At 42.3% G+C, this 122,655-nt stretch overlaps 1 protein-coding gene across 1 annotated transcript; it reads left to right on the forward strand.

Annotated features, from left to right (window-relative positions):
- The first annotated feature begins 1,005 nt into the window (after window positions 1–1,005).
- MERTK (MER proto-oncogene, tyrosine kinase) lies at window positions 1,006–113,481 on the forward strand. The gene is made up of 19 exons (XM_038561448.1): window positions 1,006–1,275; window positions 29,726–30,137; window positions 41,264–41,364; window positions 43,336–43,509; window positions 60,357–60,443; window positions 63,901–64,016; window positions 69,381–69,564; window positions 73,940–74,091; window positions 81,792–81,945; window positions 84,329–84,482; window positions 86,971–87,056; window positions 88,757–88,852; window positions 89,538–89,618; window positions 92,879–92,971; window positions 94,424–94,542; window positions 102,342–102,451; window positions 104,500–104,659; window positions 105,319–105,455; window positions 111,068–113,481. The coding sequence occupies exons 1-19, from the start codon at window positions 1,215–1,217 to the stop codon at window positions 111,579–111,581; spliced, it is 2,991 nt and encodes a 996-aa protein (XP_038417376.1). The 5' UTR covers window positions 1,006–1,214; the 3' UTR covers window positions 111,582–113,481.
- The last annotated feature ends 9,174 nt before the right edge of the window (window positions 113,482–122,655 follow it).

The following is a 122,655-nucleotide window of genomic DNA, read 5'->3' on the forward strand; positions in this document are numbered from 1 at the left end:
AGTTTTGAGAGTTTTGAGAGTTTTGAGCAGAGAAATGACAATGATCTGGCTCATGTTGTCAAAAAGGATCACATTCATATAAATTCATCTTGGAGCACCTGGGTGGCACAGTACGTTAAGCCTCCCACTCTTGATTTCTGCTCAGATGGTGATCTCAGGGTCATTGGATGGAGCCATCAACAGGTTCCACTCTCAGCGCTGCTTAAGATTCTCTCCGCCCTCTCCTGCCACCCTCTCCCAAATCCATCCATCCATCCATCTTTAAAAATAAAATAACCCTAAAAATGTTTCCTTTAAGAAAATATGTAAGTTACTGTTGCAATTGTCAGTAAAAGTGGCTTCGCTTTCTTTTATGATGAACTTTCTTCGCAGCTGCCTGCCCTCTTGGCTCCTCCACACTTCACAGCGTCAGGGGGCCTTTCCAGTTGCTGGTCGCAGCATTGTCGATGTTCATCTCCCTGCCTAAGTGTCACCTCTCTTTGACTCCTCACGGGGGCGCAGCAAAAAGTTCTTCCCCTGGAGGCAGTGCGCTCCTCGACGCCGCGGGGCCGGGCCTCGCACCTTGGGCCAGGTACCCAGGGGGCGCTCGGCGGGAAGCGGTGCCACGGTGGCCTTCGCCTCTGGGAACGTTGCTGCCAGGGTTTTCTGTGTCGTGTACGTCTGGATTTGGGGATCGCTGCGGCTTCAAGGTGCTGGACCCTCCTCTTGGGCCTGACGGAGGCCTCGGAAGCCCTCCACTTCCCTCCAACTTTCTCCCTCTCTGTGTCTCTCCCGCCCACACGTGTCGGGCTCCCGGCGGGCGCACAGGCTGGGGCTCTTTCTCCTCCTCCCCTCCGGCCCCCCCCCCTTTTCTCTCCACCCCCGCCCCCCATCCCGGGCCGCTCGGGCTCGGCCCAGGGCCCGCCCCTCCCTGCCCCTCCCCGCCCCTGCCGTCCAGCCCAGTCCCCTTCCTTCCCCTTGGCGGCCCGCCTCCCCACCGTCCTTCCCGCCCCCTCCCCACCCCAACTGGCTCGGGTCCGCTCGGACTCGGCCCCCGGCCCGCCCCTTCCAGCCCTAGGCGCCTCCTGCCCGCGGCTTGGCGCCGCCACTTGGGCGCTAGCTGCCCGGAGGCCGGCCCGGGGCCACCACGCTGGCGCGCTCGACCCGGGACTGGGCAGGTTTGGGACGTCCATCTGCCGTCGATCGGAGAGAGTTTCCAGACCCGCGGCCCCGGAATGGGGCGGGCCCTGCTGCCGCTCCTGCTGTGGTTCTTCGTCCGCGCGCTCGGGACGCGAGGTGAGTGGCGATGGGGCCGGGGGCTCGCGCCTCGGAGCTCCGGGGACGGTGCGCGCCCGCGGGGGCGCGCCGGGCGGCCGGGCACGTTTGCAAACACCTCCGCGCGCGCCGCGGTGCCAGGGCGTGCAGCGTAGGCGCCCCCACCAGCCGCCGACGGGGCGCCCGGGATGGGTCGTGGGTGCGCGTCCCGGTGAAGACCCGCAGGGGTGGGCGCCGAGAGCTCCCCTTTACCGCAGAGGAGGAGATCGAGCTCCGCCCGCTGCAGGTCCCGAAGTTTTCGATCCAGAGGAATTTTGTCGCAGGTCTGGTCCGGAAGGCGCTGAAAACTTTCCTCTAGACATCGTTGCTTGGTTGGACCCCGGCTCTGGGCAGTAATTCTGGGAGCCTCGGGCCCCATCTCCCGAGGGACCGGTGCCGGGGGACCAGCAAGCTGGGGAGTGGGGGTCACATTCCTGGTGCTGCGATCGACCGAAGACGGGGATCTGCCCCCCTGTCTGCTCCCCCTGGGTCCTTAAGGGCAATGTTAGCACCTCTTTGTAGGGATCCCCTGTGAGTGTGGGGACCTTGGACAAAGGGAAGCATTCTTTTAACCCTTGTTATTGCTGCTAGGTTTGTCCCGATTCTGTTACATTCCAATAAAGTTCTAGACTGATAGGCGCTAGGCAAGGCGGCTTCCTTTCTGCATCAACAGCCTGTTTGGAGGCTAAGTGATTCACAAGGTAAAAGTTTGGTCGCTGTTGCATTTCTTGAGGAAGCTGGGAGAAGCTTCACCAGGTGTTGCCAAAAAGAAAAATAAATTGGTGTGTGTGGGGGAGGGGTATTTTGAATAAACACATCCCTGGCATTTTTCCTTAGTTAAAAGTTTTCTATTTCCATTCAGCATGTGTTTTGTTTTGTTTTTGTCTCTTTTGATCATAAACATGGTTGAATAACGTTTACCTAATTACAGTCCCAGATATTTGTTAAGAATACCTGGAAAGTTCAATTTATAGTTAAGCAATTTACTTAAAATATTTTCTTTCTTTCTTTTTTTTTAATGTTTTCCTTTGAGGATTTCCTTTGAAAGCTTAGTCACTCAAATAAAAAATTCCTAAGCAGCACACATTAAGTTGCATATGCAATTTATAATTTGGGGGCACATAGCAATTTGAAGCAAACATCAAAAGCCAAAACCAATCAAAGAAGTTAAACAGTTCTGTTCTCCACCCCCACCAAACCCTAAAGAATTCCTTGGCATTTCTGCCAGATTTATTTTTCATAATCTGCTGCAAATCTGTTCTATTTTGCTACTAGTGAAGACTGACCATAAATAGTCTTGGAGGGTAGTGAATGTGGTGAAAATTATGGGAAAAGCAACAGAAACGATAGTTTTGATGCTTCTGAGATATTTTTAAATGGTGTGTTTCTCCAAAATTTTTAAAAACCATAATCAAAAGCCTTTTGCAGCAATTAGCTTTAGTCAAATAATCAATAATAAAAGTTCTGCTAAAACCCACCCAGCAGGAAGAATGAAAAATTTTTCTAGTTTTTCTTCTACTTTTTACTTTTTTTTTTTTAGAGAGTGAGCTAGGGGGAGGGCAGAGGGAGAAGGAGAGAGAATTTTTTTTTTTTTAAGATTTTATTTATTTATTTGAGAGAGAGAACATGGAAGGAGGGAGGGTCAGAGAAAGCAGCAGACTCCCCACTCAGCAGGAAGCCTGATGTGGTACTCAATTTTAGGACTCCAGGATCATGACCTGAACCCAAGGCAGATGCTTAACCAATTGGTCCACCCAGGTGCCCCGAGGAGAGAATCTTAAGCAGCCTCCATACCCACCCTGATGCAGGGCTCCATCTCAGGACCCTGAAATCATAGACCTGAGCCAAAATTGAGAGTCAACTCCTTAACTGAATGAGCCACCCAGGTACCCTACCTTTTGCTTTTTATCTTGAATTTACCAGTAAGGTGTCTGACAATGTTATATCTTACCTTTTGAAAGCTTAAAGGATGGGATTCTCACTGGCAGAATTAGAACAGAAGTAAGAATGCTATGGGTAGAGACTAAAAATGGAAATTAGACTTTTTGTCCAGTTTTAAAATTTTAGAGAGGGAAAGAGAAAGAGGGACACAGTGAGGGATGTGTGTGTATACAATGGAGAGGAATGGATAAATAATTAAAATTTACATATCACTTTAACCTAGGGACTCCTCCCACCCCTGCCGAATACATATACACAGATGTGGACACACAAATACCATCCCACAAACACACACACACAGAGAACTGAAAATGCTGAACCAAGGGCATCAAGCTTTCCAATCCGTCCTTTCTGCTCAGTCTCTGGATGGGGGAGCCAGTGAGCAGCGAAACCAGGCAAAGGGTGGATCTCAAGAGGGCCAGGGAGAGAATAGAGGAGGAGAAATACGAAAATGGATAGAAGTGAAGGATCTAACCCGTGATGAAGCAGTACGTGCAGCTAAACTCAATCCTTTGAACAAATTAGGCTTTTAAAACCCTTCAACGTTAGCATTTCCCTCCCAAGCTGATGCCTTAACCCGCGTTATAATATATTGTAAACATTCTCCTGGAGAGAACTTTAAGTTGTCCTGTTGTTTACAGGCTTGATGACAATGGCCTCAAATGCTTTTTGGAAGTACGCAGGGCACACTTTAAAAATAAATACTTTATAAAGGCATTCTGATCTGCTTTTTTTCAAAGTGATGACTGGAACACAGATATGTTTAAAATTCACAATAATTATGTTTTTCAATTTGATTTTTAGAAATAATTTCCAGATAATCTGAAGAGCAGGGCCAGTGAGTTACCAGTCAGAGCTGGTTTTGAACAAGTTGAATCTTTAGATGCCCTGACTCAGGAACATGCTGCTGAGTAGAAAAGCTGAGCCAGGACATTGCTCCTCCCCACCTGCAAATGAACGCATATGTGTAACCGCTGCTTACTGCATAATCGCCAGAATGAAATCGTGAAGATGAATTGGACTGTGTTGTCCCCTTGTTTAAAATTCTCTAGCAGCTCCCCATTCCTCCCATGGTTTGCAAGGGTGTGAAGAGCCTCCCACTCCCTTTGCCCCATTTCCATTTGTTCTAATGTTCACACTGCTCCAGCCACAAGTGTCTCTCTAGCACTTTTGCAGTGGATGTTCCGTCTGGCTGGAATCTTTTCCCCAAGATCTCTGCATGCTGGCTCCTTGGGTTTTAGCTCAGATGTCCTAGAGGAGGCCTTCCCTCACTCCCACCTCAACCAGAGTTACACACACATACACACACTTCCCACTGAATTTAAATTACTGATAACACTTTTCACTACCTGATGGTGAGATGGCACAGTGCTTCACCCATTTCAGAAGCTCAGTGAGTATTTGTGGAGTGTACTAAAGGACCAAGTCTCTGTAGATCTCACCGCTCCTCCTGCTACTCTGCTCTTGCTGGCTCACCCAGAAACGGAATGCAGAAGCTCCCCATGCCCTTGTGCTTGGGGCTTCGTTGATAAAAAATAATCTTATATTTTGCTGTGATGCCAAAGTGATTGTATTACTAGGTAACTTAGGACATCGAAAGTAGACTTTTGGGCTATATTAATCCAATATAGCAATGTTGACATTTTATATTTTCTTAACTATTCTTAACTATTCTAGGGTGGGTGGGAAGTCAAAAACTGATTTTTCACGTTAAAAATAGTGTTAGCAGCTCCTTCCCAGAGGCAGGTTGCCTGATATCCGGCTTGTAACCCTGAGTGCCTTGACTTTGGCCCATTTTCACTAGTTTAATTTTTTTTTTTTTAAGATTTATTTATTTAACAGAGAGAGAGCACGCCAGAGAGCACAAGTAGGGAGAAGCAGGCAGAGGGAGAAGCAGGCTCCTCCCTGAGCAGAGAGCCCAATGCAAGGCTCTATCCCAGAACCCTGGGATCATGACCCGAGCTGAAGGCAGAAGTTTAACCTTAAGACTCAGCCAGTCAGGCGCCTACTTAAAAAAAATATATATATGATTTTCTTTTCTTGTGTGTGTTTTTAAAATTTTAAAATCAATTAGTTAACATATAATGTATTATTGATTTCAGAGGTAGAGGTCAGTGATTTATCAGTCTTATATAACACCCAGGGCTCATTACATCATATACCCTCCTTAATGCCCATCACCCAGTTACCCTGAACCCCCCCATCTTCCTCCCCTCCAGTAACCCTCAGTTTGTTTCCCATGATTAAGAGTTTCTTATGGCTTGTCTCCCACTCTGATTTTCGTCGTTTTATTTTTCCTCTCTTCCCCTATGATCTCTATTTTGTTCTTTAATTCTACATATCAGTGAGATCATAGGATAATTGTCTTTCTCTGATTGACTAATTTCACTTAGCATAATACCCACTAGTTCCATGCACATTGTTGCACATGGTGTCACTAGTTTAATCCTAACCGAAAGCCCATGGCTCTGGGTTGGTATGAGTCTCAGCAGGAGGTTAATGATTATTAAAAAACCGGGAAAAAGCAGGTTCACCACATGAGCTTCTTGGGACTGGTATGAAAATGTTAACAGGCAGGCTGGGTAGGCAGCAAGCCTGGCTTCATGTCCTACCTGGCGGGCTCCTGGGGAGCCCTGGGGGCCGTGGGTAACTCAAGACCTCAGTTTCCTGTCTGGTACCGTGGGTCTCTTCCCTAGTCACAGAACCGGCAGGAGGATGCAATGAGCTAAGGACACATGGTAAATGCTCCAAAAATATTAGCCATCACTGCCGATGCTTTGCCTCCATTCTTCTGAACTCAAAATCCGGGGTAATGTTTTTTTTCCTAGACAAAAGGTGTTGCGGGGAAAGCTTCTTCTTTACTCTCTGAAATGTACCTAAGTTGCGACCTGAAATATAAAAACAGAGCTGTGGGCCACCCTCCACCGGTCAGAGCAGTTTAGGGAAGGAGCTGTGCTTGTCGTCCTAGAGACCTAGAGCGTCCAGGTCCTTGTCATTGCTCTTTAGGGCTTTGTTCCTAGTACTGCTTGCAAAACCCATGCCTGTCACTTGTAGCCTATCTGAGGACGCAGGGCCTGCCCTGCTGCCACTCCCCACCCCTCCCCCTGCCCTGCTTCCTTCACTTATTGAGTTCCGACTTAACATAGTACAGGAATAGCTTCCCGTCATGTGCCTCTCAGGAAGGTATAAAAATGAAGTCCAATTCCTGCTCAACTTTTCCCACATAATGCTACTCCAAAGTGGGTGTGGTTTGTTTTTATTTTTGCATTTGTTTTGGTTTGGTTGGTTTTAAATGTAAACATCCAGATAATCCCTTTCCTTTTTATCTGCTAAAACTCTGTTTTCCAAGTGAAGCATTCTGGCTGCAGTGGATACAAAATGAGGCTTTGTTTCTTAGATTAACTGTGTACGTGTGTGAGTGTGTCCATGTGTGGGTGGTCCTTGAGCAAATGGAACTACGAGGAGCTCCAGATGTACTCCTGGCTCCTAGGCACTTCCTATTGGGTGACAGGTATGGACCAGCGCCCAGGTACCCTGAGGAAAGCCCTCTGGCTCCTCTGCCTCCTACAAACTCCCATTTGCTAACCTCAGATTGAGAAGTAACTTATTCTGTCTGTTTACCCCTCTTCTAGTCCTTCTGCCTCCAGCTGAAGGCTGAAAATGCAGCCAGTCAGCGGTTGAAAATTTCATTAGGATCTGTGGGCTCCTCTTGGAGAGCAGAAGTACTGCCAGCACCTGCCAGTCGGGCACCTTCTCCCTCGCAGGCCTCAGTTTTCTTTGGCTGAATTGTAGCTATTGAATTGTATAAAAGATTCTTTTTTGCTGTTTATTTATTTATTTATTTATTTATTTATTTATTTATTACGATTTTATTTATTGGGTGCCTGGGTGGCTCAGTAGTTGAGTGTTTTCCTTTAGCTCAGGGCATGATCCCAGGGTCCTGGGTTTGAGTTCTGCATCAGGCTCCCCGGAGGGAGCCTGCTTCTCCCTCTGCCTATGTCTCTGCCTCTCCCTGTGTGTGTCTCATGAATAAATAAATAAAATCTTAAAAGAAAAAGATTTTATTTACTTATTTGACAGAGAGAGCACAAGCAGGAGAGTGGCAGGCAGAGGTAAAGAGAGAAGTAGGCTCCCTGCAGAACTCTATTTCAGGACCTTGGGCTCATGACCTGAGCTGAAGGGAGACACTTAACCAACTGAGCCATCCAGGTGCCCCTATAAAGATTTTTAACCCCAGCAAGGCCCAGGTCTTCCTCAGTCTTGTGAGACCTCTCAGCTTGGCTGCAGCGGCACGTGGAGCAGCTAGACAGCCTGCCTTCTTAGCAGTGTTGCTGTTCCCATTCTCAGGGCCTCTGTCAGGCTGCAGGATCCAGCGGGTGTGACCTGCTAGGGAAGCCCTACACTGCCTCATCCAGGTCACCTCCTTAGTTCCTGGTGTTTTATTTTTTATTTTTTGAAGATTTTATTTATTTATTTGAGAGAGAGAGAGAGAGAGTGAGAGCACACAGATCAGAAGGAGAAGACTCCCTGCTGAGCAAGGAACCCAATGAAAGACTCGATCCCAGGACCCTTGGGATCATGACTGAGCCAAAGGCAGACTCCTAATGACTGAGCCACCCATGCGCCCCAGTTCATGGTGCCTTAAAGTAATAAATGAAGAAAGTTTGATTATTTCTTATATACATTTCATAGAGAAACTTGCTCAGTTCTTTCACTTAATGGTAAAATGGATTTTCCATGAGTCTTGGGGATAATTGAGGAGGAGCAGAGCAGGACAGAGAAAGAGACAGAGGGGACAGATGTTGACTTTTTGTTTGGACCAAGATCTTACAGAAATTTTATACCAAAAACTAAGAATGTTTGAGAGACTTATGCTTGGAGAAAACCCATTTCATTTCTTCTCAATTTATAGACTTTCATGGAAGCAAATTCTATGCTCCTATGTCTCCTTATACCCAGTCATTAATGGTGTCTTCTGGATATTTTTCAATCTCTTCCTTCAAAGATACTGTCTGGCGTCTGTGGGGTGAGCCAGAGCCCTAGCCAGATCTGATCATCATGGTGTTAGCACCTTACCGTAGCTTGCTCAGGAGGGGGCCCACCCGTAGGACCTAGATCTCAGGTTGGCATTTGACAATCAGGCAAATGCTCTGGGACAGATCCCTTTTTGTATGATCTGCTCTTCTGGGGGCGGGGGCCGGGGGAGCTCCAGTTACCTCAGCATTCAGAACAGTAAACATCTTAGAATCTGCTTTAGCTGTGTTCTTGCCTCTCATTAGACACACAAAGGAAAGCCTTGTTTATCTTGGAGAAGCGATTGTTTTGCTATTTTAAGCTTTAGGGCTTGTTCAAGCTACTAACAGTAGACTGGCCTCATTATGGTTTTTGAAAATGATTTTTTTTTTTTTTACAAGTCAGAACAAGCTGTCTTAATGGAGAATATTAGAACATGGACTCAAACTTGCTGAAAGTTGTTTTCTATCCCTGCCCTGCTTAGTGAATGCACAGTGAGGTGATAAATATTCATGGGATCCCAAGTGCCGCCTGTTTTGGGGGCTGGTTTTCCACTTGTTGCAGTCCATGGCAGGCTGCCTCCACACAGGAAGTGAAACCAGCCCTTAAGCCTTTTTACAATTCTGGCTCAGGATTTGAAGATTTGTTGATGAAAACAATGTTCTTTGAAAGTTTTGGAGCAAGGAAAAGAGGAAGCTCATTAGATTTTAGCATTGCATCTTAAGCATTAGTTGAAAAATATAACCACTTTGGGAGTCCAGAGATATAAGTTCTCATCCCAGCTTAGGTATTAACTTGCAGGGATACCTGGGATATGATGTTCCACCTTTCTGAAACTCCAGATCCCCACCGATCAGATGGAAGGGTGGATAGGTGATTCTGGGGTACCTTCTGGGCAGAAAACAGATTCTGTCTGAAGGGGAGACGCATGATGGAACGCTTTCTCACTGCAGTTCCAGACACACTCCCTTAGCTCGAGTGTGAGCCTCCCAGCTATGCACCAGACTCTGGCTGTGGGTGTCCTCAGGCATCAGCCTAGAAATAAGCCAGAGGCACTACAGCATCTTTCTTAAAAATGAGTCATGCCAGTGGGTTCTTTACTGTGGGCAGCTGCCGTTCCCTGCCGCCTGGGCCGTTTGTGCCTCCATGAAATAGCCCTTCCAGCTACACAAATGTGTGTTTTTGAGACCTGCCCAAACAAATTATGGCTTCTTACTGTCCAATCTGCGGGGAGCATGGACTCTTGGATTCTGGAAGACCTGGGGATGCTTATGTAGTCTTTCTGGGCTGGGCAGAGCAGAGCACGTCTCCCAGGGTGCACAGCAGAAATCCCAGCATTCAGGGGGAATTTTATCATTTTTAAAAGTCTATTCATATATGATGTAATTTTATATTACAATCACAATATTTTATAATGTGAGTTATAGGATGTAAATCTCCTAAGCATTGTGGCTAGGAGGCCAAGGAAAAAGTATGCTAGGAAGCTTTTTCAAAATACAGAAGCCCAGGCCCCACCTAGGACCTATGGAACCAATGTTTAGGGTACAGCCCTGACCAGCAGGAGTCTGAGTCATTTCGTGCACATCTCTTACACTCTACCAATGCAATGTGTCTGATTCTTCTGCTTGGGTTCCCCTGGCCATACTGATGGGGAAACACAGGGCTAGCTGAGGACAAGGTACGAGCTTGGGATAGCACATTGGCAAGTCCTTGAAACAGGGAGAGTGACATTCCTCTACAGACTCAACTCCTTCGATGTTCATGCTTTGCTAAGGGCAGAAGGCAATCTTAGCCCGGCCCCCAGGATCTGGTAAGTCTACTTTAACATATTCCTTTAGACATTTCCCTTTATCTCTAACCCCCCAAGATATGTGTTGGCAATCATCCTCCAAGCACATGGCCCACCGATACACATCTGAAGGGTCATGACTCAGGTTTTATTAGACGGTAATAAGTGACCTTTCCCAACAATACCTAGCCCCCTCAAGGTCCTGGAAACCTTGTTTCCAAAATTCCTTAGCGAGTACACTATCCTCAAACCCCTCCCAACTCCCAGGTATATAATCAGCCACCCCTCACAGGTCTGGGGCAGCCACTCTTCCTGCCCATGGGTCCTGTCCCCGTTTAATAAAACCTCCATTTTGCACCAAAGACATCTCAAGAATTCTTTCTTGGTCGTTGGCTCCAGACCTCACCTATATTCCAAAGCTTCATCAATCCCAAGCTGCAGGGAAGAGTGACCAATCAAATGTGGTAACAAGGCAGGTTGCTCCCTGAATGAGATCAGGAGATCATTTGTAGGAAAAGGGGGACTGAGCATTGAGCAGGGTGCTACAGCTGCTGCTATACACATGTGATAAATTTTTATGTAAATAGTGTGTTTGCTTTCAGCTTGCTCTCTCATTCTGTGTTAAGTTTGCTAGGCTCGTCTGGGTTGAACCGTGTTGCCCTAGTTTATTTATCTTCATAGGCAAATACGTGGATGTACTGTAGTTTATTTATCTGGTCTCCTTTTATTGGGCACTTAGAGTTTTCTAAATTTTTCTGTTACAGGCAGTTTTGCTGGTGTAGAAATGTTGAGGTTTGCAGTACAGTTGAGAAAGAATTCTTGAGACATCTTTAGTGCAAAAAGGTGGTTTTATTAAAGCATGAGGATGGGACCTGGGAGCAGAAAGAGCTGCACTGGAATCATGAGGAGTGATTGCGCACTTTCATGTTGGGAGGGGGTTAGGGACAGCACAGGCCTCCCAGGTATTTTGGAAACTAGGTTTCCAGGACCTTAAGGAGGCTAGCTATTGTTAGGAAAAGGTCATGTATTACTGTTTACTGAAAACCTCAGTCATGAGACCCTTCGGATGTATGTCAGTGGGTGGTATGCTTGCACGATGACTGACAACATATATCTTGGGGTAGAGACAAAGAAGTTTCCAAAGGAATTTTCATAAAGTAGACTCACAGGATCCTGGGGGAGTCAGGACAATGTCAAGCCAAGATTGCCTTTTGCCAAAGCGTCAACATCAGGCAGCTGAGCTCCCTGAGGAAGGTCCCTCTGCTTGTTTTAAGGACTTGTCAGTAGGCTGTAAGTAGTGAGGAAATATTTTTTCTTTTGCCTTTGTTTCCCACATCATTGCCATGAGCATTCTTGTTTGTAATCTTTCCCTTATAGAGATTTATTTGCTATAATAAAATGCACAGATTTTAAGTGTCGAGTTTGATGAGTTTTGACAAATAGGTGTCAAAACCACTACTCAAGTTAAGATGGCCATCAACTTGCATGTGTGTCTGACTGTGGGTAGACATGTATGAGTCTTTAAGGGTAGAAATGCTAAGTTATAGGTTGTATTGCAATTTCATCCTCATCAAAAATTGCCAAACTGACATTAGAGAAAAGCATTCATACTGTACATCCTCTAGGTACATTATTGCCATGTAAGATCTCAACTGAGGCATCCCTCAAGTATACTCTAGATAGGTCTGGTAATGCTGCTCAGGACTGGTTGTAGGCAGTCTGCAAAGCAGGCTAGACCATCTAAGCAGCACCCACTGGCCTTCCAGGCTCACCACCCAGAGCCGCCCCCCTGAATGTCCCACCCGCCCTTTGCCTGACACAAAGCACACTGGAGCCCCGTTCTGCCCAGCCCTCAGAACTAACCTCAAGTAGAGGCTTAGGAGCTGGGGCCTGAATGTGACTGGAGAGGCGAGGGTAAGTGTGACTGGGAGGAGTTCCTTCACCCCTTCCCGCCTGTGATGATCTGTGCAAGTTGCTTAGCACCTGTGAGCCTCAGGCTCCTCACTAGAACTAGGGGCAATGATACTCCCTGCCTAGGATCAGAGAAGATTGTGCAGGTAGAAAGGCTGGCAGAGTGTGAGCGCAGGCAAATAATACAGATGCTATGGCTTTTGCCTTAAACATAGTTGGATTTTTAAAATAACACTTAAAAAAAAAAGACTTATTTATTTATTCATGAGAATACACACACACACACACACAGAGGCAGAGACACAGGCAGAGGGAGAAGCAGGCTCCATGCAGGGAGCCCGACGTGGGACTCGATCCCGGGTCTCCAGGATCACGCCCTGGGCTGAAGGCGGCGCTAAACCGCTGAGCCACCTGGGCTGCCCTAAGATAACACTTTTGAGATAATTTTAGATTCTCATGCTGTTTCTAATAAATAATATGGAGAAGCCCCTGTGTATCTTTCCCCTAGTTTCCGCCAAAGGGTAATATCTTAGGAAACTGTAGTACAGTATGGCAGCCAGATACTGACTTGGATACACTCCACCAACACAGGATTCCCTCATGGTGCCCTTTCAGAGCCTACTCCTATCCCTCTGCCCTCTCACCTCCTTAACCCCTGGCAATCACTAATCGGTTTTCCATTTCTGTAACTTTGTCATTTCAAAAATGCTATATAAATGGAATAATACTGTATTTTCCATTTGCTGCCATGACAAATTACCACCAATTTAGTTGCTCAAAACAACAAAATATCCTGTCTTACAGTTCAGTAAGTCGGAAGTCTGACATGGGTCTCACTGGGGCTAAAATCAGGGTGACAGGGCTCCTGAGTGGTTCAGTGGCTGAGTGTCTGCCTTTGGCTCAGTCATGGCCCTGGGATCAAGTCCCACATCGGGCTTCCCACAGGGAGTCTGCTTCTCCCTCCACCTATGTCTCTGCCTCTCTCTCTCTCATGAATAAATAAATAAAATCGTTAAAAAATCCAATCAGGGTGACAGCGGGGCATCCTTCCTTTCTGCGACTTGTAGGGAGAGTCTGTGTCGTTGCCGTTTCTAACTTTAGAGGCCATCCATAGTCCTTGACTCCTGTCCCCTTTCTCCATCCTCAAAGCCAGCAAGCATGGATTGTGTCCTTCTGGCATTTTAACACTGACACTAGGTCTTCTGCCTCCTTTTCTACTTTGTGGGCCCTTGAGATTACGCATTCCTGACAGCATTTGGTGATACCACTGTTGATCATCGTAGCCATCCTGACAGGTATGAAGTGATACCACACTGTGGTTTTAATTTGAATTTCCCTGATGGTTTACGGTGTTGAACACATTTTCGTGTGCATATTTGTCATCCATATATACTCTTTGGTGAAACATTTCTTCATGTTTTTACCCTTTTCTAATTGGGTTGTTGGTTTCTTACTGAGTTTTGAGGGTTCTTTAATAATCTAGATACTAGTGCTTTGTCAGATAGGTGGTTTGCAAATAACTTCTCCAAGTCTGTGGTTTTGGGGTTTTTTCCTTCTTAATGGGGTCTTTTGTAAAGCAGACATTTTTAGTTTTGATGAAATTCAATCTATCAAATTTTCTTTTTATGAATCATACTTTTCAGTGGCAAGTGTAAGACTCTCTGCCTAGCTCTAGATCTTGAAGATTTTCTTTTTTTCCTAAAAGTTTTATAGTTTTACATTTATATTTATATCTGTAACCCATGTTTAGTTAATTTTTGAATAAAGTGTAAGACTTAGGTCAAGTTTAATTTTTTTTGTCTTTGAATATCCACTTGTTTTAGCATCATTTGTTTAAAAAGCTATCTTTCCTTCATTGAATTGCTTTTGACTTTTGCCAAAAAGTGTGGATCTGTTTCTAGTTCCCTTCTGTTCCAATCTGTCTCTACCTCTGCCAATACTATCCAGTTTGATTATTGTGCTATGTAATAAGTTTCAAAACTGGGGAGACTGATTCTTCCTATTTTATTCTTCTTTTTTCAAAATTGTTTTAGCTATTCTAGATCCTTTGCTTTTCCACACAAATTTTAGAAGTATATTGTTTTTATCTACAAAAAAATCTTCCTAGTATTTTAGGAATTGTATGTTAAATCTGTATGTGCTTTTTCTCTGACATCAAATATATAGTTTCGACAACAGCAAATTCTCCATTCTCCGACCTCAGCTGGGCATCTACAATTCAATTCAGTTCTAATACTAACTACCTAGAGTTAGTGTAGACCTCACAGGTTAGGAGTTCAATTTCATAAGACCACTACGCACTTCACACACCAGCTCAAATCAAGTGTCCAGACCACCCACACTTCTGTCCAGCTGACCACAAATTCAGGGGTGCCCATGCCATCCTTTCCCCTTCAGGTTTGGTAGTTCACTAGACCAGCTTAACTCAGGAAAGCACTATTCTTACAATTACAGCTTTATTATAAATGATACCTCTCAGGAATAGCCAAATGAAAGAGATATGTAGGGGAAGAGGTTCAGAGCCTCCATGCCTTCTTTGGGTGTACCACCCTCCCAGCACATTGATGTGTTTACTAACTCAGAAGCTCCCCAAACCTTGTTTGGGATTTTTACATGGGGTTTTATTACATGAGCATGATGAGCATGATTGTTTTTAAATCATTGGCCATTAGTGACTAAACTCAATTTCCAGCCCCTCCCTCCTACCTTGAGGTTGGGTGTGGGTCAGAATATTCTAACCCTCTAAATCCCATGTTTTTCTGATGACCAGCTCCATCCTGAAGCATTCAGTGGCCCCAACCTAAGTCATCTTATTAGCGTGAACTCAGACATGTTCCAAAGGTGCTCTCACTCAGGAAATTTTTTTTTTTAAGATTTTATTTATTCATGAGAGACACAGAGAGTGAGAGGCAGAGACACAGGCAGAGTGAGAAGCAGGCTCCATGCAGGGAGCCCGATGTGGGACTCGATCCCGGGTCTCCAGGATCACGCCCTGGGCTAAAGGCAGGCACTAAACCACTGAGCCATCCAGGCTGCCCTCACTCTGGGGCAATACTGGGGATTTTAGGAGCTCTGTGCCAGGACTGGGGACAAGGACCAGTTAAATGTATTTTTATTATACTACAATCTGTATATCACTTTGAGGAGAATCGATTCATACTCCATTTATTTAGATCTTCTTTTATTTCGCCTATCAGTGCTTTGTAGTTTTCAGGATATGAGTTCTGTATGTGCTTTGTTAGATTTTTACCTAAGTATTTCATTATTTGGGAGTGATTATAAATGGTATTATATTTTTAATTTTGATGTTTATATATTCATGACTTAGTATATAGAAATAAAATAACTTTTGTGTATTTATCTTGTATTCTGTGACCTTGATGAAATCAGTTATTAGTTCTAAGGATATTTTTTATGGATTCTGTGGGATTTGCTATGTAGACTGTCGTATCTGTAAATAGTGACTGTTATTTCTTCCTTTCTGATGCTTTTTTATTTCTTTTTCTTGCTTTACCGAAAAGTTCTTGGCTAGAACTTTGAGTACTATGTTGACTAAGACTGGGGAATACAGGAACACCTGGATGGCTCAGTTGGTTAAGCATCCAACTCTTGATCTCAGCTCAGGGCTTGATTTCAGGGTGGTGAGTTCAAGCCTTGTGTTGGGTTCCATGCTGAGCATGGAATCTACTTAAAAACAAATTAAGGGGGACCCCTGGGTGGCGCAGGGGTTTGGCGCCTGCCTTTGGCCCAGGGCGCGATCCTGGAGACCCGGGATCGAGTCCCGCATCAGGCTCCCGGTGCATGGAGCCTGCTTCTCCCTCTGCCTGTGTCTCTGCCTCTCTCTCTCTCTGTAACTGTCATAAATAAAAAAAAAAAAAAAAAATTTTTAAATTAAACCAAAAAAAAACAAATTAAGAATGGGGAAAGCAGACATTTTTGCTTTGTTTTTAATCTAAGAGGAAAAGAATGAACTTTTTTTTACCACAAAATAAAATGATAGCTATTGGTTTTTTGTAGATGCTCAAGTTGAGCAAGCTCTCTTCTCTTCCTATTTTCTTAAAAACTGTGGATGGTTGTTGGACTTTGTTAAATGATTGATCTGATTATATGACTTTTTTTTTTCTTTAGCCTGTTAATATGGTCGATGACATTGATTGATTTTCATATATTGAAACTTTCTACCATGGAATAAATTCCACTTGATCTTGGTATATAATTCTCTTTATATATTCTGAATTCCATTTGCTGATATTTTGTTAAGGAGCTTTTGCATCTATATTCATGAAGGATATTGATCTCTACTTTTTTTCTGTACTGTGTTTGTCTAGATTTGGTATCAGGACAACACCAGTTTTGTAAAATATATTGGCTTTTGTCCTCTCCTCTTCTAGTTTCTGGAAGATACTATGCATTTGGTGTAATTATCCAGTGAAACCATTTGGGCCTGGTAATTTGTTTTGGGGGGAATTTTTTAGACTATGAATTTAATATTCTTTATAGTTATAGGTATATTCAAATTATCTGTTTCATGTTGGGTGAATTGTAGTAGTTTGTTTCTTTCGTGGATTTAGTCCATTTCCTTTATACTGTCAAAATTGTGTGTAGAGTTCTTCATAGCATTTAATTATTACCCTTTTGATATCTGTACAGTGAATAGTAATATTTCATGTTTCATTCCTGATATTACTGATTTGTGTCTTTTTTTCTTTGCTAGAGATTTGTCAATTTCATTGGTTTTTTTTTTAAGATTTATTTATTTATTTATTTATTTATTTATTTATTTATTTATTATAGACACACAGAGAGAGAGAGAGACAGAGACAGAGACACAGGAGGAGGGAGAAGCAGTCTCCATGCCGAGAGCCTGACGTGGGACTCGATCCTGGGACTCCAGGATCATGCCCCGGGCCAAAGGCAGGTGCTAAACCGCTGAGCCACCCAGGGATCCCCTTCATTGGTCTTTTTAAACCAGTTCTTTGTTTCACTGATTTTCTCTGTTGCTTTTCTTTTTTGCAATTTCATTTCTTATAAATATATTATTTTTTGTTTTGCTCTCCTTTGTCTGTGTTCTGAGCTTAGGTTACTGAATAAATTTTCCCCTCAGCACTGTATTATGTCACACAACTTTTGATATATCTTCATTTTCATTCAGTTCTATATATATATTTTTATTTCCCTTGAGACATCCTCTTTGATCCAGAAATTATATAGAAGTTTCGTTTGCAAGTATTTGGAGAATTTCCTGTTACTTTTCTGTTATTTCTAATTATTTCCATTGTGGTCAAAGAACACAAACTGTGTGATTTTAATTCTTTTAAATTTCTTGAGAGTTGCTTTATGGCCCAGGGTATAGTTTATCTTGGTTTATATCCCATCGTCATTTGGAAAGAATGTGGATTCTGGTGTTGTTGGGTGGAATGTTCTATAAATGTGGACTAGATTCTTTCCATTGGCAGTGTCACCAAGTTCTTCTATAGTTGTATTTTTTGCCTCATTTCTCTGGAGAGAAAGAGAGATGGTGAAATCTCCAACTACAGTATTGATTTATTTCTCCTTTCAGTTATATCAGTTTTTGCTTCACATATTTTGCAGCTCTTTGCTTTGGTACACATTCATTTAAGACTGCTATGTCTTGGTAGATTGAGTCTTTTATCATTATATAATTTGCCTTTCTGTCTCTGGTAATTTTCTTTGCTTTGAATTCTACTTTATCTGATATCAGTGTAGCTATCCTGCTTTCTTTTGATTAATGGTTGCATGATGTATCATTTTCTGTCTTCTGCATTCAACTTGCCTATATCATTATACTTGCCATGGATTTCTTATAAACAGCAGACAGCTGAGTAATGTGGTTTTTCAAAAAATTTTATCCATTTATTAGAGAGGGAGAGACAGAGAGAGAACAAGCTGGGAGAGGAGGGGCAGAGGGCAAGGGAGAAGCAAACTCCCCACCGAGCAGGGAGCCCAATGCAGGGTTCTATCCCAGGACCCTAAGATCATGACCCAAGCTGAAGGTAGACGCTTAACTGACTGAGCCACCCGGCACCCCTGGGTAATTAATTAATTAATTAATTAATTTATTTATTTATTTATTTTCCCTGGGTAATTTTTTAATCAACTGTGCCAATCTTGGCCTTTTAATATACTTAGATCATTTAAATTTAACATAATTATTGATATTGATATTATTAGGCATTGCTGTTTCACCAGTTCAAGGTAATTATAAAATCCCTATCTCCTTTTAAGTTTCTTTACTTCTCTCTTTAAAACATAATTATCTTAAATATTTCTTCTTCATATATAGAACTATAGCAGAATAGCTGACGGTGTTCTAATTTTTCTTCAACTATCAGGCATAATTTAGAAAACTCAAGAGGAGGAAAGTCTATTGTATTAACCAATATTTTTGCTTTCTGTGTTTTTCCCTCCCTTCCAATGATTCAGGTTTCCTTCTTTTATTGTTTTCCTTCTGTTCAGAGAATTTTCTCTAGCTATTTTTTAAGAGTATGTCTGCTGATGACAAATTCTTACTTTTCTTTCATCTGGAATATTTTGGTTTCCCCTCATTTCTGACAAATTCTAAGTTGAGAGTTCTTTTCTTTTAGCACTTATGCAATGTGCCACTTCCTTCTGTCCTCCATGGTTCCTGATGTGAAGTATACTGCCATTTGGATTGTTTTTCCCCTGTAGGTCAGGCATCATCTCTCTCTCTCAATGCTTTGAAAAAAGTCTTCTTTGTCTTTACTATTCAGAAGTTTGACTATGATGTATCTTGGTGTGGATATTTTTTGGGTTTATCCTACGTTAGGTTCACTCAGATGTTTGATTTGTAAGTTTATATTTTTCTCAGGCTTAGGAAGTTTTCAGCGTTATTTCTTCAAGTGCTTTTTCATTCTTTTTTTTTTTTAATTTTTATTTATTTATGATAGTCACAGAGAGAGAGAGAGAGGCAGAGACACAGGCAGAGGGAGAAGCAGGCTCCATGCACCAGGAGCCCGATGTGGGATTCGATCCCGGGTCTCCAGGATCGCGCCCTGAGCCAAAGGCAGGCACCAAACCGCTGCGCCACCCAGGGATCCCTGCTTTTTCATTCTTGCTCTCTTCTTTCTTCTCTCCTTTTGGGACTCTGTTAATACAAATGTTAGATCTTTGGTAATAGTCCCATAGGTTCCAGAATCTGTTCATTTTTTTTCTTAGTCTCTTTTCTCTCTGTTGTTCAGTTTGGATAATTTTTTATGGTTCTGTCTTCCAATTCACTGATTATTTTTTTTTCTTCTTTAACAGAAGCCCCCTCCCTTCTGTTATTGAGCCTACCCATTGAGTTTTTTATTTTGGTTATTGTATTTTAAAGTTCAAAAAGTTGCATTTTTAAAAATCTATATATTTGATTTCTTTACTGTGACTTTATATTTCTTTGCTGTGGCTTTCCATTTTTTCATGTGTTTCATGTTCATACTTGCTTATTGAAATATTTTTATGATTCATTTTTTAAAGCCTTTTTCAGGGACACCTGGGTGGCTCAGCAGTTGGGTGTCTGCCTTCGGCTCAGGTTGTGATCCCAGGATCCAGGATTTAGTCCCACATTGGACTCCTGCTTCTCCCTCTGCCTGTGTCTCTGCCTCTCTTTCTCCATATCTTTCATGAATAAATAAATACAAATCTTAAAAAAAAAAACCCAAAAAAACCTTTTTCAGATAATTCTTTTTCACTCGGTATTGGTATTTCATTCAGTTTGAGATCAAATTTTTTATTGAAACCTGACCTATGCGGTATTGTGTTATGAGACTCTGGCTCTTATTTTTTATCATTTATTATACTGGGTTTCCTCTCGACTGTTCTGGCTGGCTGGGGAACTATGCTGCCTCTTCACTGCCTGCTGGGGGTAGAATTCTGTTTTCCCTTCAGCCTCCATTGTCATCTGAGTGTGAGCTACTGCTGGTCAGAGGTGCGATGGGAGTTCTGGCTGTCCATTAGGTTTGCACTGATACCTCCTATCTGGGAGGGGCCTTATTACTTCCTAACTGTTCCCCACTGTACCTCCACTGATCCTAGGGGAAGAGGAGAGATGCCTTGCTGGCATCAGTGAATAGCCCGACTCTCTACTGGGCCTTCTCTGATACCACCCTAGTGGGGATGGGGAGGGATGCCTCGTTAATGCCGGATAGGAGTGGAAATCCAGGCTTCCCACATGGTTTTTACTAACATAATCCAGTGAGGCCCAGCTTTCTACTTGGACCTCTCTGATACCACCCGATGGAATAGTTGTGGCACCTCTTTTCAACCCAATAAGGGTGGAGGTCTAAGCTCCCCACTTGACCTTTGCTGGCATGGGTGGAGATGGGACCATATTTTTTTCTGGGTGGTTTACCTGGAGGAAAATAGTTTATTGTCTAAAAGCCTTTTGTCTTGATGGACTCTCCCTTTATTGGTCTTTTGGGGAAAAATGGGTTTTTGTTGGGGTTTTGTGTTGGTGTTTGTTTTGTTTTTTAGTAGTGGTCTTTGCCTGGTAACATTTCCAAATTGAGACATATGGAGCCGAAGGAAAACCCAGGGAATTCATCATGATGGTGCCTAGCATCCAGAAGTCCCCAGTTCAGATGCCTTCTCTCCACTTTTCAGAGTAGTTGTTGTTTGTTTGTTTAATGTTTGTTTCTGTTGTTTTTATTGTACTCAGTAGGAAGTGTAGGGAAAAGTATATCTGTTTTTGGACAGCCCACTGCCTTTAGAAAAGACTGACAAACTATTCTTGTTAGATGTTTGATGTTCCAGAAATAGACACATTTTAAAAGGAAGTAATTTTTTCTTTAGAAGAATGGCTTTTTATTTTTTTAAAGATGTTATTTATTTATTTGAGAGAGAGCACACGTGTGTGCAAGTGGGAGGAGGGGCAGGGGGAGACGAAGAGAGAGAATCCCAAGTAGACTCCAAGCTTCTGCAGAGCCCAACATGGGGCTCATCCCACTCCCTCTCCCCCAGATCACCACCCTAGCCAAAAGTCAAAAGTCTGACACTCAGCTGACTAAGCCATCCATGCGCCCCGATAAAGGCTTTTTATTAGTAGGCATTCAGGTATTGGTGGGCTGAAATGTATGTGTTGGGAGTGATATGATGGAGGAATTAAACTTGGGGACTGAGAGTCTCTCCTAGATCTCAGGAAAGCCACATCTGGCCCTTGGGGAGAACTAACCCCAGACACCCCAGAGCAAACTGCTCTACTCTGGCCAGAAAGTGTTCTTTCAGTGTTTCTGTAACACTTGATGTGCTGCCAAAGGGGAAAGAGAAGGAAAACCCTTAGTTAAGTAAACATATATTCATATTTCACTGCAAGAGGTTGAATGGTCTAAGTCAGCATAATTGGTCCCATATGTTCAGCATTGATGGTCCAGACATGACTAGTTGCACCTTTGAAACAAGACAGATGAGGTGTTTCTGTTATGAAAATCTTACGTGCCATTTATTGCATGTCTGTACATGCCAGGCACTGCATGGAGTTTTATGTGCAGCATTCTATGATCTCTGAAAGAAGGAGGTGTTATGTGTCTTACTTTACAAACAAGGAGACTGAGTCTCACTTGGACCAGTGACTTGTACAAGGTCTTCTGGCCTGAGTGGCTGAGCTGGGTGGGGATAAACCTTCCTTTTTTGACTCCAGAGTTCTTACACTTATCGTGCTCCCAAACCACAGGCATTCGAACCTGAGCCTTCTGGGTGGGGAAGGCTGGACTCTCAAGAGCTCCCTTACCCAAGGCAATTTGGGCTACTGGATTCATTCCCTAGACCAGGTGGTCTAACCCTGGCTATGCATTAGAATTGCGAGAAGATATGTTTTTTTAAGTCCTGATACCCAAAGTGCACCCCTGACCAATAAACTTGGGTGCAGCTTTGGGTGAAAAGTAGCCATGGTGTTAAAAAAAAAAAAAAAAAGCCATTTAACACCTTTCTTGGAGAGTCTGATATCTGCTAGTTTTGAAGGCATGCTGGAGAGTTAGAAGATGATGATGAAGAATCACAGTCAGATTCTGGAACTCTTTTCTGGCTGAATTGGTGTTCCTTTACAGAAAAAACTTAAGGGTTGCCGTCTGCTTGGGAAGCTTCTTTTGCAAAGGACTTCTACCAAGAAAAAGTTAAACGCCCAAGTCACAAAGTGGGGTACAGGCTGAAGGATTTCATGAGGGCCTTGGGACTTCACTGCTGAAATGTGTGCACAAGGGGGAAAGGCACAGGTAGGCTCTGTCTTTTTTTCTTTTAAAGATATTATTTATTTATTTATTTGACAGAGAGCACATACAGAGGCAGGGGGAGCTGCAGGGAGAGGGAGAAGCAGGCTCTGCACAGAGCAGGCAGCCTGATGTGGGGCCCCCTGGGATTATGCCCTGAGGGACTGAGCCACCCAGGCATCCCTGCTTTTTTTTCTTAAGCCAAAAAAAACAAAATACCAGGGGAAGTGGGGAAGTGATCCTGGTTATTATCATCATTGTTGCTTAAAGGTCTGAGCCCCTTTACACCCTCAGGGCTCAGAGAAGTTGAATAGCTTGACTTGCTAGGGTCCCTGTTTGCCCCTCCAGACCCATCCCAGGAGGCCAGCCTGTGGGAGGGCAACAATGAATTGACTCCTGGCACTGTGGCTGCCCCTGGTTTGGGCTAAAATGGATACTGTGATGTATATTTGACTGAGTATATCCCTGTGTACTGGCACAGTTGTTACTTATCTGAAATTCAAGTGTAACTGGAACGTCTTGTTTTTTAGCTGGCAACCCTATGCCTCGTTGGGGGCATGTGGAAAATCTGATCTACCAACAACCATGTTTTATACCTGACTTTGGTTTCTTCCCTCTGTGCAGGCATGTCAGTGGGGTTTTGCTGCACTCTCTCTTTTCTGCTGCCATGCCACAGCTGTGACCCCTCCATGCAGAAGCAGCCAGACCATACATTCCCCTTGCTTCCCAAAGCTCCTGCCAGGCCCATTCTATCCCCGTCAGCTACTTGGTTTCTGCTAGCAGGGCTTTGTTACCGTTGGTACAAACGGGACTGTTCAGGAGTCAGTTTCATCCCATGAATGGTCCTTTTTTCTGTGTCACTTTTCTCAAGTGGTGGTGTGCATTCACTCGAGGGAAGTTAATGTTTACCATTTACAATCTGGGGACAATTGAGTCAAGTGATCTCAGAGTAAAGGTTTTAAATTCTTCTCTCATTAAGTATTGTTGCTACTTCTTTATCAGTTGAGAAACCTTCATGTTTACATAAAATGAAACAAAAACTAAAGTCACAAGTTTCTGTTTGTTCTGGGTTTGGCCTCCGCCAGCGTTAGGGATAAAGAAGGAGAGCCCTTAAACTAGATGACAGGGGGGATCCCTGGGTGGCGCAGCGGTTTGGCGCCTGCCTTTGGCCCAGGGCGCGATCCTGGAGACCCGGGATCGAGTCCCACGTCAGGCTCCCGGTGCATGGAGCCTGCTTCTCCCTCTGCCTATGTCTCTGCCTCTCTCTCTCTCTGTGTGACTATCATAAAAAAAAATAAAATAAAATAAAATAAACAAAAACAAACAAACAAACAAAAAACTAGATGACAGGAAGCTGCCCAGGCCATGATTCAAATAGCAGCCAGAATGATGGGGATGGGGGAAGGGAGGCAGTCCTGGTACAGCCCTTTCTCTTGGAGGGGGACACAGGGCACTGCAGGGGAAGGGAAGGGATATGGGCTCCAAAAGCCTTCTTGTAAACTGCAGACCCACCCCTGAAGGAGGCCTTACCTCCAACTGCAGGGGGACCACTTGATAGTAAAGCCCACAGCAGACAGGTCGAAAGGAGACCCTTAGCTCCTGGGCAAAGGGCATCCTCCCCTCTGTTTGTTGCTGCTTCCCTGGGCTACATATGCTTTGCAGGTGGGAAGCAAAGAACACAGAGGAGTTCAAGGCTATCCCTCACTCTTGCATCCTCCCCTGGGCCTCCCAATTCTGAGGCTGAGCTTCAAAGAGCTCGCTTGACTCCTCTATTTTGTTGTTTGAGGAAGAGTAGAAAGAGCAGGGCAGTGGGTCCGACAGGCTGGCACTTCAGTCCTGCCCTTATTCCAATGCTCAGGCCAAGGCATTTCTGCTCTCCCTTTCCAGGCACCCAGGATTGTAGAGCAGATTGATGGCACCTGACACCCAAGGCAGGGTTGAATTAAATAGGGCTCGCCAACCCACACTCTTCCTCCTGTAGCACTGCCCCCCTGCCCAGTCCTCCTCCCATGGCTTGGAGGGCCTCCAGGGCCCAGGATGCTGCTCAGTGCTGGCATTCCACCCAGTACCCCTGGACCTGCAATAGTAGCAGCTTCTGCTTCTTTTATCCACCTTGGGCTGTGGTTCCAAGGTTTGGAGAAAAGGAAAGAAGCTCATGTTATGAAAGGGAGGCCACTCAGCCAGACAAAGATACCTTAGAGCCCAGAGCCTTCTGGCCATCACAAACCAAAAATTTATTTTCTCTTCTCATTCACGGGTGGCAATTATGTTGCTCCAATGTTGCTATTCCCCATGCATTGACTAAGATCTCTCTGATCAGTCCCAGTACTTATTCCTACAAGGCCTAGGCCTGGCTTCAGAAACCCTACTTCAGGTGGCCAACAGGCCCAGGTTCAAATGCAAGCCAATGACAACAACATCTACCAAAATCAGTAGAATGTGCTGGCAGACCCTGTACATCTGATCATGTCCTACCACGAAGGCACTCTTATCCTTGAAGGGGATCAGAGAGGTTAAAGAGCTTTTCTGAGGTCATGTGTCAGGCAGCAAGGGACTTTCCTGGGCAACCATGGCTTAATCACTAGCCCACCTGCCATCATACACACTTAGCAAGCACTCAGCCACTATTCATGGATTTAAAGATGAGATGTGCTAGTTGATCACACAGAAAGTCGCCTGTTCACTAGCATTCCCCAGCTGACCAATTTTGAGTCTAACAGACTAAGGTCCCTAAATGTCTGGCCCACTGTGGCTGTGTGTGGTTGGTAGGAGGTGCTGCTTCAGAGGCATGTCAACATCCCACCTCTGTCCCACTCCCAGCCTAGGAGTGACGCTCTCTCCCCTGCTCACCCTTCCGAACTCTGCCCACATCACACCCATTTATGAACACACTGCACATTAAATCCATGTCATGCATCCATCCTGCTGGGCTCAGAGGATGTCACCTCCAACTTTTGAGGAAGCTACAAATTTGTTCAGAAATATAAGGCAAACCTGCATGAAACAATGGACTGTATATCCAAACAATTTATTTTCCAGATGAATAAATATTTGCAAATCATGTCCCATAAGCCCATCCCTGTGCTTAGCACTGGAGGTCGATGACAGGAGCCACACTCCATCTATGAAACTGATGTTGGAGTCCAGTCAAGGGCTGGTGGTGATTAAGAATGCGCAGGGATGCTCCATCTTGCAGCTGCAGGGCTGGGTGGGACTGGGCCCCTGGGGTTGGCAGATGCAGCTGCGGGAACAGCTGGACAGCTACTCTCCCACCTGGGTGGGAGGCCATTTATCCAAGGCTGCTTAGTAGCAGTTACTTGTTTAAGGTTTGACTTCTCACTTTAGTGGCTTATCCACTCCACAGAAGGAAACAACCTTGAAAGGAGCGAAGGGGGGGGTCAAGTTTCTTGCGAATTCCACCCAAATTACAGCCAGAAGCAGCCCTCTTATCCGGGTGTGCTGTATAGAGGGTATTAAATTCCCATTTAGTCTCCCTCAGCTTTAATACATCTCTCACATTGATTGAACGTTGTCTCCAGTGTTTCTCCGTCCAGCAAGCCTTTTGCCATCATAAAGATGAGTTCTAGCACGTTAGGGAGAACGAGAAGGTTGGTTGTACAAGCATCCCTTGTTGGCCTGGTCTACTCCTCCTGCCATAACTCCCCCCAAATAATTTTAAAGCCGTCCACTTCTGCAAGGAAAAACAGGGGGAGGGGTTTCCATTGTACATGGAAGTAGTCAAACAGTGAAAAGTTAGCAGCTTAAAATGTAATCTCTGAATGGTCATTGGCAAGAAAACTGAACTGGAAGCAGCCTCCTGGCCTGTGTTTTAGCAACAACCAGAATTGTGACCACTCTGGAGAACTTTCCCGTGTTCTGAGACTACATCTTTCCTAAATACTTCGTGTCAGATCAACCTTTCTGCCATGGGACCATGACGATGGCGAGGTCAGCCCCTCGCCTCTCCCCCATGCGTCCTGCTTCCTAGTCACTCTGCTGGTTAGGTCTCTGCTATCTTCCTGGCGGTTTCCCACCTCCTGGCCTCCTCCTTCCTGCTCATCTTGCTCTGGCTCAGCCGGATGTCAGTGCGGGGGGCGAAGGGGGGTGTCAGGTATGGCTCTGATCTCCTCCCTCCCGTGCTCAGAAACCTTCCAGGAATCCCTGCTGTCTCAGCCAGGATTCAGGGCTCTCCGCTGTCAGCCTGTATCCACTTGCTCTGTCACTTTAGTCCTAGCACAGGAGCGCCACCCTACAGCTACATTCATGTTCCAAAACTATTAGGGCCTCCTTTTTCTCTTTTATTATTATTATTTATTATTTATTATTTATTATTTATCTACTAGGGCCCACCGCCCCTGCTCCTTGAAACCCTGTCCACACGCCCCTCCTCTAATTCATGCCTTTACTTATTCATTTACACACTTATTTTGAGCGTCTTCTATGAACTGGCTATGGTGTGGATGTGAGACCTCTTGGGACTCTCGATCCAATAGAAGAGAAAGAACTGAATGAGGAATCACAAAAGATGTTACAAAAGGGAGGGCCCCAGCACCTAATTAGTTGAGGGGGGAGGGACCAGGGCAGGCCTCCCGGACCCTGTCAGTACAGCCCCCCACCCCAGTGAGCTGTGTTCCGTTTCCCCCTTTAACTCCTGGGACTCTCTGCTGCTCCTTTTCTGGGGCAAGTGCCTTTCTGTACCCCATCAGACTATTACAGCAAATCTTAGACCCAGGAGGTGCTGTGTAAATACTCATTGGGAAATGAATCATTGTGCCAACCCCTGGCAGTTCAACGCGGAGTTTAGCTATCTTTACAGCCATCCGTGGTGATTACAGGGTGGGTTTGCTGCTCCTGACATCATCTGAGTGGGTGGCCTTGCCTTTAGTTTCTTCAGTCAGCAGCTTGGCTCACCGAAAACTGAAGATCATACCCGACTGTAATCAAAGGTTATTTTGCAGAGTTCAGGTTACAAAACAGGTTTCCATTTTATATTTCCTGTGCTTCTATAAATATTTGAATTTTCCACTACCAACCTGGGTTACCTTTATAATTTGGCATTTTAAGACTTTTTTTTTTTTTATTTATGATAGTCACAGAGAGAGAGAGAGAGGCAGACACACAGGCAGAGGGAGAAGCAGGCTCCATGCACCGGGAGCCCGATGTGGGATTCGATCCCGGGTCTCCAGGATCGCGCCCTGGGCCAAAGGCAGGCGCCAAACCGCTGCGCCACCCAGGGATCCCTAATTTGGCATTTTAAATGTCGTTAAGTAAATTAAAGAAACCAAAGAATTATTTGCTTCTCCCACTCCACTTATTTGCCTTATATTTAAAGAAAAACAAAGTTACCTGGACATACCCCTGACTTCCAGTCCCATGGATGTCAATGAATAAGGACTATAGGTGATTTGAGAGACAAAGGTGAATTTTAAGTGCTTCGAAGTCTCAAGAAAAAGAGCGTTCTTGTGGAGGGTCTGAAGGCATGAAATAAAACAACCAGAGCATTCATAACCACAGGAAGTATCCCCAGATTCAGAGGAAGATGATGGAACTGGATGGGACCCAGGCAGAGCTTCACCGTTCCCTGCTAAGAGCACAGGTCCACACTTGGGCATAAGATTTGGCTGGCATGGGGGTGACAGGAGAGGCAGAGGCCCCTCTCTGCAGAGTCACCCTGACCTCCATTTCCTGGAATAAATGAGCATTCCCATCACAGCACACTCATCTGTCTGGATGGCTGGGCTCATGGCCAGCCTGTGGCTGACCCACATAGCCTCCCCCAAAGTATGCAGAGGGCCCCTGCTCTCCCACAACCATAGAGACCTTGAAGCAAGCTTTCTCCAGTTTCTTATAGTAAAATATCTTCCTTTCCCACCTGGCATTCACCCTGGAGGCAGTTCTCAAATGTGTCAACCTTGAGAGCCAACCTGGCATGAAAGAGTCACATGGAGAAGACTCCCTAATAGAAGCTATGACCTTCAATTGAGGAAGATGTGCAGCCCAGCGTGACTTGGCAGGAAGCCAGGCAAACAAATTCTCAGATCCTTCTTTCTGCTTTCAAATCTCCTGCTTATATATCCATTGGCCAAATAAGTGCTTGGTGGACTACTTATGCTAAAAATTATTAGTTGTTCATCTGAAATTCAAGCTTAACTGGGTGTCCTGTGTTCTTATTTGCTATATCTGGCACAACCCTAAACAGAGACACCCCCCTCCTCCACTCCTTGCACACACATACTCAGGAGCTCGGGAGGGTGTGACATCCTGAGTGTGGCAGAGGCACAGCTGTTGAGTGGAGATGGGCACCTCTTGGTACCCCCAGTCACTTACCCACAAAACGCCAGGCCTGTGTTTCTCCTCCCTCCCTCCCTCTGCCTGTCTCGACCACTTGTGGCCAGCGTGTTTGAATACATAACAACCAGCATAGAATGTATGCTCCAGAAGTACTATTAAAAAAACCAGAAGTACAACTATTGTGGGCCAATACTTTTAGAAATATTTGTGGGTCAGATGAAATCAACATTTCCAGGTCTATTTCAGCAGGCAAGCATTTTACTGGAAGCTCCAAGTTATTCTGTAGTTGGTGATATGAGTGATGGATTTTTTTCCCCCATACCTAGAGATGGATCATGTTGAGGTGCAAGAATTGTAAACTCCTGTCTTTATGACCAGTAGCAGCCTTTGCAAGGCCACTGGCCAAATGTGTGGCATAGTCTGTGACTGAGAACACAGTGAGAATAGTGATCTCAGGTGCTGTCATCTTCCTGACACGCTGTTGAGTTGGGGATGAAGGACTTCAAATGACTCACAATTTTAAAAAATGGGTGAAAGTAGTCGAAGGTGCAAACTTCCAGTTTTAAAATAAATAAGTCCTGGCTTGTAATGTACAGTATGGTGACTATAGTTAACAGTACTGTATTGTAAGAAAAAAATACCATATTGTATACTCTCTACCTAAGAGAGTAGGTCTTTAAAGTTATCATCACAAGAAAAAAATTTTTGTGACTATATGTTGTGATGGTAGTGAACTAGCTAACTAGATTATTATGATCATCATTTTGCAATGTATACAAATATCAAATCATTATTTGTATACCTGAGACTAATATAACATGTCAATTATATCTCAATTAAAAAAAAAAGAAAACAACTTTTAAGGGGGCACCTGGGTGGCTCAGTCGTTTAAGTTTCTGACTTGATTTCAGCTCAGGTCATGATCTCAGCCCCATGTTGGGCTACTTGAGATTTTTCTCCCTCTCTCTCCACCCCTACCCCCACCCCTGCTAGTGTTCACACACTTTCTCTCTCTCTAAAAAAAAAAAAAATTAAAAAAGAAAGATTTTTGATGGGGGGAGTTATATTTCTTAAACATTGTTTAGAAGGTAAGTGGACAGATGAATGAACTTGTGAATGAGAATATACATCCAGACATGTATGTTAAATATGTTTCACACAGGACACTGAGGATACCCCATTTCTCTCTCATCATGACCCTAGAGATTGGGAACCTACTGGAAAAACTCCATTATTTAAAAGGATAAAAATCCGTCATTCTGTTTTGCAGCTGTTGCAGAGGTGAGAGAAGAAACCATGCCTGACCTGCCATTGCCAGGAGGCCTGCAAGCTGACCGCACATCATTTTCCCTTCCTCACACCAGTGGGTACCAGGTGGAGCCTGCCTTGTTTTCACCAGCCCAGCCTGGAGGAGCCCATACAGAAAATGCAGCTCATCCTGGGGTGACCTCTGCTGGATTAAAGCTCCTACCGCCTCTTGCATTTAATCATACGATTGGCCACATAATACTTTCTGAACATAAAGATGTCAAATTTAATTGCTCCATCAATATACCTAACATGTACCAGGACATTGCAGTTATTTCCTGGTGGAAAGATGGGAAGGAGTTGCTTGGGGCACATCATGCAATTACTCAGTTTTATCCGGATGACGAAGTTACAGCAATAATTGCTTCCTTCAGGTACGTGCTCTTTCTTCCTTTTCTTTTTTAAGATTTTATTTATTTATTCATGAGAGACACAGAGAGAGAGAGAGAGGCAGAGACACAGGCAGAGGGAGAAGCAGGCTCCATGCAGGAAGCCCGACATGGGACTCGATCTCGGGACTCCAGGATCACGCCCTGGGCCGAAGGCAGGCGCCAAACCACTGAGCCACCCAGGGATCCCCTCTTCCTTTTCTTATTGTTGTTATGTTATTGCTGATTCAAAAGCAAAAGCCTCATAAGTTAAAAGACAGAGGCTTTTTTGTTTGTTTTCGGTGTTAGCAACTGCCCGGTGCATTTAGAGTGTAGATTAATAGCTGACTATATTGTTGATCTCTTTTACTCTGATCTTGGCCCCCCTGGGACTGTTGATTATCAGATGGGTTCCGGGGAATTACTTGCCACCCGACCTACAAGTCATATCAGGCCCGCTTTACTCAAGAGCCCTCCCAGTGAGTAGGAACAGTGTTTCTTACCTGTGAGGAGATATCTAAATCACCCCATGGGCATGGAGTTTTGAAAACATCCCCATCCCTTTCATTTGCTTTATCCCCCCTCGCCCACTTGTCCTCCCCAGCACCCCCGGCTTCTGCAGATCATGGTGCTGAGATAGCCCTCATACCTGTTGGGGTGGGCAAGAGATGTAGAGTCCAAAGTCTGGGAAAAGGAGACAAACCTTCAGCCAATTGGGTCCCTGTCTCCATGTTCTACTTTGTTGTGGCAGGGGCCAGCTGAATGTGCTACGGGGGTGACAGGGCTAAGCCAAGTCAGCATGTATAGCTGGAAGAATCCATTGTCCCTGGGATTGAGTCATTGTATTTTCAGAGTACAGTAGACAGTGAGCCTGCTGCTGCTTCTCCCCCGTCCCTTTTTTATTCCTCTCCTCTTTAGCCAGGAGGGGTTTGGGTTTTTCGTTTTGTTTGTGTTTGAGTCAGAGCCTCCTTGAATGTACAACCGTAGAGTTCAGTGAGCCTGTGGTCATTAAAAGCTCAAAATGAGGTCAAAGCCATGCCATTGGAGCAAGTGCCTTCCCAAGTGGAGCCCTCTTTGGTCTGCTACGTTTTCACTTTCTCTGGCCTGATATTTGGGGCAGTCCCAGACAGTGTCATGTCTTTTGGTGAATCATTTTATGTTTCCTTTTCAGAAAACTGCCTCAGAGATACCACAAGGCTTACAACTCCAGTTAGAGTTTAGTGTGTCCACACTTCCACAAGATGCACGTGGTTTTTTTTGATAGTTTTTTTTCCAAGATGTGGGCTTGGTTAGCATCAAAGCAAAGAACACAGCTTTCACATTTTCCATTGATTGGTTTAAACTCTGGCTGGGTCTCTCAGGCTGCCATTCTCAGCCAGTGGCTGAGACCACTCAGGAGATTGGACTACATTCTTTTCTGCATCAGCTACAAACCACAGAGGTATTACCGTGCTATAGACACAGCTTCTGATGAGAGAAGACCACCATTTAATAATAACCAAGGAGCAGTGTAAAGGTCTAAAGAGACAGACAGAAAGCTGGCACATTGGTCTCATCAGGTATCATTATGAGGAAAGCACTGCCTTGCTGTCTCTCTGGGCCTAGGAATCCTGGCCAGCAGTGAGACCATGGGTGAGCTGCCCCTCTTGCCCCAGGTGGGTTTGGGTCGGATGACCCACAGCTTCAAGTGTATTCTAGGGCTCATGAGATGATTTCAAAGAACCTAAATTGGAGAGTTTTTAAACTTAGAGTAGATAGTGTTGTATCTTGGATATATGTCTTCAGAGTTCAGAATATGACCTGGATCCTATTTTTAGAACTTTAGAAAAATAAACTATATTTTTTCATGGATCCAGCTTCATTTTCAAAACTCATTCTGAAGGGGAAAAAATTCTTACTTGATCTCTAAACTAAGCGATAAAGCAAATTTAGTGCTCTGAATTCTTAGAAAAGGTGGACACTGCTGAATGGAGTAGCTTTGGAGACAAGTCCACCATTATAATATTCTTCAACTGTATTAAAGTCATGTTCAGATGACCCAGGAGCTATATGGTGATTCAGTGAAGTAAATTGTAGTGACTTAATCAAGATTATACATATTTCGGTAATTTCTTGACAGGAGAGTAAACACTCTACATTTGATATCTCTTAGATGAGGACCCTGAGGTTCCTGTGAGTAGGCTGACTATGACCAGGATCACTAGGGAGTAAGCTGTCACCCTTAAGCAGGGGGCTTGATTTGCACACCTGTAGTGTCCTTTCTTCCCACATCTCGTGGGTCCTAAAACAAGTCTACTCTGGTTCCCAGGAACAGTGAAGAGTCAAAAACTCTAGGCTTTTAATATATGGAATTTAATCAGGAATTCATTAGCCTAGGGATCCCTGGGTGGCGCAGCGGTTTGGCGCCTGCCTTTGGCCCAGGGCGCGATCCTGGAGACCCGGGATCGAATCCCACGTCGGGCTCCCGGTGCATGGAGCCTGCTTCTCCCTCTGCCTGTGTCTCTGCCTCTCTCTCTCTCTCTGTGACTATCATAAATAAATTTATTTATTTATTTATTTTCTTTTTAAACAGTGGGTTTATTTATTTTTTTAATTTATTTATGATAGTCACAGAGAGAGAGAGAGAGGCAGAGACACAGGCAGAGGGAGAAGCAGGCTCCATGCACCGGGAGCCCGACGTGGGATTCGATCCCGGGTCTCCAGGATCGCGCCCTGGGCCAAAGGCAGGCGCCAAACCGCTGCGCCACCCAGGGATCCCCGGAACTCTCCTCTCTTACTCCTTCCATTGCTTCCACCCCCTCTTTTCCATGGTGGTCCAACACTATCATGTTGCCCTCTCCCTTCCAAAGGAAGAAAAGACTGTGATGAAGTAATTTACACTAGGGAAAGCTTTCTTTCGCATTCACCGGTGACATCATTTTAGACCTAAGGAGTAGAGATTTTTTTTTTTCCCAAATCACAACACAGGCAACTGCCCACCAGTGATAAAAATGGACAGCCTTGCTTGTGATGGTATTTGTGGGCAATCCATTACTTACTGGATGAACCACTACCTGCATGAACGTCGGGACATTGAGACAAGGAGGGTAGAGCTGGTCTGTACCCTCCTGCATGTGCCTGTGGGATAAAAGTGGAAGGGAGAACCAAAGGTCAGGTGCAGAAGTGCTAAGAGAGGGTTCATATGTTAAGGTGGTCTCTTCTTCAGATTATAGATTTGGCCTTGAATGATTGATTTAGGGGAGAAAACCTGGCATCAGGACTGAGGGGACATTTTTGCCACCCAGGAGCCAACTCATCTTTCAAATTTCAGCTTATTTAAACTGGGGATGGGCATCTGGGTTGCTCAGTGGTGGAGCATCTACCTTTGGCTCAGGTAGTGATCCTGGGGTCCTGGGATTGAGTCCTGAATTAGGCTCCCTGCTCCATGGGGAACCTGCTTTTCCCTTTACCTATGTCTCTGCCTTTCTCTCTCTGAGTCTCTCATGAATAAAATAAATAAAATCTTAAAAAAAAAAAAAAAATAGGGCAGCCCCGGTGGCCCAGCAATTTAGCGCCACCTTCAGCCCGGGGTCTGATCCTGGAGACCTGGGATCGAGTCCCACGTCAGGCTCCCAGCACGGAGCCTGCTTCTCCCTCTGCCTGTTTCTCTCTCTCTCTCTCTCTCTCTCTCTCTGTCATGAATAAATAAATAAAATCTTTAAAAATAATAATAATAGGGATCCCTGGGTGGCGCTGCGGTTTGGCGCCTGCCTTTGGCCCAGGGCGCGATCCTGGAGACCCCGGATCGAATCCCATGTCGGGCTCTCGGTGCACGGAGCCTGCTTCTCCCTCTGCCTGTGTCTCTGCCTCTCTCTCTCCCTCTGTTACTATCATAAATAAATAAAAAAAAAAATTAAAAAAAAAAAAAATAATAATAATAATAAACTGAGGGTGGGGGTGGATATGATAGAAGTTCATGTTCATTCAAGTACAAGTCCCACCTACTTGGGAAAGGCTGACGGAGATTTAACATCATGAGTGAGAGTGTTTCTAAAAGATTTTAGAAACTGCTTGGTCTTGATTCCTCCATGTATATATTTTAAAGTTATTTTTATAGTGATATATGTACTTTGTTAAATACTTAGAAAATACCAAATACCTGTAGAAAAACTGTGGTCCACAACGCCGAGAAAGCTTTTCCAAGCACATATAAATTGAATATTCCTGAAATGAAATTGCCATTTTATGACACAGATGATTACATATCTTGTTTCGTTCACTTAACATTAAGAATGTTTTCCTGTTTTATGAAAAGTCTTCAAAATATTTTGATGGCTGCCAGATGCCTCTGTAACCTGCTATTGTAAAACAGAAGCAAATATGGAAGAATGTAAATGATATTGTAAAGGGAAAACTTTTTAAAAATATTTTTATTTATTTCTTCATGAGAAATACAGAGAGAGAGAGGCAGAGACATAGGCAGAGGGAGAAGCAGGCTCCGTAGGGGGAGCCTGATGCAGGACTCGATCCCAGGACCCCGGAATTGAGACCTGAGCCAAAGGCAGATGTTCAACCACTGAGCCAAAGGCAGACAGTCAGTCACTGAGCCACCCAGGCATTCCTGTAAAGGGAAAACCTTAAAAATTATTTTCAAAATGCCAACATTGATCAGTGTGTACAAGGGAAGAAATAACTGATATGGTACTTCAAGTCCAGATGTCCTCTCGAGCTGGGTCCATTCTATGCTAATAATTCACATTTTTCCTCTTTCACTTGGACATCTATTATAGGTATAGGAAACGCTCCGTGTCTGCTAAGCTAATAGGTTGGAGTATTCTTTTTTTTTTTTTAAGATTTTATTTATTTATTCATGAGAGACACAGAGAGAGAGAGGCAGAGACACAGGCAGAGGGAGAAGCAGGCTCCATGCAGAGAGCCTGACATGGGACTCCATCCCAGGTCCCCAGGATCACACCCTGGGCTGAAGGCGGCGCTAAACCTCTGAGCCACTGAGGCTGCCCGGATTAGAGTATTCTTAATTGATGGCTTGATACTGAAAATTGTGATTGATACTGAAAATGCACCTCCACCCTGCCTCCTACCCCACATTCCTGACCTAGTCCTGGATGGTGTGCAGCTTAGGCTGCATCTTCAGAGCTTATAGTTGTTCTCCTTTGCAGGACTTAAGTCACTAGGCTGGACCATCCGCTTGGCTCTCCAATTGGTATTGTGCCTCATTTGTGCCAGATACCAACTTAAAACTATAGCTCATCCATTCATCCAGATCCTGGGATGCTGCATGAACAGGGGCCTTTCCCTGGAGTCTCTAAAAAAGGGTTGTAATTTTGGGGATACACAGTTAGCTCTACGGTCTGGCACAGGACGTAAGGAACTCTGATGTAGGTGGAAACACTCGCTGGTCGGATAAAACATTCCAGGCAGGCACCAGCCATCAGACCAAAAGACTGGGGAGACCAACTCTCAAACAGAAACAAAAGCCGCTGTTCCTGTAGGCTGCCGGACTCTGCAGATTTAATTTATTGGCGTAACTTGTGGCAAAGGGAAAGGATTTGATCTGTTTTCTGTGTAGCCTCGGGATTCCCCATTGGGAATTAAATTCTAGCTTGATTGTCAGTAGTTAAAGCTGGAAGGACTTTATTGCTTTCTAAAACTTATAGTTCTCTAAATACATTTTTTCATTTTCAATTTTTTTATTGTGGTAAAATGTGCAGAGGATAAAATGTACTATTTAAAAAAATTTTTTTAAAGACTTTATTTATTCATGAGAAACACAGAGAGGAGAGAGAGAGAGAGAGGCAGAGACACAGGCGGAGGGAGAAGCAGGCTCCATGCAGGGAGCCTGATGTGGGACTCGATCCTGGGACTCCAAGATCATGCCCTGGGCTGAAGGCAACACTAAACCACTGAGCCACCCGGGCTGCCCAAAATGTACTATTTTAACCCTTTCCGGGTGTGCAATTCCGCAGCGTTAAGTCTATTCACATGATTGTACAGCCCTCACCACCATCCATTCCCAGAACGTTCTCCTCCTCCCAAAGGGAAACTCCTTGCCCATTGAACACTAACTCCTCATCCCCTTTTCCCCCTGACCTTTGGTGACCTCTATTCTACTTTGTAATGTTGACTTATCTAGGTACCTCCTATAAGGGGAATTGTGCAGTATTTGTGCCTTTTGTCTTTCTTTTAAGAAGGCTGTAGAACATAGCTGTTCCCGAAGAGCCATTCCTGAGTGCGGCAGTGGAGCTGGGCTAGGTCTGCGGGACGGGGAGGCTGAGAGTGTCTGCTGCCCGTCCTGGGGCTAACCCAGCTGGGGCTGCGCTAATGTGACTGGTTTTACAGCTGCGGCCCTGCAGCTCTGTCCAGGTGGTTCCTGTCTAGACGCGGTGGCTGAGTCCCTACAGTGGCTTTGGTTCTCCCTGGTTCAGATGTTTGTATTTGACCCAAATCTGACACGATTGTTATACCTTCTTTAAAGCGATGCATACACAGGGTAAAATACTCCAACTGTTCAAAAATCCTCTTCCACTCCATCATCCAGCCCTTCCCCAGCAAGGAGCTGTGGTTATTCACTTCTTGGGTATCTGTCGGAGATATTCAATCCATATGAGTCGTGTGTGTGTGTGTGTGTGTGTGCGCGCGCGCGCTCATGTGTGCCTGGCCCCAGAGTTCATCTAATAAAATGTTAAAGCTCTGGTTAAATCAATACCCAGGATCCAATGTTTTTTGTGGCTGTGTAAATGCTGTTTTCAGCTGAGTCATGTAGAAGGCTGCGCTTACATCTTACTTCTTCTTCTTCTGCTTTTGGATTTTCTTCAATTTAATAGCTTCCTCATTTGTTAGTCTGCTTAATTTTCTAAAAAGCATCTTAATTTTCTAAAAGCATCTCCTCGCAGAGTGATATTCTGAAATCAGGACTGATTTTTTTCCTGGGAGATGCCTGTCCCAGGATAGCTCAAGTCTGGGCACGCTTGCTCCCCAGCTACAGGGTACAGCTCAGTCATCTTTGCTCTCGTGCTGGGGGCCTTCATGGCACCTCTTTGCTCCAGGAGCCTGGGTTCCACATGCCTGGCCCCCAACACTGCCTTTTGGTGGTCACTCCTCCACTTTGGCATGGAGCCCACCCACCATCAGCATGGAATTTGCATGTCTGAAAATGCCATTATTTTTTCTGTGCTTACCTTGAGGTAGTTTGGCTTGATATGGAATTCAAAAGGAAAATAATTTCCTGTTGTGGTTTGGAAGTGATTGACAGACCTCCTTTTCACTCTTAGATTTGTCCTTAAGAAGCATGGTGCTGTTCTGATCATGTGTGGTGCTGCTTTCCTTCTCTCTGGAAGCTTCTGGGATCTCCACGTTATCTTGGAGTTGTGACATTCCCTGGTGAAGCCCCTTACTGGGTCTTTTTTCTCCCACTGTGCTGCCCACCTAAGGGTCTGGGAAGGAAAGTCCTAGATCTCCAGCTCTGGGGCATTTTGTTCAGTTATGCTCCCCTTCCTGTGTTCTTTCTGGAACTCCTCTTACTCAGTTGTTGGAATGCCTAGATTGCTATTCTGAGCTTAGGGCCTTTGCTGGTGAACCTCCAGGGACTAGGCCTGCTGTTTCCTTTAGGGAGAGGGAGGAACTTGAGGACAACCTCTTCTGTCTCCAGCTCACCCCACGCCCAGCCTTCAGCATGCCAGCTTTAACTTGCATGTCTGGGAAGCAACAAATAGAATTATTTGTGGAAAATCTTTCTTGTGCTATAAGTAAGATGGATCTGGACTTGATGATTAAGGCAGGCACATAGCCTTTCTCCCCAGACGATTGCTGACCTCTTCCTGATATGAGCGACTAAAGACAGTTTTGATCATGTTCCCTTTGCACTCTCCTTTTCTACTCCTGGCCTGGTTGGCTTAAGGAACTCCTAGGGTTTTTGTGCCTTTTGCATCTAATTGCTACAGCCCCGGCTGTGCTGCTAAGCTTTTACTTAGGCCTGATGGTTTCTCAGTTCCATGGGCCCTCTGTGCAGTTGTACCATGCATCCATGGGCTGCTTTCCTGGGGCTCTGCCCTGCACAGAGGGACCTCTGTGGCCTTCACTTTCACTCTGATCCCTGGCTCTCTAAGTCATGTGGCCAGCCTGTTGCAATACCGGAGTCCCAGACCCTGTGCCAGAGCCAGATCTTCAAAGGCGCAGCAATCCTCAGCCTATCAGATCTCATCATCAGTCCAGCCCCTGAGTCTTGCCTCAAAAAAATAACTCCTCTTCTACAATGAACTTTTGAGATCTGTGGAAAGGACCTCCCGTCTTCAGTAGCCATGACCTTAGTATTTTTTGGAACTGCAGAAAAGCCTAGACTGGTCAGCCATGCAGAATCTTCAGGAGCTACCAAGAACAGGGTGTACTATTCAGCCACTAGCTGATACTCCTGATGGACAGGACACCATTCTAGACACATGCTTCTCTCATTCTTTCTTCCTGCCATCATGACATCCAGGTAGATTCATCAGAAGAGGGTCAGCTAGATCCTTATTTGGAAATATTTGCCCTTTGAGGTCTCTTCCCATGTTTTCCTGGTGACCTCTAGATGTTGTGACCTTCAGTCCTTGTCCTAAAGCGTGGAGAGTATCTGACCTTTCTTTGACCTTGAGTCTTTCCCAAACCCAACATTCATCCATCAGGTGCAATTCCAAAATTATGTCACTCCTACACATGAATGAGGGGAAAGAGGAAGACAGAGTATTCTAAGTCAGTGGGGTGCTAATCAGATTGGCATATCAGGAAATTCAGGTGACAAGTGAGAGTCACGTTTTTTGGTCTTAGAAACAATAAGGAGGTAATGTTAACCTAAACAGCTCTGGTTCCCCTAGTTCTGATTGACGCTATTCTTTTTTTTTTTTTTTTTTTTTTTTTTAAGATTTAGTTTATTTATTTGAGAGATAAAAAGCACAAGTAAAGGAAGTGGCAGAGGGAGAGGGAGAAGCAGACTCCCTGCTGAGCAGGGAGCCTGGCAAGGGGACTCCATCCCAGGATCCTGAGATCATGACCTGAGCTGAAGGCAAACACAACCAACTGAGCCACCCTGGTACCATTGATTGACACCATTCTTGACATGTATTTTAGCTACTCTGCTAATCAGAAGCTAAAAGGAAGCTGCAAAATGGCATGTTGAGGGAGAAGTTGTAATTTAAAATGTTCCTTGTTCTAAAAACGTGTGTTCAGCCTCAAGGCCTAGGTGCCTTGTTGTGGCAGATTGGCTCTTGGTGCCACTGTGCTGTGTTTCTCCTGGCAGCTGCTCTCTGTTGCCCGGGGGGCCCATGGGCAAGGATGGCATCCCTTCCCACCTTGCCAGCTTCCTATTCTCTTCTAAGCATTAAGCTTCAGCCCTTGACAGCCTGAGGGATGGGTTTTTATTTTGCTTTAGGATAAATAAGTTGTATCAGGGAGCAAGCTGCTGGAAAAGAAGATGGACCCCTCCATGGTTTTCTTCTTTTACTTTTTTTCTCTTGCCATGACCTTTGCTCTGTCTGATGAGTAGAGTAGAAGAAATCAGTGCCTTTGGGCCAGTGAAGAGGACCTCTCTTGGAGAGTGTCTGAGAACATTTCAAAGAGTTCCTCGTTTCCTCACTCCTTCCCACTCCCAGCTAAGGACAGGTAGTGTGGAACTTCCCATTTATGAACATGTTGGAAGGGTGGAAAGCAGGATTCTCAAGATCTCAGAGCCAAGGCTGCCTGTCTATAGCAGATACTTTACAACATATAGTGTTCAAACTGTAGTATAAGGACAACAAAAGATGGGGATCCCTGGATGGTTCAGTGGTTTAGCACCTGCCTTTGGCCCAGGACATGATCCTGGGGTCCCGGGATCAAGTCCCGTGTCGGGCTCCTGGGGTGGAGCCTGCTTCTCCCTCTCTGCCTGTGTCTCTGCCACCCCCCCCCATGTCTATCATGAATAAATAAATAAAATATTTTTTTAAAAAAGGACAACAAAAGAAAAGTGATCTATAATAAAATAATATGAACATGAACGTGTAAATGCCGGGCCTGCCCACTCTAAGAGAGATAATAAAGTACACTGGGAGGGGCACCTGGGTGGCTCAGTCAGCTAAGTGTCTGACTTGGGCTTAAGTCATGATCTCGGGTCCTGAGATCCAGCTCTGCAGCAGCAGCATTATCAGGTTCTGCAATCCACAGGGAATCTGCTTCTCCCTCTCCCTCTGCCCCTGCCCCCACTCAGGCTCTCTCTCAAATAAATAAATAAAATCTTAAACTTGCATCCTGGCATGCCCCCATGCATATGGCAGCTGCAGGTGGAGAGGTGCTGTCAGTGATCTGAGTCTTGGCCAAGTTCCAAACAGGACAAAGGAAGGGTGGCCCCCATTCTCAGATAATGGCAGCCCTAGGAAATTAGGTGGGTATCAAAATCAGACAAAATTCTTTGTGTGTATGTAAATGGAACTTGGTTCTAGACTCAGAAAGTCATCTGGGATATGAAACAGTTGCCCCTGGTACCTAAAAGTGGCCCTTCACTCCTAAAAGCCACAGTGGTCCCTAGTTTTTGTGCCCACTTAAAATAACCCTACAAACTTGCAAAATGCCTCTATAGGGCAATACCCCAGTATAGAGAACCTGGGTATAGAGCCTACCATTTAAGGCAAGAAGAGTGACAGCGTATACATTAGTCATGATTCTTCAGAGAAACAGAACCAAAGAGGGAACAAGAGAAAGTTATTTTAAGGAATTGGTTAATGTGACTGTCGGTGCCTGCAAATCTGAAACATGCAGGGCATCAGGTAGAGACCCAGGGAAAAGTTGGTATTGCGGTCTTGAGTCTGAAGGTAGCTTGGAGGCAGGATTCCCTCTTCCTTGAAGGACCTTGGTCTTTGCTCATAAGTCCTTCAGTTGACTGGATGAGGCCCACCCATGTTATGAAGTGTCATCTTTACTCAAGAGTCTACTCATTTAAATGTGAATCATACATGAAAAATACTTTCACAGAAACATCTAGAGTAATGTTTGACCAAAAATCTATTACCATGATCTAGCCATGTTGACACCCACGATTCAACACAACATATGACAAAGAAGTTGAAAAGCGTTATTCCTGTAACAGGAGCTCAAAGGGTAAATATCTTTGTATGTTTTCTTTGAAGCATAACCAGTGTACAGCGTTCAGACAATGGGTCATATATCTGTAAGATGAAAATAAACAATGAAGAGATTGTGTCTGACCCCATCTACATCGAGGTACAAGGTAAGTCCAGAGGCCACAGCGTGGCCTGTATTAATTGCTTTGCATATAAAACTGTAGAGTTTGGTGTGCCCATTTATAATTCTGTATGCAAACTTTGCAAATTTGTAAGCACTGACATTTTACAAGGTGATCCTCTTTTTACACTTTAGGAAATAATAAATGAATGACCTGAATTCAGTTCTTGAAGTTTTAGCTCTATCCTCAGCAAAAAGGCTGAGATTATGGATTTTCTTGTCCTCAGGTTATTTACAGTCTAGAGATCTGGGGACTTTTGTTTAGAAGCAAAATGTATTCCATCATCCATTTCTCAGTGCTGGCATCAGATACCAGTCACCTGGTCTAGTGGTGATTTGCCTAGGAGGGTGAGCCATATTCCTTTTTTTTTTTTTTTTTTTTTTTGTGAGCCATATTCCTGAACTGGGTCAGCAGCTCGATCTGGGACTCGTGTGGGCTCTAGGATTTGTCGGGTACGTGGTTCAGTACAGTTCCATGACGTGACATGAGACGGGCTCGGTGGGGGTAAAAAGTGAGACATGGACTAGGAGAAGGTGGTCTCCGCCCTCAAGGAATGTGAAGTGCAGTGGGGAGTGTGAGCTGACGCCTAGGTAAGCTCAGGTCCTGAGGACCGGGTCTCTGGTTGTGCATGCCTGGTTCTGCAATGGCAGGGTCTGGCAAGGAAGGCTTCAGGGAGGAGGCACCTCTATTATCACCACAGGCAGTCATTCCTCACCAACTCACTGGCTTCCTCCACGGCCCCTGAATCTCAGATTTCTGAGATACTCCTACCAGCAGAAGCATCCAAACACCTTTCTTTTCTACTTTCTCCTGACCCTCCTCACCACAGGCTTTAGAGCAGGTCATTGGCTTTTCAAGGAAGTTCATCTGGAACCATCTCCCGCTGAAAGGGTGCTCTGCTACCCACTTTTTTTTTTTTTTTTTTTTTACAAACCTAATCCTCATACCCCCTAATGCTGCAGGAGGCTTGAGGGAGGGAGGCCCCCCTCAGAGGAGTCTCCTTTAGAGCTTTGGTCTAGGCCCATGCCAGGCTGAACAGTTAATGCCTCCTCAGAGTTATGTAAACATCAGCCCAGGGGTGTTCCTATGTTTGCTGTTAATCTTGGAAAAATATTGAGTGGACATTTAACTTGTCAGAATGCCAGCAAAATGTCCAGGGCAGAAACACTTTAGGTCCAAAAGGAGTTTCACAGAACTTCGAAGCAGGAAAAAAGATTTCCATTTTGCCACACCCGCATCATTCCTTCTGGGACCAGGTCTGTGAGTTCTCAACCCCGAAAGAATACAGTTTAAATCCCTGAGGACAGTTAGCTTGACCTGTTAATTTTTTGGCACATGCTCCAAATGAGTACTGACTGTCTTTCTCTGAGATACTTCTGAAGTTCCCTGATGGCCTCAATTTTGAATGACAGTCGAAGATTTTAGGAATGTAATTTCATAACTGTGTCTACATCGATCTCAGGAGAAGGCACTTTGCAAAGTATCCAGCCCTGCACAAGTGTACAGATTTTACAATTCATTATCACTCATCTTAAAGTGCCACACCCAGTAGATTATCCTCAAAAATAGGCAGACCTATTACGTGGCTTTGTTTTTATGGTGTGTATTTTGGTAAGGAATACTGAAAACGTGCCAGCCTGTCCCAGGAGTTTGAGTAACACCTAATTTCAACACCACCAGGTCTCCTTTCTGGTAAAACCAGTTCTGAATCACCATTACAACCCCTTTGGGAAAGTATCCTAGAAAGCCAGGATACTTTTATTCTAGTTGGGTAGAATAAAATAAGCTTCTCTTCTTTCTTAGCCAACTTTCAGAAGGTGAAAACCGGCCATTTCAGACCTGAGGTGGTATATAAAGAAATCTCTTGCCAAGTTCCAGAACAGTCTCCATTCCCCTTGGGGCTTTGCCTTTGCTTGCAGATCTAAGACATTCTTTCACCGAACTCTTTCTTTACAGGACTTCCTCACTTTACTAGACAGCCCGAGAGCCTGAATGTCACGAGAAACACAGCCTTCAACCTCACCTGTCAGGCTGTGGGCCCTCCTGAGCCCGTCAACATTTTCTGGGTTCAGAACAGCAGCCGTGTGAATGAACAGCCGGAAAGATCCCCCTCTGTTCTAACTGTTCCTGGTGAGTCCGAGTTGTGTGATTTCTTTATTGTTTTCTCTTGAATAGTGGAAGGGATCAAATGTGTGGTGACCACTGCTGGTGCAGTAGAGGACAATGAGACTCAAGTGTCACTGAGGTTAGAGACTGGGGACGTAGAGAGGGAGGTGGTGGGAATCTCGGGAGTGAGAGTTCACAAGCCAGGGTTGGGGTGTCTGTGGTTAAGTGAGCAGAGTGGCGGGAATGCCTGAGCCCTGGCAGCGGGAGCCCTGCTCACATCTCCTGTCACAGCCGGGGCTTGGCTGGCCTGGCCTGTCTTGCGCTTCAGGAGCCACTGATGTGAGGTTTGATAGCAAGGAACTGCACCGGTCATGGGAGCTGTGGGACAATTGAGTCATTTTGGGATTGTGGCCACACTGACAGTCGGGAGTCATCTAGATTCTCATCTGAATGGAAGCACCCTGGCCTCGTTCCCACACTCCCCCGGCAGTGCTCTTGGAATCAAGGCCTTGCTGTTTCCCATGCTTCTAATGCCCACGGGCTCCCCTTTGGTTTCTCTCATCGCGGCTTTTGGCAACATCTGGCAGAGGTACCAACCCCTAAATCCTTCCTTTCTTCATGCATTCAGCGACTGTGTGGCGAGGGAGTGCTGTATGCCAGAGGCTGTTCTAGGTACTGTGAGCACAGGGGTGAACTTCTGGAAACAGTCTTCCTAGCTTCCTTCCCACTCCTCTCCACTGCTCCTCCTCTGCCCTTGACAGCCTCATCCTTGAACCCACTTCTTTTCACTCTGAGACACTCCCCCCCCACACTCCCCCCCCCCTGCCCCGGGAGAGTTCTCTGTGTCCCTGGCTTCAATACTGCCTGTGTGATGTGGTCTTGAGCTTTATATCTCTGGCCCAGCCCTTTCTTCTGAGCCTCAGGCTCATGTCCCCAACTGTCTCCTTGGCATTTTCACTTGCTGGTACATAGGCACCTTAAAATGAAACTCTCGATCCACCTCCCCCACGAGACTTGTTTTGCCCCAGAATTCGCCATCTTAGCAAATATCACCATTGGCCCATCCTTCCTCTTTCTCATTTCTCATGTCAAATGCATCAGCAAGTTCTGTCCCGCCTTCTACCGTGTGTCTTCAGTCTGTTTTTTCTCCATTCGTGCTGCAGCACCCTGCTCCACATCACTGCCAGCTCTTACCAACACTAATGCAGTAGCTCCCTAACTGGTCTCTGCTTCCACCCTTGTCCTCACTTGAATCCATCATCCTTGGTGGCTCCCCATTGTCATAGACAGTCATTCAGAGTCATTCTTGCCCCTGTCCATCGGCCCTGCATGCTCTGGCCACTGTCCAACTCTCCAACCCCACCCCACCCCACCTCACCTTCTCCTCCCTAATTATTAAGCACTGGTCATCCGGATTGTCTGTCATTTCCTCACACACGTGGCCCACCTTCCTGCCTCAGGACCTTTGCATTCTTTCTTCTGTCTGCCTACAGTATTCTTCCGCCTGCCCTTTGTCCCATAATACAACTGAGATTCTTCCAGGAAACCTTGCCTGGTCATTCAACTATTTTAGGTCCTCCCCACCTCTTTATTGACCCCCCAGTCATGGGTTCTTGTGGACTCCATCACTGCACCCGTCACAGTCTATCCTCCCCCCATTTATTTGTCTAGCTTCCTTGTCTGTCTTCTCAGAGACTATATACTCAGCAAGGACAAGGACTTTGTCTGTCCCAAGGCAGTGCCTGATTCATAGTAGCACTCACTGAATATTCATGGTGAGAATGGAGCAGCAAGTAAATGCCAGCTCCTTGGATTTATCTCTGAATCACTTTCCCAACTCCTGACACCACGAGGAATACTATGGTTTTCTCTGCTTCCATCTGAATTGGCTCTGAGTTTCTCCAAAGAGTTGATAATCAAGCTACTTACTTACATACTTTTTTCCAGAGTGGCTGTACCAGTTTGCATTCCCACCAACAGTGCAAGAGGGTTCCACTTTCTCTGCATCCTCGCCAACACCTGTTGTTTCCTGTGTTGTTAATTTTAGCCATCCTGACAGGTGTGAGATGGTATCTCATCATGGTTTTGATTTGTATTTCCTTGATGATGAATGAATGATGTTTAACATCTTTTCATGTGCCATCTGGATGCCTTTTTTTGAAAAATATTTCTTCATGTCTTCTGCCCATTTCTTAACTGGGATATTTGTTTTTTGGGTGTTGAGGTTGATAAGTTCTTTGTAGATTTTGGATACTAACACTTTATCAGATATGTCATTTGCAATTACCTTCTCTCGCATTATCAACTATGGAGAGAGCCCAAATGTCCATCAACTGATGAATGGATAAAGAAGATGTTGTATACACAATGGAATATTACTCAGCCATCGAATGACATGAATGGAGCTAGTGTATATTACGCTAAGTGAAATAAGTCAGAGAAATACAAATACCATTTGATCTCACTCATATGTAGAATTTAAGAAAGAAAACAGATGAACGTATGGGAAGAAGGAAGAGAAAAAAAGGAGAAAGGGAAACAAGCCATAAGAGACCCTTAATGATAGAGAACAAATTCAGGATTAATGAAAGGAGGTGGGTAGGGAATGGGTTAGATAGGTGGTGGGCATTAGAGAGGGCACTAACTTGTTATGATGAGCACTGGGCTTTGTATGTAAGGGATGAATCACTGAATTCTACCAATATTGCACTGTATGTTAACTACCTAAAATTTAAATTAAAATTTTTTTTAAATATAAATAAATAAATTGAAAAAGCCAAACAAAGTCAATTTGAAAAATATACCCTACCCTTTCTAGGATGTTGGCTCTGAGTCTCGTAAAGAAAACTTTGTTTTCATTAAGATAAAATGGACATACAGCAAGTGCATAGAACTTAAATGCATGACTCAGTGAGTTTTGATAAATGTAGACACGCATGTCAATGTAGACACTTCAGTCATGGCAGAACATTGCCATTACTCTCATACTCCCTTCCCATTAGTCCCCATCTCTCATAGGCAGTCGTATTCTGATGTCTGTCATCACAGATTAGTGTGCTAGTTCTTTAATGTTAAATGAGTGGAATCATAAAGTATATATTCTTTTGTGTCCAGTTTCTTTCCCTCAATATGATGTTTTTGGGATTCATCCATGTTGATGTATGAGTAGTATGTTGTTATTACCAACAGGGCTGTATGGTGTTGATATGCTACATTTTGTTCTTTTGTGTGGTGAACATTTGGGATGGTTATGACTGTTGGTTATAATAAAGGACTTACAGATACTTGTGTGTAAGTCTTTTGGGAGCCATATAATTTTATTTTGTCCTGGATAATACCTGGGAGAAGAACTATGGGATCATATACTAGGCATATGTTTAATTTTTTTTTAATTTTTATTTATTTATGATAGTCACACAGAGAGAGAGGCATATGTTTAATTTTTAAGGAAACCACCAAACTGTGTTCTAAAGTTGTACCAAGTTATATTCCTGGCAACACTGGATGAGTGTTCCAGTTGCTCTATCCATGTCCTTGCCAACATTTGATATGGTTAGCTTTTTTTCATTTTAGACATTCTAGTGGATGTGCAATGGTAAATTTTAAATTTGCATTTCATTCCTCTAATGTCTAATTAATTTAGATTTAGAAAAGGTTTTAGTGGGGTACCTGGGTGGCTCAGTCAGTCAAGTGTCTAACTTTGGCTCAGGTCATAATTTCAGGGTTTTGGGATTGAGCCCCTTGTTGGATTCCCTGTTCAACAGAGAGTCTGCTTCTCCTTCTCCTTCTGCCCTTCCCCACTGTTGTGCTGTCTCTCTCTCTCAAATAAATGAAAAAATCTTAAAAAAAGAAAAGATTTTAGCAATTTTTTCTTGTGCTTATAGACCAATCGTATATCCTCTTCATTGAAGTAGCACTTTGAGTCTTTTGCCTATTCTCATAAAAATCTTAGAATCAGCTTAACAACTTTTGCAAAGAGTGTTCTGTGATTTTGTTTACAATTGTATTGAATTTATAGGTCAATTTAGGGGGAGATCACATCTTAATAATATTGAGATTTCCAATCCAAGAAAATACTCTGTCCATTTACTTAGGTCTTCATTAATTTCTCTCAGCAATTTTTTATAGTTCTTGATGTAGAGGTCTTATATGTCACTTATTAAAGTTATTTTTTTTATATTTTATGTTGTTGATGCTGGTAAGTAGCACATTGGAATTCATTTCCCAATTGTTTACTATTAGTATATAGGAAATAAATGAATTTTTGTATGTTGATCTTATATCCAACAACCTTGTTAATGTCTTAGTTCTAAGAGAGTTTTTTTGTTGTTGCTTTGTAGATTCCTTAGATTTTTTTCTGTAGACAATGTCACCTGCAAATCAAGACAGTTTTACTTCTACTTGTCCAGCTCTTATCTTTTTATTTCTGTCCCTTTCCTTATTTTACTGGCCAAGACTCTAGCACAATGCTGAATAAAAGTGGGGAGAGTTGATGTCTCCGTCCCAGTCACCAACTATGACATAAACTAGGTTTTGGCCAGTGCCCTTCATTAGGTTGAAGAAGTTTCCTTGTATTCTCAGTTTGCCAAAAATTTTATTCTTTTTATCATATAATTATATAGTTTTTCTTCATTATTCTCCTAATATGGCAAATTACTTTGATTTGATTTTTAAATGTTAAACCAGTGTTGTATTCTTGGTATAAACTCTACTTGGTCATGATATATTGTGGTGGATTCAATTTGCTAATACTTAATTAAGGATTTTTGCATTTACCTTTATTCTGTTTCACTGCCAGACTAGAGTAACACCAACCGGGTATACTGAAATTCAGTTCTGATAAGTAAACTGCCCAAGTCTGCCACAAGGCTCACTTCAGATGCCAACCACAAGCCTCAAAAGTGGGGGCTCCCCAGGCCACCTGCACTTCTTACTGACTAGCTATAAATTTGGAGGTTCCCATGACCCCCTCCAGTTTGATAATTTGCTAGACCAATTCACAGAACTCAGGAGAGTGCTGTGCTTAACGATTACAGTTTTATTACAAAGGGTATAGCTAGGGTGATGTCTGGGAGGATCCTACATGCAGAGTTTCCCTGCCCTTTCCTCTTTGAATTAGGGTGTGTCACCCTTTTGGACACATCCAGGAAAAGGACATTCCACTGAGCTTTGGGGTGCAGACTTTTTATTGATGTTTCCTTGCATAGGCATAATTGATTAAATCATTGACCGTGTGATTGGACACAGTCTCCAGACCCCCTCAACCCTCTCATCACATGGCTGGTCATTCTGATGACCAGTCTTCATCCTGAGGTTTTCTAGGAGCCCATTGTGAGTCACGTCATAAACCTAACAAAGCTACCCCTGTCACCCAGGAAATTATAAGGGACAAAAGCTAAATTCTTTATTGTACAACAATGCTCATGAAGGCAATGGTCTATAATTTTGTTTTTGGGATGTCAGTTTTTGGTATCAGGGTATTGTTAACCTCATAAAACTAGTTAGGAAGTATCCCTACCTCCTCTATTTTCTGAAAGAGTTTAGTAGCATTGATGTTATTTTGAAAGACATGCATAAAGTTCAGTGGAAGCTGCAAAATAGTGTTTTGTACACAATATTTCTTTTTTTTTTAAGATTTTATTTATTTATTCATGAGAGACACAGAGAGAGAGGGAGAGAGGGAGAGAGGCAGAGGGAGAAGCAGACTCCATGCAGGGAGCCCAATATGGGACTCATTCCTGGGATTCCAGGATCATGCCCTGGGCCAAAGGCAGACGCTCAACCAGTGAGCCACCCAGGCGTCCCATACACAATATTTCTGGTAATGCAGTTTGCATTACTTTTTTTGATGAAGGTTAATGTATTAATTAATGTTGAGATTGAACTTAACCGAAATCCTCAGGTCTTTTTTCTTCTCAATTACTGCAAAATCAAAGTTCTTCTCCTGTTTCTTGTATATTTAATTATTTTTGGAAGTTCAGCCTACCATTTATCCTTATAAAATTTAAACAATTGTCCCGGCCCACTGGGGCCATCTGGAACCTCAGTCCTTTCCTTCAATTAACAAATCACCCCCGCCCCCTGCTTTATGCCAGCTGCCTTTTGTGTCTCGTCCAAGTTGTTGATGAAAATCTAGATTCCACTCTGAGGGCAGAGTCCAGTGGCATGTTGATAAAGGCAGACTCTGAGTTGACATCAGTTCATTAAATCAACTTTCTTGGCTGTTGTTCAACCACTAGTAAATATGCTTGGTTTTATTTTCCTCCTATTTACTTCTCTTTCTTCTGAGATGTTATCACCATATCAGGCAAGTAGCTATTACAGAAAGTCTGGAAATCAGCTTGGAATTCATTTTGAAATCAGACCATACTTGTAGATGAGCCAAAAAACCAGATGTGACAATTTCCTGCATTCTTACAGGCACGAATTTGATAGCCCTCTCTTGAGTTTTATGGTGGATTTCTCTCTCAATGGTTCTGTACTACCAGGATCAGTGCCATTTTTCTTTAGGAAAATAGGGACAAAAATCTGTCAATCTCTGTTCATCTAGAACTATTCCTCTATTGCATGTTTTCTTAGAAGGTAGAAGTGTGTTTCTGTGATAAGATCTGCAAATTCGGGGATCCCTGGGTGGCTCAGCGGTTCAGTGCCTGCCTTAGGGCCAGCGCATGATCCTGGAGTCCTGGGATCAAGTCCCGCATCAGGGTCCCTGCATGGAGCCTGCTTCTCCAAATGCCTGTGTCTCTGCCTCTCTCTCTCTGTGTCTCTCATGAATAAATAAATAAAATCTAAAAAAAAAAGAAAAAGAAAGAAAAGATCTGCAAATTCTTTTCATACCCAAGGCTAAGTATAATTTGTCTCAGATTGGAGACCTGATTTATTTCTAAATGATTATATAGTCTCACAACCATAACCTATTTGGGGTTGCAAGTTCATTACAATTTTTATTTTACCTTTTTTAATTTGAAGATTTTTTTTTTCCTTTGGTAGGAGAAGATAAAAGTAAGATAGAAATAGAGCAGTTTATAGCTGCTCTATTTTGTTCATTTATGTGTTTACTATTTGAAAGAGAGAGAGCATGCAAGCACGTGCAGGCCGAGGGTGGGGGTGCAGAGGAAGAGGGAAAGAGAGACTCTCAAGTAGATTCCACACTGAATATGGAGCCAGATGCGGGCTCCATCTCATGACCCTGAAATCATGACCTGAGCCAAAATCATCAGACGCTTAACTGCCTGAGCTACCCAGGGGTCCCAATTTCAGACTTTTTGTTATAATAAAAATAATATGTGAACACATTTTCATTGTAAAACATTCAAACCATAACAACATACCAAAGCAAAATGGGCAAGAGTCCTTGAATCTCCACACATTCACTCCCTACATAGTTGTCACACACAATGTGTGTGACGACACACAATGTGAGCCACTGGTTCACTTTCTTCTAGGCCCTTCTCCCTTAAATATACTCATATGTACATATACACATAGATGGCCAAGACATGTAGATCTTTCCATATAGGTACTTGTGGGCCTCTCACTATTTATGGTAATTGCCTCATTGCATGAGTGAACTATAATTTATTTAACCACTCCCTTGCTGATGAGCATGTAGGTTGTTTTATTTTGGTTGGTATTGTTACTCATGTGGACATCTTTGTACCTCTATGTATTTCTTTTCTAAAAACCTTTCTGGACACCCCTTCCTTGTCTGTGTATCCGCAGTGCCTCTTCCATAATGCTTGTACCTCCCCACCACATGGAAGCACAACCATCTACCGACTCCCCACCCTGAATTATTGATCAGTGTGATTATTAAATATTAGTTATTAATTACCTTAGCCCTATCACCCAGGACAATGCCTGGTACGTGAGAACTGTGTGAATGAATGAATGAACTAATGAACAAACGAATTATGAACAGACACAGAGTCAGAGATCCTTTCACTGGTACAAAGGAACATAGTGATAATGAAGTAACTTGTAAAAAAAAATGAAGTAACTTGTATTTTCATAATTGCTTTTGGATGTAAACTTCTCATCTCTTCTCATTTGTATTTCTAACCAGTTCTGTGAAATTAATACAGCATTTTTCTTACACCCATTCTGTAGACAGAGGGCTTAAGGAAGTCCATGGAGGAAGGGCCAACAGTGTAGGTTTCTGACCACAGGGCTGGTGCTGGACACACCAAGTTAGATCAAGTCAGCTATCTGTGGACTATTCCAAAGCACCTGAATTTTGTAACATTATAAAACAACCATAAAACATCATTCTTATTTACATCTGTGTTTCATTTTGAGGATGTTTAGTGATAACCTGAGCCCATCTTAAAAGTTCATGTTTAAGGAACTAGGTGCCATTCTGACCAGAAATGCCAGGGACGGGGTCTGTGCTTCACATGCTGATGTAAAACTGTGCGTATTTGCAGGGAGGGGCCATTCTGTCTTGAAATTAACCCTGAAGTAAACTTTTCTTTTTTCTTTTTTTTTTTTTAAGATTTTATTTATTTATTCATGAGAGACACAGAGAGACAGAGATATAAGCAGAGGGAGGGAGAAGCAGGCTCCTCTCGCAGGGAGCCCGATACAGGACTTGATCCCTGGACCCCGGGATCAAGCCCTGAGCTAAAGGCTCAGCTCAACCGCTAAGCTACCTAGGCATCCCGAAGTAAACTTTTCTAATCCCTCTACCAAGAGAGTGCTAAGTAGGGACGTGGTTTAAAAGGTCCTGATTGTTGATGCTTGCTTTGAGCAAGCACATTTGTGGACAGGAAGGCCATATGCTTTTTTTCTTCTTGATACCAGTTGGGTTTTTTTTTCCTCTGTCTTTAAGAGACATGAGCTAGAAGTACTTTGTCTAAAGGGCATCATTCTGAGTCAACAAAGCCAATCCAAAGGTTATATGCAGTATGATTCCATTTATATGACATCCTCAAAATGACAAAGTTATAATGATTAATCAGGGATTAGCTTGGATAGAATGTTTCTAAAACACGAGGGAGTTTGGGTTTTTTTGTTTGTTTGTTTGGTGCTGAAGTAGTATAAATCTGTACTTGTAATAAAATTTCATAGAGCTGTATACCACCCTCCCCACACACACACCCCAAAATTAAACAGAACAAAAATTGGTAAAATCTGAATATGGTCTATACTTGAGTTTAAATAGTATTGTGCTAATGTCATGTTCATAGTTTTGGGCATTGTACTATGATTATGTAAGATCTTATCATTAAAGGAAGCTGGTGAAGGGTGACAAGAACTCTGTACTATTTGCAATTTCTTATAAATTAAAAATTATTCAAAAACAAAATTTTGTTTTTATTTTTTAAAAGATTTTACTTATTTGAGAGAGAGTGTGTACATGAGCAAAGAGAGGAGCAGAGGGAGAGAGAGAGGGGGGACAAGCAGACGCCACACTGAGCCCAAAGCCCAGTACAGAGCCTGATCCCACCACCCTGAGATCACAACCCAGGTCGAAATCAAGTGTTGGAGGCTCAACCGACAGAGCTGCCCTGTGCCACACAAAGTCTTGTTTTTATTTTTATTTTTTAAAATATTTTATTTATATATTCATGAAAGAGGCAGAGACATAGGCAGAGGGAGAACCAGGCTCCCCACAGGGAACCTGATGTAGTACTTGATCCTAGGGCCCTGGAATCATGCCCTGAGCCAAAGGCAGACACTCAACCGCTGAGCCACTCAGATGTCCCCAAAGTTTTGTTTTTAAAAAGTGCTTTGTCTTGAGCAAAACCAAATTCCAAAATAAAGAACCAAACTGCAAAAGATTTTGCTATATGGTATTTAATGGTGGTAGTTTAGTGGTTGAGATCCCTAGTTATGACATGCACACTAATACTACTTCATTGTTGTGTGTCCCTAGGCAAGTTACTCAACTACCTAGTAGAAAATAGGGATAATAACAGCATGTGCCTCATAGAACATTTATGAGGATCCAGTGAAATAATGAGTGGAAGGCCCTTAGTACAGGAGCAACCTATAGGAATAATTCAAATGTTACTTATTACAAAATGTTTATGTTTTTATATGCAGTAGTTACTATCTCAATGTCAGTTTTGAGCTGCCTTTCTATCAAGAGTGGTGGACTTATGCTGATCTTTCTAGTTTTTATTCAAGACTTTATTTACTTACTTACTTTTAAAATTTTTTCAAATGATTTATTTATTTATTCATGAGAGACACAGAGAAAGAGAGAGAGGCAGAGACACAGGCAGAGGGAGAAGCAGGCTGCATGCAGGGAGCCTGACATGGGACTTGATCCCAGGTCTCCAGGATCATGCCCTGGGCCGAACGTGGCTCTAAACCACTGAGCCACCAGGGCTGCCCTTATTTACTTACTTGAAAGAGTGCAAATATGTGTGCACGCACATGCACAGGCATGCAAGCAGGGGTAAGAGCAGAGGAAGAGAGAGAAAGAGAATTTCAAACAGGCTTCACGCTGAGCAGAGTCCAACAGTCCCACGACCCTGAGATCATGACCTGAGCCAAAATTAAGAGTCAGACCCTTAACCGACTGAGCCACTCCGACGCCCCTGGTTTCTATTTTTTAAAAATACTCATTTTATTTTTAAATCCACACCTAGAAAATAGCTAAGCTAGCTTTATGTTTTAGTTAGTTGGATAGAATTAATAATATTCGTTGTAATAACAACACTAACAATGACTAGAATTGATACAAGTCAATTCATAATTTTCACAATGCTTTCTGTAAAGATTGATCTTGAACTTCATAGCGAGCTGTGATGTAGTTAGGCATTTTTAATGCCCATTTTCAGATTAGGAAAAAATTTGGAGCTAGTAAGGAATCTACTTATTTAAGGTTTAGTCTTTATGTGGCCCCTGCAATGATCCTGATAAAACACAAGTTAGATCATGTTGATCTTCTGCTCAATGCTCCAGGTTTACCATCCCACATAGAAGACAAAGCAAAGGCCTGTTCCCTTTGCCCAGAACAACCTCTCCCCCCACACCCCACCCTGGCATTTAGCCCATTCCCTTACTCAGAGTCATTCCTCTGAGGACATTTCCCTAAGCCACCTCTGACCTGAATATTTAAAATCACAGCCCACTTCCCCACCCACCCTTGGCCCTCTGATCCTTTTCTGTTTTTCCATAGCCCTAATCACCTTCTAATAGAGTATGAAGCTTACTTATTTGTATAGGTTATTATTTCCTACCTACTTCCCTCTGAGAATTCGAGCTCTGTAAGGGCGAGGATCTCTTTTCTTTATGGATATACCCCAAGTGCCTAGGAAAATATCTGACACCTAGTAAGTACTCAGTAAATATGTGTTGAATGAATGAATTCAGGGCAGATAGTGTGCTCCAAGTTAATAAGCAACTTCCATTATGCAGGTTGTGCTTCCACTGCTTTGCCTATTTTACTCTAGGAAAAAGAGAAAAAGAAAAGAAAGGGTTGCTTATCCAGAACTCAAAGAATTGGCCCAACTGGTGCTCTTAGAAGTTGCTTTCTTAGCAATTCTGACTGTTTTTCCCTCAAGGGAACATCCTGTTACTGAATGTTCTTTAAAATATCTTTCAGACCTTGTGTCAGAGGCTGTCTTTTTTTAAACCAGCAGACCAAGCAAGAGGGGCATGAACCATCATGATGTGAGTTAGGTGAGATGTCACAGAGTAAAAGGGGGTGGCCCACTGGAAGAGGACATGGCTCAGAAAGACTGGAGGCTTCGGTGCTAGAGCAGAGAGTGGGTAGTAGGGTGGGAACCTAAGGGGGTGGATGATTTTTTTTTCCCCTGGAAAGCCACAAGGGCCCAGGCTATAAAACTTCAAGGTCTATTCCAGTCTGGTTATTATTCATCCAGACAGAGAAGAGGAAAGTGAGAGGAAACAGTCTTTCCCAGCACATGCTGTATTCAACCCAGGCTTGCGCATGAGTCTTTAGCTGGGAAGCTAGTGCCATTAGACAGAGGAAGTATATATAACTGAGTACATTAAGCAAAGAAAATTGTATTTTGCCTTCAAAAGTTCTGGCCCACCTACTTTTCGAGAAATTTAACTTTGATTTAAAAACTTCTCGCTGCTGGCATCTGTTTGGCCTGTGGGCAATAACCACCTCAGTGCCCAGGAAGAACTGCTGTAATACATGATTTAGCTCCTTCTGGGCCATTCTGTATTAATGTGGATTTCTTGTGCCAGAGAATTTGCTAGAGATTGTTTTCCTGACTTTGTGTGCACTTTGAAAAGAAACACAAAAAGGAAAAGCAACTTCCCACTTAACCTTAACATCATGTTCCTGACACGTGGTTTCACTTTGGGCGTTGATAAACCTTGCAGCTCTAAATAACAGTGGACCCCAATTGTCTTACTTAGGGATCTATAGCTTGTCAAAGGAGTTTATGAAATGAATCCATCTTCTTGTTTTTTTCCCCCTCCTGACCAGTTTGGAATGTGATCTGTATCCTGTACTCAAGTGTTTCCCAAGAGTTTTGACAAGAGTCATTGAAGTCAAATAACTATGTTTAGCTCGACTATATAAAAAATATAAATTGCAAAGCAACTGTATTTTCTGAGCCAAAGCCTATTTTTCTAAATATGAGCCAAGTTTTGCACATTCATGGAGCCTGGTGAAATGGGCATCTTATTTGAGAGCTTATGACCTAGAAGGTTAAAAGTGATTCTTAAGTATGAAAACCAAAGTGTCACAGGTTGGACTGTGAAACAATAGTTGGCAGCATGGGCACCACGCAGTGGTTTAGAGGGATGAGGTCTTGATTCTCATCTGGGATGTCTGGCTTCTTTTGTAAAATCTGGCCTGACAAAGTTCCTGAAATCCAAATGCTATGTCGGTGCTTCTTTTCCAACTGCAGCTTCCCAGTCATCTCTCCCTCACTTTGCAAAAGAAGAAAGACCTCTCCCTGACTTATCTGGAGTCACCATAGGGCATCAGTTCTCAAATGCTTTGGTCTCAACATCCCTTTACAATCTTAGAAATTATTGAGAACCAAAAAGGTTTTGTTTATGTGAGTTCTACCTACTGGTAGTAGTTTCTGGTTTCTAATTCAGAAACTAAAATAAAACTTTCAAAGCATAAAAATATACAAGCACATCCTCTATTACTGATAGAGCTAATGACATCATCACACAACATACAGCCTCTGGAAAATTCTTTTGGAACATTCCATCACATGTTCCTGAAAGAAAGAAAGTAGAAAGGACAAATAACATCTTATTATTGTTAGTGTTATTATTATTATTATTACAAAAATAGTTTTCTTTTCTTTTTTTTTTTTTCAAAAATAGTTTTCGTCATTAGGACTCCTAAAAGGGCCTCTGAGATCCCCAGGAGTTTCCAAATCTCACTTGGAAAGTGACTGCTATAGTGCTTTGGCTCAGGTTAAGAAATTTCCAGATCACTACATAGAAAATTCCAAATTTTGTTCAACAAAGGAGTTGCCCTTCCAGTAAAATTCTTCTATTTATGTTTAAGAATTATATACGTGGTTGGGGTGCCTGAGTGGCTCAGTCAATTAAGTATCCAACTGTTGATCTCAGCTTAGGTCTTGATCTCAGGGTCATATGTTCAAGACCCACATCAGGAGAGCCTACTTTAAAAAATAATAATAATTCTATATATTGTCCTGATGAGTTGTACCCTAAAAGTTTTGAGAATAATCAATCTAGAAGATATTTTTTTCCCCAATTTTAACATATATGTGTATTTTGATTGCCAAGAAGTGTTGTAAGGTCATTAATCATGACTTCTAAACCCAAATACTTAGTGCCATTTGGATAAAATGCTGCAGGAGAAATAGAAAATCATGATGGAAACTTCTGGCTGCTGGGAGAAAATTGTTTCTCACCCACAATCATTGTGGGTGATTTAGGGTCTCCCATCCCTAAATGGGTATGCTACATAGGTACCTTTAAGGGAATTTTACTTTAAAATGTCAGAGTACCGGAAATTACTTTCTTTGCAACTGTTTAAATCATAAAACATTTAAGATGCAAACCTCAAAAATGTATAAGAGCTCCATATATTTTTCAAAGTTATTTGTGAGGAATATAAGCAGAAGATACAAAGACCCCCAAGGCAGGGTATTAAAGGATGTCCTTTTATACATGTGGTTAATGAGTTTGACATAAATATTCCTCTTCAGTGAAATAAAAAAATTTTTTAAACCATCACACAAACTATTAACAGTTTCATCTGTCACTCAAAAGGAAGTGACCAAAAATGTGAAAAGTCATGGCTCCTACCTGAAATTTTAGTTTCTTAGCTCTTGAAATTGTCAAGAGAATCGAAGCCATCCAAATAGGATTTTCTTCCAATCTGAGGGAAATACTTCTTACCTCAGAAAATTAAAATACCTGAAGTGTCTGTCTTATTTTGACAGAACATTATTTTAGAGAAGTAAAAAGTCACCAGAGAATTGTAGGACAGAGATACATAGGTTTGTTTTTTCTTGAGAGACCATGTCTAGTTAGCAGAACTCAGGTGCCTAACTTAACTTCCATCTGGATGGAAAGGAGCAAGAGCCCACCGACACTGGTATTTCTGTGCATTTCTAAACCTCAAGAGAAGTGCCAACATAAAAGGGAATCAGGTTCACATTTCTTCCTAAAACTTCTCCCAGACATGGTTCTCTGACCATTTGGCCCAACCTAGGGCTGGTCTTCCCCCAGCAGCTTGTTCCTCCTTATTTTTTCAAATATTTAATTACTGTTAGTGACAAGCTTTGAATATTAAAACTATCAGGTCGAAATTTTCTTATACAAGTAAATGGATAATGGATAGAAGAAAACAAAGTAAGGTTTTCAGGCAAGAAGCAAATGGAGATACATTTTCAAGAATTTTTTCTTTCTCCAGTTCATGATGTGAATTCTGTGCCACAAGACACAGAGAAGTTTCCAGATTCTACTAGATGGTATATATGGCTGTGCTTTGAAAAAAAAAAAGAAAAAGAAGCAAATATCTGTTTTTAAATTTTAGAATAGTTTTAGATTTTAGATGTTATGGAGATAATACAGAGTTTTCCCATAAACCCCACTGCCCACGCTCTCCTATTATTAACATCTTATATTAGTGTGATATATTTGTTATAATTAATGAACTAATACTGATACATTATTATTGACTCAAGTCTATATTGACTCAGATCTCCTTAGTTTTTAGCTAATACCCTTGTATTCTATGATTTCATCCAGTATTTAGTTGTCTTGTCTCTTTAGGCTCCTCTTGATTGTAACAATTTCTCAAATTTAACTTGTTTTTAATGGTCTTGACAGATTTGAGGAATACTGGTCAGGTTTCTTGTAGAACGTCCCACAGTCTGAACTATCTGATATTTTTCTCCTGCATAGACTTTGGGTGTATGTTTTGGTGAGGAAGACTGCCCGGGGGGGGAGGGCCACTTTCATTACACCATATCAAGGATACATTCTGTCAACATAACTTAGTGGTATTGACCTTGGTCATATGGCCAAGGTACTGTTTATCATTTTCTCAACTCTCAAGTTTAAAAAATAAAGTTTCGCTTTTATTTCCTTTTCGTATTATCCTTTTTTGGAAGGAAGTCACTATGTGCAGCCCATGCTTAAGGGGTTGGGAGTTATGGTCCTCCACCTTCAGGACAGAGAATCCACATAAATTATTTGGAACTCTTCTACATGAGAGATTTGTCTTTTCTTCCCCATTATTTAATCATTTATTTGTATCAATATAGACTTGTAAATATTTATTTTATACTTCAGGTTACAATCCAATGCTACTTTGTTTATTTTCTTGATCAAATTGTTACAGCTTTGGCTATTAGGAGTTCTTTTAGTTGATTTCTGTTTCTCTGTCATCCCCCCATCACTGTGTGTGTGTGTCTGTGTGTCTGTGTGTTACATGGCGTTTGTGTTAAATTTTATTCCAGGCTCATCTTATATATTTCCTGCTCCAATCTGAGAATCAACCATTTCTCCAGACTTTCATTTCCTTTTATTGGCAAATAGTCTTAGAAACCAATATCTGGATTACCTCATCTTTCTATTTAAAATTAATAAATCAACTACTTTTTAAAATTTCTAAGATGTCTTCAAACCTCTGATATTATAGATTTTTTTTCATTCAACACTACCATCTTCTCTTCAAGTAATCATAATGTCTTGTGTTTATGTAATACTTATTTATGAACAGACTAATTTTTACTATTAAGAGAAGTATTTGGGGCACCCAGGTGGCTCAGTGGTTGAGCATCTGCCTTTGGCTCAGGTTGTGATCCCAGGGTCCTGGGATCAAGTCCTGCATCAGGCTCCTTGAGGGGAACTTGCTTCTCCCTCTGCCTATGTCTCTGCCTTTCTCTGTGTGTGTCTCTCATGAATAAATAATCTTAAAAAAATTTAAAAATTAAAAAATAAATTTAAAAAGGGATTCATTACAACAGACCATCTGAAATGGTTAAACACTGTGACTTTTATCCCACTATGTCTGGTGTCCTGAAATGTCATTAGTGTGCAGTATCATATGTACTGTGTGGCTAAGCAGTAGGGGATCATCCAGGTGAGCCTCAAAAAGCACTCTTCTTGATATTGGGGCCAGAGATTCCTATACCTCCTTGCAAAAATTTAAGTCTAAATATTACTGCTTTGTCATCTAACAGTTCACCATCTGGGAAAAATAAAGCATTTAAATGAAAAACAGCTGCCTCTGAGGCCCACAGTTGACTTGCTCCTGGTGGCTAAGGTTTAATCCCAGGTTTGTTTCAACCACCAGCACACTTTAAATATTAACTTTGCGTTTATGGGTTGAAGCAATGAACCAAAAAGTAAAAGAATGTTAAGACAACCATAGGAGTCTGGTGCCCTGCAGCCTGTTTCTCGGTGGCTGGTCTCACGAGTCCCTTCCTTTCCAGGTCTGACCGAGACAGCAGTCTTTAGCTGTGAAGCCCACAATGACAAAGGGTTGACCGTGTCCAAGGGTGTGCAGATCAACATCAAAGGTAAATATCAAAGTCAAGTCCCTCAAGCACATCCTGGGAGCTGGTCAGGGAACGCAGCATGAGCCCTGCAGCCAGCTACCTGGGCTTGAGCCCTGTCTTCCCCACTGACTTCCTTTGCGACCTTCGACAAGTCACTTAACCTCCTTGGCTTCAGTACAAAATAGGGATAATTACAGAATCTACTTCTTTTTGAGGCTTAAATGAGATAATACAAGTAAAAGCACTCATAACTGTGCCTGGTGCATAAGTCTTTGATAAACATTAGCTCGTTTAGTTCTGCTTAGTCTGAGAATAGGCTAAGATGTCTACCCTTGATCTTCTTAGCCCCGGTTTTCACCTTTCCCTCTCCCACCTTGAACTAGTCCCTGTTACCCCCTTGAAGAGCTCCCAGGGGTGGGGGTGGCTTAGGGCATCGATTAAAGGAAATGGGGGCGCGAGTCTTCCCTAGCTGCTGTCCTGAGAGGGGCAGAAGGGAGGGAAAGCCCAGAGCTCCTGTGCCTCGTCCCCCTGATCTTCTTGCCTGAGCTGGGATATAACATAATGGAAGATTTGTGTTTGAAGGTCCCCATGCTAGTGGAGGCATTCCAATTCAGTCGCCTGCCTCCTCCTCCTCCTCCCTCCATGGAATCAGTTATTTAAACCTGAAACTTGAGAGTAAATATTGTCCTTTTATTTCTTTTCAAATCATCTTTCTTACCCTTTGTCATAGAAACTCAAGCAAATTTTATGTTTTAGTATTTGTTTTTATTTTTTATTTTTTTAATAAATTTTTTTAAAGATTTTTTTTGTTTGTTTATTTATTCATAGAGACAGAGAGAGAGAGAGAGAGGCAGAGACACAGGCAGAGGGAGAAGCAGGCTCCATGCAGGAAGCCTGACGTGGGACTCGATCCCGGGTCTCCAGGATCACACCCCAGGCTGCAGGCGGCGCTAAACTGCTGCACCATTTCTTTTTTTAAGATTCTGTTGGTTTGTTTGTTTGTTTGTTTATTTATTTATTTATTTATTTATTTATTTAAGAGAGAGAGAGTGAGAGAGATAGCAAGAGCGGGATGGGGCAGGGGGTGGACAGAGGGAGAAGCAGAAGCAGACTCCCTGCTCAGCAGGGAGCCCAACACAGGGCTAGATCCCAGAACCCTGGGATCATGACCTGAGCCACCCAGGCGCCCCATTTGTTCTTAATTTAAATACAGAGAAGCAAATATTGAGTCCGTATTCCTTTTGGTCTTAATCTTGGGGAAACAACACCAGGGAAAAGCAGGATGTGTTTAATAATGAGTTAAAAGTTAAGAAATATACAGTGGGGGACTCTTATCATAAAAGAGTTATACTTTATAAAGATGTTGATGGGGATGTGTAGGTGGCCCAGTCAATTAAGTATCCAACTTGATCTCAGCTCAGGTCTTGATTTCATGGGTCATGAGTTCATGGCCCACACTGGGCTCCACAAGGGGCATGGAGCCAACTATTAAAAAATAAATAAATAAGTCAAAAGTGCCATTGTTTCATTTCAGCAAATCAACTAGATGAAGGTGACGAGGGGGCATTTTCTAAAAGTTTATTCGAAAAAAAAAAAAAAGAAAAAAGAGCAAGCTGAAACTTACTCCTGGAGGAACTGTATAACTTCCTTCCTCATTATAATTCTCATCATTACAATTTTCAAAAGAAATGTTGGGAATTTCAGGAATTCATGAGTAGGTATGAATTGATAAAGACATTTTCATAAAGTATAAACACCTTAAGATTTAAATATCTATAAACCAAGAGACACTTTAAGATTTTATGCTTTACACAGAGTCTTAGCTTTTTTTTTTTAATCCTCTAAAACTTATGTTTTTGGTTTTCATTTATTTAAAAATTTATGTCAAAGCAACCAAGACTCCCTTCTTCCAATCTCTTATTAACTGTAATATATGTGCCAAATTATGATCTTTAAGGTAGGCATTTTAGGACAGTTCTACAAATAATCTATTTAGGGAAGAGAGTCAAAGAAAATGCTGATTCTTCGCCACTCACCAAGCTGTTTGTCTTCTAGTAAACAGAAACTCCTGAATATGGTACCCAGGACACTTCACAGGGTCCCAGCTCTCCTTCTTCTGATCTTCTTCCCACTCTGTCATTGCTTCACATCAGCACCCCTCCCCAAACCCTCCCGCATGTATACCTATTACTATCCCCACTAAGAGAAAAAGAAACAGTTTAGAAAAGGCATTTAACTGTGGCCTGGCCACATGGCTGGCCAGACAGGAACCAGACTCACCAGCTGGTGCTCACACCAATGTGCTTGCTGCCTCCTGTAACCAATCTTCAGTGTTCTACTGAGGGACACACACTCCAAGCTCAGATAGACCTGAGTTCAAGTTCCTGTTCTGCTAATAAGCTCTGTGATCTTTGGCAAGTTTTTAACTTCTCTGATTCTCAGTATCCTCATCCATAAATGAGGATCGTGAGACTACCTCTCTGACAGGGTTCTAGTGATAATGAAGCACAGCGAAATCCATAATGTGCTGGCCCATAGTAAGCACTCGAAAACAGTAGTCATCATTTTTGCTTATAAATGTGATGATGACCATTAATTAAGAATTATATTTAGGGGGTGCCTGGATGGCTCAGTCAGTTAAATACCTGCCTTCAGCTCAGGTCATGATCCCAGGGTCCTGGGATCGAGTCCCGCATTGGGCTCCCTGCTTTGTCCTCTGCTTCTGCCTACCACTATCCCCTGCTTGTGTGCTCTCTCTTTCTCTATCAAATAAATAAATAAAAGAATTAAATTTAGCATAAAACAAGATCCTCAAACTTCAGATCCTTCTTAGATTCTAGTGAAAATACCTGTCCATGTCCCACATGTGGCCAGGGTCATTGCACATTGTATGGTATTACCTGCCTACCCTCCCAGCAGATGCAGTTGGTTCTTTGGCTTGAACTGACTCTCCCATTTCCTTGGCCTGGAAAGCTTCTTCCCCTACATCTACCACACATGCACACTCGTGCTCCCATAGCACCCCTCTCTTCTCAGCACGGGCTCTCTCATCCTCAGGTTATGGGGGGCTCCCCTCCTCAACCAGGAGTTGCACAGGAATAGGGCCATGATTCTTTGTCCCCATGTAGAATCCTGGCACCCGGCAACATGCCTGTATACAGTAGGGTAGTGAACACGAGCTCAGTGAAGGAAATAGATGTGTCTGTATCCTTTTCCCTCTAAGGTCTCACTTCATCAGTAGGCAGGAAAGCAGGTCTGTGTTCCACTCCTCTGGTCCAGGCACAACCATCCTATCACCGGAAAACCTATCTATAAGCTAATATGATTAATCTCAGACAATGTGGCTTCTTTTTAAAACTTGAGTTGAATTTTCCTAATCTTAAGAAATGGAAACAGATTTGATACTGTGTGTGTTCGGTAGCTGTGGCCACCTGTAGTTTATAACTGTGTTTGTATGTGTGTCTTTGTTTTTATATAGTAATTCCCTCCCCACCAACTGAAGTCAGTGTCTACAACAGCACGGCACACAGTGTGCTGATCTCCTGGGTCCCGGGTTTTGATGGATACTCCCCGTTCAGGAGTTGCAGCATTCAGGTAAACCTCCAGGATGAAGAGAGAAGTGGCTGTCTGGTGCTCTGAGGTCCTACCTGATTTTTCATCCTCCTGAGGATGCGTGCCAAGGCTTTCCACACCTCTGTTTAGAAGTCCACTGACTCCTCTCCACTCAGTGTCCACCATGCATACCCCATTTTACGGTGTTTGCCCTGGGATGCTGCTTCCTTTTTGCTCATGGTCCAGGGTCCAATCAGAAGGGAAACAGGTTTCTAGGATAGAACATCATGAGACAAGAGAGAATTAATTTTTAAGGTATAAAAACACATCCCTAAATTAGGACTAGCTTGTGATCAGGAGTTCAGGAAAACCAAGTATTCCTCAACCTGGCTTCTCCTGGGCTGGAGGCCATGAAGCCCAGGCAAGCATGAGGTAGGTCATTTTTGCTGTCGAACGTAGCACCTTGGCCAATGGATCCAAGGACAACCTGGGCATTATAGGCTTGCAAAGTCTTTCCCCTTTTTAACCACTATCTAAAACTGGTATGACATTGTGCTATAAGAAATATAGGCTAGCCATCCTAAAATGGTACCTTGCTATGATGTAGGCTCTGCTTTGAGTGTTAATTTCATTAAAATAGAAAGGGTAGCAGTAACACTACCATTTACTGAGTGCTCACAATGGCCAGGGACTTTGCTGACATCATCTTACTGAAAACTGACACCAGCTCAGAGCGCTCACAGAGTCCTTGAGTAGTAAAACCAGAATTCAAACTCAAAATGCTCTGATGCCAAAAGCAATGCTCAGAACCATCTGCTCTTCCATGTCTCAGAAGAGACATTGCTTATGGGAACAGTTGAACATGTGTAGATTATCCACTGAAAACATGACGCAGTCTGCCTTGTATGTTGTCATACAGTAGGGTCAGAAATTGTTCTTAGTTTCATATATGTCTGGTCTTACTAGCTGAAAACATATTAACCTGACACAGGCCACTCATGCCAGCTCAACTTGAAGCAGTGACTTCTAAAGAATTTTATATGTTGACAACCAGATGTTTTTAATACCAAATGGAATTAGCTTCTCTGTTTTTGTTGCCTCCCACTCTTGTCTAACAGCTGTTCCTTCCCTGAAAAATGAAAACATTCTATTATCCCCAAAATAGCCTCCACCCTCACCCCACCAACTCTAACTTTACTTAATTCTTGCCCAACTTTATTTGTAAACCTCTCAAGGATTGGTAAGTCTAACAAAGTCCTTACCAGGGATATCATTTTTTTTTTGGCAGCTTTTTTTTGAGAGATATTTCATAGACCATAATACTTACCCATTTAAACTGTATAATGTTGGGGTGCCTGACTGGCTCAGTCAGAAGAGCATGCGACTCTTGATCTCAGGGTTATAAGTGTGAGCCCCACATTGGGGTAGAGATTACTTAAATAAACTTTAAAAAAACAAAGTGTGTAATGTTTATTGGTATATCCACAGAGGTGTGTAGCAATCACCATTGTCTAATTGTGTCTATATTCATAAAAGCTATTGGGCTATAGTTTTCTTGTGTTAGCTATTTCTGGTTTTGGTATCAGGGTGATACTGGACTTATAGAATCAGTTGGGAGGTGTTCCCTTCTCTTCTATTTCTTGGAAGAGTTTGTGGAAGATTGATGTTAATTCTTTAAATATTTGGTAGAAATCACCAGTGAAGCTATCAGGTCCCAAGTTTTTCCTTGTGGAGAGTTTTTGTTGTTGTTGTTGTTTTAAGATTTTATTTATCCATTCACAAGAGACACAGAGAGAGAGACAGAGACATAGGCAGAGGGATAAGCAGCCTCCTCGCAGGGAGTCCAAAGTGGGACTCAATCCCGGACCCTGGGATCATGCCCTGAGCTGAAGGCAGACCCTCAAAACCACTGAGCTACCCAGGTGTCCCTGTGGAGTTTTTTGAATACTACCTTAATCTTTTTACTTGGTACAGCTCTACTTACATTTTTCATTTCTTCTTGAGTCAGTTTTTTTAGTTTGTTTCTAGGAATGTGTCCATTTCGTTTGGGTTACCTAATTTGTTGGTATGCAATTGCTTATACTATTCCATTATAAGCTTTTTTTTTCTTTGAAGTTAGTAGTGATGTCTCCATTTTCATTCCAGATTTTAATAATTTCAGTCTTCCCTTCCTTTCTTCTGTTTGCTTTGGCTTAGTTTGCTTTTTATTTTATTTTTTTTTAGTATCATAAGGTAGAAGTCTGGGTAATTCATTTGAAATTTCTTCTTTAGGGGATCCCTGGGTGGCTCAGTGGTTTAGTGCCTGCCTTTGGCCCAGGGCACGATCCTGGAGTTCCGGGATCGAGTCCCACATCAGGCTCCCGGCATGGAGCCTGCTTCTCCCTCCTCCTGTGTCTCTGCCTCTCTCTCTCTCTCTCTCTCTCTCTCTCTCTCCATGTCTATTATAAATAAATAAATAAATCTTTAAAAAAAAGAAATTTCTTCTTTAATATAAGCATTTATACTATACATTGCCTTCTAAGCAGTGTGTTAGCTACATCACATAGGTTTTGATATTTGGGGGCTTTTTCCTCATTCATCTAAAATTTTTTTGTTCTTTTCCTTGTGATTTTTTTCCCCTATTGGTTATTCAGGAATATGTTGTTTAATTTTTTACATATGTAAATCTCTCAAGTTTTCTTCCTTTGCTTATTTCTAGTGTTATTCTATAGTGTTTGGAGGATATACTTAATATGATTTTCATCCTTTTAAATTTACTACGGCTTGTTTTATGGGCTAGCATTTGTTCTGCCCTGGAGAATGTTTCATATTACTTGAGGGGAAGGTATATTCAGCTGTGGTTAGGGTAGAATATTTTATATGTCTGATAGATTTAGTAGAGTCTTGCTCACTTCTTATTTCCTTGTTGATCTTCTGCTAAGTGGTTTTATCTGTTATTGAAAGTAGGAAATTAGGGTCTCAACTATAGTTTTTGAATTGTCTGTTTCTCATTTCAATCTCATCAGGTTTTCCTCCATGTATTCCAGGACTCTGTTGTTAGGAGCAACCAGGGCTTATTGATAGATAGATAGATAGGTAGGTAGATGGATGGATGGATGGATGGATGGATTGGATAGATATAATTGAAGCATGAGCCAGCCCTTTTTAAAACTGCTGCTGAGCTGTATAAAGAGTCCAAGAAAACAAGAGGCTCCTGCCCACCTAAGTATTGTTGTCTTTAGGGAGACTGTGAGGATGAGTACTACCCCCACATTGAGAGAGTAGGTCTCAGGGTGGAGATGAAGTAGAGCAGGATGGTAGGAAGGTCTGAAAATATCAGATCATTCCTGACGGTAGAAGATTTCACAGAAGCATCACCTGCTTTCTCTCTTTTCCCCTTGGCTTTGGGCTGAGTGAAAAATCATCCAGTGACTGCCAAATTGCAGGCCTTCCTTGTCCACCTTGGATCCTGTGGTGCCAGACGTGATTATTCTGTCTCTGCCCCACTAGCTAGCTCAGCCTCCCTTCACCCATAAAAATACAGTTATTTTACAAGTTAAATTATAGGAGTAATTTTGTGACATACCTGTACATGTAATTATTTATTGTTTATCTGAAATTCAAATATAACTGGCTACCCTGTTTTCTCTGACCAGTCCTAGCAGGGTTAGTCAGGAGTCAGTTCTAGAAGTTACATTTTTATATTTTGCAGATTAACAATGTATTCCCACTTCTGAAGGAACCAAGCACAGTTTTGTGGCACATATCCCCAGTCCACTACAGTTTTAAACTCTGACTTGGTAACAAATGAATGTCTTGGACAAGATTCAGATCCATGCACTAACGGGACACACCCTCTCACTTCCCCTTGGTCCTGATGTTAGTTCCTTTCTTCACCCATTTTTGGGCTGCATAGTCCATTTCTATTTTTAACTCTCCCGAGTACTTCTTGCTATTTCATGCCCTTTTTTCCCTCAGGACCAACAGAGAAGCACTGTTATAGAAACCCTGTATTCTTTCAGCAGTGTGTTCTCAGAGCGTCCCTGTGCCTGGAAATGCTCCACATATTGCTCCGGAAACAGGGCAGGGGTGGAGAGCCAAAGGTTTCCTCCACCTTAGTTTCAGAGGTTGGTCACCAGGAAGTAGGTACATACTCTGAAGTGAAGAAACAAAAAGTCAGTTCTGCCAATAGCCACCACCAAGATAAGCACGTAACTCTTTGTTTCTCCTCTGGTGGCTCCTCAGGCCAGCTGGTACTTTGTTGTCACCCAGTGGAGCCTGCAGGTCTGAGTCAGAGGTGAGGCTTGGCTTGGCCCCCACGTCACCATCATGGTATCCACTAGGGGATTCAGAATTCCAAAATGTTATTTGTGGCCTCTTGGCCTAAATTTCAGCACGTATATCCTGAAATAACAGCATTGTGTATCCACACCCCATGACCGTAAGCCCATTATTATTAGTAATACACACAGGGTTCAAGATTTTTTTTTCCTCAGTTACTTTTGGTTACTTGTGTTTTATTCAATATCACTTTCTCTTTTCTGACTTTACAAATACTACATATCATAGAAATTTTGAAAAATGTGTAGTTTTATCCCCATTCCCAGACAAGAGGTATGCTTAAGGAAAAAGGTAGTTTGGCCTCGGTCTAGATTTTTGCTTGTGAAGAGTTGTATATGGAGAAATTGGTAGAGATTACAGAGGGAAATATGAAAAAGAACTCAGAGGAAAGAGCTGAGATGTTTTAATAAGATTTGGAGAAAAGTGGGTTGGGTGAACTCTTCCCTATCTCCGCCCACCAAATAATTTCAGAAAATGTACATTTTCTCTATATGCTTTTGGACTTGAATTTATATTGGGGTGGGAGTCAGGGTTAAAAAAAAAAAAAAAAAAAGGACGTGTAGAATTTACCTCAAGGCAAGAGCAGAGTTCATCAGGTTGCATAATGAAAAGAAATGCAGAATAAAAATAGAAATCCCATATCCAATCCCCTGAAGTAGGATTTGGGAAATGATCTCTTCAAAGGGCCAGACAGTAAATATTTTAGGTTTGCCCCCACAAAGAATGTTGGTTCTCTTTGGTGCATATTCTGTAAAACAGCTGAGAGAAGAAATCAAGAATTGAGGTGGTTCTGAGAAAGAGAGGACTACTACCATAATTATCACATAATAAAGATCATCCTTTGCTCTTTTACCTCCCATGGCAAGAACACTTATTTTAGGTATTTTGCTCAAGTCATTGGTGGCTGCTCCAATAACATGAGTAACACACTGTAATGCTGGTGGGGAAATTAGTGTGTGGCCCGAAAGGAAGCAGGTACTTCCCCTCAGTGGAGAAGAGCCATGTGCACTGAATACATAAGTGCCCCATGTCTGGCATTCCCACCACCTTACTAATGCCTGGTCCACATTTTTGCTCCTCACTTAGGTCAAGGAAGTTGATCCGCTGAGTAATGGCTCTGTCATGGTTTTTAACACCTCTGCTTCACCACATCTGTATCAAATTGAGCAGCTGCAAGCTCTGGCTAATTACAGCATTGGTGTGTCCTGCATGAATGAAATTGGCTGGTCTGCAATGAGCCCTTGGATTCTGGCCAGCACAACTGAAGGAGGTAATTCCTGGAGTTCAGAATAAATATTGCCCCTAATGGCATGTGATTAAACAAATCCTTCCCAGTGGCCTCATTTAGAGTTTAAAGTCTGCTTTGTTTGGTCTTTGTTTCTGGAGGAGAATTTTATTGAGGTAGCTGATGAAAATGGAGAAGAGATTTCGTTCTATTTAGTGACAAAGCTTACCCTTACTATGAATATATAATATTTTACAGAGGAAGATAATAGCAACACATTTTATGGCATCTATTATTTTAAACTAAAATATAATCATATAAAAATTATTAATGGTAGCATCAAATTCAAGAAATAATGAACATGAAGGTGGTTAATGTTTACCAAACATCACATGCCAGGCACCACATTAGGTGCTTTGCATGGATTGTTTTATTAGATCCTCAGAGAAGCCCTATGAAGTAGGTTCTCTCTATGCTATCTTATTCATAGCAAATTTTATTTATGTCTTTAAACTTTAAAGAATTTTCTGTGTGCTTTCTTGGATTTCTGAGATTTTTATTATCGTCTATGAATATTGGAATGAATACTGTATTTCTGTTCAATTCAAATCCACAGTTTCTATTCTTCCCCAGTTTAGAGCTTTAGATTGCTAGAACGTCTTTCTGCCCTTAACTCTGGCTTCACCTAGTCAGTGCTCTGGCTTTAATACAGATGGGAGGTGGGTGGGGACACAGAACAGGATCAGAAATCTTTAGGGCATAAGCCTTGCACAAAATGACACTTCTAGTGCCAAAATTGTAAAGTATCTTCTTCTCTCAAATGATAAAGAAAAGCCTTTGAGGACAATTTTTATATGCTGTGTTTCATGTTCATTCAGTTCAAAAATACTTTTTTTACTTCTTTGACCCAATTAATTATTAAGTTATGTAAGTTAGTTCCCAAATATTTGGGGGTTTTCCAGAAGTCTTTGTATTCCTGATTTCTTATTTCATTCTATTGGTGCCCAAGAACATATTCTGTATCACTTGAATACTTTAAATTATGGCCCAGAACATGGTCTTGCCTGATAAATGTATGATGTTCACTTGGAGAGAAAGGTATTGTCTTATGATATGGAGTATTCAATAAATGTCAAGTTGGTTGAGTTGGTTGATAGTCTTTTTCAAATTATATTCTTACTGCTTTTCTGCCTGTTTCTATCAATTATTTAGAGAGAGACATTGAAATCTGCGGTTATAATTTTGGGTTTATCCATTTCTTTCTTTTTTTTTATCCATTTTTTTTTTTTGATGTTGTAGCCAGTTTTGCTTCAGACCTTTTGAAGGTCTGTTATTTTGTGCGTAAATGTTTAATTTTACTATGCTCTCCTAATAATTGACCACCTTCCCATTATGAGATTGCTTTCTTTATCTTTGGTAGTATTCTTTTTCTGTGAGATCTACTTTCATATTAATATAGCCATTTAGCCTTATTTTTGAATATGTAATATATCTTTGATTTCTCCTTATTTTTAACTTATTTATATCTTTTTATTTGGTTTGGACACCCTTAAGTGTCAATATTGGTTTTCTGTCCTCTGGGACCACTCACTTTGTCTAGCCAAGAAGTGTCCTATTTCCTGCCTTAGGAAACATGGCTGCCGATGCTGTAGGTGCCAGCTGAGGAGGAGGGGTGAGACAGAGTCTTCCTCATTCAGTGTACAGACTCCCACTTATTTCTCCAGTTGTCTGTCTGGCCTCTCATTGTGTCTTCATCCTGACAGTGTCCCAAGTCCAGAGGCTTTTCAATTCGGAGAATAAAGCAACATCCTGTTTCCAGGGGGGTAATAAGGGAGTACCTGGCAGGTGTGTGGAAATAGGTTAGAGGGATCTTGAGGACTAGCTACTTCCTGGTCAGACCTTCAATCTTCCAGTTTTAGTACCTGGCCCACAGTTTCTGAGCCTCTCCATGATCCTTTGGGGAGAACAGGTTGCTGAATTAATTATACCTTCTTCATCTTTTCAGCTTTTCAGTATATGTTGACATTTCTTCTCCACTATTAATTAACTCTGCTTTCCCTTATGAGTTTATACTGTTTTAAATTACTTACTGTCATCGTAGAGAGATTTCAGGAAGAGCAGACATAAAGACATGTTGAGTTGGCCATGTTTACCCATAAATTCTACAACAGATTTTTTTTAAAGATTTTATTTATTCATTCATGAGAGATACAGTGAGAGAGGCAGAGACACAGGCAGAGGGAGAAGCAGGCTCCATGCAGGGAGCCTGATGTGGGGCTCTATCCCAGGACCCCGGGATCACGCCCTGAGCCACAGGTAGACACTCAACCACTGAGCCACCCAGGTGCCCCATTCTACAACAGATTTGAAACTATGTGACTCCGTTCATAGCACAACTTTAGTTATATGACATTTCCTAAGCAGAAATGAAGGTTAGAGTACTCTTTTGTTATCTTTTTGGGCATATCAGAAATATATAACTTATTCTCTCCTAAATACAAGTATAGACAATAGTAGTTTGGTATATATTATTGCAATTGTTTTTATTCTTTATATATATATATATCATATATATATATCTTATATATATATATCATTTTTATTTCTAAAATAGATTATTGTTCATACCTTTTTGCAATTTGATTTTTCCCTCCATCAGATATTTTTTTATGTCAGTACACATGAACTACCTAATTCTTTTCAGTGGCTAGGTAGTAAGTATTCCATTGGAAAGTCTATCGAAATTTATTATATCATATTTATTGACTGAGCATTACTTTTATTCTTTTTTATGCTTCAGTAAATGTAATACTACCTACAGGAGAATGTTCTAGATTAAATTCCTGGAAATAAAATACTTGGTCAAAGAGCATATTGTTTTCAGGTTTTTTTTTTTTTTTTTAAGATTATTTATTTATTTATTTACTTGAAAGAGAGAGAGAGTATGTGAGCAGGGGAAGGAGCAGAAGGGCAGGGAAAGGGGAAGGGAGAGAATCACAAGCCAACTCTGCACTGAGCACAGAGCCCATCCTGGGGCTCCATCTCACACCCCTGGGATCATGACCTGAGCTGAAACCAAGAGTCAGACACTTAACCAATTGAGCCACCCAGATGCCCTCATATTATTTTCAATTTTAGTAGATACAGTCAAGCTCCTCACTCCCAAAAAATTATCTAATAGTGAACTTGACCTGTTTGCCAAATTATTTTGTCCATATATATGATACATACATACTTTTTTTTCAAAGTGCTATAACTTTTATCCTTGTGAGAGATAATAGACATTCTGACGTAAATGGGTATGTGACATAAGCAAAACTTAACTATAAACCAGAGAGTGATTGGGGATCTCTGGGTGGCTCAGCAGTTTGGTGCCTGCCTTCAGCTCAGGGCGTGATTCTGGAGACCTGGGATCGAGTCCCACGTCAGGCTTCCTGCATGGGGCCTGCTTCTCCCTCTGCCTGTGTCTCTGCATCTCTCTCTCTCTCTGTCTCTTGTGAATAAATGAGTAAAATCTTTAAAAAATATATATTTAAAAAAAAATAGAGAGTGCAAACCAGAGTTAAATTTTACATTTTGACATCCAGTAATTACCATTTGATCCTCTGGTCTTCAATAATGAGATATCTTACATATATATAAGATATATCTATATATGTATATATATGTATATGTATGTATGTGTGTGTGTGTGTGTGTGTGTGTATATATATATATACATTTTTAAAAATTTATTTACGGATCATCAGTAACCTTGCCTTTGGACTTTGAAATGATGGCTTCCTTCTGAGCTCTGCACTGTTCCCTGCCTTATACATCTCCCGTGACACAGAACTGATATCCAGTCTGGTTGATCTTCCACCCCACAGGTTACTACTGGAGAACCTGTTCAAGTTCTGTCTGCTTTGCTTCTCCAGGAGGAGTCTATGAGTGCCATCCACCTCCTTTCCTGCCTTTCCTTGTCTTTGTGATTTTAGTTTGGAAAGTGCTTACGTTTTAAAAACTCAGGTACTATTTCAGGGGTGCCCGGGTGGTACAGTCAGTTAAGCGGCTGACTCTTGGTTTGAGCTCAGGTCATGATCTCAGGGTCCTGGGATCAAGCCCCTAGTTGAGCTCCATGTTATGCACTGAATCTGCTTCAGGATTTTCTCTCTTGCCCTTCCCTACACTTGTTCTCATGCATTCTCTCTCTCTTTCTCATAAATAAATAAAGAAATCTTTTAAAAAATAATAAAAATTCATGTAGTATTTCAATGCTCCTTAACTGAAAAGAGGGTGAAAATCTGCTATTAAATTCAGTCTCATTTGAATGCTTTCCACAGAATGTTCAAAAACCAAACATTCAGAAACTGAGAAGAGAATGTACCTCTACATACTTTGCTCTGTGGTTCCTCATCTTTCTCTCTTTTTTCTCTTATAGCCCCATCAGTAGCACCTTCGAATGTCACTGTGTCTCTGAATGAATCTAGTCATAAGGTGGATGTCAGATGGATCAAGCCTCCAATTAAGCGGCAGGATGGGGAGCTGGTGGGCTACCGGATATCTCACATGTGGCAGAGTGCAGACACTTCCGTAAGTCTGAACTCTGAAGGAGTTCACTGGTCTCCTAGGATTTGCTCATTTAATACTGTTGTAGAAGCTTTTGTTTTATTGTGAGAAGATCGGGTTTTATTGAATGAGGCACCTTTTCCTGAATAGTTAAAAAAATTCCAGAGAAGCTTTGGGGCTTTTCTTCCTGACTCACTCATCCATTCATATATGTATTCCGTAAATATGTTTAGGACCCATTTCCATTATCACTTGATTCGTGACTTCTGGGAACTTGGGCTCTTGTAGGAAGATAGTTGAGAACTACACACATAACCATAGTGGAAGGTCAAGAAGCTATACAGCTTAGCAGTCCAGCCATTCATAGCCCCTTGGAAACTCCAGAGGATGCTTTTCTGAAGAAGAAAGTCAGGGAAGAACCCCAACCTCATAGAGAATGGCAAGAGGTAACCAACCTCCAGAGGACAGGGGTAAACCAGCAACAGGTTACCTTAATGCAGCTCCACAGGAGTAGGGATGATGCCTGCATGTGGGTGGGGAGGCAGCTCCCAGACAGGTTCCCTTCCCACTTGGGAAAGGAAGAGATTTGAGATGACACTGACTTCTTTGTGACACAGGGCATCCTTGGAAAGGCAGATGCACTGACCTCATCATCAGGACTGTCTCTTTACCGCCATCACGCAAAGCAGACTTTTTCCTGATCATCCTAGCCCTGCAGATAGATCAGATTTTAGCATCCTCGTGGCATTTGTGGAGGGCACCACATGAAAAGTAGTGCAGATACTTGGCAGGAGAGAGGGACAGAGCCAACAGCTGCCCCCGCCAATGATGTCCAAGCTTCATTTTAGTCATTTTCCACCTCATGTCATCCAACTTTTACTGAAACTGCTCTTTCCCTAAAGAGCAGTTGGGATTTCTTCTCCTCCTTCTCCTGACTCAGTTTACCTCTCAGGAAGCAGACTCCTGGAAGCAGTAGGTGATGGAAGTAAAGGAAAAAGAAGAGGGCTTGAAGTCCATGATTTTTTATGCCTCAGAGTGATAACAGAATGTTGTTTGTACAAGTCCAGTCCCTGCTTAGGAGTGTTGCAGCTACCAGAGAAGCCTCTTATTCCTTGGTCTTTTGTCCCAAGGCCACTGTGCAGAGTGCTTATTTGATTAACTGTATCTCTACACTGGCTGAATCAGGGGGATCAAATGCTTCTCTCAGAGAAAAGCTCCTTTCACAATGCTAAACTGTCAACTGTCCATGAAGGTCCATTAATTGTATTTGGGTTCAATAGGATTTTATTTTTCTCTGGTTGGCAGAAGACAGTATTATCAGCAGGCACTTGAGAGGTCTAAAAAAAAAAAAACAAAAAAACAAAAAAAAAAAACCAGTTTGTTTAAAGAGCTGCAGGTCATCCTGTAGTTGGGGGAATCCATTCCTAGAGAGTTTTGGAATTGGCTTCTAAAACCATCATTGTCGTCTTGGCTAATTCAGAAGAAAATTAGAACAAAGTGAAATGGTTACAGATGTTTAAGGGAAAAAAAGCAAAGTAAAGCCTTTTTTCTTACCTTGCATTGGCAAAACTACCTCTCCACCATTTTTGTTAAACTTTTGAGTCTAAAGCATCTTACCAGTAAGTATGAATGTCATATACATCATTATGAAAATACTATTGCTATGAGATAAGAAGCCATATATGAATGTCGTATACAACTTTAGGATTTGCACTAAATCCTAAAGTTTTCACCTCCTTTCACATCTATTTACATTATATTCCTATTTACTAAGTGAGGAGGGGGCTTCTTTATATAGTGCTTCATCATTAATAAGTCAGTAACTGTTCTGTTTCTGAGATGTTCTTTTTGTGCATTAAAAAAGTTCAAAATTAAAAAAAAAAAGTATCCTTGACGTCTCCTTCTAGCGTGGGTGAAAGCCGCTTGTTTGGCAGGGATCTCTGGAGCTGAGGCGCGTTGAGGGGCAAGGGTGAGGAGCACCTCACGCGCTAAATGCCACCCGCGCCCCGCTGCATTGCGCCTTCTGGTCGCCCTTTGTTCAGAACAGTCCCCTGTGCGGTGAGAACAATACTGCCACAGTCAGGACTGTGACCTTTCCAGTCATTACCTCCTCAGAGATGCTGGATCACCCCACTGAGAACCTCATTTGCATTGTACTCTTGCTATACTTTGTGCATCGTGATGGTCTCGTGACAACAAAGGACTCAGTGGCTCACTTTACTTAGGATAACATTCTCTGGGGCAGCTAAGATTCAAGCTCCTGGACCACAACTGGAGGTAAATAAAAACACTCAAGAAAAGCCAAGCCTGGGAGAACCCTAAAGCCCCTACCCGAAGTGAGGTTTGAAATGACCTCTGTACCCGTCACCTCTGTCTCCCTTCATTTCAGGAGAGCAAGAGTTAAACACAACTTCATCTCAGAATTGTCCTCTCATTTCCATTTTTAGAAAACTGAAACTAAAGGTATATCTTCTCTGTGCAAGGCAATGAATTGGATATTTTTGGAGGATATTCCCAGGTGTGACTCTAACAAAGGCGGTTTTTTGTAGGCAGTTTCAGAGTTTTCTTGGAAGTTATCTTTGGGTGGGTTATTATCTCCCCCTGTATATCACTTTCAAACTAGGAAACTCCTGATATTTACTGTATGCACATTTACTATATCTTGACCTTTTATTCTTCCATTTTTCTTTATATCCCTTGCATTCCAAACCCAAGCTCAAGATCCAAAAGTTGGGATCAAGTGCAATCTATTCTCCTTAAGGTTGGGGCCATGTCTTGCTCATCTTTGTACCATCCGAGCAGAGGACCTTGTTTTCTAGGCATTTATGATGCTGGACTTGATACATGGACCTGAGTGATATCCATGCCAGCTGGAGAGTTTCTCTCTGTGATGGGACAGCTTTTTGATGAGTCTGGAGTAGTATTTCCCATCCATTCCCACTCCTATAAGTTGTCTGTAGACCTTTCATGAGAAAAGAATTCAGCAAGCAAATAAGTTTGTAAAATATTGTATAGTATACCCCTTTCTGGAAGATCCACAGTATATACTGGTAAGTTTAAGTCTCTGACATTTTTTGGTAAATAAGGCTGTTTAATTTTGACCCTGAATTGCCCATATGTTAAACAGAGGCTCATTTTTATATGTGTTATTCTTACAAAGCTCATTATTATGGGATTGTGGCTCTAATGCTGGCTTAATTGTGTTTGGAAAGGGTAGAGATGTTAGATCAGAAGAAAGTTTCATAGCAGATTATTACGGGTCTAGAGACAACACAACATATAGAAGTAACCTCTTTAAAGACCTAGAAAAGCCACAGCACATGCAAGGATTCCTTCCTCAGGCCTAGACCACTGCCTCCTGACAAGATGCATGCCTGGATTTTGGCATGTGCCCGCTGCCTCTTCCTTTTCTCATTGCTCCCTGTCACTCACAGAGGATTTGAGCTTCTGTCACATTCAGGTATGAGGACTAAGTGAGGTTCTCGTGGGATAGGCCAGCCAGGGGTCTGGAACACTTCTGAAACCCAAGGAATGATCAAGGATGGATGGGATATTTGGTCTAGAGGAGAAACCTACAGTGGAGATAAATTCTCTTAATCGGTCAAATAAACTTCTTGGTTTGGGGAACTAGACAATCTTGATCATTTTCTCTCATGTATCAAGACTTGAAAGATACTGCAAGGTCACTTCTGTAAGAGGGACCACAGAAAGGGAAAGGTGATCCACATAGAGCACTTTATAGGTGGTATAGGAATAATAATAACCACCATTGATTACTTACTGTGTGCCAGACCGTGCACTAACTGATGTACCTATAGGAATTCATTTAAACCTTAAGAAAACACTGAGAAAGATATTATTACTTTCAATGTTTACTTGAGGAAACAAGTTCAGAGATGTTCATTAACTTACTCAGAGTCACAAAGCTTAGAATTGGTAGCAATGGGGTAAGAACCCATGCTGGACTGACTTGAGAGCCAGTGCTTTTCAGAGCCCACTATTCCTTCCCAGATGCCCTTGGCTTTCTTCATAATACAGTGCCTCTTGCTTAAATTCTACTCTGTGGCCTCTTAGCAAAAAGAAATAGGAACAGGGCATGTTTGAAGAGTAAGATGCAAGTTTTGCACAAACCCCTGTGAATGTGAAGCCTGCTAAGCAAGTCACCTTTGTTGTTGTAGGATGACAGAAACTTTTATCTCACAGTGCTTTCCCATGAATGTCACCATTCTTTGAGGCAATAGGATGGGCCTGGGCCTTATTCTAAATTAGAGTTATGAATTACAGAGCTGTGAATTCTTACAGAGTTGGTTGGAGATATTAAAGTCTTTGGATAACTGGAAACCAATACCTCTGCAGTTGCCCTAACTCTAGTACCTCTTAAGAGAAGAAAGAAATTGTGTCTCCAGAGATGTGCTATTACTTTCCCCAGCAAGCACGGTCCACGTGTTTTCTGGGTAGGTAAAGTTGTAATCAGATATCATATTATAAATCTGATTATTACCTGAAAAGGCTCTTAGATTTTTAAGTCCTTGAGGTTCCAGGCCTTTGTTGTTGAAGATGAAAAGCTCACAGAATGAGAAAGACGTAATAGCCCATGGCGTGTGCCCCAGGATCTGACCACCTCATGCCAGGAAAATGACCACACCTTCTGTGCTTGGCACCCTGACATCAAGAGAGATAATACACATAGGAGTGGCTCCTACATGTGTCTGGTTTTATTTTTTATTTTATTTTTTATTTTTTAAAGGTTTTATTTATTTATTCATGATAGAGAGGCAGAGACACAGGCAGGGGGAGAAGCAGGCTCCATGCCGGGAGCCCGACATGGGACTCGATCCCGGGACTCTAGGATTGCACCCTGGGCCAAAGGCAGGTGCCAAACCACTGAACCACCCAGGGATCCCCTTGTGTCTGGTTTTAAATGGATTTCTTTGTCAAATTTCAAAATCAAAATCAAAATCAATATTTGGGGGCAGCCCCAGTGGCCCAGGGTTTAGCACCACCTTCAGCCCGGGGTGTGATCCTGGAGACCCGGGATCGAGTCCCACGTCGGGCTCCCTGCATGGAGCCTGCTTCTCCCTCTGCCTGTGTCTCTGCCTCTCTCTCTCTCTCCCTCTCTCTCTGTCGTGAATAAATAAATAAAATCTTAATAAATAAACAAACAAATAAATATTTGGGGATATGGATATGGTCACACCTCTCTTTACATATTTGGCATCAAAAGAATATGGATAAATTACATCCATTTTTTAAAACAGATCATTTTGGGGGCACCTGAATGGCTCAGTCGGTTAAGCATCTGACTTTTGGTTTCGGCTCAGGACATGATCTCAGGGTCATGAGATCAAGTCTCGTGTCAGGCTTCATGCTGGGTGTGGAACCTGCTTGAGATTCTCTCTCGCTCTGCTCCCAACCCTCCCCCCTCCCGCCCCATCTTACTTGAGCACTCATGTAGTCTCTCTCTCTCTCAAAAATAAATACATAAATAAAAACAGGAATCATTTTTGAACTATCATTTAAGGGGCAGCCCAGGTGGCTCAGTGGTTTGGCGCCTGCCTTCAGCCCAGGGTGTGATCCTGGAGACCCGGGATCAAGTCCACCATTGGGCTCCCTGCATGGAGCCTGCCTCTCCCTCTGCCTGTGTCTGTGCCTCTCTTTCTCTCTGTATCTCTCATGAATAAATAAATAAAATCTTTTAAAATAAATAAATAAATAAACTATCATTTAAGGATATTCTTAGAGAAAATGATTACACCTCTACTATAATATTTATCATCCATCTTTCTAATCACTACTTCAGCATTATAGCTCCAGCCCTCAAATGGGAAATTTTTTAATGTATTTCCAAAACATATTAGCTATAAGCAGTGGCTGACATCATTTCCGTACTTCAAGATTCAGAGTGATGACACCAGCAACCATGATGATACCATTGTTAATAACTTAAGGAATGAGAGGTAGAAATTTCAGAGTTCCTTCTCTGAGTTTTCATAGTAAGTTATAGGACCTATGTGAATAGATATTATCAACTACTGTTACATTTATTTCCCAAAGGACAATTTTGTTTTAGAGTACCTCTTCTTCTTCTGGGGATTTAATTCTTTCACAATTATGCATGTCCTTTAATCTTGAGATAACTCAAGATTAAATGATGTCTTATATTTGAATCCTGGCAGTTGAAAAGCATGAAGCTGGAAGCAGGCTCAGTGGCCCTCACCAGGCATGACATCTTTTGCACTATCAGGAGCTTTTAGGTAGTAAACTGTGTAGTAGACATGTTATTTCTCAGCTGCCAGCTGGACTCACTGCAGAGCTCTCGTTTGGACCATGGAATGGCTCTACTTGATTCGTCCCCTCCAAATTAAATAGAGAATGCCAGCAAACTCATAGTCAAAACTGGGTTTGCCATAAATAAAATGCTGTATGTCTAAAAAAAAAAAAAGATATTGCCCAAATATACAGAAAAATCTTAATTATTGTTTGTTGACTTAATAAAAAAAATCAATGACAGATCTCCTTGGCATGCAGCCCAGTGGCATAGAAAAAACAAAAAATTATAAAGCCCTGTTTTCCCCTTTTATCCCTTGTCTGAGGTTATTTCTGAGTCCTGATGATCACTGCTTGTCTAGATTTAGAAAATCTCTGGGCGGCTGACCCAGGTACCCTCTTGGTCATTAACGATGGGACTGCCTTCTCCCTAAGGGCTGAGCTGACCGCACCCTGCACCACTGTTAGAAGTGATCAACAGGAGACAAGGTGACCAGGGAATAAAGTTGCCACCTGAACCAGGCCCCTCCTCATTGTGATCCACACCCATACCGTATGACACTTCTCTCTTTGTTTCTGTGAAATCAGATTGTCAAAATGCAGAGATTAAAGACATGTTCCTGGGGGGGGCCTCATTTCAACCTTCACCAGCCCTCCAGTTCCCATTTGAAAAGCCAGCCCCCAACTTAAAATTAGTTTCTTACACCATAGGACAGCATGGTTGAAGTTTGGAAGCAAAGGGGAAAGTGTTATATAAGCACTCAAGCCTGGTTTTGGGTTTCTTGTGCTCTTGTTGTTGTTGTTGCTTTTTCCAAAAATCATTTCCCCTATGTTTTAATGGCACATGTTGCATGGCAGTGGTTATAAACCAAAATAAGTAAAAGTGAAACCAGACTTTTGGAAATTGAGAAAATTGTGCATGTATCACACAGGAGGGGGAAAAAAAAAACCAGTATCAGTGTCCTCCTCAAAGTAGATTTTAGTCAAAACTTTTATCATTGCAAGGAACAGGAGCCCATGCCTGTGGGTTCCAGGAAAGTTGGCAGGCAGTCAATGTCAAGGTACAGTGTGGCTCTTGGGCTTTATACTGTGGTTTTTCTGAGGGCAGAGATCTCTAGGGGGGGCATTAACCCTAAGCCTAACTCTTGCCATCCAGCTGCCTCTGCTGCATGCTCTTCCCTTCCAGGGGATTCTTTACTGACCATTCTTAGTGCCATGCCCTCATAGCCTTAGTTGGCCCAGGCTCCAAGGCCTGAGGTTGCTGTAAGCTCATTCTGCATCCCTGCCCACCTTTTGGTTAACTATGGCCTGAGTAAGGAAGGGATGCGGTGGAACCACAGCTGCTGCTCCCTGGGATGTGGGTGGGACGACTTCCCTCAGAAGAATTGTGGGCAAGCAGGCGACGTCCCCTTGGCACCTCAGAATTTCATCTCCCTTCCTTTCTTTTCTGCCCCCAGAAAGAGCTGTCTGAAGAAGTTGGCCAGAATGGCAGCCGTGCTCAAATTTCTGTTCAAGTCCACAACGCGACATGCACAGTGAGGATTGCTGCCATCACCAAAGGGGGCGTCGGGCCGTTCAGTGACCCAGTGAAAATGTTCATCCCCCCACACGGTGAGAGCCAGGTTCCTTATCAGCTGATAGAATGTGTCAGTCTGGGCGGTGCTCTGATTGCAACAGTGACCCGTTGGCGGGGGCATCTGGTGTTAAGAATGATAAACAAAGGGCAGCCCGGGTGGCTCAGCGGTTTAGAGCCGCCTTCAGCCCAGGGCATGATCCTGGAGACTCGGGATCGAGTCCCGTGTCGGGCTCCCTGCATGGAGCCTGCTCCTCCCTCTGCATGTGTCTCTGCCTCTCTCTCTCTCTCTCTCTCTCTCTCTATGTCTATCATGAATAAATTAAAAAATCTTAAAAAAAAAAAAAGAATGATATACAAAGACCAAAGGAAATTTTTGCAGTGATAAAGATAGTTTTCTCATATACCACTCCCCAGAGCACTGAGACCTGTGAGTCCTCCCACTACCATTACTACTGATGGGATTAAGTTACGACAAAGATTATTAGTCCTTTCAGAATACCAAATTGGACTTGGCCTACTGAGGTTAGTTTAAATGATGTCTACATGACCGTGTACATAGATAGGCAGTGAGGCTCATCCGTAGAACTCTTAATGGGCTCTGTTTATTTATGTGCTAGTGTTTGTTTCCTGTGTTTTAAGCTTCCTGTGATATTAATCACTCAAGCTTTGGTAATGTCTTTCGTGATCAATTGGTACAGAACACGAATCATTGCCTACCAAAGCTGTCCTTACACGGCATTGGGCTCACTGAGCTAAGTGGTCAAGCCTGTGTGCTGCCTTCTGTGTGTTGTTGGAGTGTCCTCTGGCAAGGTGCCACCATGGTGCCCCCGTGGCCCCAAACACTGTACTTGCTTCTGTAGTCCAATGGATCCACCTTTTCTGACTCTCACTCCCCCATTAAACTGCTGTCATAAACTCCATGCCACAGGCATCTCTATTGATGTGATTTTTGTATTTACAAGTTCTTGCCAAATATGATTTTTGTACCTGTACCAGACAGCACTTGGGAGTGAGTCATTGAGTGCCTGTCTGTGTGTTTTAGTGACCTTCAAACATGCTGAAATGGAACCATTTTACAGTTCCTGCAGCCCATGGGCTGTGTGGTAGTAGTAACTGGTGGTGGCAAGCAAGGTGTGTCTACCTGGTAGAAATTCAGAGGTGATAAGATTCTGCTTCTAAGGGCACAGGTTAAAAAAAAAAAAATCAGACTTTAAGAAGACAGAGCTTTCACCTTTATACATAACAAACTCAAACATTCTACAAAGCTGGGCTATTCCGGCAGTCCTTGCTTTGCATGATTCCAACATACATACATTTCAGCTACCACAATTTGGTTAAATAACACTAGTTTCCCAATCACGTGGTCCGAACTTGAGTTACCATCATGTATTATCTGTGAGTAATTGTGTGAAGTGTAAACTTCGCCTCTAGCTGTCTAGTCCACAAACCACTATGTAAATAAATAACAGATGCACATTGTGTTCATGGCTAGACTTATCAGTTGTTTCAAAGTCTCTCGGTGGCTGGATACTGCTCTTACTAGATGCATGTGATTTGAATAACTTATTCAGAGGCATCTAGTAAGACCTCTAGCCATGTTGCCTCCTTATCTCCCAGGAACACACCACACAAGACTTTATAAAAATAAGTTACTGAAAGAGAGAGTCCGTGAACAAAGATAAAGTGCAGCAAAGAAAGTGCAGGAAAGAAAGGAAGAGTGTAAGTGTTGAAGTGAAATTTGAATTGAATGTGGAGTTATGGAAGACACAACTGACCAGCAGTCAAACACTGCTGCCATTTGATTGACTAGCTCTGCAGCCAGGGAACACGGTGAAGGTGACTTTACGTGAGCGAAGTGGCTATGCCAGAAAGAAGATGGCCCCGAGGAAGTTAAACTAGCAAAAATCTTCATATAAAGGAACTCTCACAACATTGAAAACACAACATTGAAAACATAAAGGGTAAAATGTTGGGAATGAATCCAAACCCAGAAAGGAGTATGAGAATTCTCCAGGGCATAGAAAATATATTCTTGCTATATCATAAGTTATGTGACCAGAAGAACATAAGTACTATTCAAATCACTCTGGATCAGTATTTTACAAAGAAATGCAATTTTTTATTCTCAATATTTCTAGTGTCTTAAATATGAGTAAATATGAGTTTTACCATGTTTTTCAATTCCTTACACATTCATAACTGATGTGAAGTCACCCAGTGATTATTAGAATCACTGTGCATGGTCCCTGCTTGCACCATCAGATGAGGACTGCCTGCATATGTTGATCACAAAATATAAAAGGACTAAGTTCTAGAGCTTTTGACTGTCTTCTTTCCCTATTACAAGCCAACATGTCTTATGTATTCTAGATCTCAAAGAAATGTTTTCAATTATTGATTCTGTTGGTATTTTACTAGGCTGGGTAGATTTTGCCCCCTCGTCAACCCCAGCACCTGGCAATACAGATCCTGTGCTCATCATCCTTGGCTGCTTTTGTGGATTTGTTTTGATTGGATTAGTTTTATATATTTCTCTGGTCATCAGAAAAAGAATCCAGGAGACAAAGTTTGGGTAAGTGTCCCAGCTTCAAATGTTTTGCCTAGGGTTATCATGTGCTTGTTATTGCCAACTCATAATGCCTCTCCTGCTGGCTCAGCTCCTCATGTTGTGCCCAGCTGGGTGCCCTGTCTTATGTCCATCCTGGGGGCAGGCAGTTTCCTTGCCTAGGCCAGTCCTACAGAGGCAGCCAGCAGTGAAAGCTGGCCTTAAAAGGGGCTCATTTATGGAGGAGAGCATTAATAGGCCTTCAGTATTCAAACTGACTTGCCATAAAATGAGGATTTTAGTTGGAAGACTTCAAAATAATGCTAATTCTTTTTTAAAAAAACAGATGAAATGAGGTACCTGGGTGGCTCAGTCAGTCAGGCGGCTGCCTTCAGCTCAGGTCATGATCCCAGGGTCCTGGGATCGAGCCCCATGTGAAGCTCCCTGCTCAGCGGGGAGTCTGCTTCTCCCTCTGACCCTCTCCCTTGCTTGTGCTCTCTCTCTCTCTCTCTCTCTTTCAAATAAATAAATAAAATCTTTTTTTAAAAAAACCAAACATATACAGATAAAAATGCTGGAAGGAAGTTCACCAAAGCATCAGCAATTCTGGATAAGTGTGGACGATTCTACGTTTTCTTTTTTTGCTATATTTTATACATTTTCTGTAGTGATCAGTTAGTTTTCTAATAGAGAAAAACTTTATATTTTCACACTCAAGTGTAAAAGAAGTTCTTGTTCTGATTTTCTTTACATCTGACTTTTATAGCAGTAGTCCAGTATCAACAAAAATGGGCAGGCATGTGAAGGCAAGCTAGGAAAAGAAGGGTATGTATGCAAATTTGTTTCTGACTCAGTTTTCTACTCCAGTGCCTCTGTAGTGAATTTGAATTTCCACGAAATCCAGTTTACCACTCGTGGGACAGAGGAAGAATTCTGTAAAAGGCAGGTTGTTGACAGCCTAGAATGGGACAGAGTGAGGGAAAGTGAGTGACTCTGTTTTGGAGGGAGCTGAGCAACTTTTGTTCATTGCTACATCTTAGGAATGCTACTATAATGTTCCACTCCAGGACTTTCCATTGCCATGGAGGGGGGCTTGAGAGTGGAGGGTAGACTACCCTTTTTTTTTTTTTTTTTTAGACTACCCTTTATTTGTGCCCATCCTAGTCTTAAGAGTTGGGTACCTTCAGTACTTACTAACTCTATCCTTATCATTATTATATCTTAGTATGTAGATTCTGACTGTTTTAAAGAAATGACAAAATCTGATCTAAATCCTGAACATAGAGTTGACTGAAATGCACCCCAGAGTCAAGGTGTGGCTCACAGTGAAACAGGTACAGAGAACCTCTGCAAAAGTTGTAAGATAGCTCAGTAAAATGTATTGAAGGCCCCCTAGGTGATAGCCTGGGTACAAGACTGAACCAAAGCAAGCACTGCTCCTGCTTTCTGAGTGCTTACAGTTAATGGAGAATCACGCAGTAATCACAAATAAATATAAAATGGCAACTGTTAAATCCTTTATTTTATAAAGGGAAATGTGAGAGTGTATGATGGGAGAATTTGACTGCATTAAGAAAGTCAAAAAAGGTTTCCCTGCAGAAGTGATCTGAACTAACATCTAAAAAGGGGCAGGTATTCATTATGTGAAAGACAAAAGGAAGAGGATTATAGCCAGAAAGAACAGTACATGCAAAAACCCTGTGGTGGCAGGGAGCCTGGCATACAGAGGGGAAGGCACTAGACTAGAAGATATGATGCTGGGTTCTGGCATCAGTTCTGTCACTTAAATAGGACATAGTTATTTTTCTCCCTTTCCTTAGTGTACTCTTTGGAAACAAGTCAACAAGCATAGCCCACACTTACCAGGATGAGGAGTTCTACTTCCTTCACCCTTGAAGGGCATAGTATCCACATAAAATATTTAGGGTTCTTCTACAAAACTTTGTCTCTACACCTCATTTATGCATTCAATCATATCATAGTAGTATGGACTCGTGGATATTCATTTTATACTTTGGATTATAATCCAATACTAGTTTATTTTATTGCTCAGACTGTTACAGCTTTGGCCATTGGGAACTTCTCAGTTGTTCTGTGTTCTTTTTTTTTTTTTTTTAAGATTTTATTTATTCATTTAAGAGATGAAGTGCATGAACAGGGGAAGGGGCAGAGGGAGAGGGAGAAGCAGGCTCCTCAACTGAGCAAGGAGCCCCATGTGGGGCTCCATCCCAGGACTCCAAGATGACTTAACCGAAGGGAGATACTTAACCGACTGAGCCACTCAGATGCCCCTATTCTGTGTTTTTGATAGTACTTGGACAGAATTGTTTTGATTTCACCAAGTAAGCCTGAAATAGAGCTAGGGAAAGAAAACTATTTCTCCCAATGGGAAATGCCTTTGTCATAAAAGAGGCGTTTGAACAGACAGTGGTTTGGTGACATTCTTGTAGAATCAGCACCTGTTCAGGGAGCCCTTTTTTAATAATATAAGATGTCTTTATTTTTATTCACCCAGGAACGCCTTCACAGAGGAGGACTCCGAATTAGTTGTCAATTATATAGCAAAGAAGTCCTTCTGTCGGCGAGCCATTGAACTTACCTGTAAGTTAACTTTCATTTCCTTTTTCTGATAAAAGCTAAAGTAGTTAAGAGCAAAGAAAGAACAAGTTAATTGACAGGTTTCTAACAAAAGCCAAAGGAGTCAAAGAATGGTTATTTTTAACATGCAAAAAGTCTTCAGAAACCAGCAAGTAGATAGTCATACCTAACCATGTGCTTCCCTGGTGGCTGGTTTACTGGAAATCTAGAGCGGGCCTTGAGGTGAAGTGGCCAGGGTTCAAGACTCCTAACACCGCAAACAGGAACTCATCACAGTGATAGCAGAAGATGTGGTTAGAGGTCAGAGATTTAAAGAAAACAGCAAAGCAGTTGACATATCTCTGAACTTATTTCCTGCTTTTTTGTGGCAACCAACTCAGAACAATTTGCCAGCATACTTTATAACAATTATGGTTTGAGTTTTGAGGAATCAAACTGGAGCCTTCTAGTGTGAAGAGTGAGAATAAACAGACAGCTGTGTTCTTGATTAATAAAGAAATAGTGTAAAAAGTATGTCCAAATATTTATCAAATTCAAGCTTCTGGATATTTGCCAAAAACAAAACAACAACAAAAAACAAATATAACTATGATAGAATACTAGGTGCTATGAAAACAAAAACTCGTTTGAGGTAGAATGTTTTTTGTTTTTTTTTTTTACTTTTCTAGTTTACAAGTTTTGACTTTTAGATATCTGTTCTTATATTTAAAAAAAATTCTTCATTGAGACCAATTTCTTTCCTTTATTAGAGGACCATTTGGGTGAAATTTTTTCTCTAAGAGCTAATGTGTCTTTCCTAATTACCTACATTTTTTTCTTTCAAAGGCTTTGTTCATGCCTTAACTATGGAGCAAACTGAATCATTTGCCAAAGAGTTATTGATGGTTAATTCCTCTTCTTGGTAACACTTACTGTTGGTGCTGCATACTGATACCTTATAGATAGAAGATCTTATTTTCCACTCCCCCACCCCCTGAGTCCTCAATTTAGCACTTTTTTTAAAGATTTTATTTATTTGAGATAGAGAGCACAAGCAGGGGAGAGAAAGAAGCAGACTCCCTGCTGAGCAGGAGACCCATTGTAGGGCTCAGTCCCAGGATCCCAAGATCACAACCTGAGCAGAAGACAAATGCTTTAACCTACTGAGCCACCCAGGTGCCCAATTTAGCACTTGTTATATCATTATAATGAGGTTCCATATACTATAGGTAGAACAATAGCTAGTTCTTTCAATGTTTCCTATAGTTTCTGTGGCTCCTTTGCTGGCATGGGACAGGGGAGGTAACCCCATGGCTCTTTTTTATATTATAGTTAGGGACAAAATAGCAAATACTCCACCAGAAAGTGCCTCCTTGACTATCTTTCTTCCTCCTTTAAATCAAGGCAACCTCCCCCCAAACCCCCACTCTGCCAACCTGCAGGAATCTGCTTGCTGGCTGCTGCTACTGCATAGTGGGAAGAGAAACATGGTTCTGATTTTAATAATCCTTCAGAAATTAATCTTGAACTGAAGAATCCATTTTACTCATTTTAATCAGAGTAGAATTGTGATCATTTATTATAGGCTTTTTGTGAGGAGAGCCACGGGTATGAAATGAAGAAAATGTTTAACTCTTTCATAGAACTGTATATATAATTTTAATTCTATTCAAATGAAAGGGAGCATACTGACAGCTCTTATACATACTCTCACTCCTTTATAGTGCGTAGCTTGGGAGTCAGCGAGGAACTGCAAAATAAACTAGAAGATGTTGTGATTGACAGGAATCTATTAATTCTTGGAAAAATCCTGGGTGAAGGTATGTAGTTTACAGTATTTTTTAAATACGTATTTATTATGTAAAATACCATCTTGTGACTTTAAGTTACAAGACAAACAGTTCTATTTTATAACTTACTAAATTGAAAAAGTAAATGTGTAAATACTGGTTTTTGAAACTCAGATTTGGCATATGAAAAGGGCCTCTACAGTGCCTTGCACATGCAATAGGCCCTTAAAAAATATTAATTCCCTTCCTTCATTGAAAAACATGTGATTTATTGGTTGGTTTCTTATATACTCTAATTATCTCTAGTTCTTAAGCTTACTGTTTTGGGCCCTTTCCTAATTATTAAATAGGAACAAAAGTAAAGATACATATTTAATTTGTCAAACTGATGGTAGGATGAATGATAATAGTATTTCTACTTTATAAATGTCAATAACATGTTCCATGTTGCTCTGTAAGTGTCTTGGATTGGCTATAATTCCTAATAAAATGACAAGCTAAGCCGAGCATGATCCAACCAAGCTTGTGACAAGCAGGAAGCTAGTGCATGGCTTGTGTTCCTGGTTTGCCAATGTGGGTGGCCCCAGCAGGCTCTGCCCCGCTGCCATGTATGGGTCACTCTCAGGCCACATAAAAACAGCAGCTGGGAACTGTAGCGTTTCTGTGGTGGGGGAAAATTCCGCACAATCTATATAGATGATGTCTTACTTTCCAGGAGAGTTTGGGTCTGTGATGGAAGGAAATCTAAAGGAGCAAGATGGGACCTCTCAGAAAGTGGCCGTGAAGACCATGAAGTGTGAGTTATCACTGATGAAATACCTTCCAGTGGGTATGGGCAGTTGCTTCAGTGACCTTGTACTCTGTAAGACCAATGCTGGGGTTCCTGTGTCATGATCTCAGTCACTGATGTGTCAGAGGGCCACATCCAGAACACTACGGTCACAGAGGGAAAGTGACCATCAGGAGCTCTTCATATATTCTTATACTCAAGGCAGTTATATTTGTTATCTATACCACACCTTCCTCACTGTATCTTTCTCTCTCTCTCTCTCTCACTCTCTCTCTCTCTTTCTCTCTCTGGACCCTCTCCCTCTTCCCCTCACTCTCATCTAATAGAGCAAATGACTCCAAAGTAAAGCATGAATTTCTGAGACAGGGCCAACCGGTGGCAGCCTCTGACCCCCCCAGGGTTGGTTTGGCTGATCTGGCCAACTCGGTGGGATCACTTCCTCACTTGAGGATGATTGCATAGTCCCCAGGAAGCTGTGGGCTGCCTGGAAGGTAAATTTCTCCAAGAGAGAAGACATATTGATGGGTCAAGGGCATGTGAAGAGCAGTGATCTCAAGCTGCCACCTCCAAGCAAGCTGAGAAGAGAGCCTGCAGCCAGGCCTTATAAGTCATCACCAAGAATCTGTTTTTATCCCGTGAGCAGGAGAGCACCAGTAAGAGTCTAAAGCAAGTGAGGAATAAAAGCAGATCACATTCTAGAAAGTTCACTTTGGTGACAGTATGAAGGAGAATGAATTACAGTCTTGACAAAGACAGATGCTTGTTAGGGCACTCTGTGCAGTTGTCTATCTAGATAAGGGACCTAGGCTCAGAGGTCAAATAGCTTAAAAGGCAGAAGGTTGTGGTGGACTTTTTTATCACCATGCATTGACCAGGCTGCAGTGACGGAACATGACAGCAATTGCCCTCATGCTCTTCCCTAGGAAGTACATTTCCAAGGCCTGGGGATGCAGGACTGTGTAAGCTTTATTCTTCAGGTGTCCAGCTGGGCACCCACAGAATAGACCGTGATTGTTTGGCATTTTACGTATCTTCACAATTCATATAGAGAGAGATTATTTGGTGCTTCATTTGTTAATGTCTTTAACATTGCTTCCTCATTTACCCCCTGTATATATCCAATATTATTTCTGATTAAGGAGTAAAATTGGTTTCTTCCTAAAATTTGAATTCATTATTTCCTGGGCATTGAAACATAAATTAAATTACAAGGATGTAGTGAGACTTTTTAAACAGAACTGGAGGCTGAAATTTTAATTCAGTGACAAAAAGGAATCTTAATAACCAACCAGTCAGAGGGGCTGGTGCCTTCTGTTTTCCAAAGCTTTCTATGTCTATATAATGGCCAATACTTATGTAATACTCCCTGCGTGCCAAAGGACATAATAGTCATTCCTATATTTCATCAGGAAAACAGGAAGAGGAAATCAGTGCGACTAGGAAGTAGATTCAAGTATTATTCCCTGGAAACCAAGACACCTGCAGTTAGTCACCGGAGCTGAAGCTGGTACAGAGCCAAGTCCGGGTGCTGAGCTACATCCAGCGTCGTTCCTGCCCCTTGCATTATTTTATTTGAATCTGGTCCATATACAGTCTCCTTCCATTGTCCCCAATTACTGAGTGGAAGGTTTAGGGAGCCTTGTAAGGGGGCTAGGCCTGAAATCTGTTTCCTCTCTGGCTTTGGCTATGCTCTTCTTTGACTGAATTAGAATAACTTGCATATGAATTGCATCTGTGCTCATTATCAAAGATTGAAAGAGTTGTCTCTGGCCTCTGCATCCCTGGCTGGTGCACATTTGCCTGGCATGTTGGTCACTTGGGGAGAGGTGGGGGAAGGAGTGCAGAGGATGGGAGGAGTTTGCAGGCAGTTTCCACACACCTAGTTGTCTTAGCAAAAATAATAGGTGAGGACAAAGGTAGCAGGCCATTTTGCAGGTCTATATAATTGTTTTTCTTTTTCCTTTTTCTTAAATTTGTTTTAATAGAAAGGTGAATGTATACAAAGCCCACAGAATATATGGACACTGCTAGATGCACTCACCGTGATTTCAGTGAAAACTTACTAGGTTAAAGCAAATTCCCTAAGGCATGCCTGGCTTTATGTTTGTTTTTCTTTGTTTTTAATTGTAGGAAAATACATATAAAATGTACCATCCTAACCATTTTTAAGAGTACAGTCCAGTGGCATTAAGGACATTCACCTTGTTGTGCAACCATCACCACCATCCACCTCCAGAACTTTTTTCATCTTGCAAAACTGAAACTCCAGATGCATTCAACAACTTCCCATCTCCCCTGCCCCTGCTTGCCCCTGGCTACCACCATCCTCCTTTCTGTCTCTGTGAATTTAACTACCCTAAGTCCCTCAGAAAAGTGGAACCACACAGTACTTACCTCATGTGGTTTACATCACTTAACATAATACAGGATTTTAGGTATCTCTCTCAAGTTGGCTTAATCCCCAAAATGGTATGGTGTGGAAGTTGGGAAAGTCTGTCCAGTTCACAAGGCATGATTGAGCAACCAGCCTTGCAAGATAGAGAAAAAGCATGTGTTCTTTCCCTTTTTTGAGGCAAAAATAATTGCAACAGATCAGTTGCATTTGACTCTCAGGGGTTTTTTTTGTTTTTTTTTTAACTATTATACTTTAATTTTTAGTGGAGTTTTAGGCTTATAGAAAAATTGGGCAGAAAATACAGAGCTCCACCCTTTCTCTTCACAGTCTTCACTATCTTTAAAGTCTTTCATCAGTGTGGTGGATTTTTATTTTAAAGATTTTATTTATTTATTCATGAGAGACAGAGAGAGGCAGTGATATAGGCAGAGGGAGAAGCAGGCTCCCTGCAGGGAGCCTGTTGTGAGACTCCATCCCAGAACCCTGGGATCACAACCTGAGTCAAAGGGAGATGCTCAACCACTGAGCCACCCAGGTACCTCAGTGTGGTGGATTTTTTCCAAATGATGTACCTATGTGATACATTATTAACTGAAGTCTATAAATTACATTTAACATTCACCGTGTACTGAACCTTCTATAGGTTTTGACAAGTACAGCAGCCTATATGCACCATCACAGTATCATACAGAAGTTCCACTGCCCTAACATCTGTGTGCCACCTGTCCATTCCTCCCCGCCCACTTGTCTGTTTCCTGTTGCTGTAGTTTTGCCTTTTCCTGATTTTACTTTTAGAGAACAAAATTGCCCTTACCTTTCCCTTTCACTGAGTAAATTATTGGTGCCTACCATTTTCCATCTTTTCTTTTAGTGGACAACTTTTCTCAGCGAGAGATTGAGGAGTTTCTCAGTGAGGCAGCGTGCATGAAAGACTTCAACCACCCAAATGTCATCCGACTCCTAGGTAACTTCAGAGAAGTGTGGGATTGGGGGGATAGCGGGGTCTGGCTAATCCACTCCGTACCAAAGGAAGAGTCTCTGGGGCAGATAAGGTTATACTTTGTATAACCCACAGGAATTGATAATATTGAGTTTTTTACCCCAAAGACTTACTACAGTTATATTTTCTGAGGCTGACGGTAGAAATAGGCTTGCATTATCTGGACACTCCAAGGGCTCAAGAACACTTAGCATCCACAGAATTCTAGGTGACTATGGGGTAAAACAGGGCCCCCATGTTACTCCAAGCCAAGACAAAAGCTTATGCTAAATTATGTTACAATTTTTATTGATTTAAGGTTATCCATGAATCAAATACCAGTGCGATAAAGCTGTCAAAGTAGACAAATTCCATAGATCATCTCTGAGAAACAATTTATTAATATATTTTCAAGTACCGATTTCCTAGGACCTATACTGCTGGTTTCATGGGACATGGTTTAATAGAATTTAGTTTTGTGGCCCTGTAGCTATCAGATTGCTGTGTGAGTTCACTATGCCAAGACAGAAGAGCAACCTAAAAATTCTAAATTCTTTGGGGAACTTTCAAAGTTTTATTATGGTCAAAGCTGCAGGGAGATGTGAAAAATAATGCTTGGATACAATATAATTTCAAGGAAACCACTGTTACTCCTATGTAGGTATTGATTTTTGCAGACTCTGAGAACCATCATGCTTTGCGATTAATGGGCCGTGATGTGCAAGAGCTTTGCAAGCCTGACATTAGGTGACAGGCCCCCGTACTAGGTTTCCCGTACTCTGAGAACCATCATGCTTTGCGATTAATGGGCCGTGATGTGCAAGAGCTTTGCAAGCCTGACATTAGGTGACAGGCCCCCGTACTAGGTTTCCATGATAAATGGTGTTTCCCGTGTATAATTTAAAATTTAGAGACATAGAAAAAAAATTAGAGATGTGAATTTTACCTATCCCACAGAACTAGTTTGCTCTTGAATTTTATTGTAGTCACTACCCCTCACTTAGGCTCAGTGTAACAAAAGATGGCCACATTTGTTACAGATTAATGTTTGAGAACTCTCATGCAAAGATTGGCACTAATCTGAAAGAAAAAAATATCAAGAAGTGGACCGAGCATGTGTTCCATATTCTAATACTCAGTTTGTGTGAGTTACGGATATTTCTTTTCTTTCTCTCCTTATTATTTTTTTTAAGTAGACTCCGTGCCCAGCATGGAGCCTAAGACAGGACTTGAACTCATGACCCTGAGATCAAGACCTGAGCCAAGATCAAGAGTCAAACTTATAACCAACTGAGCCACCCAGGCGCCCCATGTTTATTTATTTTTTTAACTATTACCTCAAGAGCACATGGTTTCAATTTGGCCAGTGCTCCTGCAGTGCTTTTCTGGTTACTGGTAACAAGGGCTCTTTGTAACTTTCTCTGGTTTTAATTTCAGGTGTGTGTATAGAAATGAGCTCTCAAGGCATCCCAAAGCCCATGGTGATTTTACCCTTCATGAAGTATGGGGATCTGCATACCTACTTACTCTATTCCCGACTAGACACAGGACCCAAGGTAATTACCCCGTCGTATTGCCTCTGAACTGGGCCTTGGGCTGCCGTGACAGGGCCTGGGAAATATCAGCCTCTAACCTTGAAAATAAAGGAGGGAGGGAGAGGATGTGGCCTTTGTTCAATGCTCATTGTGCACCCTGGGGACTGAAATGTGGTATCTGTCCTCACAGCAGGCCCTTCTCATAGGGAGGAAGAAGCTGGCTGGGCAGCTGGGTGCACAATCTCATGGCTCAAGCCTCATGGCAATGAGGGCAGGGGACAGGGCCCACATGCAAACAGAGTGGCCTCTTTCTTTTGAAGTCTCCTCTTTCCAGCTCATTCACTCTGAAATCACTAGAAGCAGGATCCGTTTCATTCCCAGAGGGAAGTTGCACTGAGCTGTTTTTCTGGACACTGAGCATGAATGTATTTCATCCACCTTTCCATTTATCAAGAGCCCTTCTGTCCTCAGGATCAGAAAGCATGTGAATTGGGGGGCCGGCATGCTTTCTTTCAACAGTGCCCCTAAGAAGGGTGGTGGCCCCACAGGGCAAACGCTGCCTGAGTCCTACAGCACAGGGAAACCCAACAGAAGCAGGAGCTTAGGCTAAAGCACCATGCCCACCGACATTTGGCCACAGGTCCCACTCAGGTGACCAACCAGGGGCCACAAGAATGGTGACTGTGGGACTTAAGGGAGCAAGTCCTTATCCCAAGAGACAGGCAAATTTGCAGGAACAGCCATATATTGTATTTGGCAAGGCACTTGAAAACAAAAACAAAAGCTTGAGACCAAATTTAGGGTAAACCTATTCTGGAACCTTCTTTCCTATCTCCTGCTGACCCTGTGCGTTATGGATGTGTAAGGTTATGTTTTTGCTTTCCTTTCCTTTTTCTTCTATTTGTTTGGTTCTTCCAAGGAAGACATAAGTGATCTTTCTTTTTTCAGTTCCCCTTGGTCTCGTGCTCAGATTTTTGTTCTCTTCCTCATGACTTCTTTTAAGTCTTCCACCCACACAGTTACTAACTAGAGTTAGGAAATGGTAGCCACATCTCAGAGCTATTATAAAATCACTGAGGTGGAGGGCCTAATCCAAAGTGGGGGACTCAACATGGCTGAATGTGTTTCTTCCCTTTTTCCACCCAAAAGAAAGATGATAATATTGTAAGAAGCCTGGAAAAGAAAAAAAAAAATCCCACAATATCCAACATCTTAGCACAATCATTGGCATCTTCAGACATTTACATTCCAACTGTTCATTCCATGCCTATGTGTTTCACAGGCTGATGCCCAGCAGGTATGCATCTACCTACAGGCCATCCTCAATGCTAGGATTTCTCAAGCATCTAATGGACACCAGCCTGTATTTTGCATACAGTAGTGCAGTAATGGCACAACAACCAGAGAAAGTACTTACTGATAGAGTCTCAGGTGAGGAAACCGAGGCACAGATCAGGCAATGGTGGAAGCAGGACTGGCCCCCACGCTGCAGAGCCGTTGCCTTCAGAGCTTCTCTGATGGCCCCATCCCATGTGCACCTCTCCCCAGCAGGGCAGCCTCCAGACAGTTGTCTGTGAATGGCTGCACGGCATGGCATCCTCTTGAATGGATTTTGTTTCACATTGGTGGGCAATTTCACTCTCATTTAATTCTCTGGTATGCTGATGATTTTTCCAATAATTTTTGGAGGGATGGGAATTTCATGTTGCAGAGGAGTGGATTCTATAGTAAAACATAAAAATGTGCAGGGCTGTTTGATGGCCAACAATCATCTGTTTTTACTTGTTCAACTCTCCTTCCTCATTCAGACCCCTTCATAAATAGAGGAGCTTCTTAATTGGGACTTTTTTCTTGAATCACCTGTGAAAGAGATAGAGGCCATTTATAATCTTTATAAAAATCTTTTTAAAATTATCATACAATATTATTGACCCCTTTTCCCTTTATGATGTACTGTTCTATGAATGTTAACACATCATCACAGTCAGGATACAGAACAGTTTCATCACCCAAAAACACCTCCTCCTGCTACCCCTTTGTAGTCATGCCTTGTCCCCATGGCTAACTCCAGGTGACCACTGACCTGTTCTCCATTACTATAATTTTGTGTTTTTAAGAATGTTATATGAATGGATTCATATAGCTTGTGACTTTTTGGCTCCCTTTACTAAGCATTATGCCTTTGAGATCCATTTAAGTTGTTGTCTGTATCAATAGTTCATTCCTTGTTTGATTGCTATGTATCTTCTATTGTGTGGAGGTGTACCAGTTTCCTTATCCATTCATCTGTTGAGGGACACATGGGTTGTTTCCAGTTTTTGGCAAGGATGAATGAAGCTGTTATAAAAAATCATGTACAGGTTTTTGAGTGAACATAACTTATTTTTCTAGTGTAAAAACCGAGAAGTGGGATACTAGGTCATTTGGAAAGTGTATGTTTAATTTTATAAGACACTTCTAAACTATCTTCCAGAGTGGCTATACTATTGTATTGTACATTCCCACCAGCAGTGTATGAGAGATTCATTTGCTCTGCATTCTTGTTAGCACTTGATATAATCAGTAGTTTTTTGGTTTGGTTTGATTTGGTTATTAGCTGCTGTGATAGGTCGGTAGTGATACCTCATCATGGCTTTTATTTATGTTTCTCTAATGATTAATGATGTCAGGCAATTTGTTTTGTGTTTATTTGCCATCTTTATATCCTCCTTGGTGAGTATATATTAAATTCTTTTTTTAATTGGGTTGTTTTTCTTACTGTTGAGCTTTAAGAGCTCTTTAAGTATTTCAGTTATAGGGGCAGCCTGGGTGGCTCAGCGGTTTAGCACCGCCTTCAGCCCAGGGCCTGATCCTGGAGAACTGGGATCGAGTCCCACATCGGGTTCCCTGCATGGAGCCTGCTTCTCCCTCTGCCTGTGTCTGTGTCTCTGCCTCTTTTCTCTCTCTCCATCTCAAAAAAAAAAAAAAAATTTCAGTTATAATACCTCTGTCGGATATGCAATTTGCAAAGATTTTTCTCCTAGTTCATAGCTTGTTTTGTGTTTTCTTTCTTTCTTTCTTTCTCTCTTTCTTTCTTTCTTTTTTTTTTTTTTTGTCTTTGTACTCTCATAACATGAGTAAAAATACTTAACTTTTGCTAAGTGCAGTTCATCAGTTTTTTCTTTCGTGGATCGTGTTTTCATGGTCATGTCTAAGAACTCTTTGCCTAAACCCAGATAAAAAAATTTTCTCCTATGTTATCTTCTAAAAATTTTGTGATTTCACATGTTACATGTAAATCTGTGATACATTTTGAATGAATTTTTATATAAGGTGTGAAATTTAGTTTAAGGTTTGCTTTTTTTTGCATCTGAATGACCAATATAATTTGTGAAAAGACTATCATTAATCCACTGAATTGCTTTCGCATCTTTGTCAGAAGTGAATTGCCTATGTAAGTGTGAGTCTGTTTCTGAGTTCTCTGTTCTGTTCTGTTAAACTGTGTGCCCATTCGTTGCCCCACCACCTTGTCTTGATTACTATAGCTTCATTGGAGCATATGAGTTGGGTTTTATATTACATGCAAAAGAAAGCCACCCAAAAGGTGACCCCAACTTATCTTTCCTGCTTTATCACCCCATTCTCTCTGCCACTTTGCTTTTGCATGAGACAACCTCCTTTTCCTTTTTTTAACCTCCTTTTCCTTTTATTTTATTTTTTTAAATTATTTATTTATTTATTTATGATAGTCACAGAGAGAGAGAGGCAGAGACACAGGCAGAGGGAGAAGCAGGCTCCATGCCCCGGGAGCCCGACGTGGGATTCGATCCTGGGTCTCCAAGATCGCGCCCTGGGCCAAAGGCAGGCGCCAAACCGCTGCGCCACCCAGGGATCCCTCAACCTCCTTTTCCTAAAACACATGTGTGCTCTCAGATCACTAGGTCTTTGCTCATTCTGATTTTGGCTGTGTGCTTCTTTTAATTTGCCGTATTATCCCTACCCCTCTTTTGAGGACAGCCACAATGACAGCGTAGAATATTTTTAAAATTTTTCCAGGGGCACCTGGGTGGTTCAGTTGGTTAAGCAGCCAATTCTTGGCTTCAGTTCAGGTCATGATCTCATGGTTGTGAGATAGAGCCCCACATCGATCTCTGCACTCAGCACAGAGTCTGCTTCAGATCCTTTCTCCCTCTGTCTCTCCCTCCAGCTCACATTCTCGCTCTCTCAAATAAATAAAATCTTTAAAAATATTTTTTTCCATGAGAATTAATTTCTTTGCTGAGGTTCTGGAGCAGGTTACTCTTACCTCTCTGCTTGATGCATATGTTATTACAGCCTGCTTCCCTTTGGTGTGTCCACCCCATGAAAACCGGGGTCCTGTCCTGTCATCTTCCTGTCTGCCCTGCACACCTCCAGAAGTGCTATTCCCATGGAAGACGGAGTGGTACCCTGGGCCCAGCATTCAGACCCTGCTGGGGAAGCACATTTACATAACTGAGACATAGTCTCAGGCCATGCTAGCAGGAAGCAGGAGGATCTCACATGGTGAAGGCCAGAGGTAGGAAAGTTGTGCCCTCAAGAGAATCATCACATGTCCACAACTGTTCCACCATTGTGCTTTTTCAGCTACAGCTGCCCCTTCACATGTCCTGACAGTGGCACCTCCTCCAGGCATGACATCTTCACCCACCAGCCAAAAAGAGAAAAGCCTGTCTTCTCTCTTTCCTCTTCTCTCTCTTTCTCTTTTTCTGGAACAGTAATTCTTTTTTTCATAGCATCTTTACTGAGATGTAATTCAAATACCATACAGTTCTGCTGTTTAAACTGTACAACTCAGTGGTGTTTACTATGCTCAGAGTTTTGCACCCATCACCACAGTAAATTATATTTTCATCACCTAACAAAAAGTCCCATACCCTCTAGCAATCACTTCCCAATCTCTCCTCCCTGCCTTGTTCCCAACTATAAGCAACCTGCTTTCTTTTTTTTTTAATTTAATTTTTTGGCATTTTTTATTTTTATTTAAATTCAATTAATTACCATATAGTGTATTATTAGTTTCAGAGGTAAAGTTCAGTGATTCATTAGTTGCATAAAACATCCAACACTCATCACTTCATGTGCCCTCCTTAATGCCCATCACCCAGTTATCCCATCCCCCCAACCTCCTCCCCTCCAGCAACCCTCAGTTTAAGCAACCTGCTTTCCGTTTCTCTAGTTACCTATTTGGAGATATTTCAGATCAGTGGGATCATAATTTGTGGTCTTTTGTATCTGGCTTCTCACTGAGCGTGTTTCGAGGTTCATCCACATTGTAGCTTCTACCAATACTTCATTCCTTTTTTTTTTTTTAAGATTTTATTTATTTATTCATGATAGTCACACAGAGAGAGAGAGAGGCAGAGACACAGGCAGAAGGAGAAGCAGGCTCCATGCAGGGAGCCTGACGTGGGATTCGATCCCGGGTCTCCAGGATCACGCCCTGGGCCAAAGGCAGGCGCTAAACCTGCTGCGCCACCCAGGGATCCCTTCATTCCTTTTTAAAACCAAATAATACTCCATTGTATAGATATATTATATTACATTTATCTATAGCTCTGTTGATGGAATTTCAGGTTGTTTCCACTTTTTGGATTTTATGAATAATTCTAAGAATTTTATACTTGAGCTCTTACATTAGGTCTTTGATCCATTTTGAGTTAATTTTGTATATGATCTCAGGTTGGGGTCCAGTTTCTTTTTTTTTTTTTTTTTTAAGATTTTAGTTATTTATTCATAGAGACAGAGAGAGAGGCAGAGACACAGGCAGAGGGAGAAGCAGGCTCCACGCAGGGAGCCTGACGCGGGACTCGATCCCGGGTCTCCAGGATCACACCCTGGGCTGCAAGCAGCACTAAACCACTAAGCCACCAGGGTTGCCCTGGGGTCCAGTTTCATTCTCTTGCATATCCCACTCACCTGTCTCATTCTTTCCCCCACTGGATGATCTTGGCACTGTGTTCAAAGACATTTGACCATATATTTATGGGTTTATTTCTAGACTCTCAATTTTGTTTCATTGATGTGTGTGTTAGTATCCTCGTGCTAGTACCATATTACCTTGTTTATAGTTGCTTTCCTAGTAAATTTTGAAATTAGTAAATGTGAGGCTTCCAACTTTAGTCATCTCATTCAGGCTTGCTCTGGATATTCTGAGTTCTTGAATTTTCATATGAATTTTAGGATCAGCTTGTCAATTTTCTACAAAGAAGCCAGCTGGGTTCCTGATAGGGCCTATGTTAAATTTGTAGATCAATGTGAGGAATTTTGCTATCACAACAATATTACGTCTTCTGATCCATGAACACAAGATGTCTTTCCATTTATTTAGATCTACTTTAATTTCAGTGTTTCATGATTGTCAGAGTATCAGTTTTGCACTTCTCCTGTTAAATTTATTCCTAAGTGTTTTATTTTTAATTCTTTCTATATGAAATTATTTCCTTAATTTTATTTTTGGATTGAACATTGCTAGTGTATAGAAATACAATTAATCTTTGTATCTCAATCTTGTATCCTGTAACCTTGTTGAATTCATTTCTTAGTTCTTACCACATAGTTATCTTTTAAATTACTTTTGGTCACAGTCTGCAAGAATAACATAAATGTTCTAGGAAAAAATAACACAAATGAATAGTACCTAAAATGCACTACACCTTCACAATGTCAGCAGAATTTTGTATTCCTTAGAACCCAAATCCTTTCCTGGAAACTATCACCTAGAAAATCAAATGCCTCAAATATACAAAACAGAGGCATAAAAATTTCCTGCATGATTTATTTACATTTTTTTGTTTACTTGTCTTTTAACAACTCCAGTATGTAAAGGTAAAGGATAATTAAAGTGTTTTGTTATACAGACAGTGTCTAATGAACACATATCTTAGCTGGGAAATACAGATCATGAAAAATTCAGTGTCTTCATGAATACCACTTTGGAAAACTCATGTTCCATAAAGAATAAGCCATGACAAATCTAATGCCTTGGGGAAAATTTGTCATGGATGCACTCGCTCATGACTGACAGAAACTTGTGGTAAACCCTTTTCCTCAGGGCCCTTCTTGTGCTAAAATGTTTAGTTACAACACAGAGTTCTTCATCAGTCATCAGCCTCATCTTCAGTTCCACGAGGGCAGGTTCTCTAACATAGCCATCTGGTCTGATTTTTACAGCATAGGCTGTTGACCCTTACAGGAGGGCTCTAGAGAAACAAAAATGAAAATTCCTGAATACTTCCTTGTGGTCCTTTGGTCCTGTGATAAGGGGCAAGACTGTCCTAATTTCTGTCTGAAAGAAAAGTATCTTTGCAAGCATTTTCAAAGTAAGATTATTGCATATGCATGCATACTTGGAGTGGGCTGAGTGGGCTTTCTGCCCTCCCCACTGAGGGCAGACCGCTCCTCTTTTCCCTTCTTTGCCTGGCACAGGTGCTCTGTCCTGCTGCCACTCTGAAGGACACAGAGGATGCCATTTGACCTCATAACTTGGAAAAAAGAATGTTTATTCACCATCAATATTTTTAAAGACAGGGAGGATATGAAATTTGCCAAGAAGTTTTATGTCTTTTTTTTATTCCTTTTCTAAAAACTTATTTGTGAGATGAGTGATATGGAAATGAAAGGTTTGTTTCCTTATTTTAGGGCCCAACTTTTAAGAAATACAAACACACAGATACAAAAAGAAAAAAACAAAAACTCCAGAACAAAACAAAAGCACTGTTTCTCCCCTCAGATGGAAATAACTCTCCAAGTTTAACTTCTAAAAAATATTTTGTCTTCTTGTTTCTCCTTCTCCTCCCCAGCATATTCCTGTGCAGATACTACTGAAGTTCATGGTGGACATTGCCCAGGGAATGGAGTATCTGAGCAACAGGAATTTTCTTCATCGAGATTTAGCTGCTCGAAATTGCATGTGAGTCCTGGCCCAACCTAGGAGGGGTTAAGACCTCAGTGTGTTAAATATTTGGGGGCCAGGTAGGAATGGGGGGTGGCCTATTGCTGTCAGAATATGCAGGAGAGGCAGGTTTGTGAGGGGAGCATGTGACTGGCTCTGAAGATGGGGTTTCTATGGCTCTGTTGTATGACTGGGTCTTTTCACAACTTATGCCTCCACAAGCCTGGTTGCTTCCAAAACTTTCCCCTATGATTCTTTTTCAATTTTCACTCTCTCAGCTTAGAGAGCTGGGTATGACCTTTGTGATCCTTCCCCTTTGCCATCGACTAGCTTTGGACCAGAGTTATATGAAAGTCAGCTAATCATGGAGACAGTAAGGAAAATCATAAAGGTTTTGTCTGTCTGGCTTCATGATCCTGCCTTATGAGCGTGCAGTATGAAACTGCACAGAGATGCCTGTGTGGCTCAGTCAGTAGCTTGAGTCATGATCCCGGGATCCTAGGATTTGAGCCACCGTGCAATTACATTTATTACTTATATAATAAAATAAAGAAAATTCAGGAAAGAAAGAAAGAAAGAAAGAAAGAAAGAAAGAACAAGAAAGAAAGAAAGAAAGAAAAGAAGAAGAAGACACTCCTTACAGGAGAAGGACGTCCTGACTGACGGAAGGAGGCATGCCCCATCCACCCCCCTAACGCCTACATCCTCACCGAGACCTACCGCCCAGCCGCGCCGTCCCATCTTCCCTCAATCCGCCCGCCCCCAAACCGACTCGAGAGCTCAGCAACTCACGCAAGAAGAGAAAGAAAGAAAGAAAGAAAGAAAGAAAAGAACGGAGAAAAGAAAAAAGAAAAACTGCACAGAAGCTTTCCTTTTGTAGCAGAGAAACAAGGACTTCTACAAAAAGTCTGAACTCAAGGCCCCCCCACCCGCTCCAGCAGGACCATTATCAGCAGTACATCTTTAAAAACAATAACTAGTTCTTGATTTTAAGTTTATTATTTGCAAGAAGAGAGAGTGTTCCTTAAATGTATTGCTGTTACTCATTTTTCTTGGTTGGATATGTGACCATAGGGCTGCCCCCCAACTCCTTGCCTAGCTCCCCACAGGCCTCCTACCACTTGTACCTCGTTTTTAAAAACACTGAGGGAGAATCATGAAAACCTCCCTTTGCCCTTTCCTTCATGTTTTTCCCATCAGGTAGGGTGACCAACCATCAACTCTGCCTGGAACTGAGGGATTTCCCAAGAGGGGAGACTTTTAAGTTTTATTTTATTTTTTTAAAGATTTTATTTATTTATTCACGACAGACACAGAGAGAGAGAGTCAGAGACACAGGCAGAGGGAGAAGCAGGCTCCATGCAGGGAGCTGGACGTGGTACCCGATCCCAGGTCTCTAGGATCACATTCTGGGCTGAAGGCGACGCTAAACCGCTGGGCCACCGGGGCTGCCCGAATTTTCAGTTTTAAAAGCCAGGGTCAGCCAGACAGGAACAAAGCAGTCATCCCACCTCTAGATCACTCATTTCTCCTCCTTTCTCCTTCTTCTTGTCTAGATACCTGCTTTAACAGCTTGGGCTATAATTACAATTGTATCCCTTTCATTTTCCAGTTCATTCCTCAAGCACCACCTGGTTATCTTAACAGGAAGTCCAGGGTCCCCCTCTTGTGGCTTATATTTCTCCACCTCCCCTAAACTGGCAGGAGCCAGTGCTACTTCCAGACACCAGGCAGGAAGGCTACTGGGTGCTAGATGAGTCCATCAGCAGGCCCTAGATTTGGGCCACTGCTCTTCTCCTCCTTTGCAGCATCTGTTCCCTCCAGGAGGCTCCACTCTCTTTGCAAAGGTGCCCTTGCTGCTCTAGGTCCCCACACAGACCACAGAGTGAAAGGTTATAATGCTCTGTCACTTGATCTGCCATTGGTCCCAAAGCAGAACCCTCACAGGCTGATGGGGTCTCTCTTTTTGATTACTTAGCCTGAATGTTTCTAGTTGTGTCTCATCTAGACCTGTGATTTAGGCTTTGCCTCTAAGGTCTCTGAGGACATGAACTTGCTCTCTGTAGGTTACGAGATGATATGACTGTCTGTGTTGCGGATTTTGGCCTCTCTAAGAAGATTTACAGTGGTGATTACTACCGCCAAGGCCGCATTGCTAAGATGCCTGTGAAATGGATCGCCATAGAGAGTCTTGCGGACAGAGTCTACACAAGTAAAAGTGATGTGGTATGTGCAGAGCTTTGATTCGGAGCCCTACATTGCAAAGATGAAGGCGCATAGGAAGAAGGGACTTAAGCTGGTATTGCAAGACATTATACTCTTTGATAAACTGAGAATTGGGAGCATGTTCACACCCTTTATTTATCACCAGATTCTTTAATTCAGGTAGAACACTAGAGTCTGGTAAAGTAGCTTGACATTCAGAAGATCTGTTTTTTGCATAGGCCTTTAATTTATCCCCATCTTTTTTGGGGGGCTACAATATAGTGACTTGTTGCCTACAACTAAGACATTCACATTAAATTTAATGAGTTCATCCAATGACTCTTTGTAACCAAGACACTATATAAAAGGTGCTGCAGAGATTGGGGAAAAGAAGACACTCGACAGCAGGAGGGAAGGGAGCATTACAAAGAGCATTGACACACAGAGAGAAGGCTGTATCCACCTTGGTCAGATTCCCGGGAACAGCCTCAGTATAACCAGGGAAGCGTGGCTCTCTGACCCCTCTTATTGCCGCATCGGGAAAGCAGCATGTGTCACGCATAATTGTCAGCTTTGTGCACCATCATCGGGCTTTAAGGAAATGACCTTTCTAAATGAAAAAGTCCATTCAGGCTTTCTGAAAAGGCTTGCATCCTTACTTGTTGTTGCTTTGTTCTCAGTGGGCCTTTGGCGTAACCATGTGGGAAATAGCAACACGCGGAATGACTCCATACCCTGGGGTCCAGAACCACGAAATGTATGACTATCTTCTCCATGGCCACAGGCTGAAGCAGCCCGAGGACTGCCTGGATGAACTGTGAGTGAGCTTCTCCATGTCACTGGGTGCTCTGCACAAACCTGGGGACACACGGCCTCAGCTCAGTGGGAGGGGTCACTCTTAGCCAGTATGTGGAAGATGGCATGCAGACGTCCCAGGCCAGAAGCCTCTCTTGGTGTGGCAGATGGTGTGTGCACATCTCCAGTGAGCCTTCATGTGTTCTCAAGTTCTAGAAGCACCTCTGAGAGATCTGTCCTATAGACAAATAGGTAGGCTTTATCCTACATGAGGGACTTGAATGATTACATAACTGATTCCTCATCCCTGTGCAGAGATTGTGTGACTCTGTTGGTACAAAGTGGGCCTAGATGTGTATTTTAAAACTCCCCCTGGGAGACTGTGTGCTTAGCCAGGCGTGAGAGCCCCCAGCTCCAAGTGTGCAGGACCACACTGCACACCTGTCCCAGCAGACCCTCTCTCTTAAGGGTGGGCAGTCTAGAAAAAAGCCTGAGACTTGCAGCGAGGCAGGCTGCTGCCTCCTAACCAGCCACGTGTGTGGGCAATCACAACTGACTTGAACTATCCATGCCTCATTATTAGCCACACACACACACACACACACACACACACACACGCACACACACAAGTAGAGTCATCTATTCTTCAGAGAGGGATTGGAGAAAAAAGTTAAAGAAGAGAATGAGTGGAATGCTCAGCCTGCGGAATGTCCATAATGTATCAGTCATTGGTAGCATTATTATAGATTGATCTCTCCAAACACCAAACACAATTATTTTGCAAATAATTTCATGGGGCACTACCTCTAGCTTGGTGATTTGAACCTTCCTAATGGTGAGTTTCTTCCCAACATCACAGGGGTGGTGGACTTAGAGAGGCCATTTTCACCATATTTAGCAAGAATGTTTCAGAACGGTGAGCCTGCACGACTGTCATGGAACACCACGATGGGGCACTGGTTGAGAAGGCATATATGGGACACCCTTACACACACACACACACACACACACACACACACACTGGCCCTGCTTCTACACAAGTGAAAAGGCCCAGGTCAGTCTGCATGCAGGCCTCCCAGATCCCGTCCAAGCCAAGCAGAAGGAAACTTTATTTTTATTTTTATTTTTATTTTTTTATTTTTTTTCACAGATGCCCAGGGGGTCCCCACAAGGAAACTTTATTGATCAGAGCCTCACCCTGCCCGGGGGTGGTGGTGATGGTTGTTGTGGCTGTAAATATATAACATTGACAACAGACACAAAAAAACATAAGTCCTTTAGAAATATCATGAAATCATAATTAAATTAGATTTGGGGTTTTATGGTAGTTTTAAAAGAGACCACATTAATGAAATGTTTGCTTCTGAAAATGAGGGAGCAGTTTCAACCAAATAATATTGAATAAACAGTTTTGTTGCCATTTATTTCTTAGCTTCTCTTGTGCTTCAGAAGAAGTTGGTATTTGCAGTGATTATCTGGGGTCTTAGCAAGGCCTAAGCTGTGTCACATGGTGGTTTTGAAACATTTCACATAGAGCCAAACAGGGAATGCTGAGTTGGTGAGAACTTTAGGTGAAGGAGTCGTAGACTCTGCGTGTCAGGGAAATCAGGCAAAGCAGATGCGTCCATGGTCCCCACGTTGCAGGCTTGCAAGGGTTCTGGTGAGCCAGACCCTCTTCCCAGGAACCCTCTGGCATCTGGATGCTAGAGAGCAAAATCTCCCAAAGAGGCCTCTGTATTTGCATATCTGCATTTTTCTAAAAAAATGAAACAGATACTCCTAACCTTCCCCTCCGTGTTTGTGGTCTAACTGTAGTTGAGATGAGTTCATTCTTGCGTTTAGTTGCCCCTTGGTCCTTTCAAACTCAATTCTAAGAACTATAACAATGCAAATAGCAGAGTACACTCTGTGCTTGCTCTCCGAGCCTGCCTTCTGAGGATCACCCCTACCTGTGACTGACCAGGCTGCAGGCCCTGCTCCCCATCACCCAAGAGGCCACTCTGTGTGATGTCCTTATCTCCTACGTGGGACATTGCCTTAGCTGAGCTCATGATGTCCTGGCTGCAGCCCTCAGAATATCTCCTACCAGCTGACCGCTATGGTTCATGGCACCTCTGCTGATTCCCCTCATCTCCCAGTGTGACACCTGGGAGCCACCGTGCTCTTCCTTTATCCTGCTGAGTCCTATCAGCCATCAGATGTCCTTCAGAGCCCCCTCCCCTCCATTCCTACCCCTAATGCCTTCAAACCATGAAAGCCCAGGGCTGGACGGGGCCTGGGCCATCTGCTTCCACTTCCTCATCACGTATGTGGAAACAGTGGCACAATGGCACACATATGGAAACAGTGACATCACAGTATACCTAAGCTGGTCAGGGTCATCATTGTTTCCCATGGAATAGTATGGGCCTACTATTCTCCTTACCCCCAGGCTCCTAATACATCCTTTGGCTGGCAACCAAAGTGATCTTTCTGAAATTAGCCTATTCATGGGATACCCTAAACATAATCTTTCCATAGGACAAAAACCAAACCCATTGGGATCTGACCTGTGGCAGGCAAGCTGGCTGAATGGTTAAGAATGTGGACGGTGGTGCTAGGCGCTCCTTGCTTTAGGTCACAGCTTTGCTCTTGTCCTGGGGCCAAGTATCACCCTCTTAGTTTTGTTGTCTGTGAAATGGAGATAATGGTACCTGTGTGCTAGGGCATGCTGATGGAGCAAGCTACTATCTATACAGATCCTTCTCGTGATGGCCATAGGATAGTGAATGGAAAGAAAAGGTCAGAGATTATGATTCTTACTGAAGCAGGTAGAGGTCATGGATAGGAATGGGAGCTGTGGTGTTGGACAGACTTGAAGCTGCCACTGACCACGCAACATCAAGGAGTCTCTCTCCTTCCAACCCTCAGTAGTCCCATCTGTGAATGGGAATGCATTTCTTCTCCACAGAGCTGCTGCTGATCGAGCAGTGTCAGATGACTGAGGCTCATTAGCCCTCCACGCAGCTGGCACTTGCCAGAATGTTGTCCATGTCAGTGGCCCTGAAGCTGTGGCCACCCACACTCAAGGGCTCTCACTGCCCGAGCCTCACCGGCCACTGTCACAGCACAGCCCTCATGCCTCACACACCTGACCACCCCAACACCAACCTCCCAGGTTATTTCATTGTGCTTCCCAGGGCCTGGAATGACAGCAGGTGAAGAGCCAGTCCTGACTCATGTATCTGCTGCTCATCTGCTCTAAGGACCCCAGGTCACACCCACCTTCTCCCTCTCAGAAACCCTGCTTTACTTACTGATCCATCCCTCCACTTCTACCTGAGGCAGCCAAGGACCTGAGCAGGAGGGAGATGGGAGTCATTGGTGGCTGAGTGGCACAGCGAGGATCAGACTCTGGCTCAGCCTGTAGAGACATGTGCAGCTCATGTGATGCCTACCTTTCAAGCATCACTTCCCTGAATAGATTTGAAGCACTGTGCCCAGCCATCTTCAGAGCCAGGGACAAAGCAGGTGTTTGACAAATATGGGTGAATTCATACACTTATAAATTTTGTAAATTTGTATGATTGCATCTTTTTAAACTCCTCTGTTAAGTAGTGGTAAAATACACATAACAAAACCATTTTTAAGTATACAGTTCAGTAGTGCTAAGTGTATTCACTTTGTTGTCCAACCATCACTACTCTCCATCTCCAGGACTCTTTTCATCACATGAAACTGAAAATCTATACCCATGAAACAACTCCCCATTCTCCCCTGCCTTCAGCCCGTGGCAACTGATAGGATTATCTCTTTTATAAAAATCTCAACAAAAAAAAAATAAAAAAAAAAAATAAAATAAAAATAAAAATAAAAATCTCAACAGAAAAATAAAAATGACCATTTACAAAGGAACTTCCAAACCTTTTTTTTTTTCTTTTCACCCATAAAATTGAAATTACTAAACCTCACAGCCCCCCATTACTCTCCAGGCAAAGGCCTTCTTGTTCCTCTCCTTGGCCTGCTACTATGGCATCACCCTTTGGGGGAGCAGCTTAGACAACCACATGCTCACATGTCTGTAAAAGCCATGTTCATATTTTTAAGTACATCACAAAGTACTGCAAGTGAAAAAAAAAGTTTCAAAGTGATATTTCAACTTTTTTTTTTTTTTTTTTGCTAAAAAAATAATAGATTATTCAAATGCTTTCTCCTAAGACCTGGAAAAATTGATAGTAAGTTAAATAACACAGCACCTTGATGAAGAAATGGAAAGGAGAGTGTATCTCTAAGGACAGAATTCCTCAAAGCTCATTTCAGAGTACCAACAAACTAGGCTTTGTAGGGGAGAAAAAGGAAGTCATGCAAATTGATTTATACCATAAAGACTTTGAAAATGGAAACAAAAACTATTTGTCAAGTCTAAGTGGTCATCTGTTGAAGGTAAAACCAGGGAGAGTAAAAAGCACTCCGAAGCCTGATGTCCAAGTGAGAATCAGGATTATCAGAGAAGGGAATATGCCCCTGCTGCTACCTCAATGTCTTCTGTTCCTGGCTGGCTCCTTGGTAGACAGAGTGCTTTGCAGATCTCCACCTCCCAGAAGCATGCACAAGTGTCCATAGAGACTGCAAGAGTAAACAAGTGAAAAGATACCATTATATCTCTACATAGATGAGATCTGTATGTGTGTGAAGTACCACCTGCTGCTACAGTTAGCCAAAGTATCTACATCACGTGTTCAATGTAAACACGGGAATCGCATATTTATATTCATAAAATTGCATCTACTACGTGTGTGAGATGATTTAAATTTGGGTTGTTTTCTTATCAGCGACGTGAATATCAATTTCTCAAAACAAGAAAGAATCAAAATAAAAGAATAGTATAATTTACTCTCCATCTCTGGCCAGTAGTTCATAATTCAGTCATCTCTTTGTTTTATTGCATTCATGTAAATGTCTCTCCATTGTAATTCTTAATTATATTAGACACTGGGAATGAAGAAGCTACCCAGAAGAGAGAGTTATCTATACAGAACACAGCAGAGGGTGTCATGAGCCCCTGGGAGTAAGAGTTGTCCAGTCGGAGGCTGGTTCACATACTGCCCACACAGCCATGGCATCTGTGACATCCCTGAGTCCACTCTCATTTATATTGCAAAGTAACAATGATAGAGCTATTGAGATTAAATGTAGTGACACACACGGGGCACCTGGGTGGCTCAGTGGTTGAGCATCTGCCTTCGGCTCAGGTCGTGATCCTGGAGACCCAGGATAGAGTCCCACATCGGGCTCCCTGCATGGAGCCTGCTTCTCCCTCTGCCTGTGTCTCTGCCTGTGTGTGTGTGTGTGTGTGTGTGTGTGTGTGTGTGTCTCATGAATAAATAAATAAAATCTTAAAAAAAAAGTTAGATATAACTGCCACATATGTTCTGTATTCCTGGAGCCAGAGAATCCTATCACCTGCCTGTGGGACATTCATAAAATTTAAACAAATATTATCCACAAGGAAAACCTCAGTAATTCCCCAGAAGTAAAATTCCTGTGGATTAAAATGGGACAGAACCCAAGAATAGGTGAATACAAGGTACAGATTGCGCTAAGGACCCTGGATACTGGGCCAGAAAATAACTCACTCCTCTGTTATTCTTGTAGGTATGAAATCATGCATTCTTGCTGGAGAGCTGACCCCTTGGACCGACCTACCTTTTCAGTGTTGAGGCTGCAGCTAGAAAAGTTCTTGGAAAGTTTGCCTGAAGTTCAGGACAAAGCTGATGTCATTTACATCAACACACAGTTTCCCGAGAGCTGTGAGGACCCTGGAGAGGGCCCCGCACTTGCTCAGCTAGACATGAACATCGATGTGGACTCTATCATCGGTTCTTGTGCTCCCAGCGCTGCCGTCAGTGTGGTCACGGCAGAGGTTCACGAGAACAGAGCTCACGAGGAGAGGTACATCCTGAACGGGGGCAGTGAGGAATGGGGAGATCTGGCTTCTGCTGCTCCAGCAACAGGCACGACGGGAAAGAACTGTGTTTTACCAGAGGACAGACTTGTGAAGAATGGAGTCTCCTGGTCCCAATCAAGCACGCTGCCCTTGGGGAGCCCGTCACCAGATGGACTTCTATTTGCCGACGACTCCTCAGAAGACTCGGAAGTCCTCATATGAGGAGAGCCAAAAGAGACATTCACAACTCAAGAAAATTCTTCTGCTTTAGGAGAATCCCTATACACTCCATGTGTTTGGAACTTGTCTTCCTTACCAGTCAAGTGCCATGGCCCTAAAGCACCAGGTGAATGTTGTCAAGTAAGTCATCATTAAAAATACATAATATATATTTATTTAAAGAGAAGATACATATATATGTATATGCTGGGAAGAGACAAAGATCTATTTTAATAAAATGTGACTTACTTCACTTGCTTACCTTGCAGACCTAAAATTTCAGCTTTAATGGCCTTATCTCTACAGCTGTTCCCTGATGTTAACATTTGCACAGAGTCAGTGTTATTTTTTTTAAGTTCTTTTCTTTTTTCATGACTATTAAGTGTAAAAATAATTTGCAAAATGAAATGTTATATTTGACTTTGCTTCTGGTCTTATGAAAGATCTGATAATGTTACATGAATCATCTATTTGATAAGAATGATTTATTTAATATTTAAAGTTTTATAACTGATTAATTCTTTGATATGACTTCCTAATAAAATATGAAGGAGAAAGGATGGGTTGTACTTACTTGGAAAGATAGTGGTCACTGACCAGCAGCCTCTGTACCTTTGCAAATGAATTCCCTTATTGCCTGGCCCTCGATACAATCGTTTTGACCAATCTTAGCATTTTTCTAGAAGAGATATGGAAAAAAAGCACTCCAGAATCTAAAGATGAAGAACAAAAAATATTGAAAAGTATGATCTGGGTGGATAGATTTAAAATAACTTGTAGAAGACAGTCTGGCAGGTGGAGTGCTTCTCTGCGTGGGAGTCACAACTTGCAGGAGATAGACATGGGTAGTGGGCATGGTACACCCTTGCTTACAACTCAGCACCTCTGAGTTCACATCCAGGCTCTGCTGCATCTTGACAGCCATTGTTCTTGAGCACTTGCTATGCTTCAAGCACTTTCCCTGAACTGCCCTATTTAATCTGTATATCATTACCATGGGTACTAATGCCATCATCACGTATGGGCCAGGAAACCGAGGCTGGAGACTTTGAGTAACCTGCTGTAGCCCACAGCTAGAGAAAGGTGCAGCCAGAATTTCAGAACCAAGTAATCTAATTCTGGCTGGCTCTGCGTGTGATTTGGGGTTTGCTCCAGAGCCTCTTGACCTTTTAATTTTATCTAATAAACACATAGGAAATACTTACTATGTGGCTATGCACAGTACTCATTTCATCCCAGTAACAACCCCAGCAGGTAGGTACTGCTACTATTATCTCCACTTCACAGATGGGCAGGCTAAGGCAGAGACACCCTAACTTACTCTGCTGGTGAAAGCAGTAGACTGATGCAGTGTAAGCATTGATCCCTTGGGCCTCTTGCTCCTCACTTGGCGAGCAGCCTCACTCAAACTACCATAGCTTATGAAGATCAGCGTGTGTACTGGGCCCAGAGGTGAGGCCCCCAAGCCTGGGTCCTAGTCCTGGCTGGCTGCCAACTAGAAGCTCCAGTCTCCAACATGAGCCAACTTCACTGTTACCGTGAAATGCTCCATACAAGAAAGTTCTGGGGCTCCTGGGTGGCTCGTTGGTTAAGCATCTGCCTTCGGCTCAGATCATGAACCTAGGGTCCTGGGATCAAGTCCCACATCAAGCTCCCTGCTCAATGGGGAGCCTGCTTCTCCCTTGCCCTCTGCCCCTTCTACCTGCTCATGCTGTCTTGCACACACATGTGTGTGCACTCTCTCTCCCTCTCAAATAAATAAATAAAATCTTTAAAAATATTTTTAAAATAGTGAAAAAAGTTCTGAGGGTTTGAAAAGGATCTGCACTGTTGTAGAAAATGCCAGCATCACATTTTAACATTTTATCAGTGAAAAAAAAAAAAAAAAAAAAAAACACACACACACAAAAAAACAAAAAGGCTGTTAGAACCTATAAAGATAATTTCTACTGTTAGAAATTTTGGAATGGTTGTTTAAAAAAAGTGAATAAAAAATTTTATATCACCTACTTGTGCAAAGTTTCTTATTGATGGAGACTATCAAGAATGTGAATAGTTCATCATTAAATTCTTGGTCAGGCACTGACCAGCTTGTTCAAGCAAGAAAACCCAATATAGAAAAGTATGTTCACATCCATAAGATAAATAAGCAAATTGGAAAACTGTTATTTGGGGCACCTAGATTGCTCGGTCCATTAAGCATCAGCCTTCCACTAAGATCATGATCCCAGGGTCCTAGGATCGAGCCCTGCATCAGGCTCTGTTTGGCAGGGAACCTGCTTCTCCCTCTCCCTGTCTGCGGCTCTGCCTACTTGTGCGCTCTCTGTCAAATAAATAAAATCTTAAAAAAAAAAAAAAAAAGCATTGAAAAACCTGTTATTCAGAAGTTTCATATAAATTTAATATGAAATATCTAAATTAATATACTTTGTGCTTTATATTTCTGGCTTTAACTGTACAGTATAAACAGATAATAAATAGCTCATTGAATGCCCACAGCCCCCCAAATCCTGCCCAGTTGGCTCAGTATGTGCCATGTGGCCTGAAGAGGGCTGAGCAGCCTAGACCGGTTCTGCTACAGAAGAGCGTGGAGAAGTAAGCATGCTGAGGCTTCTGGCTTTTCTAGAGACATCAACACAGTAGAGAAACTCACTTGGTCTCCAACCCACCATAATGCACCGGGCTCTTGATTAAATGGAATGCCGGGGCAGCGCCTTCCCTTCCCTGCTTTCTTTTCTCAAGAGGTAAATGAAGCTGCACTGTCATTATTCAGACACTTCCGATCTCCTCACTGAGAACTTTGGAACCACGGTGGTTCTTTTTAGCCACATTCGAATGTTTAGAAGTTCTGAAAGAACTAACTTTCAGAGGACCCAATCATTGGGAAACTCATACCATCTCCTGAGCATGAACTGAAAAATAGCCTTTTTAATTCTCTTGTAAAAATTCAAATTGCTTTTGTAAGGTGGCCCTTATGGGCAAAAAACGGGGAAGAGAAAACAAACAAACTGGGTCATTGTCTTCAGCCGGCTGGGACAGGGCTGGGGAGGCCAAGAGGGCAAGAGAAATAACAAATACCAGAAATACTCATGACCTACAGGTTGGGACGAGCTCTGCCTCTGCCTCATGAGGGTTTTTCTTGCCCACCCCACCCCACTCCCTCCTTCCATTTCTTCCCTTCCTTTCCTAAGTAGAAAGGAGAAGTGAAGATCAGAGCCTCATGAGCTGGGTCACACAGCCAAGGGCAAAGGCTGGACAGGAACCAGTCTTGTGAGCACTCCTTGGGCAGTCTGGGCAGGTCACTCAGCTCCCCTGGAGCCCAAGTTTCAGTAAGTGTACAGTAAAAACAGCAATCCCCTCTCCTGCAACCCCCTGGGTGGTTCCGTAGGAAGGGGAGGAGGCAAGGTCTTTGAAAGAGTTTTGTTTGTACTTAGTAGAGGCCTTTCCCGATTACAAGCTTCTCCTGGTTTCATTTTTTATGCAGTACAAACTCACCATTTGTCATATTAGAAATACTTTCCCTGATTTGTTATTAGCTCCCCCCAAAATAACACAAACTCACTCAAAAATAAAAGAATTTCATCATTGCCAGGGATACACACAGGTGAGGAAGTTGGCAGAGTGAAAGGAGCTGGGCCATCATCCCTCGACACAGATGGCTCTTGGGCTCAGAGGCAGGCCACTCCCTATGCCCTGATGCCCAGAGGTTCCTCTCTTATCCATCTCATCCTGGAGTTTGGTTCTTACGAGCCTCAGTGCTCATCCATCTCCATAAATGGGTGACGGCAAGCAGTAGTGGCCTTGTCAACAAGATTCGGGGACCTGAGATGGGTCCAAGTGCCGTCCAGGGATGGGGAAACTCTCCCTTTGCCTCCATGACCCCAGACCAAGCAGAAGTTGCTGCTCAGGAAACGGGCCAAACCACAGTTTCTTATCTTGCAAATCAGATTGACTGTGGCCAGACTAATCCTGACTCATGAAAGTTAAGACCTTTTTGACTTCTCCTGGTCAATGGCAAAAACAAGTGGGAACTTCTGCTGAGTCAGTGGGAAAATAAATGACCCAAAAATAAACCAGCTATGACAGCAACTTAACTTCTCTAAAGACATTTAGTTACCTTGGATGACAAATGGAAAAAAGGGAAGTTTTGTTTTCTTTAATGAACATTTCAGGATTGATTACATGATGTTTCTATATGTAGATTTTACCTTCTCTTAAAAAGCTCCCAGAACAGAAATAAAACTGCCCTTCTTTTTAATGTAAGCATGTCTAAATTACCTAAATTAATTGTATTTAAATATAATGAGGGGCACCTGGGTGGCTCACTCGTTTAAGCATTGGACTCTTGGTTTCAGCTCATGTCATGATCTCAGGGTCCTGGGATCAAGCCCCATGTTTGGCTCCGAGCTCAGTGCAGAGTCTGCTGATCCTCCCCCTCGCCCTCTGTTCCTCTCCAACTCCCCAGTCCACCCCACATGTTCTCTTTCTTTCAAATAAATAAAATCTTTAAAACAAACAAAAACTTTTTAAAGAAATGTAATGATTATTTCTAAAAGCTGTAACCCAAAGACCACACTACACTTCAGAATATTTTCATGTACAATGTGTTCTATTAAAATGAGATTCCATATATAGATATTTGAAAGAGCAACTTGATTGTTCTCTATATTAACCCTTCCTACTTCTTAAGACATACGAATATTAAATTAATTAGTGGATTTATTGAGACTGCAGAGTTATAAATTCTAAACAAGGCAGTGTTTTTAAACAACAGTCCTATGACTGTTTATCAGTCAGTTTATAATCAGTTTATCCATTTACTAATATTCACTGAGAAGAAGGCTCTTTTCTGAACTCTGGGATTTGCAAAGAACAGCCTTGCTGTCTTTAATAACAGTCCAGAGGAGGGAACACAGGGCTTCAAATGAATACTTTCTTTTAAAAAGAATATTCCTCAGAATGCTCTGACTTGCACATTTTGTTGAAGCCAAGCCTGCAGAGCTGATGTTTAGACTCTAACAAACATCAGAACTAGAGAGCAAGTGCTTTCCCTGGAAGCAGGCTCTAAGGCCCTGCCCACTAAAATTTAAAATTAAAAGGCCACCCATTAGAGTTTCAAAACCAAAATTCCATTATGCCACAATGATCTGAGTAGTTCAAAGGAATGTGGACTGCTGCCTTAACTCCACGAGTCCTGATTTGTTCTTTTAACATAATTTCTCCAAAGATAGAAAATAATTTCTTGTCACACGAATCTGTAGTTCTCTAAATCCTTTTTCTTCCTGTACATCACATTAGAATATTTCTAATGATCTATCTTCAAATTTGCTGATGCCATGGGACGTCTGGATGGCTTACCAGTTGAACATCTGCCTTTGGCTCAGGGTGTGATCCCAGAGTTCCGGGATCGAGTCCCACAGTGGGCTTCCTGCATGGAGCCTACTTCTCCCTCTGCCTATGTCTCTGCCTCTCTCTCTGTGTCTCTCACGAATAAATAAATAAACTCTTTAAAAAAAATTTGCGGAACACCTGGGTGGCTCAGCAGTTGAGCATCTGCCTTTGGCCCAGGGTGTGATTCTGGAGTCTCAGGATCCAGTCCCACATCAGGCTCCCTGCATGGAGCCTGCTTCTCTCTCTGCCTATGTCTCTGCCTCTCTTTCTGTGTGTCTCTCATGAATAAATAAATAAAATCTTAACTTCTATTCTAAAAATAGAATAATTAAATAATAATAATAATAATAAAGTGCTTTCCAGGGGTACCTGGGTGACTCTAGTTGAGTGTCTGCCTTTGGCTCAGGTCGTGATCCTGGGGTTCTGGGACTGAGTCCCACATCAGGCTACCCACGGGGAGCCTGCTTCTCCCTCTGCCTATGTCTCTGCCTTTCTCTCTGTATCTCTCATAAATAAATAAATAAAATCTTTAAAAAATAATAAAATACAAAGTACCTTCCAGGTAGGAGACTTTAGTTTTGTCTGGTACCTATCAAATCATTCTGAACACCTTCTAGATAGCTATCACATCATTCTGAATACCTGTGAACTCAACCAGAGATCTAAGAGAAGAATTGCTGCAGTTCTACAAATAGAAAAGCAGGCACTTTCTGCAAGAAAGACAAGATGGAAATATTCACCTCAAAAAAGAGGACAAGAGGCAGTGCTGACTGCCAGGGACCTAATCACTATGGATATAAGATGTCAGAACTAGAGTTAAAAATAACAATTATAAAGATACTAGCTGGGTTTGAAAAAAAGCATAGAAGACACTAGAGATTCCCTTTCTGGAGAAACAAAAGACTAAAATCTAATCAAGTCAAAATTAAAAAGGCTATTAATGAGATGAAATAAAAAATGGAGGCTCTAACGTCTAGGATAAATGAGGCAGAAGAGAGAATTAGTGATATAGTAGACAATATGATGGAGAATAAAGAAGCTGAGAAAAAGATACACAACTATTAGATTACAAAGGAAGAATATAAAGGATAGGTGACACCGTTAAACAAAATAATATTAGAATAATTGGAATCCTAAAAGAGATAACAGAGAGAGGGGAAGAAGGTATATTGGAGCAAATTATAGCTGAGAACTTCCCTAGTCTGGGGAAGGAAACAGGCATTCAAGTCCAGGAGGCACAGAGAACCCCCCCTCAAAATCAATAAAAATAGGTCAACACTGTGACCTATAATAGTGAAGCTAACAAATCTCAGAGACAAAGAGAATATCCTGAAAACAACTAGGGACAAGAAGTCTGTAACCTACAAAGGTAGGAACATTAGACTGGCAGCAGACCTATCCACAGAGACCTGACCAGCCAGAAAGGACTGACATGATATATTCAGAGTGCTAAATGAGAAAATCATGCAGCCAAGAGTACTTTATTCAGCAAGGCTGTCATTCAAAATAGAAGGAGAGATAAAAAGCTTCCAGAAACTAAAAGAATTTGTGATCACTAAACTAGCCCTGCAAGAAATATTAAAGAGGATCCTTGGGATCCCTGGGTGGCTCAGTGGTTTAGTGCCTGCCTTCGGCCTAGGGTATGATCCTGGGATCCTGGGATCAAGTACCGCGTCGGGTTCCCTGCATGGAGCCTGCTTCTCCCTCTACCTGTGTCTCTGCCTCTCTCTCTACCTGTGTCTCTCATGAATAAATAAATAAAATCTTAAAAAAAAAAAAAAGAGGATCCTTTAGGTGAAGAGAGAGCCCAAAAGTAACATAGACCAGAAAGGAAGAGAGACAATACACAGAAATAGTGACTTTACAAGTAATACAATGGCACTAAATTTATATGTCAGTAGTTACTCTGAATGTAAATGGGCTAAATTCCCAAATCGAAAGACACAGGATATCAGGTTGGATAAAAAAACAAGACCCATTGAGACGCTGTCTGTTTCAAGAGACTCATTTTAGACTGAAGATACCTCCAGATTGAAAGTGAGGGGTTGGAAAACCATTTATCATGCTAATGGACATCCAAAGAAGGCTGGGGTGGCAATCCTTATATCAGACAAATTAGATTTTAATCCAAAGACTGTAATAAGAGATGAGGAAGGCCACTATATCATAATTAAAGGGTCTATCAAATAACAAAATCTAACAATTGTAAATATTTATGCCCCTAATATGGGAGCAGCCAATTATATAAGTCAATTAATCATAGAATTAAAGAAATACATTGATAATAATACAATAATAGCAGGCAATTTTAACACCCCACTCACTGCAATGAACAGAACATCTAAGCAGAAGATCAACAAGGAAACAAGGGCTTTGAATGACACATTGACCAGATGGACTTCACAGATATATTCAGAGCATTCCATCCTAAAGAAATAAAATTCACATTCTTCTCAAGTGCACAAGGAACATTCTCCAGAATAGACCACATACTGGGTCACAAATTAGGCCTTAACTGATACCAAAAGATTGGGATCATTCCCTCATATTTTCAGACCACAATGTTTTGAAACTTGAACTCAATTACAAGAGGAAATTTGAAAAGAATTCTAATACATGCAGGTTAAAAAGCATCCTATTAAAGAAAGAATGGGTCAACCAGGATATTAAAGAAGAATTTTTTTAATTCATGGGAACAAATGAAAATGAAAACACAACTGCTCAAAACTTTTGGGAGGTAGAAAAGGTGGTCCTACGAGGGAAGTATATAGCAATACAAGCCTTTCTCAAGAACCAAGAAAGATCTCAAATACACCACCTAACCTTACATCTAAAGGAGCTGGAGAAAAAACAGCAAATAAAGCCTAAACCCAGCAGGAGAAGGGAATTAATAAAGCTTAGAGCAGAAATCAATGAAAGAGAAACCAAAAGAACAGTAGAACAGACCGACAAAACTAGAAGCTTATTCTTTGAAAGAATTAATAAGTTCGATAAACCCCTGGCCAGACTTATCAAAAAGAAAAGAGGAGGGCCCAAATAAATAAAATTATGAATGAAAGAGGAGAGGTCACAACCAATATTGAAGAAATACAAACAACTGTAAGAACTACACGCCTAATTTGTTGGCATATGAGCAACTATATGCCAACAAATTAGGCAATCTGGAAGAAATGGACGCATTCCTAGAGACATATAAACTAATAAAATTGAAACAGGAAGAAATAGAAAACCTAAACAGACCCATAACCAGCAAGAAAATTAAAGCAGTCATCGAAAATCTCCCAACAGGGATGCCTGGTGGCTCAGCAGTTGACCTTTGGCTCAGGGCGTGATCTTGGAGTCCAGGGATCGAGTCCCACATCGGAGTCCCTATACAGAGCCTGCTTCTCCCTCTGCCTATGTCTCTGCCTCACCCTCTGTGTGTCTCTCATGAATAAATGAATAAAAAATCTTCTTAAAAAATCTCCCAACAAACAAGATTCCAGGGCTGGATGGCTTCCCAGGGGAATTCTACCAAACATTTGAAGAAGAATTAATACCTATTCTTCTGAAACTGTTTAAAAAAAATAGAAATGGAAGGAAAACTTCCAAACTCTTTCTATGAGGCCAGCATTACCCTGATCCCAAAACCAGACAGAGGCCTCACCAAAAAGAATTACAGACCAATATCCCTGATGAACATAGATGCAAAACTTCTCACCAAGACATGCCAATAGGATCCAACAGTACATTAAAAGGATTATTCACCACCACCACCAAGTGGGATTTATTCCTGGGCTGCAAGGGTAGTTCAACATCTACAAATCAATCAGTGTGATATACCACATTAACAAAAGAAAAGACAAGAACGATATGATCCTCTAAATAGATGCAGAAGAAGCATTTCACAAAGTATAACATTGTTTCTTGATTAAAACTCCTCACAATGTAGGAATAGAGGAAACATACCTCAATGGGGAAAACTAATGGGGAAAACCTGAGAGCTTTTCTCCTAATGTCAGGAACATGACAAGGATGTACAGTCTCACCACTCTTCAACATAGTACTAGAAGTCTTAGCCTCAGAAATCAGACAACAAAAAGAAATAAAAGGCATTCAAATTGGCTAAGAAGCCAAACTCTCACTCTTCACAGATGACATGATATTCTATATGGAAAACCCAAAAGACTCCATCCCAAAATTGCTAGAACTCATACAGGAATTCAGCAACATGGCAGAATACAAAACCAATGCACAGAAATCAGTTGCATTTCTCTACACTAACAATGAGATAGAAGAAAGAGAAATTAAGGAGTAGATCTCACTTACAATTGCACCCAAAACCATAAGATACCTAGGAATAAAGCTAACCAAAAAGCCAGAAGGATCTGTACTCAGAAAACTATAGAACACTCATGAAAGAAATTGAAGAAGACACAAAGAAATGGAAAAATGTCCCATGCACATGGATTGAAAGAACAAATATTGTTAAGATGTCTATGCTATCTAGAGCAATCTATACATTCAATGCAATCCCTATCAAAATGCCATCAACTTTTTTCACAGAGCTGAAACAAACAATCCTAAAATTTGTATGCAACCAGAAAAGACCCCGAATAGTCAAAGGAATGTTGAAAACGAAAACCAAAGCTGGTGGCTACCACAATTCCAGACTTCAAGCTCTATTAGAAAGCTGTAATTATCCAGACAGTATGGTACTGGTACAAAAACTGACACATAGATCAATGGAACAGAATAGAGAACCGATAAATGGACCTTCTGCTCTATGAGCAACTAATCTTTGACAAGCAGGAAAGACTATCCAATGGAAAAAGGACAGTCTCTTCAACAAATGGTGTTAGAAAAGTTGGACAGCCACATGCACAAGAATGAAACTGGGCCATTTTCATTCCAATGAAAATGGATGAAAGACCTAAATGGGAGACAAAAACCCATCAAAATCCTAGAGGAGAACAAAGGTAGCAACCTCTGTGACCTCGGCCACAAAAAATTCTTGCTAGACATGCCTCCAAAGGCAAGGGAAACAAAGGCAAAACTGAACTATTGGGACTTCATCAAGATAAAAAGCTTTTGCAAAGCAAAGAGTCAACAAAACCAAAAAACAACTGGCAAAATGAGAGAAGATACTTGCAAATGTCTTATCAGATAAAGGGCAATCAATGAAGAACTTATCAAACTCAACACCCAAAGAATAATCCAACCAAGAAATGGGTAAAAGACATGAACAGACTTTTATTTAAAGAAGATATACAAATGGCCAACAGACATATGAAAAAATGCTCAACATCACTTGCTATCAGGGAAATCCAAATCAAAACCACAATAAGTTACCACCTCACAGCAGTCAGAATGGCTAAAATGAAGAAGTCGGGAAAGGACAGATGTTGACAAGGATGTGGAGAAAGGGGAACCCTCTCCCCTTGGTGGGAATGCAAGCTGCTGCCACCACTCTGGAATACAGAATGGAGGTTCCTCAAAAAGTTGAAAAAAGGGATCCCTGGGTGGCTCAGTGGTTTAGCACCTGCCTTTGGGCCAGGGCGCGATCCTGGAGACCCGGGATCGAATCCCACGTCGGGTTCCCGGTGCATGGAGCCTGCTTCTCCCTCTGCCTGTGTCTCTGCCTCTCTCTCTCTCTCTGTGTGTGACTATCATAAATAAATAAAAATTAAAAAAAAATAAAAAGTTG

The sequence above is a fragment of the Canis lupus genome, chromosome 17, assembly GCF_011100685.1.
Source record: "Canis lupus familiaris isolate Mischka breed German Shepherd chromosome 17, alternate assembly UU_Cfam_GSD_1.0, whole genome shotgun sequence".
NCBI lineage: Eukaryota > Metazoa > Chordata > Mammalia > Carnivora > Canidae > Canis > Canis lupus.

Bases quoted from the DNA above. Each gene is read 5' to 3' on its own strand.
- MERTK (XM_038561448.1), top strand. From the start codon at position 1,215: ATGGGGCGGGCCCTGCTGCCGCTCCTGCTGTGGTTCTTCGTCCGCGCG. The intron at 84,483-86,970 runs GTAAGTGTCCCA...TTATTCACCCAG, and splicing joins ATCCAGGAGACAAAGTTTGG to GAACGCCTTCACAGAGGAGG. The intron at 105,456-111,067 runs GTGAGTGAGCTT...TTATTCTTGTAG, and splicing joins GAGGACTGCCTGGATGAACT to GTATGAAATCATGCATTCTT.